At 45.0% G+C, this 144179-nt stretch overlaps 3 protein-coding genes and 1 long non-coding RNA gene across 8 annotated transcripts; 1 reads left to right on the plus strand and 3 right to left on the minus strand.

The window, feature by feature from the left end:
• The first annotated feature begins 4042 nt into the window (after window positions 1-4042).
• Sac1 (phosphatidylinositol-3-phosphatase SAC1) lies at window positions 4043-69823 on the plus strand. Of its 3 annotated transcripts, none has more exons than XM_037427543.2 (20): window positions 4043-4193; window positions 20780-20874; window positions 24181-24255; window positions 24415-24542; window positions 25693-25842; window positions 29451-29510; window positions 29584-29617; window positions 30020-30207; window positions 31259-31345; window positions 31435-31503; window positions 34399-34478; window positions 35401-35499; window positions 35590-35728; window positions 43766-43835; window positions 43907-43979; window positions 44319-44412; window positions 44517-44618; window positions 46592-46652; window positions 50205-50337; window positions 69739-69823. In XM_037427543.2, the coding sequence occupies exons 1-20, from the start codon at window positions 4150-4152 to the stop codon at window positions 69791-69793; spliced, it is 1836 nt and encodes a 611-aa protein (XP_037283440.1). In that variant the 5' UTR covers window positions 4043-4149; the 3' UTR covers window positions 69794-69823. The 3 variants fall into 3 exon arrangements, with proteins under 3 accessions (XP_037283440.1, XP_075733551.1, XP_075733552.1); XM_075877436.1 differs by lacking the exon at window positions 69739-69823 and adding an exon at window positions 62914-63094; XM_075877437.1 differs by lacking the exons at window positions 4043-4193; window positions 69739-69823 and adding exons at window positions 4608-4750; window positions 62914-63094.
• LOC142775700 (uncharacterized) lies at window positions 30343-44839 on the minus strand. Its single transcript, XR_012886937.1, has 2 exons — window positions 44743-44839; window positions 30343-30611 (listed from the first exon to the last, which is right to left on the minus strand). It is a non-coding gene; the product is annotated as an uncharacterized LOC142775700 (long non-coding RNA).
• LOC119176322 (uncharacterized) lies at window positions 66192-96248 on the minus strand. 3 transcript variants are annotated; one of them, XM_037427547.2, is made up of 3 exons: window positions 96049-96248; window positions 83492-83627; window positions 66192-72113 (listed from the first exon to the last, which is right to left on the minus strand). In XM_037427547.2, exons 1-3 carry the CDS (start codon window positions 96083-96085, stop codon window positions 71876-71878), a joined length of 411 nt encoding a protein of 136 aa, XP_037283444.1. In that variant the 5' UTR covers window positions 96086-96248; the 3' UTR covers window positions 66192-71875. The 3 variants fall into 3 exon arrangements, with proteins under 3 accessions (XP_037283444.1, XP_037283442.1, XP_037283443.1); XM_037427545.2 differs by having other exon boundaries at window positions 83492-83639; window positions 96049-96247; XM_037427546.2 differs by having other exon boundaries at window positions 66192-72110; window positions 83492-83639; window positions 96049-96246.
• A 12414-nt stretch (window positions 96249-108662) lies between these two features.
• On the minus strand, window positions 108663-122063 carry LOC142776952 (uncharacterized). Its single transcript, XM_075881267.1, has 3 exons — window positions 121703-122063; window positions 119382-119794; window positions 108663-108941 (listed from the first exon to the last, which is right to left on the minus strand). The coding sequence occupies exons 1-3, from the start codon at window positions 121755-121757 to the stop codon at window positions 108681-108683; spliced, it is 729 nt and encodes a 242-aa protein (XP_075737382.1). The 5' UTR covers window positions 121758-122063; the 3' UTR covers window positions 108663-108680.
• Between the last annotated feature and the right edge of the window lie 22116 nt (window positions 122064-144179).

Below are 144179 nucleotides of genomic sequence, written 5' to 3' on the forward strand. Positions count from 1 at the left end.
TCATTCATGTAATGATTGAAATGATAAAGATAGTCGTGAAAGTGGTTTGATCTCTTGTAGTTGGCTAACAGAAGGGTGACCATTCAAAACCAGTAATCATAACACTATACGATTACAAAGATAAGGTAGCTGTCTTTAGAAACTGCAAAAAATTGAAAGGAACTGTGATAAAAAGGAAGCTGCTTTGGCATTTTGCTAAAAATTATAAGCTGATGATGGGAAGATAAATCTTGTTTGTGATAAACTGCACATTGATAATGCTGTCTATACATGGGATATGCACTCAAATGTTCGGGTCAGAATCGACAAGTCTGCAAACAGCGTCTCATCCCGTTACAACTATTGTCCGGGGTCAAATTTTACATTGTTAAATGGGAATGCATGAAGTGATCTGAATCTGATTGTGTTAATGGAGACTTGGCTGCAGGGTGACGTTAATGGTGCAGATGTATTTCCTGGCTCATACAATGTGCTTCAATATGATAGAACGAGAGGCAGAAGCATTGTATTACTGATTAAGAAACCATTGAAACATATGCAGCTACCTTGTATCGATGGAACGAAAAACGTGTGGTGCAAGTTATTTATGAATGAAACTGCCTTAATTGTTGCCATTATAGAGCACCAGTAAGCTTGAGGGATTTCTTTGAAAAACTTGGTGATTACTAGTATCAAGTTGCTAATGCTAGGTGTAGGCTTATTATCACTATGGGCTCAATTTGTCGGCATTGATTGGGATTCTCCCACTGTAGGAATTACTGATAGGCATGCTGCTAATGATATGCTAGAAACATATGATTTGATGCAGGTAGTCAGTGAACCAACAAGAATACAAGGTCAATCCTGAGCATTACTACTTCTCTTATTCCTATCGCAAGATACTTTTCGTTGCAGAATTAATTTGTAAGAAGGGATTTCTTTTCACAGGCAGGTAGGTCACAGCATCACTAGGTATTAATGGATCGTGCTGACAAGAAAACCAAAACGTTCAATTTTATGATTTCAATAATGTGGATGACACTTCATTCTCGACCACTTGGAAATAGCCTTCTGTACTCCGCCTGGCACAAACAATGTAGATGCATTGTGGAAGTATTTTATGGCAGTCGTGGAAAAATGTTTATCATTTTTCGATCCAACGAAGCTGAAACACTTGTGGAAATATATATCCACTTGAAATGGCAACTACGACATGCCAGGTGAAAGATCCTAAGCAATCCTGAGATCATTGCCAATATTAGTACAATTGTTCAGGCAGAATTAAAAGCATCTAAAAAGCATTTCCTATCTGAAACATTGAAAGAGTGTAAAAAAAGTTTACCCCAAAAGTTTTGGAGATACTATTCGTCAGGCTCCAATTCAAATATATAGGCAGTGTTACTGTAAAGAAAAATAGTGTAATGATTCGATCTTTGGTGCGCAAGAATGTAATTATTTTAACTCGGTATTTACCTGAAATGTAATTGATTCACCTCCTTTTTTATGGGGAACAAACAAAATATGATGAGCCTATAGGTAATTATTTTTCAAGAGGGTATTTTGTCTTCGTTGTGAAAATTGGGCTCTAAGAAGTCAGCAGGTCCCGAAATGTTGCCGAATAAATTCTTCAGACGACACACCAGTGAAGGAATTTCGCAATATTTGTTCCGAATATTTAGTGTATCACTGCAGGAAGGAAAGATCTCAATGAACTGGCTGGTTTCCAGTGTATTGCCCGTATTAAAACCTGGAGACAAACTCAATGTTGCTAATTACTGCCCAATCTGTGTCTTATGCACCACGTGTAAAATATTAGAGTATATCATTACTAAACAATTCGTGCTGTGTATACCGAATATCATGAACTCTTTTACAAACATCAACATGGCTTTCACAAACGCCTGTGAACTGTAACCCAGCTTTTTGAAACAGTATACACATTTGCATCTGCACTTTTATTCTAGACAGCGAACACACATGATCACGATAGATTTGTCAAAGGCATTTGACACCCTTTGTCATAGCAAAACTAAAAGTAAAAATGCACGAGCATGGTGTTGTTGTGGAGATTGTCAAATGAGTCATTACCTATTTGTATAACAAGGCACAATTTGTAGAAATCACTAGAGCGTGGTCACATTGCCTGTTGCGTCCGGAGTACCACAGAGATCGATGTTGGTTCCAATTTTATTCCTGTTGTGTATCAATGATATTGCAAAAGCTGTGCACTCTTCGTTAAAGTGAGATTGTTCTCGGATGACTGTGCATTATATATACTCATGTAAAAAGCATTGCTGACCAGGTCTCTGTCAATGATGCTTTGTGTTTTATTGACAAGTGGTGTGAGAAATGAGATATGAAAATTAATTTCGACAAGACTACACGCATTACGGTATCAAAAAAAAAGCTCCATTCACATAGATGTTTAAAATAAAAAAATGAAGAAGTTAAGTGAATAGTCAAGTCAAATATCTCTGCGTTGCAATCACTGTGAATCTGACCTGGAACAAGCGTATTGAAAATGTTTGTGGTTTGGCTGATCGTCAACCAGGTCTCCTGCGGCGGAAGCTATGAGATGCTTTGCTTGAGACAAAGCTGATGGCTTACAAAACAGTAGTATGCCCAACCTTAGAATCTGTCAGCATTCTATGGGATCCAGGCAGTCAAAAGCGTGTTGATGAACTAGGAAGGATCTAGTGAATGGCAGCCAGGTTTATTTATTCATGCTACCACAGGACGCAATTGACCGTATTACTTCACCGACCTAACCTTCAGAAGCTGCTTACATGCAGACAAATTGCATGCTTAAAGTTTCTCTACCAACTCCATAACAAAACAATAAACATAGGTCCAACTTTGTACTTGTACCCCTCAGCCCGAGTGTCGCCGTGTATCAATCATCCATATGTCCATATGCTATTTTACCCTAAGCCACGAGAATGGATGCGTTTAAGTTTTCCTTTCTGCCTCGTACAAATAATGAGTGGAACAAGCTTAATGCCTGTGTGTTTGTTGATTGAGAGTCCGCTGAAGTTTTTCAGTATTGTTTGGAACTGATTTGTACCTAACATTGTGTTTAATACCGTATATTGTGTTTCCCACCTTTGTAACAGGCCGTGAAGGCTTATAGTATTGTCAGTAAATGAATAAATAAATGAGTAAATAAAACAATAAAAAAAAGGTGTCATGTGGCACCAACTTGTATAATTATGAGACAGAACGTATCATCGTGGCTGTATAAAACTTCACAATGTTAAAAAAAAACTTAACATCATTAACTGACCCTTTGTTATTGTTTCTCTGAGCAACTTCAGCCCCATTCCGTTATTGTCGTAATGTTTCTGCAATGAAATGACAATTGACACATCTGGAATCAAAGGGTTTTGTGCGAGATGAGTTATGATTAGGAACTGCTCATGGATGGACTGATTGTGCTAAATGTTAGTACATGTCTAATTTTAAAGCATCACGAATTAAATTGCATGCTTTTTTTTGAGTGAAGTAGATGGACAAGGTTATTGAAAATTCTTAGACAAAAATGATCTTTGCACCAACGAATAACTCGTATGAAGACTCGCGATAGGTCTGGGGTGCTATTCTGGACATTGTCTAATTCCCCCATATTGTCAAATTTTGCAATGGCGGCATTTTAAGCCAATCAGAGAGGTCGTAGCAGCTCATTTGGCCAATTAGCATCGATCAATGGCAGAATCTGACAACATGGTGGAATTCAGAATCATAGAGAATCATTCCTTCCTCCATGCCCTGTAAGGTCACGGGGAAGCTACGTGGCGTTGTCTCACATTTATCTGTATTTTACACCATTGAGTGTTGTTTATAAATTTTTCATTACTTCGAGAGCTTGAGCGCGTATAAAATATCTCAGAAACAATTGACGAAGAAAGTAATAATGAGAGTTTATTTATTTAACTTTATATTAGCCACCAAGCCATTGTGCCTGACGATAGTTATAGCGCGAGAACAAAACGACGACACAGAGACAAGAAGGACACGAAGGACACTTATTTCTTGTCTCTGTGTCGTCATTCTGTTCTCGCGCTATAACTATTGTCATGTCATACCAACTAGTCCAAGCTGCCACACTTCTACGTTGTGTCTGGCCGCGTCTGAAGAAGCGACTTTTCCGCTTTGCAACCATGTGCCACCGTCATGGCGGCGGCCACGGATGGGGTAGTGTACGATACCCTTAACTTGTAAGTTATTTAATTTTACAGCCTTCTTCTTGCCTCGTGTGTGTAGCTACCAGATCAGGGAGTATGCGCAAAGCGATGTTATGTTGTTTTCAGTATTGATGTTGCAGCACTAGTTGCCACAATATGCTGTGGTACTAGACACTTGCCGTATTACGCTGCGATATTAGCTGAACGAAAGACGTAAATTTTAGATGGATCGTTTTGTTCCGTTTTTATTTTTCCAAATATATACTTACGCTTCGTTTTTTTCTCGCTTGCTGGCTGTCGTGGCGCTGTAACGCTGCTGAAGTAGTTCCGTCACGTTTGACTCGGCGAACTGGGTGGCTACCGAACATTTATCATTATCATTTTTTTTTTTTTTTTGCTGAGTGATAGTCAGCTGAATACCTGCAAAGTAGCGCAGTGCGGAATTCGCGTTACGTATTGCGATTGTCATGTCGATATTACTACGCATTTGTGACCGTTCTGTTTGGGCCAGTTGAGGTGAATTTAGATAAACGAAACAGAAATCACTTCTTTGTAGCCACGATGTCTGAGGTGTACGAAGAATGCGCTTTGTGAGTATTATTGCTATTGTTGGGGGAAGAAGCACGCAAACGTACTTTACACAGTGTGAATGTGAATTGTTTTATATTGCGATTATTTCTTCGCGCGCGCTCAGCCCCAGGTGGTACTTGTCACTGCAATTATATTTGCTAGTGTAAGAACAAACTGGTGTTTCTGTAGCTGTGAGTATTGCTCAGTCAACTGTTTTCAAATATGGTACCATTTTCCGAAGCGCGGCGGGTGTTTCACTGTTCACCGTCGCCGCTAAGTTTTTTTTTTTTTCTCCGCATGAGCATTGTGCTCAGTACTGCAGGTGTTCTAGAGTTTGTGGCTTAGTAACTACTTTGGCCCGAATGAATAAATGTCTTTATATATCACATTTCAACTTAAACCACACTGATTTTAATGCGCACTCATCTTGTGTAAACTCGTCCTCGGCGAGAAACAGAAAGATTGTTTGAATTATCTGAAGGGGAAAATGAATTTGGCATTAGATTGGCATCTCTGCTTGATTCAGCTATACCTTGGCATGGTGGCATCTACCTGAAACTTGAAGTTGGCTGTTTGAACAATATTATCAAATTACTATGCCAAGCAAGACGCATAAGAAAACGAAGGAAAAAGCGTCTGCTTAAAAGGAAATTCTCTGCAAAAACTGTGTCTACATACAGAAGAAAGTGTGAAAAACCTGTGGAAATGTGTGAGAGCAGGCACAAAAAAAAAGGGGGGGGGGCGAGGGCGAGAGATAGCATGTGCTCTAATAAATGACGCAAGCTATGCTGAGATCACATGAAGTCCTTGGTGCTCCAGCTCAAGCCGTGCTCACACCTATTTTTCACGCTGCTTTCGGATGTAACCTTCAGCAGATTTTTCAACACCATTAGGTGTATCACAGCATTGCATACACTTCCAATCTGGCAGGCTCATTTGGTTCTACTGGCTTCCTTTGCCAAAGCACATTAAGAACAATGCAAACAAGCTGTTCTTGCAAGATCGGATGATCCTACGTACAGTACCGTCATGGATCCATCAGCAAAGCTGCACACTTGCTGCTTTCATTCCTCAGAACTGTTATACTTATGGCACATGGCACAAAAAGTGACATTCAGTGAAGCCATTAAGTTGCTGAATGGCTTTTGCCACACGTAAAAATTTATTGGCATTTCGCTTAGTGATGTCTATAACAGTAACTTATGAAATGAATGCTTTTATGGTAATAATGAAACATAAACATGCATTTTAACAATCTGCATTCAGAAACAGGAAAATGTAGAAGTGAGTAAACTATGGCACTATTAGCTTGAGTTTTTACCTCTCTTACAACATTGCAACTGGCCACAGGAACTCCGACCATTGCATGTTGAATCCGAAGCCTAGAATCCGTTTTGGCGCCTGTCATGTTGAAGCCGTTGCAATTATTAAGTGAATTTTGGTATAGTGCAACTGGGAAATAATATGCTATGTATTGAACATTTTGTATAAAATATTTTTGACATGATAGATGCTGTTTCGAACCTTTTATGTTCACTTTACTGAGCAAGCCTTGACATAGAGAGTTTGCATTTTTTTAATTGAACTAGTTCTAGTTAGAGCATTAGATCATGAATGACAATAAGGCAGATGTCATTTTATTTGCTCATGTGGCACCATGCTAATGGCATTAAATTTCAAATCATTAAGAAGCTAATGCCATTTTCTGTGCCTGTGTGTCATGGGTGTCTTTGCTCAAATATGCATGCACAACTTCTAGCATTTCGTGTGAATCCCATAACAGATCAGAGTTAGGTAGAAGTGTCACGGCTGCTTGGCCGTGTTACTTTAAAAAAAAGATAACATCTTCTACGCATTCACATCATTTCACCACGAAGCAGCCGTACTATATACAAATGTATTCCATCTCACCATCCCAGTCGAGTGCAGTGAATAGCTATGGGTTGTGTCAGTCCATTAGAGAACCAGCTGTATTCTTGAGGAAAAAGGAGGGCTATCTACATGTGTGTTATTCATCCTTCCATGAAGATTCCAATTAGTTGGTGTAGTGTCACTGGTGCACAATCTTCTAGATGCTTGGTGTGACCCACTGCATGGAGTTCAAGTATGATTTGCTGCAATGGTTTCTGAATCTACTGTGTGGTCAGCTTAGTTGGCATTGTCTGCATGTCTGGAGAACCTTTTGGCAAGACAGAGTGCTAGCTGTGACTGATTGAAACTCGCAGGCTGAGAGGCTTCTATCATACGGAAACCCGATTTTCTGTTTGGCATTGCTTGCTGCTTCTAGCTCATTTCTACATCGTTGTCAGTGTTAGCATGCACTTTTGTGCGGTCTATGTCGAGAACTGTATCAATTTTGCCGAGCAGCAGCTCAACCGGGCCATCTATGTCTACACATGTAGTGATGTGAAACCACCATTCCTGAAAAACGGTTTATTATTGTTGGTAGCTTGTCAGCCCTTGCACACTTACTTGAGCATGAAGAGCCTTTTTAGCGGGATAGTGTCCGTAACCTAACCACTAGCAAAGTATTCCTATCAAATCATCTGGTTTGACATTTCTGTTAACTGTCCACCTTGGTGAAACAGTGGCTATGGTGCTCGGCTGCTTACCCAAAGGTTGTAGGTTCGATCCCGGCGGTGGCGGTCACATTTCGATGAAGGCGAAATGGTAGAGGCCTATGTAGTGTGTGGTGTCAGTGCACATTAGAGAACACCAGATAGTCAAGTTTTCCATAGCCCTCTGCTACGGCATCTATCATCATATGTAGGTGTTGGGACATAAAACTCCAGTTATTATTATTATTATTATTATTATTATTATTATTATTATTATTATTATTATTATTACATTTTTGTTAAAGTGTGAAATAACAAGCTTTCTTTATAAAAAGAGCACGGGTGCCTTGTCGCATTTTATTTCAGCAAACTAAAAGCCATGCTTCACAGTCTACAATTGACCCTACAATTCTCAGTTGATCAAATGTGTGGTTGTCTCATCTAATGCTGGGCATATAGACACCTAGGAATATAAAGTTTGCAGTACATTCCATATCTCATATCATATTAGGCTTACAGAAATATGTCACAGGTGGCACCTATGCCACCTGTGACATATGCCCGATGACAAAGAATTGACAAAGAATTGGACTATTTTCAGATGCGTGTCTGTAATTTGAAAACAGAGTAGGACACCCACTAAAAAAAATACCTAGTCAAGATTATATCCATCAATTCGTCTACAATGTATCACTTCAAGTAGACAACTGTGATGAATTGTTAACTGTACTGATTTGAATGCAGGCCTGTTATACAGACACTTTCGATAGCAATCAAGCCTAATATTGATCTACAGAGGAACCTTGGATTTCTCTATGAGAATGTTAATTCTTAATATTATATCTGCACTGTGATTTTTATTACATGTTAGGCAGATTTGCAAAGTGCTTTGCACCTGGTTATTTGTCCCTGGTGTGCTATAAGTCACCCAGTCTGATTTAGGTCATTGGACCATCTAGCAGCAATCGCTGTCATTTGTAGCCAAGCTACCCATGTGAAACCATTATACAATTCTCTTTGAGCCACATTGCATGCATCACACAGAAATGAGAACTTGCACCTTATCCGTTATCTAATTTTATAGATTGAAGTTAATTTTATGGTTACTACCTGTCACACACTTCGGGTGAGGCCCCGCCGATCCAACATCGACGTGCGGCAGACTCGCAGGCTTCCACTTTACGCTTCGGCCTGCGACGCCTGAAAGGCCTCGAAGTGGCACATTTCGAATTTATTTGCGGGTTGGTCGACCCGTGCGGGGTTGCACGTGTGGTGATGTGTGGGCCTGACCGACGCACTCATAGAGCAGACACGGAGTTTGATTACACATAAACAAGCATTTAATTGAAACAAGGGCAAATGCATGAGTTAACAAAAATAGCAGAGGAGGAGAACTGATACGCGCGATAGAAAGAACAGCTATATAACAAAATATGCGAAAAACAATACAAAAGATACAGACTAAAGACAAATATGCGGAATATTACTAAAGTAACAACAAGATGGAAATCAAAGGAGAGGGATACAAGAAAATAATTACAGAATGATCAGGGTAGCGCTTTTGAGTTTTTATGTGCGTCGCAGCGCACACAACTACACAGATTAAAAAAAAAGGCTGGTTAAAACAATTTAACAGTTTAAAAAAAAGTCACAATAAAAAGTTCCATACGGACCAGGCCAGCTCTTGGTGCACGTAGGGGAGTTGACGGGTGCCGCTGAAGGTCTCGCCGGGGTAGACGACGAGGGTGCCCGGAATTGCAGCCGTCTCAATACGTTGCACGGGTCACTTCATGCTCGCCGCCTACGCGAGACTCGCGACACCGACGACCGCACTTGTTGCTGGCTGTACGTCAACTGCTCTTCCGATGCAGTTCAAACCTCCTCAGGGGCGTACACGTGCTCCCGTCTCATCTGGGAGTAATTTTCCTTGTTTAGATCGCCGGTGCCCCTTCCGGTACCGGTGCAGGGAAGACGAGCCGGCGCCACGCTGGGTCGTTATAGTCGCCGGATGTCGTCCCCCAACACAAAAGCGCCCTTCCTTGGTAGGTGGGGCCCGCGGATGCTCCGAAAATTGGAGTCGTTTGTGACATAGCCCCCTTCTTAAGAATATTACTGCGTAATGTTCAAGAAAATCACAAACGCTCAATGTTCGAGAGCCTGCCGTGTTCCGGTTGTCCACTAATGCGTTTTCTTTTCCGCGCGCACCATTTCCCTGACGTGGACGACATCGCAGAGAACACCTGACACATTACACTTCACGGTCATCATACGATGAATGTCATAACCCGTGCACCACGACACGGACACACACATGAAATATGAAATAACACACACTGCTAGAATCGAGGGAGCTGTATTCGAGGCACCCCTTCTGGCGATCATGACACGGGTCACAAGATAATCACTACACATAATTCTTCCAAATCCACAAGAAGAAAAACAATTACCGAGCAATTCGAAGTCAAAGTGATACAGAAAGGTTTCAGACAAAATTAAGAAGGTACGAAGCATCCATGTATGCAAAAAAATTTTTAGAAATGTGGCCTTATGGCATGAATAAAACAGAAACCAAACAAAGCGAATGTTAAAGGCCTCTATGCGCGACGCGATCATCCGCGTTTCATTGAACCCAAGTACACGCACGCCTCTTCATCGCCGACTCGGCTCATGCAATCTGCGCCTACATTTTCTGAACCCTTTATGTGCTTCACAATTGAATGACAACGATGAATATTATTTCAGACAACATCTCATTAGCCTTGAAGGTTACGTTTACGTTTCTATGTACATATACATAACTTTTATCCGCGCTCGAGGTGGTCGCGCTCTTGGGGGAGCCGTTCGAAGCAACCAGGGCAGACAAAAGAGTGTACGGCCGCCACACGGACGCCTGTTTCTCGTTAGTCTACCCTGTGGCAGCAAGCCATCGTCGACACCGCATTCTACGGAAATAGGCCTTGCAACCACGTCGCGTCGTTTAGGCATAATGCGCTCCCTCCCCGTGCATTCCGCTGTTCGAACACAAGAATGGAGTGGTGGGGGTCGGCTCCTCCGAGCAGCAGGTACAATCGCCTGCCTCAACCCCCTACCCTTCGGGCGGTTTGGGGCATGGGGACGTGCTCACCTCACGAATGTCACCATGCGCAAACGAATCTTTCGTTGCTTTGTGTCACGTTTGGGGCCTCTCATTTGCTTGGGTTTTCTTACAGCCTTGGCTGCTTTCTGTACCTTTCGGCGTGTTTTTCGTTTGGCACATTTCCTTGTGCACTTTTTTGGAGCATCTGCTTCCATCAAATCTTGAGCATAACTACTCTTGTTGGTCTGAATTGATACACTGTGAACACAGCCGGGATTATTTCTTCTTGAATCAATGCTATCCTCACTTGAGGACAGCTTAACCGGCTCCTGAACAATGCAAATGGATTCCTCAGGGCTGCGCCGCTCGCACCTGAAAGAACTATCTACAATTGCACCGTCCAGTCCACAATGCACTTCAGCACATGGCTTTGACCCAATGTAATTACAGGGGTTCTCGCCTCCCGATCTGGTAGTACTGCGGACTTCAGTGTCAGCCGCCATAGAGACGAACATACATGGTGGCTGTGGCGAGTCACCAGCAGAGGGTTTTTCTGTACCATTCGAACCCTGCCGGCACAGCTCCTTGTCGCCATGTCTCCAGCTTTCATTGGCCACTTGGGCCACAAAAGCGCTTTCTACAGCTAACACATTAGGTTCAGGAATGAACCTACTGTCCGCCTCCCAAGTACTACCGGCCTGCCCGGCCTTCGCCGGCTCTACACATTCGGGCTCTTTGCATCTTTTATGCATTACATCAAAAGCCTCAAACTCGCGCCGCCTGCTTTGAATCTTCAGGCGCAGTTTTTCAACGTACTCATGGTACGACTGTGCCAACTTGTTCGGGGCATGGACGGTCGCGCTATTAGAAATTTCAAAGCCTGAGCAGGGGTCCGCCTGCGTAGCACACAGTCTCAAGCGCTCTTTTTCCTTCTGAATTCTAAGCCTTGAATTTTCTCGCTCCTGTTCCATAAAAAATTCCAGATGTTGCCTGTACCTAATGCGTTCGGCATCGCGCTCCTCTTTAAATCTATTTCGTTCTTTTTCGACGAAATTATATAACTCCTTGCCTCCAAAGCCAAAGGCTTTGCCCTGTTCAATTAGCTTCTCAAACTCCGTGTCGTTCATTGCTATAAACAGTTGTCAATCAACCAAGCAATAAAAGGACGTCTACATACAGCACGCTCAGAGTTACGTCAGTCTCCCAGACACCACCACGTGGTCGGCCAGTCCTGTCTCGCGGACGCCAGATAATGTCACACACTTCGGGTGAGGCCCCGCCGATCCAACATCGACGTGCGGCAGACTCGCAGGCTTCCACTTTACGCTTCGGCCTGCGACGCCTGAAAGGCCTCGAAGTGGCACATTTCGAATTTATTTGCGGGTTGGTCGACCCGTGCAGGGTTGCACGTGTGGTGATGTGTGGGCCTGACCAACGGGCTCATAGAGCAGACACGGCATTTGATTACACATAAACAAGCATTTAATTGAAACAAGTGCAAATGCATGAGTTAACAAAAATAGCAGAGGAGGAGAACTGATACGTGCGATAGAAAGAACAGCTATATAACAAAATATGCAAAAAAACAATACAAAAGATACAGACTAAAGACAAATATGCGGAATATTACTAAAGTAACAACAAGGTGGAAATCAAAGGAGAGGGATACAAGAAAATAATTACAGAATGATCAGGGTAGCGCTTTTGAGTTTCTATGTGCGTCGCAGCGCACACAACTACACAGATTAAAAAAAAAGGCTGGTTAAAACAATTTAACAGTTTAAAAAAAGTCACAATAAAAAGTTCCATACGGACCAGGCCAGCTCTTGGTGCACGTAGGGGAGTTGACGGGTGCCGCTGAAGGTCTCGCCGGGGTAGACGACGAGGGTGCCCGGAATTGCAGCCGTCTCAATACGTTGCACGGGTCACTTCATGCTCGCCGCCTACGCGAGACTCGCGACACCGACGACCGCACTTGTTGCTGGCTGTACGTCAACTGCTCTTCCGATGCAGTTCAAACCTCCTCAGGGGCGTACACGTGCTCCCGTCTCATCTGGGAGTAATTTTCCTTGTTTAGATCGCCGGTGCCCCTTCCGGTACCGGTGCAGGGAAGACGAGCCGGCGCCACGCTGGGTCGTTATAGTCGCCAGATGTCGTCCCCCAACACAAAAGCGCCCTTCCTTGGTAGGTGGGGCCCGCGGATGCTCCGAAAATTGGAGTCGTTTGTGACACTACCATTATGCAATATATGGTGCATTGTTGGCTAAAATTCCTGTACATTAAAATTTGGTTAAATTGAAAGAGCTAGCCTGGAACATAAAAGACTCAGTTTAAAAAAAATTCATGGCATTTCACTTTTTGGATGTGGGTGTGAACAGTATGGGTGCTATTCCCGTTTCATTCATTGTGCGTAAAATTTTTTACAGGTCCTTTGATTATGCACAAGCTTTGCAGTTATTCAGCCTAGAATGTTCTTTGGGAGTCTCCTGTAGGTTCTAGTCTGCCCCTGTTGCCAGCATTGTTCAGCTCATGCAGGACGACAACCTCGGGGGTGGTTGACTGATGCTTGGCCTGCTGCATATACATTATTACTTCATCCATCTTGCTTGGAACACAGTCTTTCGATTGCCAGACAAAACTGGTACATCCAATGTGTGCCCAGAGCCCATTGCAACTGCCAGAGGAGGTCAACTCTGCATATCTCTTCCATATCTTTTCCATGGCCATACTAGAGGGGAAAGGTGTGGGTGCAAGCGTTGAATATTTCCTGTAGTCCTGCTATGCTTCTTCCTTCGTGATGCACTACCTCCATCATGCAGCAAGTACTGAAAATTCTGTGTGGGGATTGGGTACCTACTGACACTGAGAATTGAGTATTACCTTAGAAATTGATATTGAAATGGACATTTCAATTAGCTGCATGGTAGCAAGAAAAAAGTGGCAACCTGGCAGATTTGGAAGAGCGGGTATGCAACTAACTTGCATGAAAAATGATGCCCCAGTGTCTGATGTCTCAGCTTCTGCCAGCTGACAGCTAGTAGGGTGGTAAAAAAATAATTGCCAAATGACTGAAGTCCTTTTGCTTTCTGCCATTTGATAGCTGGCAGTGTGGTGGCAAAAGCGATGGCATAATTACTTAGTCTCATCATGTATCAGCTTAATTATTAAGTCTCAGCTTCCGACAGCTGGCAGTGTGCTAAATATTCGTGACTTAGTGACTGATGGCTTAGTGTCTTGGCTTCTAGCACCTGACGGCTTGCAATGTTCTAAATAATGATGGCCCACTTATTTGATACTACGTGACAGCTGGCAGCTCATTGGCAGCGTCCAGTGTGGTAAGGAGGAGCACTCTCTGAATAAAGGTGGAGCTGTTTTTACCTTTCCAGTGCACAGACGTGCACTGTGTGCATAACTGCCAAACTTGGAAACCTACAGAACTGAAATGGCAGTTCAGGAATTATTTAAGGAAAATGTTGCTGTAAACGCAATGGGGAGCAACTGTTTAATAAAACATATTAGCAGTTAATATAGTTAAGGAGGCAGTTAGGCAGACAACTGGTGGTCTATAGGTGATTTTACTGAACCACCACCTTGGGCGATTCAGTAAATGTTTTCTTATTTTTGTATCTGGTGTTGTGAATTGATAGTGCCATTAAACATCAAATGCATTAACCCAACGGTTTTCATGGGCATGCATCTACTGTAGCACTATTTAAAAATTCAAAACAGCAAGGTTAACAGCCCAATATCACATCACCAAAACCCATCTGTAAAGTAGTCTAGAGTGTGTGATTAAGTGTAGATAGAAAGGAAGGGTATGGGGACAGCATCACTGTAAGTGAAGTGGTGAAACTAGCGAATTCACATGCATAAGGTGGTGTCAGCTAGCACAAGACAAAAATAACTGGATGTTGTGGGGGACAGATATTTATCCTTTAGTTGATGTAATTATGCTTCCGAGTATGATAATAACCTCAATGGCATTGTCATTTTATACTGGCTCAAGTTTAGTGAAATTAGGTGGAATTTCCATTAAGCAGCCATAGTGACATAAGTTCAATTTATTTGAAGTATAGCCAGTGCAGATAGACTAAATGCAGATTGATATTCGATTAAGTGGGTGGACTGAATACTGTTATGGTTAAATTAATTTTGAAAAACATTGTCATCAGTGCAATTAAAGCTTTATAATAAATTTACTGTAACTGAAAGCTGGGCCACACAGAGCATTGATAGTTGTTGACATTTGAAGTAACAATGATTGAGAGGTACAGCCTTGGTATGTGTGAGGCTTTACTCTTTCATCATCATCATCATCATTTATTTTTCCTTAAGGGCCCCTGACGGGGTATTACATAGGGGGGGGGGGGGGGTCGAATAAGGATACACAAAGGCAATTCCAGACCAAGAACATAAAGTTGGTTAAAATTCAAGAATTAGAATTACTGGGCAATAATAAAAACAACTCGTTATACAACTAATAGCATGATTAAAAAAATGACAGAAAGGCAACTGGCTATACAGAAATTACGACGGTGTGGTTGTAAAATGAGTTTCTAGTAAGGTTTTAAACTTCACAGTATTTCGTTTCGTTGGCTATTGCATTTGGAAGCCGATTCCAATCCTCAATTGTTAACGGGAGGAAAGATTGGTTAAAAGCGTTGGTTGAACCTTTTAAATTTTGGACACTCAAAGAATTGAAGAGACGGCACGAAGTTTGAATTGGTGGGAGAAGCAGGGAGTCATGTAAGTAAGAATAATTGAAATACAGTTTGTGAAATAAACAAAGGCGTGCTATTTTTCGTCTAAGATCCAGAGAGGTGAGAGACAGTGATGATTTTATAGTAGTAAACTTGTGTGGAAATTGTATTCGGAGGTTAGAAAACGAGCCGCGCGATTTTGAATGGTTTCAAGGGCGTCTACTAAATAAGATTGGTGTGGATTCCAAATTGAAGAGGCTTACTCGAGTTTACTACAGACGTAAGTTTCGTAGGCGAGTTTACGAACTGAGGCCTGTGAGCAGGACAGGGATCTTCTGATGAAACCTAATGTTTTGGATGCATCGGCAGTAAGCTGTGCGATATGGTCAGTCCATGTTAGTTTGGTGTTGATGAGAACACCCAGTTATCGCTATGATTCTGCTAGAGCGAGATGGTTAGACTGCAGGGACTAAGTAAAATTTAGGTTTTAACGCTTATGGGAAACTTGCATAGATTTACACTTGGAAATATTAAGTTGCATCATCCATAAAGAATGTCAATTTTCAATTACACTTAAATTATTTAGGAGGGCAAGTTGATCAAAGCCATCACATATACGGCAGTAAACGACACAATCTTCGGCAAAGAGATGTATCGAAGATGTAACACTTGAGGAAAGGTCATTAATAAAAATTAGAGGAGAGGGCCAAGGACTGAACCTTGAGGTACGCCAGATATTACATTTGTAGTCGAGGAAGGGTGACCTCCGATGACTGTGTATTGGGATCGATTAGTGAGGAAGGCTTGTATCCATGACAGTATGAGCGGGTCTAGATTAAGGGAGGAAAGTTTAAGCATAAGTCTTTGACTAGGAACGCGATCGTACGCCTTAGAAAAATCGAGAAAGATGACATCTGTTTGAAATGAAGAGTCGAGGTTTAAGTGGAGGTCCGTTATAAACTCAAAAAGTTGTGTTTCAGAGGAAAAACCTGAGCGAAAGCCATGCTGATATTTAAAAAAGAAGGAGTTGTTTTCAAGATGGGTTACCATATTAGAGTATATTATGTGCTTAAGCAGCTTACAAGGTATAGAAGTTAAAGAAATCGGACGATAATTTGAAGGAACGGACCGATTACCCGCTTTAAATATTGGAGATATGCTGCCTAGCTTCCAGTCATGCGGAAGTGTACTGTCTTTTATCGTTTGGTAAATATCATTTCTGATATTTTGCTGGAACACGTTAGCATACCTTTAAGTATTTTAGCTGTGATTTTATCTGGTCCCGAGGCACAAGATATTTTTTGTTTTTCTATTAGTTTAGCGATGCCCAAGGCAGTAATGCTAATCGGAAGCATTTGGGAGAAATGTTGGAAGAGTAAATCGGGGCTATCAAAGTTACTTTCATGGGTGAAAACGAACAGAAAAAATGTATTCATGATGTCAGACCGTTGGTCTTGCGGTACCTCCGAACCATCGGAATTTCTCAAAGAAATTGTATGTGTGTGGTTGTGTTTCAAGGTTAGGAGATTCCAGAATTTACGGGGGTTAACGCGTAAAACGCTTAACATGTCATGGTGATAAAACTTTTCTTTAGAGCGTCGCAGAATACGCGTGTAATCATGAAGAGACTTGAAATATTTAGACCACTTTGCTGTAGTGGTGCGGCATTTTGCCTCTCGAAAGAGACGTTTCTTCCTTTGCGAAAGTCTTTTTAAGGCATTAGAATACCACGGTTGACTGGAATTGCCACGAATACGAATGAGGGGAACATACTTTTCAATTAGCTCTTGAATTTTATGTTTGTAAAGTAGTCAATTTTGTTCAACTGTCCTCTGGAGGGCGGAAACCTTAAAAAAGCTGTAGAAGTTTTCAACATAGGTGTTGATGCAAGTGAAGGTAGCTTTTTTGTAATCTCGAATATATTTTATCGAAGGTAATCGACGAAGAATCGGAATGCGCATGTCGAACAGAACAGTTTTGTGGTCGCTTAGCCCATTTATGCACGATAACGATTGAATGAGATCAGGCTTCGAAGATAGAACCAAATCAAGAATATTACCACCACGTGTCGGTATATTGACCGCTTGGGTGAAATTGAACATTAGTACGAAATCCAGAAAAACTTTGGAATGACGGGATAGTGCGGACAGGTTATTCCAGTCGATGTCGGGAAAATTGAAGTCGCCACATATGAAGTAATTGGCACGAGGAAAGCGACAGTAAATATCAAGCATGACGGAATGAATGTCATAAATAAACGAGATATCGGAGTCGGGGGCTTGATAACACACTATAGGTATGTTTACACAAGAAGGAAAGGATATATTTATGCAAAGAATTTCATGATTAGTGTCAATTTTAACATGGAAGGAAGGCAAAGCACTTTTGTCAAAGATTAGGACACCACCACCCCTACGCCTGGTCCGGTCAAGTCTGTACACGTGGTATGATGTGTTATCCTGTAGTAGTTCTTCGTCATTAATCGAAGAAGTTAGCCATGTTTCAGTTAGTATCGCAAAGTCGATGGCATTATCCTCCAAGATGGCCTCAAAAGCTGCCCTCTTGGGAAGATAGCTTCTGAAGTTCGCAAGTAAAACTGATGCGGAATCGTAAGTAGGGCTGCGGTCTTTGGGTACAGGTAAGGGTGCTCTGGCGGGAATCTTGGAAGCCAGCCGTGGCTGCTATGGTTTCTGTTCGATCACGGAATCGGATACCGCTTCATAGATATATTTTTTATCTCCTATGCTTAGTTTATTAAAACATATTTTGAAATCAGCTTTTGTTTGTTCGCCAAACTCGTAAAGTTTACTGCCGGCAAGGCGTACACATGCAGAGTAGTCTTCCCGGATCGCGAAATCCGTGCCTTTCAGTTTAGGACCAGCAGAGAGAATTTTGGATTTGTCTTTAAAACGGCCTAGCTTGGCGATAATTGGGCGGTACTTACCTTCCTGGTAGCGGCCTATTCTATGGGCTCTTTCAATGGCTGTAGGAGCGATAGATACTTTGAGCTTCTCGGAACAGAAAGAAACTACGCTTGTTACCGACTGGGGCCAGGTTTCGTTCTTAATGTCCGGTATTCCAAAAAAAAAAAAAAAAAAGCAAATTATATCGTCTAAAGCGGTTTTCGGAATTGTCACATTTGTCGGCTATAGCTTTGATTTCACATGATAGTTCCTGAACGATTGCGGTGGCTTTGGTACCGGTACTGCCATCAGGAGATGGGGAAGTACCGATTATCTTGTCTAAAGTGTCAACACGACAGGCAATACTGGGAAGAGGGGAAGTTCTGGACTGGGATAAAACAGCTTTGTGGATGCTGTTTAGCCCCCTACATTAATACATTAATACAGCTACATAACTTCCAGAATTGCAACATTATTTGCAGCATCATAACATGAAAAGTCACCATTCTGTCTGCTATCATGGTCAAGTTTGAAGTTCTTGCTTGTATCATATATTTCTCATTCGTGCCATTGTCATCAAATAAAATTTCCTAGTCATGTAGAGTAAAAATTCTTTAAATATCATGTTTACATAAGCCATTAACCGCTTCAGCCTATTTAATCTTCACAGAAGTGTTGCGCTTTCGTGCTCTGCTTCTACTTGAAGCAAACATGGCTGCCAGGAATGGAACCCATGTCGTCAGGCCCTGCAGCGGAAGGCTGTAGTCACAACTCCTATCAGTTCATACAAAAAAAACATATGCATGAGAACACACATGCATATACACATGGGCACACACACGCACACACAAGGAGGGTACCAGAATCTTGGAAGAATGCGAACATAATCCTTCAGAAAGGGGTCATCAAGGCACCAAGAATTACAGGCCAGTCTGCTTACTGTTCGTTGTCTGCAAGCTATTCACAAAAATAATAGCTAATAGAATTAAGAAGACATTAGAGTTCACTCAACCAAAGGATCAAGCAGGATTTCGTATAGGCTACTCAACAATTGACCATATTCATACTATCAATCAGCTGACAGAGAAATGTGCAGAATACAACCAACCCTTATACATAGCCTTCATAGATTTTGAGAAGGCATTTGATTAGGTCGAGATATCAGCAGTCATTCAGGCACTGCAGAATCAGGGCATCGACAAAGCTTTTATAAACATACTGGAGGAAATTTACAGCTGATTCAGCCACCATAACCCTCCATAAAAAAAGTGATAGAATCTCATTAAAGAAGGGTGTAAGGCAGGGAGACACAGTCTCTCCAATACTATTCACCGCGTTGTAACAGAAGGTTTTCAGGGGCATCTTAGTTACCTGCAATTCACTGATGACATCGTATTGATGAGTAACTCAGGGGACGAATTACAGCTCATGATTACTGAACTGGACACTGAAAGCAGAAGAGTAGGTTTGAAAATTAATATGCACAAAATAAAAGCAATGTGCAACAGTCTTGGCAGAAAATAGCACTTTGCGATAGGTGGAGAGATGCTGGAAGTTGTACATGAATATGTCTATTTAGAACAGGTAGTAACCGCGGAGCCGAACCGTGAGAGTGAAATAACTAGGAGATTGAGGATGGTGTGGATCGAATTCGGCAAGCATTCTCAAATCGCGAATGGTAATCTGCCACTAACCCTCAAGAAAAAAGTATATAATAGCTGCATCTTGCCAGTACTGACCTACGGAGCAGAAACATGGAGGCTGACAAAGAGGGTTCAGCTTAAATCGAAGATACGCAAGGAGCAATGGAAAGGAACATGATAGGTGTTAACTAAGAGACAAAAAGAGAGCAGGGTGGGCCGGGGAACAAACCGGGGTTAAGGATATCATAATTGAAATCAAAAAGAAGTAATGGACATGGACCAGGCACGTAGCACATAGGCAGGATAACCGCTGGTCATTGAGGGTAACTGGCTGGATTCCCAGAGAAGGAAAACATGTAACATGGACACAGAAATGAGGTAGGCAGATGAGATTAAGAAGTTTTCAGGGGTAGCGTGGGAGCGGAAAGCATAGGACCGGGTCCATTGGCAGAACATGGGAGAGGCCTTTGCTTTTTAGTGGGCTTAGTTAGGCTGATGTAAATATGCAGGTCGGTGAAAATATGCATCGCGTTTTGGCCACCAGTCACTACAATTTAAAATTTACGAAGCACTAAACTGACATTTACTATGAACTAATAAACCATCTATCTATAGAGAGATGTGCTAAGGTAAACTTAGAAAATTTTCTCCCAGTTTATTCACATTGAGTGCTTTTTTTAGTGTCCTTTGAAAGAATATGTCACAAATCAATGCCATAGTGCAGAACAGCTAACCTACATGTCATGTCTTTTTTCCCCCTTTCACTTGCGTGTTAATCATTGGTGATGGCACATACTGTAAGAATTCAGCTATTATTGTGATGCTTTCATGTGGCCAAACTTGCAGAAACTCATCCACAGGTCAGGCAATCGAATCCCGGCTGCGGGGGCTGCACTTTTGATGGAGGTGAAAATGCTTTAGGCCCTTGAGCTCAGATTTCGGTGCACGTTAAAGAACCCCAGGTGGTCAAAATTTCTGGAGCCCTTCACTGCGGCGTCTCTCATAGTCATATGGTGGTTTTGGGACTTTAAACTCCACATATAAATAAATCAAATCAAATCAAACTTGCAGAAACTGTATCTTTCTAATGTGAATACTCTATGTATGTTAACTTTCATCTGCTGTACGGAAACTAATGTATGTTGCAATATTTTTCTTTCTTTTTTTAGGTATAGCACGCCTGAAAGGTACATCATTGAGCCAGCAAATTCGTCAGATAAGAGCCTTGTTATTGACAGGGTGTCCCGGGAGATCTCCCTGTCAGGTAAGCCTGTGTATGCATGTTTGCATGCTTCCATCCATACGCATGAACTGAAACGCAGGCTTTCTGTACTTATGGGCCATAATCTGCCTTGTTGCAGACTGCTCATGTATTTTGAGCTTATGTATTCGAAGAAAGAAATGGCCGATATGAATATGAATATTCAATGTGTGGATGGCTAGCTGGCAGTGGTACATGCTCACTGTCAGCAAATTTGCCTGCGTAGATGCAGAGCACACACATGAAGACAAGCTTGCTCACTGCCATAAAGTGTACAGTTGATATTGGAGAGCACGATGATGGACTATATTTTATATGAATTCTGTCCCTCTTTAGTGTCTGTTTAAATTTGCTTGCACATCACTGCTGTATGACACATGTCATAATTGGTGCCGGGCTTATGCATCAAGTTCGAATTTTCGCCGTCGCACCGCGGCGCACGCCCCCCATAGCTCGCTTCTTCCGATGCAAGCACGCGCGTAGGGCGAAAGTTTGGCAATCGCAGCCTCTTTGTGACGCGTAATAAAAAATTTCAGGACCCCGGGCGCAGTGGTCTAGTGGCTAAGGTGCACGGCTGCTGACCCGCAGGTTGCGGGATCAAATCCCGGCTGCGGCGACTGCATTTCCGATGGAGGTGGAAATTTCGTAGACCCGTGTGCTCAGATTCAGGTGCACGAATTTCGAACCCCAGGTGATTGAAATTTCTGGAGTCCTCCACTACGGCGTTTCTCGTAAGCATATGATGGTTTTGGGACGTTAAACCCCACATATCAATCAATCAAACAAAAATTGCAGGACTTGTGTGCTGTATAAAAGCAAAAAGTCATTGACTGATGCAATTGGGCTATTGCCTCTTTTATTCTAACACATACATAGTACTGCGAGGAGATGCACATCGCCACAAGACCGTTCACTGATGCCATACGTTATGTTTTGCTATGCACTGGTAATTTTCTCTTGGGGATGGTTTTTAGCAAAAAAGACAAACAAAATAAACACGAGCGCTGATAACTCACTTCGCGTGTTGTACTGTGGCTGTTTCTTTCTCTCTTTTTGTTTTCTTTCTTTTTTTTTTTGCTACAAACCATCTAGAGCTCGTGTCTATTCTGTCTACGTTTTTCGCTCTGCAAACTGTCCCTGATTACCGATTCGCTACAATCTTTATTTTCTTTATCTGTGTAGTCGTGTATTTTTGGAAAAAAAAAACGTAATTTGTGTTAGCAGGATCGAGCAGTGACCTATTTTCATTATGCAATTGTTGTATGCATGTTTTAAACCTGAAATTACATTTTTTTATATGGAGATCAAATAGTTCTGCCAGTATTTTTGTGTATCATTGGTATCTGGAGGTGCCCCTCCTTACAAAGAAAAAATGAAGAATTTTCCGAAAACTCCTTTCATTTAATGCTCGCGAGTCCGGTTCTCATACAACAGCTCAAGGCTGTCCAGAAGGCCCACGATGCGGCGGTGAGGCTGGGCCTCCCCGTCCCTACGTGGGAGCGGCTCGCGATCCTACCCCTATAAAATGGGGATGGAATCCTTCAGGACTCCAATAAAAGGTTTTCATCCATCATCCATCCATCCATTGGTATCTGGCATTTACTTTTCCACTTCAACACAAGACGAAGGAGGAAGATATTAGGTGACCTTAATAAGGTGTTCTAGGTACAACTGGGCTAAACACCTTGTAGTGCATAAGGTTCTTGACATTATGTATAGAATTGAGGTGAACATAGTAACTTCTTTAGTTTAGCTGCTGGATTAGCCAGAAAACAGTGTGATGCACCAGAGCCACAGTCGGGATGGTGGAGGGGGGGGGCAGACAAAATCCCTTGAGGATACATGACACTTTATTTACAAAGACGTGAGTCAAAGCCTTGATTTCTAGTATTTTCACTTCTTGCAAAAAGAAAGCATGTGACTTCCTTCAAATTGCGGCAGCACACGAAATATTAGCACTTGGAATTCTTCAAGGTGCGCCAAAACCTTGCTACACAAACTTCTAGCTGCCGCCTCCATGTAAATGCGGCCTGAAAAAAAAAAAACAAGAAGAAAAGAAAAGAAAACTGCTACAAAAAGAGGGGGGGGGGGGGGGGGGACAGGTGAAGTTCCTTTACGTGAACTTTAATATATCCACATGAACCTTCAGCTGACCAGAAAAAATAAAAAACAAGCAAACAAAAAGTGGTTCTTTCATGTTATGCACAGGAAAAATATTCAGAAGAGTTAGCCTGTATACCATAACAGCTCCGCTGTAAGAATATTGTTCGAAGTACGAGAGACCAGCCAAGTTTTCTAGCACGATAGCATATACTAGCATTTATGATGTTTGAGCCACAGAGCTATGCTGTAAGGTAGCTGCCACAGTACTTTCGTATTCGCGTGGAAATGATTAAAAAAAGCATACCTGCACGTTGTAGTATTTCATGACAACTTGGAAAACACTATTTGGCAAGCTTGCATGCAACCTAGATGAAATATTCTGCGCTAACAGCCTCTGTTGCCCAAATTGGCTTTTAAACGACCACTAAAGTTGCATGCAAAAGGAAGGAGTAACTTTTTAATAACATACCTGAACTTCTTTGCAGCTGTAGCAAGGTGATGGCCGTTCACTGCGTGCATTTAACGCGTCTCAAATAGGTAACAGCGTGCCAACACGGGCAATGTTGTCACTGCAATGACTGAAATCGCACGCTGCGCCAGGCAGACCAGCACCACTCAACTCATGGGGAAAGATCGCCATCTCCCAGCGCCTTCAGGAAGCCACAAAATTACACTTCTCCGCTGGGCGATGCATTGAATGGGATGGACATAGCAACTGCGTGCTGCCGTCTAATGTCGGAGGCCATGGCAGAACATTGTTCAGTGGCCATTGTTGCTGCTGCAGTTCCCACTGCTTTTGCTTATGCTGCTAACAGTGTCAGAGGCTGCACAGTAAAGACTGGCAACATTGGACACAGCAACACTGACATGAGAAAGACCACTTTCGGGCGGGTGATTTCAAGTGCGCTAACGTGATTTTATTTCAAAATAAAATAAGCTCTTTCTTGGCAGAGAAGTAGTCCTACAAGGTTTCTGGACTGCTATTTCAACAATCATCGTAGACTCAATATTTGCCTTTAGTGTCCCTTGAATTACCCCCAAAATCAAATGAACTGGGGTTAATTAATGGAAGTCTATTGTATATTAATGTGGCACGTTAAAATGCTACATGGGACTGTAAATTTTATTGATATCAATTTTTTCCTAAAGAGTCTTCTTTCAAATCATGTAGAAAATAATTGCCCTTTCTTTTCTTCTTTCCCTTAGCTAAGCCTGACATTCCTCCACACGCTGTAAAGAGAACAATTTATGGCATTGTTGGCATTATCCATCTGCTTGCAGGTAAGTAATTGCTTCACCATTTATGTCCTAGCTGTCATCACAAGGCTAAATTTTTTTGCAACAGCGTAAAAGTATTTTGGGCTTTTTCTGTGTGCACTTGAAAGATGTCGGCACTGATTTACTGTGATTTTCATTATTTTTACCCATTATATGTTTCAGGCCCGTACTTGATTGTGATTGTTGAACGGCGAAAAGTTGGTGATATCAACGGCCAAGCGGTATGGCGAATAAAAGCAACTGAAGCATATTCCTTTACAAGAACGTCATTACATCTTACTGAGCAACAGGCATGAATCATTTAATTATTCGTATTAAGAATCAATGGTTTTTGAAAATGACTCGAGGCTCTTTTCTTACCTGCTTATGTGATTTTAGTCTTGTTAAAGGGACCAACAACTGATTTTTTCCACCCAGTTTTTTCCGGTGAGACAGAAAGCTTACCCTTCGTAGTGTTTGTAGCTATAGTAGTTAATCCCAAAAGCACATAGTTACTTTATAAGTAGTATTCTTTTATCTGAAAGGCCCTGATCACGGATGTGCCCCTTTTGTCCAACAACGCTGAGAATTGATAGCGATGCCGGTAGCCTAGAGACTTGTCCGTGCTGTCATTGTTCTGCTTTCGTGGCAGTTCCTGTAACTATGCTTAGCCAAGGTTATTCTGAGCTTTACAACTATTTTTTGAAAATAACAAGCCGTTACAATGAGACGATGTGATTTTATACAGCTTCTCTGCATTTGTACAGCATTTTGTGCACCTGCGTCCAAGGTTGTTGCCCCTGCGTCATAGATGGCTTGTCCCGTTGTCGTTACTCTGTCGACACACAAGCCAAGCCAAGTTACCGAAAACTTCTCTGCACATATGTGCGGCCGTGCCGACTAGCAATACACATCATTTTTGAGAGAAATTGTGAATAGAAAAACCAGGTCGCTTCAAAATTATAGCGATTCAGAAACTTCGTGCACGGTTTCATGAGCACGCAGAAAAGTTGCTCAAGACGCGCCGACGATTACATCATGCGAAGGCAGCGCCACTTTAATGCGTACCACTAATGCAGCCATATGTGTACATTTTTAGGGACTGATATCGTATACTATAAACAAACAATATTTCAATAATAACAAGAAAATTGTTGACCGCGTATACTAGTTTGCGGTCACATAACAGGGCATGTCAGATAACTGAAGTTTCTGCCACCAGGTGGCACCACAGCTTGTTTTCGTGATTTTTAATGCAGAAATAAAAATATGACTCCACTTTTTGCGAGAAAAACAGGGTTCGTTTGAATCACTATAAGGGACAATCTTTCCATACGTGCAGTCATTTCATTTCATGTCCTGGGCAGTTGTCGGTCCCTTTAAGCTTTGCTGCCTGAACAGTCCTGTTTTGTTGTTACAGCTTTTGCTGTAATTAAGTGCATTAAACTTTCGTCTTTGCAGAACCAGTACAACAAGCAGTACACTGCTATGGTCCAAGATGTGTTGAGCACGCCAAACTTCTACTACTCTACTACTTATGACTTGAGCCACACTCTGCAAAAACTGTACAACACAACACCTGACTTCCTTCAGATGGGGCTCATGGAAAGAGTAAGTGCACTGTGTGGCCAAGCCAAGTGGATACATATTCGTGCTTCTGAATTCGCGGCATGTACTAGTTTAATAAAGATTAAAAATTCTTAGGCAGGTTGTTCATCAATTTTGTTTGCTATTCTCATTTTCTTATTTGGGTGTGATGATGGCTAAGATCACCTTTTAACAGTAACACTTACTGCATCCAATGAGGTAGAACAAGGGATTAGGAAACAAAGCAACATAAAAGTGAGGGGGGTTATGAGAGCAGTAAAAAGGGCACAGGTTTAGCACCTTCAAAAATTTTTGCTTAAGGAGAAATGTCTACATGGTGGTATAGTTTAAGGGACCATCGCTGCGCTAAGCTAATGGCAGCTTGGCCCCACCACTGGCTGGTAGCTCTATTGAGTATCGCGAAGGTGCAGTACACTTTGTGAGCCGTGCTCTTTTGACATCTTCCGCTGTCTGCGCTATGAGTTGCCGCAAAGCGAACCATTTACACAACAAAAGAGCACTGAGCATAATGCTCATTGCGCCTGCGTGGAACTCGTTGCAGCTGCCATCCTGTGGCGGCGCCAAGCTGCCGCTACATGCGCTGGTGTACCCTCCAACAGCGAACCGCTGTGTGGATAAATGACAGCAATAAAGAACTTTTGGGAGAAAAAAAAGGTTTTTGCTTTATTTGCATTGAGCCCTTATGGTTGGGGAAAAAAGAAATTCAAATAAACCCAAGGTCTGTAATGCAATCCAGCTTAAACATTGAAGCTTTTCATTATTCAATCAAGAATCGCCACAGAATTGAACTTGTACTAGTTGGAGGTTTGAGAATAAACACTAGTTATTAAACCAATGTGCAGGAGAGGTACAGCTGCACCAAGCTGTGCCAAAGTCGTCAAAAAGTGTTTTGGCTTGCACCCTACTTGCCACAAAACACTACGCAAGACCACCAAGGGTTCCAATTAAGGCCAGTTTTAGAAGGAAGCAGCAGTTAATGCCCTGTAGTTCTTTAACTTTATCTGCAATGAAAGAAAAAAAAAAGCAAAGTGCATGGAAAGGTTCATGCCAACCTAGAATGTTATTGAAAATGAGTTCTGCGGCAATCCGCAAAGTGGTGGAAGGGTTAAGAAAGGGAAAGAAGTCAACTACCCATCTGTAGCACGAAGCCACAAGGGAATCCGTACGGATCTCTCAAAGAAAAATGGTATTAGTTGCCAAAAAATTCGTCCTGGTCCGGGTTAGAGACGAATTTTTTGGCAGCTAAGAGCCTTCTTTCTGAGAAATCTATACAGATTTCCTTCTGGCTTCGTGCTACGAACGGGTGGTTCTTTGTGTGAAAGCACTGGCTCTAGAAACCTGATTACCATGAATAGCCATCAACAATGCCTAAAGCAGCAAGGGTGGCCTATCGGCTGTGTGAATCTTGGACTGCTCGACATTAGCTTTGGCCATTGGGGAATTATAGTATGCTTGTATATGTTTGAGTTATTGAGAGACTGCACGCACGTGGCATGCAATGAAACCATCTAGGCAAATGTGAACAGAGCTGCAGCTTTGCTTCCTTTGGTGTTACACGTTTCCCGCTTATGCTCGGTGAGTGAAAATTCTCATGGCATATGCACGAGCTGAATCGGAACACCTGAGCATGCCAGAGAAAAAGGTGATCAAAATAAAAACTTGCCAGCCCACATCTCATAGTGGAGAATCGTGAAGTAACTGGAGAGTCTTGTGCCTTTGGGTGTTTGAGCACCAAGAGTTGTTCGCCAAATAAATATCTTCCCCTGTGATGGGACTAAAGATGCTTTTATAGTAGTTTAAATTATGCAAGCTGCAGTTATTGGAAGTTCACTGTATGTGATAGACACATTAAAAAGACACTAAAGTCAAGTAACAAATAACGTCAGAGTGAAAGCTTAATGTAGGACTGCATCTAAAACAACCATATTATCAACAGTGCCCCATTTACCGAGAAATTAAGGTAAATGCAGAAGAACACAAGCGTCGCAGTAGGACATTTTCAAAATGATACCGATGACATCAGACGGACCGCCTACAATTCATCACTAGTAATCGATCTAACTGCACTAAATAAAGAACCTTCCGTGCATCTAGAGATGCAATAAAATTCTGCTTGTTCATTTTTTTATGATTCCTGAAAAAAGAACCACCGGACGTTACTATGGGAAATGGCGCGAGTGGTTAGAAAATTCAATTTCTGCGTGGTTACACGGAACAGGTGGTGCCATCTAGCGGGGTGCAGTTGAAATAAAAAACGTCTGCAATCTCGAAGCCAATGGCAAAAAATTTATCAATAACCGTTGTTGCTGCTGTGGCTCCTGCTGCTACTAGCGCAGTAAATCCGAGCAACGTTGTGCACGGCAACAGTGACGTGGGTCGGTCCGGTCGGTCCGCTTCTTGAGGCGGGTAATTTAAAGTGCGCTAACTCGATGCGGACCACTAAAGCGTGGTTTTATTTCAAAATAGGCCCTTCCTTGGCTCAAAAGTAACACTAAGAGGTTTCTGGACCACTATTTCAACAATCAACGTCGACTTAGTAGTTGCCTTTAGTGTCCCTTTAACAATGCTCACAACAGTGATTCGTACTTCTGAAATCAGAACTGCTTGAGTTGATCTTAAAAAGGATGGAACTTTGTTAAAAATGTAATTACTCATTTCATTAAAATTCCTTAGATTTTGGTTGTTTGACTCCAAATTTAAATATCACTGCTCTGCAAGTGTTCTCCCCAACCACTTCACCTGCTCCTAATAACCTGCTCGAAAATGATTTCTCAGCTCCAAAAATTGCTCTAAAACGTCTTTCACTTATCCCAGCTTTGAATTTATGAAGTTTTATTATTATTATTATTATTATTATTATTATTATTATTATTATTATTATTATTATTATTATTATTATTTTTGCAGTGGTTTAGGTATTTTTCATGTTTTTTGGATTTTTGGAACTTAGATGTCATTTTGAATGGTCACGTGATGGTGAATTATGTGATATGCAAGAATACTGGCTCATAAAACTACAACCAGGTGTTTATTCACAAAATTGTGATTTGTTCTGATATTACCTGTCCTAAAAAAATGCTTGACTAATCGTGTCAGAAGAAAATAAAAAAATTGTTCAGTTAGAGGTTATTGAGAGCAAAGGAAGACATGTGATGAAATGATGGGATAAGGTGATGACATTTTGGAAATTAGCTCTCCAACTACAACGGATGTTTAAATTGCACAAGCACAGCTTTATTTGAAAATTGGCACAGGGTGGGGTGTTACTATGTGCTGGATTTATGATAATTGTTAGTTTCCATACATTCACTTGTCAGCATGTAATGACAACAATTATGAGTGAATATTATGCAAGAATAGAAGGAAGACTTTAAAGCAAGGATGGCTTTGCAGGCTAGTTGGTATTGCATCAGCGCTTTATCTAGTATTTTTCTTCCTTTGGCCCCGTCTATGCGTGCCGTAATGTTTCCAAGAATTTGCAAGTACTGATAGCTTATTTCATCACTTTTGAGTGAATCATATTTCATGTGTTATCATTTAGCAGCTGCTTAGCAGAAGGTTGCACAGATTTTCTTTAATCTACTTACTTTAATATTCGTCTTTATCAACAGGCAGATCAGAGATTTGTGTGGAACCACCATTTGATGAGTGAGTTCAGCAACCAAGTAGAGGTACGTTGGATTCGCCACTAGTACTTAAATGTCACTTACAATTTTGTTTTTTTTTTTTTTTGCTCTCCTGCAGCTGCGGAAGTTCTGCCTTCCAATAATTCATGGATGTATCCTTTCGCCTTGTGAGCAACTCTGTCGTGTATGCTTTTATTATCAACTTTTCTTAGGGCATGTTGCAGAAATACGTTATTGGAGAGGAAGAAAGTGCTAATTGTGTTGCAGTAAGGGTTTAGTGTAGGTTACAGTTTTTACAGTGTGCTTACATGCTGTGGAATACTTAAAGTTTTGTCCGGTATCTATTGTATCAAGGAGCACATGCACCTTTATGTCACGTGAAACAGGTTTTATTATGTGCATTGCAGCGTGTGAGATCTTGAGGTGATGGGTTAATTACCTTTTGGGTAGCAAAAATGCATGAAGAGATTCAATTATGTTAGTTTTCAGCTGTGTCTTTCGAACTTCAGCTATGCAGGCAATTCCCAAAGTGATGCTCCTTGACTAACCTGCAGTTATTTACATCAAGCCATGTGCCATCAACGGTCATGGTTTCACATTTGCACTCATTTCACGCCGCAGTTGCTATAGGGCAGGCACACGCATGTTCATGAGGGGCTTGGACAGTGAAGGTCATGCTGCGAATTTTGTTGAAACTGAGCAGATCGTAGAAGGAGACAGTGCACGGAGCTCGTTTGTTCAGGTAGGACACCTGCACCACCTTCTTCTTGTCGTTAAGATATGCACCTCATATCTTACGCTTTTGTAGATGTCCAGTTCTTAATAGCAGCTGGTGATATTTCGTGAAACTTTTGAGAGTGTGACAAATCTATTTCCCTTTTGTTTAAGCATCAAAACTTTATTTGAAAGGATCCTGGACCACCCCTTATGCTTGGTGAAAAAAGGCATATTGCAGAAATGCACTGCTGTGAACAGCTCAGCCAAATCTTGCACTTGGGCTAAACAGTAAGAGCTTACAGGCAATACTCAAGGTTATCACTTTCTCCAGGGCCCGCTCCTCGCACAAAGGCATGTCTTCGCCCTCATCGGAGGTGCCGGCACCAGCTCTGATCCATCTTAGAGCAGATTGCTGCTATTGGCCAGTAGCTGAAATAAATCAAACGTGGCATTTGGATCAGATACGATTCTTTGTCATAGGGTGCCACCACATGGTAGTGCTAACATTGCACAGTAGCAAAACTCGCACGCACTGAAATTGCACTGGGTGTGAACTAAGGCATTTCATGATACACTCTGAAGTTCATGATGTGCACTGACGTAGCTTCTTGACCTTTTGTCAATACCCACAGTGTAGCTTTTAGTACACTGACCTGGACAAAAGAAGCGAAAAAGCACTTGAAGCGTTTGACTAGTCCCTGTAACTCTGCTCAATGTTGACAGGTTTGAAAAATTTTGACAGCAATTTATTAACGACACTATAAACTGATGCTGAGCTGCATTCGATTACTACTAAAAAAGTGTTTCAGGGACGAGTTGATCTAGAGCATAGTAAAAGTCTTTTTTACTAGCAATCTGGCTTTTTTTTTTCATTTTGATTTATCAGTTTGCTTGTATTTAAAGATATTTATTGTTTTGGTACATGATTTTTTCACTTGTTGCAGTATGAGTAACATGCAATAGATTTATAGGATTTGGCAAAGTGAGACATTAGTTATATAAGTAATTAAAGGGGAGGCATAAGAGGTCACTGTATGATGTCACTTTTTGCTATGGTCTTTCAACTTTGCTTTCAGACAAGGGGCTCAATTCCTTTGTTTTGGTCCCAATTGCCTAACCTGAGGTACAAGCCTTCTCCAACCCTGACTACCGGGCTCAACCATGTGAGTGTTGTGCTGGTTTTTATTTTTCATACAAAGGTGTTTTTTCTTATGGAAATATGTATGTAAACACGATTCTTTGATCTTTCCAGCTTGAAGCATTCCAGAAACACTTTGACAATCAGATTTATACATATGGAAATCAAGTAATAGTCAGTCTGGTGAGTGGGAATAGTTTGCTTTGTAGTAAAGGTTGACAGAGAACTAAAAAGATGAAAGAAGTGATACCTTGGTGGTGGTCCGGCTGCGCCATTTTGCTACAATTTTTCTTCTTTGCACCTTACTGCGCCCATTCAAACACACTTGAACTACCTGTACCTAAGTTTATGTTTTGCCTGCTTAAATGGCAGTGGAGCTTTTTTGGCCCAAAATATTCTGTCTGCCACCAAATACGCATAGCTTTTTATGATGCCACGAAACTTACTCTATCTCTTTCCACCGCTCCAGTTATCCTTGTTATAATTGGCTTATAATTAAGATGTCTGCTTGTGATCTCCATTAATTTACCGTTATGAATATTTATCTCTAATCTGGGAGCTCATTCCTCGTATTGAAGAACTGTATCTAATACGTATACAAGTGATTTTTTTTGCCCAGCAGCTGTTTGTACCTCTTATGTGTCGTGCGCTGTAAGTGGCATTTCTATGCACTAGTAATTTCTGAAGCTTTACATGACAGAAACATAAGGTGATTTACCCAAATCAAAATTCAGATCTGCTAGCTTGATATTTGGCAGAAGGAGAATTCCATGTCAATCGCACTACGTGAGATTCTTTATATACGTAATCCTTGGTATTGTATTTTTGTTATATGATAGTAACATAAAGCTGAAATGCGCGAGCACACGTCTGCCACAAAGTGTTGCCGCTGCTGCTTACGTATAGCGTAGTGCTCATCCTGCGATTTCATTGCTTAACTAGCAGAAAGCGTTGGCAAACGAGCACGCATAGACACTGTGCTATGTGGACATCGACCCACCACGAGCTACTAATAACAAGTGTCTATGGTCATGTGTCTGTTACGAATTGAGACCAGATTTTACGCAAATACCTGTTTTGTTTCTTGTGTTCTTATCACCTCATTTTGATATATGAACCGGATGTAGAGGTGAAGAGGGGTGTTTATAATGTGCTTATAGTGGGCCTAAAAATGCCTATTTTAGGCCTTCGAGCCTAAATTCAAATAGTAAGATATATTAAAAAGAAAGTTGCACCAACAAAGTTTTAATTGTGTGTATAGGTTGCTGATGCAAATTAGTATTCTTGAACCCATTTTCTAGCTGAGCCAAATTTCTTTAACAGCAAGCAGTGCAGTGTTTTACAAACTAGCAAGAAAAATTCAGTATATTTGACATTAAGCTGTTAGGCATATGGTGCCGTAAAATACCAAACAAGCATCCTCCCATCATCATCAGCCTTACTATGTCCACTGCAGAACAAAGGCCTCTCCCATGATTCGCCAGTCAACTCCCATAGTGAAGGATAATTCAGCAAGATTTATAGTGGTGGGGGACTTGCTCAGCCATGGGTCAAAATTCAAGATGGCAGTGAATGAGCCACTAAGAATAAAGGTTGCACACCCATGCTTCTAATGAAATGCTTTAGTCACTACGTATACATTCACTGTTTTCTCTCGGCCTCGTTTGGTGGATAGAAGCAGTATATGAACGAGTGAAAGTGTTGGGAGGATAGAAGAGGCCTCATATTTGAAATCTTCTTAAGTAGGGAGGGGGCTCTTCATTAGCGTTTTACGGTACTCGCCGATGAGAAAGTCTGAAAAAGTGAATGATGACCACTCTTCATTGAATTCACAATTCAAAATAAGGTCATTGGTCTGTTTAGTCATTTCATTTTTTGCTTAGTTACATGGCATCAACAAGGATCACTTGGTCTTCCTTGTTTCATGATGTCATAGCTTCATGATATTCATGGTCATCTGTTCTCAATCTTGACAGAAAATCTTTGTTTCTTGACGCAGGTTTTTCTGAAAGTTTATTTAGTTAGGTGGCACCAACGATCTCAGAAGTTTCAGTTGCTGTGGCACATTTCATCTTTGGCCTTAGTGTGTTATGAGACATTGAGGGAGCATGTCTTTCATTCTTTCAAGGCTGATATGGGAAAGAAAAAAATATTTTAAGGGTACTTTACGAGGGCACATTTTGCAACCTTTCTTCTTGGCCTTGCTTGCTATTTAAGACAAGTAAAAGGGGTTAGAAAGCAGTGCATTCATTCCCAACATTTATTTTTTAGCTTTAGCTGATAGCTTAAAAGTAGCTTCTTATGTAATGCCACCATGTCTTTTTTTTTTTTACTGCAGCATGTAGGTAATTTGTGTAGCCAATGGAGAATAGGCATGTTTTAAAATTGCTACATTACACAAGACTGTTATGTTTCTTGCATGGCCTGTATCTGTGTACCACCATTCAAGACATGATCACCGAACTGAGCTGTAGCTGAGACACAAACATCTGTGCTTTCTCCAGTAATATTCCAGCACCCTTCCAGTTAATGTAGGTTCGCATTTAGGTGTAAGGGTTCTAATATGAAATTGCGGTTGCCACTGATGTAATAGAGACTCGAGGAGCTGTATACAGAAACTTGTTGACAAGTGTGTTATTGAAGCAAAATTAAACTCGCTTATGAGTGCAGATAATGAAGCACTTTTATTTGAATATGTTTATCAGTTTGTTTTTGAAGATATTCTTAAATAAAAAATTTGCACTTATTTTGGAATTACTATAGATCTTTTTAGCTCTGGAAGGAACTTGAGAAACTGACTGCCATTCGAAATACATTAGGTATATGTGTAGTTACATGCTGGGTGGTTGTATGCAGACTGAAGTGTGTGTGTGCTTGTAATTCTCTCTGTAGCATTACAATACCAGTTTCACAATGTTTTTTGTTTCACTACTGTCGCTGGTATTTTGTGATGCTTATTGAGCATCATATGAGTGTGTTTGCCATATTTGCCTTCTCTTCTTTGTAGCATCCTTGCTTAATGCTAATCTAGGTATTGTCACAGTAATGTAACATTCTTTTCTTTTACTCTTTGTCTAGATTGACCAGAACGGCCCTGAGAGGACGTTAGGAAGGCAGCTGCAAGAAGTGGTGAACCTTGCCAACAACCCGAAAATCAAGTGGGTCTACAGAAATAGCTTTCACTTGTAATCTAGTGTCTCAAGTACAGATTTTGAAGTGTTTGTCCTAATTCAGACCAAAACTATCAAAATTATATGCTTGTGTATCTTTTAATCAAGTAAAGTTGATTTGTCACACTTCAAACTTAAACATTAAACATTAAAACTACAGTTGATTTGCAGCTAGAAAGTTCTTGTTCTCCCTCTGTTTCACTTTACTTGGGCATTCTACAGTAGCTCAGTAGCTGTTGTGTTCTGCTGCTGAATGCGAGATTACGCTTCGAATTTCCATTTCTGACAATGATGCTTCATTGGTAATGGAAAGCAGAAGCACTGTTTTACCCAGGTTTATTGCATCTTTAAGAACATGAAGTGTTCATACTTAACCCAGAGCCCTGAACTACAATTTACATGATAGTTGCAGTGTATCTTTAAAATGTTGTTTCAATACTGCTTGCCGTATATGAATTCAGACTTAGTAAATTTATTTCATGGTAGTTTAGCATTAATTTTATTTTTTCTTTTGCATCATGTTCTCTTTTGATTTTTGTTTCTCTCCTTTCTGATACCAATATCTTGCATTCAGCAGCAGAACACAACAGCTACTGAGCTACTGTAGAATGCCAAGTAAGGTGAAACAGAGGGAGAACAAAAGCTTTCTAGCGGCAAACCAACTGTAGTTTTAATGTTACCAAGTTTGAAGTGTGACAAATCAACTTTACTTGATAAGAAGATAAACAAAGAAATGAAATCATACTTTCGTGATTGTGTATGTAAATGGGTTTTGTGTAAGTGTGCGTCAAGTTGCATTAAAAGGTCTCATAACAGAAGAAAAAAACAGTGTGATTTTAAAGTATAATGAAGTGTTTTTGGGAGGAACGTTGACCAAGTTGGCTAGTACTCATATCTGTTTCTGTTGCAGATATGAGGCCTTTGACTTTCATCAGGAATGCAAGAAGATGCGGTGGGACCGCCTCTCCATACTAATGGACAGAATTTCTCAGGACCAAGATTCTTATGGGTGAGCCATTAACGTGGCTTTTTTTGCATTTTTTTCTGTATTCTATCCATTGATTAAAATATTATTACGCCTCCCGTTGCTTCATCACAGGTACTTCATGATGCTTTACGATAGCTCAGCACCTAGGCTACAGACTGGGGTGTTTCGCACAAATTGTATTGACTGCTTGGACCGGACGAATGTTGTGCAGTCACTCCTTGCGAGGCGAAGCCTTGAACAACAGCTTCTGGTGGGCCTGTTTTTTATAGTGAACTATTTTTATATCTGATCATTAGGAGCTTAGTGCATGCAGTGCCACATTTGTCATTTTTTTTCTGAAGATGAACAACTTGTGTCTGTGATACTGCAAAAAGTTTTATGGGAAATGTGGAGTCATTTAGAAAATATTGCTCGGCAAGGTTTGATCAAACTAAGGAAATTGTTGTGGTGTTTTCGAGTCTGTTTTTCAGGGATGCAGTCAAGTATCTTCAATCTGTTGCTCGTCTAAACGTTTTTCAAGATATCTTAAAATACATCTGTAAAGGATTACACCAGAACAAGGGGGTGAATGAGAAGGAGGGGAAAACAAAAGCTGAGTACATAGATGTGTCATATAAGTTCTCATGTTAGACCCAGGTATATACAGGGTGCCCCTACTAACTTGACACAGATTTTAAAAATATGCCTGTGCACTTCATCTCTGCATGACCAAATGCATGTTGCCGACTATTCTGTGGAGTTCTCCACACAATATGTTTTGTGTTCTCATTGATTAATTTGGTTTGAGAGAATTGAAACTGGGCAGAAAGTTAAAATGAGAATGTTAAGTTTGCAAAATGGTCCAGTTGGGCAGTTTCAAGCTTCCTATTATTACATATTAGTGTTTTTCTGCTTCTTGCAGATACCCACAAAATGAAAAAAAAAGTTAACTCATGTCATGCCTGTTGTAGCCGGCGAGCAAGGCGACGCTGGACTCAGTTGGTGGCGAAGGTTTAATGTGATAAGCAAGCGGCTCGCATGCCAATATAAGTACAGGCACATGACGTAGCCTGTGACGTCAGTACGGCGCATCATACGTTGGCTACTACATCTCTTCCCCCTTTATTTAGCAGCATAGCCAAAACGTTCGGGAGGCTTTTGAATTCTTGTGCTTCGTCGCAATTCAGGTGGCGCGACGTTTTCTTGGGAGCTGGCGTCAGGCGCCTGCTGTGATGGCAGTTGCGTCACGCTGGCTCGGTCAGGTGGCGGAAGTCGTTGCTCTGGTGCAGGCCCGTCCGGCGGTGATGCGGTGTCGCTGTCGCTTTGTGACGGAGTGGAACCCGGCTGTGCCATGCGGGTTTGCTCAGGAATCCACACGTTTCTGGGAAGAGGAGCAAGGCATGTGTTAGGAACAATATCGTCCGCATGCAGAAAGCGCTCGTGGTCTTCGATTCGGACTATGTATGTTCCTTTGCTAACTCATCGCACAACTGTTCCTTCCAACCAACGTGGATCACTTGGTCGGTTTCCTCGCACACGAACGTTGTCGCCAACCTCGAACTCCCTCCATGAAGTATGGGTTTCCTGACCATGTCTTCGAGCTATATTTGCTTCGGCACGTTTCGCTAGCTCTGGATGCAAGATGCTCAGCCTCGTGCGGGGCCTCCATGAGAGAAACAGTTCGGCTGGCGTCTTACCGGTCGTCGAACACGGTGTGTTTCGGTAGGTGAACAGGAACTGGTCTACCCGATGTTGCATCGTCCGAGTCACTCCCGTGTTCTGCTCGTCCCGTAGCTGTTTGATGAAGCTTCGCTTGACGGTCTGGACAAGCCTCTCCGCCGTGCCATTTGAAGCTGGGTGGTAAGGTGGTGTTTTGGTGTGCTGCACTGCATTGGAGTTGAGAAAATTTGTGAATTCAGCAGACACAAATTGCGGCCCATTGTCAGTCACAATTCTCTCGGGAAGCCCAAATGCAGCAAAAACAGTGCGGAGTTTTTCAACTGTCACCTGTGCTGTAGTGGACTTCATGTGCAGAACATCCACCCACTTGGAGTGCACATCGACAAGCACTAAAAACCAGTCGTTCTTGTAGTAGGCAAAATCCAGGTGAACTCTCTGCCACCTGCAGGTTGGGGATCCCCACGATAACATCGGCACGTGGGGCGCTGAGTTCTGCGTTAGTTGGCAAGTTGAACAACCTCTTACAGTTTCTTCAATGCGGTCGCACAACTTTGGCCACCACACATGGCTTCTTGATAGCATTTTCATGCGAGTGATGCCTGGATGCCCTTCATGCAAAAGCGATAAGACTTCATTCAGATTGTATCGCTTCAGGTATAACAACCCGAGTTCCCCATGTTATACAACCACAGTCTACCGACAGTTCGTCTTTCCGCGAGAAGAATGGGGCTACGTTGTCTTCTGACACGTACGATGGCCATCCATTCAAAACATACATCAGCACCTTAGACAAAACTGGGTCTTTTTGGGTTTCGTCACTGATCCTTTTCGCAGATAGTGGTACGGCTTCTACTGCTGAAAAGAAGTGAATGTAGTCGCTTTCGTCGGTGTCGTTCGGAAGCGGTAATCGCGATAACGCGTCCGCGTTTGCTACTTGGGCTCCCTTTCTGTACACCCATTTGTAGCGATATGCAGCTAGCACTAGCATCCAGCGCTGCATGCGTGCTGCTGCCATTTGCTGAATTGGCTTTGTTTGCCCCAGCAGTCCCTCCAGGGGAAGGTGATCGGAATAAATGGTGAATTCACGGCCGTAAAGATACTTGTGAAACCGTTTGATTCCGAAAATCACAGCCAACGCTTCCTTTTCTATGTGTGCGTAGCCACTTTCGGCCTTGCTCAAAGTGCGTGACGCATAAGCTATCGGCCTTTCTTCCCCGTTCACGACATGAAACAACACTGCGCCAACCCCGTAAGGAGAGGCGTCGCAGACTAATCCAAGAGGCTTCTTTGGGTCATATAATGTTAGCACGCTCGCTTGCGTAAGGAGGCTCTTACTCTTCGCGAAGGCTTTTTCTTCTTTTGCGAACCAGACCCACTTCTTATCCTTCTGAAGCAGTGCATACAAAGGCTTTAGCCTCGAAGACATGCTTGGCATGAACTTGGAGTAAAAAGTTATCATGCTGAGGTACGCTTTAAGCTCACTGATGTTCTTAGGTGTGGGTGCTTCCCTTATGGCTTCAACCTTCTCGACGCACGGGTGCACACCATTTTCGTCAATGATATGCCCAAGATATTTGACAGAATCCAAGAAAAACTTGCATTTTTCCTTTCTCACTTTTACGCCGTGGTCCCTGAAAACCTGCAGGACTGCTTCCACCCGGGCCAGGCATTCGGTATGCGATGCTCCCGTGATGAGGACGTCGTCGAGGTAGCATACCACTCCCGGTAGTCCTTTCAACAGCTCGTTCATGATTGCCTGGAAAACTGCAAGTGCACTTGAGATTCCGTACGGCATTTGAACATACTGGAACAACCCCATGTGAGAGTTTATAGTCAGCAAGGGTCGCGAGTCAGGGTGCACCTCGATTTGCTGATATGCCGTCGAAAGGTCCAGAACGGTGAAAACCTTGCCCCCAGCCAGTGTCGTGAACAAATCCTCCACCGCGGGCAGTGGGTAATGGTCGGTCTTCACACATGGATTCACCGTCAATTTATAGTCTCCACACAATCGTACTGTGCCGTCTGGCTTGTGAACAGCTACCAGCGGCGTGGCCCAGTCGCTGCTGGTTACGGGCACCAGTACGCCCTCTTTTTGCAACTTGCCTAGCTCATGCTCGACAGGTTCACGAATGGCATACGGCACAGACAGCGCCTTGCAAAAGACTGGCATGCTTCCTTCCTTAAGCACCAGTTTTGCTCGGTAACCCTTTATCAACCCTAAACCAGGTGAAAAAACGCTGGCATACCTTGACAGGATGCTGTCGACAGACGGTTGTGCGTGCACCTCGTGAATGCTGTTTAGGTCCATTCCGAGGTTCGCAATCCAGTCGCGGCCTAGGAGTGCTGGCTTCTCTCCTGGTACCACGATGATTGGCAGGACTTTCTGCTGTCCCTTATAATCGACCAAAACCTCCGCTTGGCCTTTCACTTGTAGCGTCGCTCCGCCGTAAGTCTTGAGCTTCATCTCGCACTTCGCAAGCTGCGGCGGCTGCTTTAGCTGCCGGTAAATGCATTCCGGAACGAGTGATACGGCTGCGCCCGTATCTACTTGCATCTTCACAAGCTGGCCGGCTATCTGTACTTCAACTTGATATGGTTGTTCCGTGCCCACCAGATACACACCGTGCAGCAGCAGCTCTGTGCTTCCGCTCGCTTCGTCACTCACGTTCTGGACGGTGCCAGGCGCCGGTTGCTTGCATCTGCACATGCGCGCCAAATGTCCCACGCGCTTGCAAAGATGGCATTTGAATTTACGATAACGGCAGCTACGGGCGTCATGCTCTTGACCGCATCGATAGCAGCTTTGCATTGAACAGTTCTTCGGCTTGCTGGCAAACTCCGGTTCCTTCCCCGTCTTCTTTAGAGCGTGAATGTCGGCCTCCGTATTCGCAGTTGGTCGGAATCCCCTCGACTCCCGCTCAGCTAGCTCAACGCTCTTAGCAAAAACGCAGGCCGATTCGAACGTCAGTTCCTTCCTCTTCAGTAAACCCGTCTGAATGGTGGAATTCCGTAACCCAGCGACGAACCGGTCCCGTAAAGCGTCGTCGAGAAACGTACCGTAGTTGCACTTGGCTGCCATGTGCTTCAGCGTGACTGCAAATGCCGCGACGGACTCCCCTTCTCCTTGGTACCTCCTGTTGAATTTGAAACACTCCGCAATGACTTGACTTGAAGGCTCGTAGTGGCCACTCAGCACTTTCACCAAGTCCTCGAACGTCTTCTCTTGAGGTTTTGCAGGTAGAAGAAGGTCCTTGAGCGTCTTGTACGCTTTCTTTCCTATGGCAGAGATGAAGGCTGACTTTTTAAGTTCTTTGTCTTGTACGCCGGCTACTTTGCAATAGTGCCCAAACCGTTCTACATACGATGCGAAATCTTCGTCTCCTTCTTTTATGAAGGCGTCAAATTCCCACGTCTTCGCCATACCTTGCCTTTCGCCTTCCAGCTGTCGTTGCTCACAGGATCCGCCCCCGTCGTTCGGTGCAGCCTATCCCATCCTCGTCGCCATCTGTTGTAGCCGGCGAGCAAGGCGACGCTGGACTCAGTTGGCGGCGAAGGTTTAATGTGATAAGCAAGCGGCTCGCATGCCAATATAAGTACAGGCACATGACGTAGCCAGTGACGTCAGTACGGCGCGTCATACGTTGGCTACTACAATGCCCACTTGTGTGCCATAGTTGCAGTGCTCTCTCTATTCTACCTGCAACTGATAACAGTGTTCAGCCACGTGTACTGGGGCTCAAAAGTTGGTAAGATAGCGACAATGGTGAGACTGTGCAACAATGGACTTGTCGATAGTGCCTGCACTAATGATAACCACTGCATCTGCTTCACACTGTCATTAAATGTGGCCAGGGAAGGATATCGTTTGTACGTGGAATATCAGGGAGCACAGCAATATTGTCTGTATGTGGGTGTGTCATTTATTGTGTTTTTTTTTCAGGCATGTGCTGTGTTTCCGGAAAGCCCGAATACTTACTAGGAGACAGAAAGTTTAAAATGGTCTAAGCGGGCACTTAGCAAACAAATTTGCAACTTTCAAATTTAAATTTTTGTCCAGCTTAATTGCTTTAGAAGTTAATTTATCAATGTTGCCTAATTGACCTTTTAATCAGAACACTAGGAATAATGTAACTTACACCATGCAGTAGTTGGCAACATACATTTGGTAGCATCATTGTAAAGTACAATTATAATTTGTTTTGCCATTGGAAATGTTCGGGCTATCAAAGCTACACTGTTTTTGCTGTTGCTGTTAAACAAGGTATCTAATCTGAAGGTACGAATTGTATTTAATGACAATAAGATATTTTGGCAAGGTGCTGGTTTGAAAATATGAATGGCTCGTGCAGCACTGCTCTTATTTGCCCTTCATAAAGACAAGTTTACTTTGTAAGGCTTCATCATAATGTGTTGAAGCATACCACTTGCTGCCTACATCTCATATAGCAAGTTTGCTTGAAAGTTGAACCCCCTTGTAAAAGACTGATGTAAGATAAATGGGTATAAAAAACACCACTGTGCCTTTATTAAAACAGGGGTTGATAAGAAAATGCCTACGCACCCTCCTCATAAAGACAGCTCAGATAAAAGACAAGAATTGCTCTCTGGTGTATATGTCTCTTACAAAAAGGCTCAACTGTATAAGAAACTACATTGTGGTTCCCTTTAGACTTCATTTGTATCCAGGTTCAGCTATACAGTTATTTCATACACTCATTTCTCTTGTACTCGTTACTGTGCCATGGGAAATGGTCAATTTGATTAGTAGCTTTTCAACACACTGGCAAATATTGACTTTAAGGTTTCTTTATAGGAAACCACTAGATGAAGAGCATGCTTCTATCTTTTGTAAGCTTTGTCATTTTTTAGGACATTGGTGAACCCTCAAGTTCAAGGATTTCTAGGCCAGGCATGATGTAGACTGGCTAGTGCCTCTCGCACTTTCTGAGTCAGGTGCAAAGTATGCTAATTATCCGACTTGACTGCATGATATATTTAAATTTTAGAATCCCTTGGGACTTGGCGAAGTCTGTTGGTTTGCCAACTTTTCTACTCTCGTGGTTTTACTGTTTTACTTCTGCAGGGATGTGGAATAGAAAATAGTGAGACTGCGTTGAATATCAGTTAAATAATGCCATGCAGTAATCAGATATTACGTATCTTTTTAATAATATGCAGCCTTGTATGCCAATAAGGAACTTCTAAGCCACCCACTGCTTATTGGCAAGCAAGGCATTTCTCTCTTTTTCACAACCCTCTGCATTGACACTCCTTGCCACAAACATTTATATCCAGCAGGCATTTCCATCATCGAGTTGGCATGCTTTTCTAGTTGACTTTCAGTTACTCAATGCATTGTGGTTTGACATCTGATTTTATCCACACAAGTACGTAGTGCGATACTTTCTACAGTGCAGCGATAAAATCAATTGATGTCATAGTTTATGGTGCCCTTGTTATATCTAGATTATATCAAGTAAACATACTGAAATTTAATTGGAATTCAATAAAGTGGGCTCTCCAAGTGTATTTATGTACCATGCTCATATAAATAACTTGTTTTGCATCACTGTGGTCACTGTGGTAAAAGGTACTCTTTGGCTTTCCTTCTATATTTGTGTGTAATTGATAATTTGAAGGGTTTGAGAACTATATTGGAAAAATATCTAGTTGGTAAATATAGTTAATTCAGTATTTAAAAGTTCAAAATAATCCCACGCACCTGCTGACTATTATTAGAATACTGTATGTGCAATGTGCAAAAAATCCTGCTAGACAAGTGGTGTTATTCTATCAGGTAATGAATAACGTGGCCAACATAGTGCCAAGGCAGATTAGATGGTTCCAGTGCCTGACAAGTACGCACAGCTGCCTATAGAGATTCCCTTGGCACTACTTACATTAAATACCATATATTCTTGCATATAACTTATTCCTGCAAATAATGTCACAATTCCAACTAGAAATACCAGAAAAATACACTAAAAAAAACTCATGTTGCCATGATAGCATCTGTGCATTATCATGAGCAGTGCAGTGAAGCCAACTTATGCACTGAAAATTCATTATTTTTTAAAAGTTGTATATCGAATTATCTGATATATCAAATTCCCGTCCCCCGTCGTCCCCCACCACCCCGAGTTTGATATATGTGGCTTCTGCTGTACTTCTAAAATTAAATCATTGATTGCCAGCCTGCTACTTCGGTGTATTCAGAAAAAAAAATGACTGAGAGGAGAATTACTTGCACTTTCCTTGTCTACGCAGTGAAACCAAAAACCTAAATGAAGTTCGCACTGCGTACTTGATGCATGTTCCTCGAGCTGTGTTGTAGTCAGCTACGTTTGTCGGCTTTATACCTTGGAGCTTGACTTGTCACCCCCACCTATAGTTGCTTAAAAATTTAATACTGTGTAAAGCAAGTTATATAAAGAAACTGCTATAAACTACGTACTTATAAGTAAATATAGGTGCATTATTGGCTGCTGCAGCATTTTTAAAAATCTTGATGTAATGTGGGTGCCATGTGTGGAAAATGCTGCGACTTCTATTGAAGGTATTTTTTAACAGGCAGGATTGGCATTGTTCGTACTGGTTTATTCTTAAAACATGGCTCCTTTCCCTCTAGCGAATGGGTATCCTTGCGCCTGGAGAAACCATAAAGCAGCACCCTGGTTTTGAAGCCCTCTACAAGAACGGTATAAAAGAAAAGCTAGCTTCGCTGTGCTTTGTAACTCGCTGCACTACTAATTTATCTGTAATATTGCAGTCTGGGCAGACAATGGCGATTTCTGCAGCATCCAGTATGCAGGCACCGGAGCCCTCAAGACTGACTATACAAGGCAAGCCCGACTATATTGCTCTAGCTGGGGTTAAAATAGCTTGTCATACTTTGGTGGTACATGATGAAGTAACGAATACATATTGGGAGAGTAGAAAAAAAAGAAAACACCAAAGGCTGTGACACTTCACCTTGGAGAGTAAAATAATCGTGTTTTCAGGAGTGGTACTATCAGCTTTGACTACAAGAAATAAAAAGCAAGTCTTTGTGCTCATCTTATCAATGAACACTTTTTATTTAGATTACACTGTGCAAGCATTTTATGTAAGGAAGTCGTATGACTCTGCATGTATAAAATCTGGATTACAAACTATCTGGGATTCACCATGTTTCGTTCAAGGACTGGGAAACGCACCATCTTTGGAGCAATGAAAGATGGCTACAACTCTGGTGTCCGCTACATCAAGAACAATTTCTATGATGGCTTCAGGCAGGCAAGTTCTGTATTTTGCTTACTCGTTATCTCTCTCTCTTTCACTGGAAGCATTTCTTTGCTGCACCATATACTATGGTAAATGTGAAATTCCTTGCATTGCAGGATGCCATTGATCTATTCCTTGGAAACTACCGGGTCCAAGAAGGTGAAGGGGCAACTGTTTCTTGTCCACTTAAGGTTCACAGGGAAGGAAAGTACTGGCTGGTAAGTTGGAAGTAATGCTTGTGATTAAACCAACATTAAGTAACCCCTTGTCTAGCTCCACTTGAAAAGATTCCTGAAGCCATTTTTGTTTTGGATATCCCATTTAATTTTCCATTTTTCTCACCATATTGTCATTGGCTTGGAGATGACTTGCGTGATGCCATGCCATCGTTATCAGTGAGATGGGTCATCCTGTTTAGAGCAAATTGTAAAAGCTTAAAGCAAAATATTGACCTTTATAAGGGCCCTGTAACACTTTTACAGGTAACCATCAAATGGTTTCATTAACCAAATTAATTGGCTCTGGAATTGGCTGCTGGAAAATTTTTTAAAATCTGTCTATTATGGTCATACTAGTTACTATGATTGCCTTCTCTCCTCTCTCGTTCGGACGAGTGGGCTGGAAGCTAAGTATAGAGGGATAGCATGGGGGAAAAGAGTTACTTCACGCGTGTGTCATGACTCATGACCTTGGACACTTATTAATATTATTTTTCTTCAAATGTGCGGCTTACTTGGTGGAATCACAATAGTGTGTGTGAGCACTTGACAGCTTCCCATGGGGGCCTCTGTGACTATGCAGCTCACGATGCTCAAACTATCCAATGGTCGTGAATTGGGGTAGATGGTGCGATCATTAGGGTATGTGGCATCATTTGTAGAAAGGAGGGGATGATTTTCAGCTGACGTTGAAAATTTTAAATTCCTGGCCACGTTCTATGCTACGATGTTTGGCTCACGTGTTTTCAGGAGCCTAGGCTATTGATCGACAGCTTTTTCTGGCCATGCTGAAAAAGTGTTGCTGGGCCTCTTCAAGAGCAATGTTGCATTAGGTTAGTTGGGTACATTATTCTTGTAGAATAGAAAGGTTGTGAGCAGAAACTTAGTTTGACATGAGGGGCACAATAACAAGATGTCATCGAAGGCTAAGATAATATCTTGATGTTCACTTCAAATCGTAATGTATATTGGCAATTATTATAACGAAGGTATAGGTAATTATCTGTTTGGTACTCTTTACAGAGTAAGTTTGATGCAATATCTGTGATTTTACTGTTATTTTCATACATTTTTGTATGTTTTTGACCATATCCAGACCCATCAACATTTGTTGCGGACCCCCTTTCTTTTTTTGCTATACAAATGTTTGTCTGACAGAAAGAAGTACCAACTGCACATTTAAATACATCAACATAGGGTTCATCTATGTTAAAGGACCCCCAACAGCGAAATTTCTTTTTTGCTTTTTTACTGTAATTTCTAGCTTTGTGTCTGGCAATGCCGAAATTGAATTGTGACTGCTCAAATGTATTGTATGATTAATGCTGCTGTAATTATTTGTGACCAATTTCGCGTCACTTCCAAACCCTTGCCTAAAATTGTAAGAAACTAGGTCCCCACGGTGTGGGAGCACCTGAGACCATGTGCGCTCAAGCTTCAATGACACGCAATACGCATTTTTCAAAATGTGGGACATGCGTGCGATGGAGAACGAAACGCTAAGGATGCTTCAAGCTTGTGCTCCACTGGCAAGGGAAAAGCATTCTTGGCATAAGCTGCCAGAACCGTCTTGAGAGCCACTCGACAATAGAGCAAATGGTGAGGAACAATAAGCTCCATTAGGCGCCAGTTATGGTCATGGTTTTGAGTGCGCCCCATCTATGTGGAGTGACGTCGACAGCACTCACTTTTTTAAACGTCACTTTGTGAAATGTCGCTAGGCACCTCTGTCTACGTAATACTAATGGCGATGTCTCAAGTTGCTGAAAACTCAGATGAGCACTTGCACTTAATTTAAAACCAAAATAAAATATCTTATAGGTAACGTCTATGGGGCAGAAGTGCTCATGCGTGCAGAACTATTAAACAAAAGCATCTAGCATTTCCGAAATTGGTGTCAGGGGTCTTTTAACTAAATGTACGTGTGTGAAAGCCTTGCCAACTTCATTTCCTGTTTTTCTTCTTTTTTGCAGCTACCATGCTTTATGATGTTTGCCTTTGCTTGCTGCCTTTATTGTCTCTGCTTCTTGGGAGGTAAGCAACTGGAGAAAACATAGTAGCAAAATAAATTTTCGTCATAAAACCGTTAAGAAATTTTTATGGTTGCTACAACAATGTAGAAATTGTTTTAATAAATCCAGACCTTTACTCAATTAAGTAGTTTGCAAATAATACTTCACATTAACATGCACTGTCAGATCACAAGTGAAAGAGGAATGTGCCCACTTCTCTCACGTTTCTATTCCTGCTTGCATGCCATAGGTGGTACTCAAATTTTTTGGCCATTTATTTGAAATATAATAGGTTTAGAGGGTGGAGTTAGAGAAGAAAAAAAAAATAACAGAGCTGTGAAAGCAGGTGCAACCATTTTTCTTCAAATATTACGTAGTATGTTCAGAAAGTCACCACCTCTTCATAGTTTCGAAACTTTAAAGCTTCTATATTTATTTAATGAGAAGTAGTGGGCAGAGACCGAACTTTCAACCTTTGAATGACACTTCCACGTTTAAATGCACATGTATACCACATAAAGTGGATGGGGGACTATCCACCATGGTAGCTCAGTTGCTAGAGCATCATACACATAATTCAAAAGCCGCAGGTTCGGTCCCCGCCCTGTGGCCAGTTATTTTTTCTTACACTTTTTTTATGCACATTTTCATTACATTTACTTCTAATAACATCTCCTATACTTTCTTTGACATTATTGTCTGTTACTTTTTGATTAATATTGTGTCTAAGAAAGGAAAATGAGCCCTTAGAGTTTCCACTTCTTTCCTATATTTGAGCGAAACAAATGATCATGAACGAAAGGTATAATAGAACATTTCCTGCTACTAATGAGGGTCAGTGAGCAGTACAACTTTTGTGGTCTTGTCTTCCAATGTGTTCTTTTTCTGGGCCCTCCTGATGGTAAAATATGGTATTCAGATTCATCATTTTCATCTTATTTCAAAATAATAATTCTTTGATATACATACATTCTTTTGTGTGTGCTGTAAATCAGGCTTGTCTCGAAAAAATGCTCACACGTTTTGTGGCTGTTCAGCAGGATTGGAGCACTCTGTGCCATTCTCATGAGGAAATTTTAGTTCGTAGCAATGACCATGCAGGATTTCAGACTGGATTTAGCAGTAAATGCTTATATGGTTGTTAGAAATGCTATTCACTGGATGTCAGTATTACAATATATGAGGAATATGTTTTTTGATTCTTTTAAGTGTTATAAAAATGTAACTGCTTGCAGTTGTGGCTTTTAGCTTCATATATCATTCAGTTGGCATAGAGCAAGAGTGCTTCCTCTAAAGCCAGTGTTTGCTTCTTTGTAGATACAGCCAAATATATATGTATTGTCTTTATTTCTTGGTGCTATTTGAATTGCGCGCGTTTTATATTCCTGTCACATGAGCACTCAAGTTTTTAGAGCATGAAGACTTCTTCTGAAAAAAAAAAAATGTTTTGCTCGCAGACACATAGACATTGATCTCATCAGAAGCGATCATTTCTGGAAACTTGCTTGCGTGCTTGAAAAACAAATAGTTTGAGAATGCTCAGCAGGGGCCACCCCTCACAATCACTAGGTGGGCTCCTCATTACAATTGCCCATTGGCGACTCGCGCAACTCAGGCTCTGTCAACCGGGGCCTTCTGGCTCGCCAGGTCAGAGCAGCCCAGCAAGGCTGCCTCCCAGTCCTCCTGGATGGGGTTTGGTTTTGGGGCGAGGTTTGGGGTTTACTGGCATGCCCACACCATGTGGGAAATGTCCCAAAGACGTTTCCGCACAGTGCGGACACTTTCCTCTACAGGCAAGATCAAAGTGCTTTGAAACTGCCAGGCACAGCAGTTTTTCAATGTAAAGACGATAGAGTGTGCACTCCTCTACCTTTGTGAAGCCCTTACAAAGCTTAGGATAAATTGCATGGTGAAATTGGTATAATTGAGTTATCTCTCGAAAAGTGAATTCCAGATTGGGTTCGGGAGAAGGGTCGAAAGGGTTGCCCGGAGAGTGAGCGCCCAGGCAGCAGCGTCAGCCGTTTCATTGCCTTTGAGGCTTTGACGACTGTGAAAGAGTAGCCTCGAAACCAGTGGACACCAACAACTATGAACTGTTTAAAGAAAATCTTCTAGTATTTATTTCTGTCACCTGCATTTATCATAAAAAGAAGCGTTTATCATAAAAAGAAGTTTCTTATCTCGTAAGAAATGTAATAAACTCTTAAAAGCAGGTCGTACGAGTTGAGCATGAAACATGAGGACACGTTGAACGTACGGACCTGTGAAGCATGGCATCATAACATGTAGGGTTAACGCCGGTGATTGAACAACCCTGGGCCCACGCAAAAGGCAATGGCTACAGTGATCAGAGAGGGGCTGTTTGACATTATTCATCGAGATACATTAGTGCACAAGTAGTGTACAAATGAAAAGGTATGAAATGTTGTAACAACATGACTGTTTATGTGGATGCTTATGCCACTATGGGAATATGTAGCAAGACATCTTAGAATATGATTGGAATCTTCACCATAGATTGGAGCATGCGGGTGTTCCCGCATGCGCAGGAGAGGGCACAGGCTTTTATGAAGAGTGCTGTCCAATGGACACAGCAGTGCGGGTGAGGACAGGATGGCATTCACATCGCGAAATTCGACGATTCAGAAACAGCAACACATTAGCTCATATCCGACAGCTAAATGTGCTGAACCAGCCACAATTCATTGCCTGCGTTTTCCATGTGTTTGCTTCCATGAAAGAATATCTGAAAGGAAAGCGGTTCTATTTTGCTGACGAACTCAATGATGCTTTGAAGGACTGGGTCTCATCACAGCTACAGGAATTCTGAGAACAAAGAATCTTTTGGCCCGTTCATCAAAGGGCGCATAGTGTTTACATTGAATAAAATCTTCTCTTGTACACACAGTGTCGTTTCGTACCTTTTTGTTTGAACACCCCTTGTATTCAGACAGGTTCTCTTTTGAACTTAGCACCACGCTTTCAGTTGAGTGTTAGAAAAAAAAAAACTAAAATGTGGTTGTTAGTGCCATGTGCCTGCAAGGCAACACCTCTTCGTTGAAAGGTCTTTCAACATTGTAAAAAATTGCTTATTTAAAAGAGTTTTTGTGTGCTCGTGTGACAGGGGTATTAATGGCTTTGGAAGCATTCAAGTTGTAGGTTTTCCCTCCTTTTCTTAGTTATCATCACACCTCACAATAGAGGCTTTGCATCAGATAATCTTGTCAGTTGCAGTGACACTGCTTTTGGTGCCATGCAAAATCACTACTGCTTGATGAGCACTTGCCAAATGTCAGTAGTTCCAATTGAAGTAGCGTGCCTGATGTATTGGGCATAATAATGTAGTCAATTCAAACTTCACTTTGCTGTGGGCACTTTTCTATTGTGTCATTTCATTGAATATTTTCAGACAGCTTTTTATCTATAAAAAGTTTTTTTTTGCTCTTTCTGCTTGGTGTTCTCAACAGCTTGTGGAAACTGTATATTTAATAATGTGTCATGATATTTGCAAAAATTTATGAGAATATGTGGTGAATATGTGCTGACTCATTTTCTTCTTCTGTTTGCTTTGCAGTTTACACAAAAGAGTACTTCCTGTACTTTTTGTTCTGGGTGGCAATGACTATCCTGACTTTTATGGCCGTAGTGTACTATGGCACTGAGTTTGTGGACTATCCAAAGCTGCGTGAGCTTTCACCTAGCAGAAGGTCAGACTAGCCTGCTTGCATGCACCTGTCAGAATGTTGTTATACTTTCTAAATCTCTGGCTAGTAGAAGTCTTGTTTAACAGTTTTGCTGGCGCTAGGAGACTGACAATTGCAGCTGTGTACTGTGAGATAAGTGCACATTTCATGTCAAGAATAGGCAATATGCAAGCCTTTCCAAGTTGTTATTTTTTTATTTGACTTGTTATCTCTTGAAAACTCTTGTCGAAGACTTCTTAGCATGTATGGGACTAAATAAAAGATATAACTAACATTACTTACCTGAGGTATGCGTTTTGCCTGGGTTAGTAGCGAAGACACACAGGTATTTTGCCCATTGTATCTGCCAACTATCTCGCTTTGCCTTGTATGACGCATCTCTCGAGGCAACTTTTCATGTGTAGTCCTCATTGCCCTTACTGTGACTGCTGCTCTCTCTTTGGCTGCCATGCTTTTGCTTCGTGAATGTCTTCTATTAGCAAATATCATTGAGTATGACAAGAAAGGCGCTTTGCTTGCTCTAGACTCTGTGCACTAAACTATGTGTTTATACCGATTAAGCTCGTAGCCTGACGTCTCTCACACATTAAGCACTTGTTCTGGGCCAAAAAACCTGCCCTGGAGAAAATAGCCATTAAAGATGAGACTTCTCTGTATTTCACCTGCCTGTGAATCCACGGCCTAAATATGTCATAGTTTCAAAAGGCCCTTTTCATACTGGTTTGTCTTGTTGCCATTATTCCAACATTGTTTTCTGCTCCCAGCTTCCCTCGTTCTTTTTGTGTGTTTGCTCTATACACAGCATGCATAATCTTTTGCATCATTTCCGACTTGTTTCTTGATATTTACGGCTAGATGTGTAGTCAGAATGCTGGCAGCTTCAATTTTCGTTGTTTGCATCCTGAGTGCATGAGCTTCTTTTATCCTTTCTTATTTTAATCTGTGTGTTTTGGTGTACATGCATGCATTCTCTTAGTGCTGATTCAATTGCATGATACTATGCTATGGTGCCGGATAGTCTCACTTACTTTATATAACTCCTAACCTAGTTATTTTTTCTTCTTCATGGTGATTTCACCAGGCGCTCAGTGACTGCGCTTGTTTGCTTCTGCATTTTTACTTCCTTGCTGTCGCATTGTCACCGTGCTATAGCTCTTCATTTATGGCTGCCACTCGTATCTGGGACACTGACTCGATTGGTGGAAGCTGGTCCCTGATCTTGTGAATGGCAGATACACCATTGGCAGAACTTTCATAACTTGCACTTGTAAAGCTACCATATTTACGTGCATTATTAATAGGTGCGCTCACATAATAGGCGCACCCCCAGTTCAGTCGCAAGTAATCAGATTTTTTTTTTTTAATTTCCGCGCACCCCGAACTTGGCCGTGATCAGCATAGTTCTATGCCGTATTTGCACGGTTAAAATTGGATGCCCGTTCACGTTAACTGAAGTGAGGAAGAATAAAAGAAAAAAAAAATTGCCCGCAGCTTCCCTCGGGGGAACACTGAGGAGGATGCGGACCATATAATTGGTTAACGGGGTGTTAAAGTGCGACTTACTTGGGTCGATGGCTAAATTGGTTAACGTGGTTGTGAAATGGGGTGTTAAATTGCGACTTACTTGGGTCGATGGCTAAATTGGTTAACGTGGTTGTAGGAGGGGGTGTTAAATGAGTGAACACGTACACACGTATGCGAAAGGGCGGCGCTGGTCGAAGGGACGTCGATCATTGTGTTTGTGGATTCGTTGGAATTCATTTCACCGCGACCTTGGACGTCGACACGCCGTACAAACCAACCGACGAGCGGCAACTGAGCGAGCGAGCGCCGACCTTGAGTATATATACAGCACGACGGCGCATGCACTGTCAGCTGTTGAATGTTCTCGAAGTGCGACGCCACATGCGCGTCCACTGGAGAATCAGGAGAATTGTAGATGTCAAACGCGGTGTGTAGAGGAGGAAGGGTGCACAGATGGTGGAGGAGTGAAGCGCGCGCGGTGTGTAGAGGAGGAAGGGATGCACAGATGGTGGAAGAGTGGGCGACGGCGCGACGGCGCATGCGCGCGCGTCAGCTGTCGAATGTTTGAGAAGCGGTGCGGACGGCGCGGACGGCGCGGACGGCGCACTACAAGGCGCGAGTATAAGATGCTCCGCATCTAAAAGATTGCGACAGCACTGCACCAGCTGGGCGGGCTCGCCGAGTGAGGAAGAAGGGCGGTTGCTTGGGTGTCAGAACGTGGCCTCGGAGATGAACCGGCAGTGCACCGTTCCTCCGGCCGTCTCATTCGCACGCAGAGCGTGTAATCGGAGAAAGTGGAATAACTACTCCCACCGCCACATCGCGCACTCCCCATGGCTCACTTATCTTGACGCGGATACTTGCGGAGGGCGAAAGCTTGGAAATCGCAGCCTCTGTGCGATGCGTAATAGAAAATTGCAGCACACATGTACGGACTAAAGGCAAAATGCATAGTAGAACGATTGGGCCATCACCCCTTCGATTCTGATGTATACTTAGGACTGCAAGGAGAGGCATATCACGACAAGGCCATTCGCTGATGCCATAAGTTTCGTTTTGCTACGCGCTTATAATTTTCTCTCGGGGACGGTTTGTAGGAAAAGGCGCATTCAAAATGTACACGAATGCTCATAGGTCACTTTGCGTATTCTACTGTGGCTGTTTTAGTTTTAATTTTTTTTTTCTACAAACCATTCAGAGCTTGTGTCTATTCTGTCTGCGTTTTCCGCTCTAAAAACCGTCCTTGATGCCCGATTCGCTACAGTGCTGATTTTTTTTATCTGGGTAGTCATGCATTGTTAAAAAAAAACTAATGCATGTGATTTTTGTTTGCAGATTTGCGCGGTGGCCTATTTTCATTCTGCAAATATTGTATGCATGTTCTAAATCTGAAATTGCATGTTTTTTGTTTTTTTTTTGTGATCAAATAGTTCTGCAAGTTTTTGTGTGTACCATTGGTATCTGGCATTTACTTTGCCGCTTCAGCATAGGACGAAGGAAGAATGAGGCGTACTTCATACGGTGTTCTATGTACAGAAGGGCCCACTGTTAGAGGGAACACTGAAGCACGTCTCGTCTTCTCGGCGCCACCGCGGTTGGCTGCGTCAACTATTTTCACGCAGGAGCAGGATGCCCCTTGACTGCGTGCTTATAATGTGTCTCAAACAGATACCAATGCAAACACGGTTGATGTGACTGAAATGACTGAAATCACACGCCGGGCCAGGCAGATGAGCGCCGCTCGATCAATAGGGAAGCACCGCCATTTCGCAGTGCCTTCAGGAGGCGACGGAATAAAGTTTCTCCGCTGAGTGACGTGTTGAATAGGACAGTCGTGGCGATGGTGCGCCTACGGCTAATCTCGGAGGCCATGGTCGGAGTAACCTTTGCACTGGCGCCGGCGTGGCTCCGGCTGCTAGCCCAGCTGCGTGCTCCACAAGAAGTGTGCGATCGCGTCCTCATTAAGTGCGCATTGAGTTTTCTGCCTAGAAAAGCGTCGTCGCTATCGCGTTTGCTATCTCGTCCGCAAATTTAAAAGCTTCTTGGCTTTTCGACGTGAGATTTCGCCTTTGCTGCCACTACGTGGACTTGCACAAGCTCGGCAGATTTATGTCGTCATTGATTTTCTGGTCGTGAATCTAAACATCGTATCATGCGTGCTGCTCTTGGATCAGTTGCTGAAGTGCAATCTTTTCGACGCTAAATCTTCATGTTGTCTTGTACAAACTTACTGCGACAACATGCCGAATTGTTGACTAGCTAGGCCTAATCACTGCTGGTGCTTTTTGGTGGTGGTTGGGAGTGGTTGAAGTTGCGGTTTTGTGCAGAATCAAACTCTTTTCAGTGGCTCTACTTAAAGAAAAGGGGGCTTAGGTAGTGCTTGTAACACTCGAATGGTGGTTTGTGATTCGAATATAATCTCTTGGCTATGGGGTGTGAGCCCGTGAAATCGAACGAACGGTACCGTTCAGCGGACAAAATTTTGGTAGTGATAATGTGCATAATCAAGATGGCCTGAAATATTACCGGCAAATATATGCGCTGGTGCTTTTTTTCTTCGTTGTTTCTTTTCTCTTTCCTTCTCGTTCACTTTGTTGGTAACGTGGGTCTTTCTATGTTGATTTTTGAAAAGTAGAATGCACACCGCGTTGTGTACCTCGATTCTCTGACAGGCGAGACTGCATGCTCAACATGTTTTAGGCTAGTGTAGCCTATGAAGAAGGTTGTTACAGCCGTAGTGTAGATATTCGTGACTTTGGCGATGCACGTTATCGACGGTCTATGCTGTAGTCAGAAATTTTACTTGGAGCTGGATTTCCTGGAAGAAAGTGCACCTATTATGCAAGTGAACACGGTATTCTTTATAAAAATGATTTATTTATCCTGAAACACCATCACCACTATCAATTCGGTCTGAGTTAATTTTTTTAATGTTTGCCTCTAGTAAACTATTATGCCATAATTCAGATCATAATTTGGCACCTCTGAAGCTTTTGGTTGAAGTAAGGTCAAGTTATTTAACCCTATTACCATCACAAACATTGCTTAACCTCTGTGTTGGACAAAATCGTGTGGTGTCATCTGCTCACTCTAGTGATATTGTCATTGAGAGTTTTTGGATGAGAAGTACCTTTTACCCGGTCCTGCTTCCCCATAGACCTTCACCTAAAGTGTACTCTACAAATTCACGTGCAAGCCCATTGTGTTGGGCTTGAAAGCATACTTGCTGCACTGTGTTATCAGTAAGCTTATAAGAAGCATGTCCTGGGTGATATTGATCTCCTCATGGCCACATCTTGATAAAATTCTCCGACTTATCACAATATGATTGTATAATACTGTTACACAAATTAAGGTAACTTAATGGGGGGGTTTTAATGGGCCCTGAGTCCGCGATCACAGTATAATGATGATGATCACTGCCATGGCTCGTACCCACTCAGGGGGATCGCAGTGGAGGCAACGTCGTCTTCCTTCTCTTCCCACGCTTCCCTTGTTTTTCCTAGTAGTGATACTTTGTATCATTCCTCCTCTCTCAGACGAAGCCCTCTGGGCGAGTCATTCTTGCATCCTTCGTGTAAACGGCTTCAGGCGGGCAACATGCGTCACCTCCGTCTTGCATGAACGTCGGCCACTAGTGGTGACACGTGCAATTTCATAGTTGACCTCGCTGACACGACGGAGTATCACAAAAGGACCGGCATAGTGTGCCAGTAGCTTTTGGCTCAAGCCACGTCTGCGTATTGGGGTCCACACCCACACTAGATCACCGGGGGCATAGGTTACATGCCTGTGTTGACTGTCGTAGCGAGTTTTGGATGACTCTTCCGCTGCCAGTGTACGTAAGCAGGCAAGTCGACGGGTCTCTTCCGCACGACACAAGGTTTCCGCAATTGTTAAATCGTCATGGACGACAAAAGGAAAGATAGTGTCCAGCGTATGTCGAGGTGAGCGAGCGTAGAGAAGATAGAAAGGGCTATAGCCTGTCGTTTCGTGTTTCGACGTGTTGAAGGCGTACGTGACGAATGGTAATACTTCATCCCAGTTTTTGTGGTCAGAGGCGACGTACATTGACAACATGTTGATCAACGTTCGGTTTGTGCGCTCGGTGAGACCGTTAGTTTGCGGATGATACGCAGTTGAGTGTCGGAACTTGGAGGCACACAAACGAAGTAATGATTCGACAATATCAGCGGTAAATTGCCGTCCACGGTCACTTATTATCACGCGAGGAGGTCCGTGTCGGAGGATGACTGAATGCAACAGGAACTCCGAAACCTGGACTGCCGTGGCGGAGCATAAGGCAGCCGTCTCGCAGTACCGCGTCAGGTAGTCGGCGCATACAATTATCCACCGGTTACCTTTTGAGGAGCGTGGAAATGGTCCCATCAGATCAATGCCAACCTTTTCAAAAGGGGAACCGGGAGGCTTTACCGGTTGCAGGTGACCAACTGGACCCGAGGAGGGCTGCTTGTGGCTCTGGCACTGCGTACAGCTGGCCACGTAGTTCTGAATTGTTTTGCTCATTTTCGGCCAATAGAACCGCTCTTTTGTGCGACTAAGTGTTCGTGCGGTGCCTAGATGGCCAGAGGTGGGGTCATCATGCGTGAGACGCAGAACAGACGTTTGGAGGGACGCAGGAACAACCAGCAGAAAGCGGGCGCCCGTCGTGGACAAGTTTCTCTGGTAAAGAAGACCATTTCGGACGCAGAATCGGCCTTCGCTTAATGAATTTCTCGCTCCAGGGAAGAGAGCTTTTAAGCTTGGGTCATTACGCTGCTCAGCGGCGAAAGTCACGGCATCAGGAAAGCCAGACGACAGAGAAGCGATAAGGTGGTCAAAGTTATCGGCTTCACAATCTGTCGATGGTAGCGGCATTCTGGAGAGGCAATCCGCATCAGCGTGTAGACGGCCAGTCTTGTATGAGATGGTGAAGACATGTTCTTGCAAACGAATGGCCCATCGTGCGAGGCGGCCGGATGGGTCACGAAGGTTGATCAGCCAACACAGGGAATGGTGATCTGTGACGATAGTCACAGTCTTCGGCTATACCCTTGAGAACGTGTCCAACCTTGTCTTCTTCAGACATCCTCCCATTCACGATCTTGCACAGCTTCAATATTTCTTCAATGTATGTCGTACATGTTTCTGCTGGAAGCTGTGCCCTCTGAGACAATGTCTGCTCCGCGCGTTTCTTCTTTGCGTCCGAATCACCGAAGCACTTCTGCACTTCTTCAACAAAACGTTCCCAAGTCGTGAACATGTCCTCGTGGTTCTCGTACCACATAAGGGCGGTGTCAGTTAACGAGAATACGACATGATTGAGCTGTTCGTTCGAGTCCCAGCCATTGCTTCTGCTCACCCGCTTGTAGTTCTTGAGCCACACGTCGACGTCTTCTCCTGAGGTCCCGCCGAAGTTTGGTGGCACTCTGTAGTACGGCACGGAACCCATCGGAGTTGGCCTCGAAGCGTTGGATGGCTGCTCTTGGGCCATTACGATCGGCGAAGGTGGAAGTCCGGCGAGGCGGCGGCTGCGACGAAGTCCTGGTATGAAGCTCCCGTCTTTGGGTTCGTCTTACCCCACCAAATTGTTACACAAATTAGGGTAACTTAATGGGGGGTTTTAATGGGCCCTGAGTTTGCGATCACAGTATAATGATGATGATCACCGCCATGGCTCGTACCCACTCAGGGGGATCGTAGTGGAGGCAACGTCGTCTTCCTTCTCTGCCCACGCTTCCCTTGTTTTTCCTGGTAGTGATACTTTGTATCAATACTATCTGCATTATGTCTTGGGGTACACATGGGTACAGGGCCCTGTAGCATGAGCAAGCCCCTGCTTTTTATTTGCACATACATTGAAAATATTAGATGCCATTATCATTGATAAAAACATTGATATAAAAATTATTTACTATTTTAATCACGTAAAGAAATGTCTGCATTGCTGCCAACAGGATCAGAATGCAATGGCACTCACTAGAAGCATATCCTATGAAACAGCCACCAAGCACTCATTCATAATTTGTGAAGAACAGAGTTGCAGATAACTTTACTACCACAAGACCTTGCTTAAGATTTGTTTTTCAATTTAGTCTGCTGTACCAGTTAACACAAGCAGATAGAGATAAAATAAAGATGCATAGTAACTACATAACAAAGTAGGGATGCTACTATCTACTTTTTACTTGTGGCTTTCAAGCATAGAGCATTATGCACAGGAGCAGTGTTTATATTTGAAAGCTCCCCCCTTGCTTGTGTACCATTGTGAGCAGTCCTTGCTTCTGTGTGCTGTACTGTTGTGAATGTTCAAGCGACTAACAAGTTGCTGTACTGTTGTGAATGTTCAAGCGAAGGATGTCTGTCACTTCAGTGCATTACTGTTGTCTCACCCACTCACCCTTTTCCTCATTTTTTCTTACACATTTTTTACACATTTTTTCTTACAACCTTAATGCCATGATCAGTTCGCGTTTTAAAGCAGGCACCAATGGAGGCCAAACTTTCGCTATGTAGGCACTTTGAGCTCTGCCATTGATAGCACTGTGTCGTAATTGTGGGTGGGATAAGTGAGGATGTGTGGCTTCATGCATTCAAGTTGTAAGCTGCCAATTTTTCATTGTAGTTTGAATTTTCTAGGTTGAATTACTTTGGGCAGCATATTCCTATTGTTTGTGTTCTTGCTGTAGTTATCTGTCCATCCCTCAGTCTATGCAACCCACAAATAAGAAGTGGGGTGGGTTTGAAAATGTGTTAGAGGGCCTCTTGACGACCCTTGCTTATGAACATAAGATTTTTTTTTTACTTTTTGCACCCTAAGACAGTTTTATAAAATTTGGCTTAAACAGAGATTCACCACAGAAAATCCTTCATCCATGCCATTTAGGGCTTGCATTAAAACTAAAGAATGTGTTGATGCAGGGTGACATAAGCTGGGCTTTTTTTGAAGTAAGAGAAAGCTAGAATGAGATGGATTTTGAGGAAATATTTTAGAATGTGAATAAAAGTAATTAGGTAGCAGAATGCACCTACTTCTTCACCTGAATGTGTGTTATGGACACACAATGGAGGAAGAAGTTTAGGAACTTAACAGCTAAGCAGAGGTTAATGGAGTGTTCGCAACCAAGAGCCATCAAACAGAAAATGAGAGACTGGTTAATAGAAGATATCAGCAATAAAAATCTATTGAAAAAAACGAAATACACGATTCAGGTTTGAAGGATGGAAGCTAAAGAGGTCAAGGGAGATTTACAATTGTGGGAGGAAAAAAAAAATAAACAGTAGCGCAAACTTGTACTATAAAACTAAGGGCACATGCCTTGCTATTGAGGTTTCAGCTGGCTGCTTGGGCAGAAACATTTGCCAGAGAAAATTATTGCAATAGGATGAGGCTTGTTTTTTTGTGTAGTAAAACTACAGATATTATTCTACATTGCAATGGTATGCCAGATTTTCTCCTTACAAGGCACATAAAAAATTAATTACAAGTGGTCGAATGCACATAGGGAATCAGCGTTATGCAAAGAAGTAGTCTAGGAGCCAGCTGCACCACATTGTTTGACATTGAGCCACTTAAAACATTATGAGGCAGACCGATATCTTTTATAGATTAGTAGTTCTGTGAGCGACATAAATTTACCTAACACGCTGGCTTTGCCTTAATGAAAGTATAATGTGTTCGGCACTTATGAGGAAGAGCAGACACAGGTTGCTTCGGGACAAAGTAAATATGTCGGTGCACCAATATGCCTGTTTCTACCAGACCTTTATTCTAGTGTTGTTCAACTGCATCAGCACGCACTGATGGACGTTGCTCACTCTTTCAGTCCAGCATTGCTCAAACCAGCTAGAATAGACTATATGCCAGCTGTAGCCAGCATTCATCTATAAGGGTCAGGTAGAAGCACAGTATACCTCTGCATTATTTATTACATGGTTAAAAGAGTGGTCAGCCAACATTAGCAAGCTCTAGCAAACATTAGGCGACAATATTTGACAGTTCACTCATCAGTGCAGGTATTACACAATTAAATAAGGTGTATGTCATGACGTGTATATTACGACAGGCATATTGTGACATACCAGTGTAAGAAATCACTGCAGTGGCATTTTGTTTCTTATTGATATTATTTATCTTGCATGCTTGCCGTTTCATGCCCATTCTCGTATATACAAAGTTAATCAAGTGACGGCGGCTTTACAATGACTGCGTCAACTAGTATTTCATAACATGAAGTTGACAATATGTCGCAAGCCTTTGTAATACATGCATGCCATGCACGTTCTGCATCGCCGTTCCACGTCAAGCGTACTTCCGACATGACCACTGAGATCTTGCACAAGTGAAATGTAGCACCTACTCCAATACCATGTGTTTCCTCATACAGCTGAACATGCAAATATTCTTTGACTGCTCATGTTTGTTTTGGCAAAACATTAATATTGGTAACTTGCCACAGTTGATGATATTTAAGAATCTGTTTCAGTTCTAACAGCAGAATGCTGCTTTTCAATAAATGTATAAAATGTATAAATATAAATGTTCTGCCACAATGTGCATTCCAATATTATCAAAGAGCAGCAGCATCAGAACATATGAGGTAGTACATAGTCAAAGCACCTTTGGTTGACTAACAAATACTTCCTATTTAGCATCAACCTTCTAGAAGCACTGGGAAGCAGAATCGATAGCATTAGGTTCGTAAAGAAAGTTTTACAGATGCATTGCCATCACGGGCATAAGATGCATTGTCACCACAGGCATAAGTAACTGTACTTTGTTCATTGAATGAAACACTTCAATTTAGGGCTAAGTATTGTGCGTATTTATGTTTCCACAATCCTTGGTTAGGTCACAGTGACAAAATATTAACTGGTACGCTTATGTCCGAGCTAACATCGCCTTTAGTGGCCAGGTTCATAGAAACTTGACGTGGTTATCTTGAGCGATAGGACACACCACTTGTTACATCGGAAGTTTTGTTGTGTTTCATTCGGTGAGTGCTGTGCAATACTATAAAGGTTTGAAAGAAAAAGAAAATGTTAGAGAAGAGAGAGGCAAAATACTAGACAGCAGTAGGTGTAGTGAAGCTTCGCTGAAGATCACAGTAGGCTTGGTGACCAATTGTCACTGCACCATTTCATTGTTGATGCCAATAATGTCATAAATTATAGCAGGGTGCCTTGATTTTCTCTCTCACCACTCTGCGCACATTGGCGACTTCGATGGTAATGGGATAAGTTGTGTACATTGCTTTTTTATGCGCCCTTCATTGAGGTACTTGCACAACCGAACTAGTGCATGATGTGGGGCAAAGAACCTCTCAGAATCAGTTGGTCTTCCTACTCAAGAAAAATTCATGGCCACTATATGGACCTATCTTCAAACCACTCCAGAAATAGTTGCAGTCTTGTCACTTCCAAGTAATTTGAGGCAACTGCTTTTGTGGATAATTGCAAATAAGAGGCTCGAGTGGTTGCTAACAAATTTATCACATGTGTGCACACTCAAACATTTGCTAGCATCAAATTTGGGCTTTCTTTACAGACTTAGTTTGTGGCATCATGCTCGGTGGAGTGAAAATGAAGTGAACAATCAAGCTGCTCATGTTAACGCACTATGTGTACTGATAAGTCTGGCCCTTCTAGTCAGCCGCATGGAATGCACTATGAAAACTCAAATGAGCTTTTTTTCCTTGTTTGTTGAACATTGCTTGTTGGGGTAGAATTAGCAGCTGTGGCTTAGTGAAAATGTGCTTGTGTTAAAATCCTATTATGAGCACTTCAATGGAACAGTTGGTCAGACAGCAGTGTTCTTTACTGTTAAAGGAGTACTGACACAAAAACTTTGGCTTTGTGTTTTTCTACTGCAATGTGTTGCTGGGGGCCTGTTAGTCATGACACGACACATCGTTTCCTGCAGCATGTGACAGATAATTAATTACAGGCCCCTCAATATCGATCAGTTTCACTTTCGGTTTGATAGAGCTCCAAAAAGTGAGTGCAACTGTCGCCACTTATGCATGTGGAGCTATTGACCACGTCAGCCCGCATAACTGTGACATACAGAATTCTGCACGGTCTGCATCAGGAATTACTTTCGAATAGTAAACGGGACTGCAATGTCACCAAACACAAAACTTTCTAAGGGAGCGCCACGGCCACGCACTTGCAACCAGCTGCCGAGAAATATAAACTGTGGGAACAAGTGTGGTAATAGAAAAATGGAGGCTATGACGTCATCATAACTTGTTTAGTTTACTGCAGAGTGGTGACGTGAGGGAAGTACGGGGTCTCCAAAGGGTCCCCTTCGAAAGTGTCAATGGCATGATGGAGTCGAGGGCCCACGCAAACTTCAAAATTCTTTTAAAATGCCCTCCCAGCTATATTCACTGTTCATATTTTGCAGATGATATACGATTGTTCCTGGGAATCGACCCCACAGGCTATCTCGGCTACTAAATTTTGTGTCAGTACCCTTTTAGTTGCAAATGCAAGCCATATCTGGATGTCTCAGCAAGATAGTGCCTTCAGGGGCAAATTTTCATGAGAAAAACATGCAGTTAATGGGGTAAATCATCATTTCTGCTTATAACAGTCGGGCTGCATATTCATTTACAGCAAGTAACAAGTAATGTCAATATGATTTGATTGAAGAGGTGTCAGTTAAATATGGGTCCATGGTAGCGTTTTTGGCTGAAAATCTTGACATATCCAATTACAGACTGAATTTACTCTATACATGTAGTAATTGTATTATTTATCTTGAGTATTTATATGACTAGGGGTGTGGAATGATTCTTGCATCAAATTTCCATCGCAACAACAATGTATTTTGTGTGCACCCCCTCCCCTTTTTCTCTTCTTCGTTCCGCCAGGAAATTTGGAATGATACGGCTCTTTGACGGGCAAGCCATTAAGACTTGCACTGTAGATATATTTAAATTAATTTCTTGTGTTTTAAATGTCATAACCTTATGACATTGCACTCAGCACCTAGATGCTATATTCTGGTTTTTTGCATGTTGATTAGATTTGTCCACGGGACCATTGCAGGGACATATGCCTTTACATGGTGGCCATGGCAGTTTGGTCTTGTTGGCTCTCCATTCAAGGTCAAGATTATTCAGTCAAATGGTCAAGACAGCTTCATACAGATATTGCCATTGCCCGACGGTTGTGCTTGGCAGGAATCGGGCCCGTAGTCAGAAATCTTTTTTCTGATAGAAAGTGGTGAAAGGGGACATGGCACTTGCTAAAGGCCTTGGTGTTTCAGCAAAACACCTATTTCCATTATTTATTCTAGACAAAATACCTCCCCCCCTCCCCCATGTGGCCACTGCTCTGCAGGAGTTGACTGCAGCACTGAGTGTAGGTTGGCTCGTGTGCTTCATTTCATTGCCTCACCTGTACGTACTATTTCATGCTCAGATTGTTGCCTCGCTCACGAAATTTAGTCCTGCCAAGGGCCGGGGGAACTGCAGAAGTGAGAAGCAGGAGAGGGAGGGGGGCGGTGAACAAAATGTCAGCTAATGTTGCATATATATATATATATATATATATATATATATATATATATATATATATATATATTTTATAAGGATCCTTTTTTATGTTATGTTTGGAACATATGGTTTGTTTCTGGTGCACCAATCTCCACAATGAATAAAATTTGGACACCAATTTTGCCGCGTGGAACATTCGTCCATTCGTCACGCTGTTTTGTTTCAACACGAGGTGACCACATGTGGGTGTCTTATAAAGACTAGGGGTGTGCGAATTGTGAAATTTTTTATTGAATCAAATGATGTCGAATAGTGGCTAAAAATATCAAATATCTAATACTGAAGATTTTGTTGAAAAATGAAACAAACAACAAAGAAATTAAATCTCCTTAAGTCCTCGACCGTATAATGTCGTGAGGGACTGCTACTGAAAGACTACAAATTGACCACAATGCAGAAACGCAACCAATCCCACATGCCCTTGATTGGACCTATCTCACTTTGATGTTACAGTGTTTACTGCAGTTGAAAACATCTGCCCACTGGGCACCTCAGTAGAAGGGATGGGAACGTATTGCAAAGCGATTTCGCCAATACCTTAATATAGAACAGCTCCATGCTCTTTTCACTGTTTAAAAGGATCATTCTTTCTTGCGATCAGGAGCTCATTGAAGTATTTTTGAAGCTTTTGTCTTTATGTCTTGACTATGGCTATTATGTTGCGGTGGTAGTGGTAAAACACTGAAGGAGTCGTGAAGTCGGGGTGCTGGTTCTTTTTTGACGCGAACAGTTCAACATCTCAGGCCGTTTTCTGACCCACTTTTCTAGAGCCGTGACTTGCGAAAATGACATAATCTCTTTTAAAATAAACATGTGCGCGCTTTTGAACCAGGATATGAGTGAAAGTTTTAACAAAAGCCCTGCTATACCGGAGTTGACGGTAGTTTTAGCCGTCCTATCCTAAGTGGCACTATTGGCTTTTGTCATGTTTTCGATATTTGCCCTATCAAATTATTTGAAATTTCAATACTATATATTTAAAAATCAAATTGAATTATTCAATTAGGTAATATTCTATTTCAGTTTGACACTCAAATATTCACACACCCCTAATTAAAGAGGCCCTGAAACACTTTTTGAGCAAGGTCAGAAAACTCTACCTATCGGTAGTAGAGGCTTGCGAGAACATGCGAGCCAAATATTATAGCACAGCATAGGGCCTGGAATTCACAATGTGTTATCAAAGTCAGCTAAAAATTGCTTTCTCTTTTCTCGACAAATAACGAGACTTTCAAAAAGCACCCTTAGAAGGTCGTCTATCAGCCATTGGCTGATTTAAACATGGCACGCTCAGTTGTTACAGAGATCGTCGTGGGAGGCCGCGACTTGTCAACGAGCACACGCGTTATCACGCTAAAAAAGCCGCAAAGAAAAAAAGAAATAAGTGCTCAAGGTCTCGAGGCGCACGCGACGCATATTTTTTGCCCCTGCCATCCCTGCCTGCTTAGTTTCCAGCGCTTTCGTCGGGACAAGAAAAGAGAGAATGCGATTGGAGCGTGCGACAAATCTTCGTAACTCCGCTCATACTGGATGGATTCTTAAAATTTTTGCCACATTAAATTCTTGAGGCAATAAGCTCTTTTAGTGAATCCATTCCATAGTTACTTGAAAAAGTGTTTCAGGGTCTTTTTAAGATAAGTCATATCTCTGTAGCTTACCTGAACAAAGCATTGTTAATCATGATAGGCAAGGGAAATAATGCAAGCATCATTTAGCTATGTCACAAACAGTCGCAATGTCATAAATAAATATAGGACGAAAAGTGTCATGTGCAGACCGTGGGCCGCTAGCGGAAGGTCGACGGGCTGTGTGCTTAGGACCTCTGGCCTAGGTTGTTGATGTTGGCAACTTGTTGCGGTGTATTTTGCTGCTATGCATTTGAGAATGAGCAGGTTGAGCAGGTACACAGTTAGTTTGAGGAATTCGTTACGAATACATTGTGTACTGGTGCTTATTTTGTGTAAAATAAAAACAGGCTAGCCGCCAGGCACCTGCTGGCGGAGCCGTCAACTTGTGATGCAAACTGCATTGTGATCACAGGCTGGTTCTGTTATAGTGATGTGAGTTCGAATTAACAGCGTATTGCAGACTTTGTTCAATGATGTATTGAATCGAGCATTGAAAGGAAGGTCAGAAAAACTTGCACCGCCAAAGTTTCTCTGTCCAGATGATGGGAAGCACAGCACTTTCCTATCCTTCAAATTCAGAAAAAGCAAAACTGCTGCACTGGTTACACGAAGGTATCAGTGACATCACCGCAGTGGAAACGTAGGCTAATTGAATCAGTGGGCATGCTATTTATTGTGTTGCTTGTGTTGTGTTTCAGAAATATTGTTTGGGAACATTTGATAATCACTGCTATCTCGCCCACCGCTAGCTCACTATCTATGAAATGATGCTGCTGAGTTTGCCTTTTCAGTCTAAATGCAGCTGCTGCATTTTCATGGGGACAAAGTGCATAAGCATTCTTGTATGTAGATTTTCTAGGTGTTCAAAGTTAATCTATAATCCCCAACCATGACATCATTCATAATGAGATCACAATTTAGTACTATGAAAAATGATATGTTAGGTAACCTCCAAGTTTCAAAGGCTTGACTTAGACTCTTGTTTGCACCAAGAGACAGAGCAGTTAAGCAATTGTTAAGCCATTGAAACAAACAAAATGTTTTTGAAGCTCACATCTCCAAAGGCAATATTCAAAATTCATACCAGCTTTGTCCATGGCCTCTGCATTTCTTCATTATCTGGTAGTCATGGCACAATATCTGGTAGATGTTCAGTATGCTTATACTTCTTTATTAGAAAGTTTTATATATAGCACATACAAATGTACTATTTGCGTACTGTAAAACCAATTCCAAGTTTACATTGTTAATAACAATAATTGATAAGTCAGTGCCATTAGGTGCAAAATATATGTCACTAGTAGAGCTCCAGGAAGCTTTGAACTTGAGATCTGCTTCACAGAAGTTGTTCTGTCAAAGATAAAGCAGCATTGAAGCACGTGTCATAAAGCAAATGTTGGTTGCGCGAATTTCACAATATGGTGAGGCAATACTTGTCATAACCACTATAAAAAAAGGCAGGCCTCCTACCTGATAGTGGCTAGATCACTGTAACCGTTAAGTGTTTGGGCATGGGTGATTACACTTGGTTCACAGTCTTTTAAAGAAGAAGTCAGTTTAATAGTGCATATTTCCATAGTCCTGCAACATCATTAACTCCATAGTTTAAGACATAAACACGAGCCTATATGCTTCTGCAAAAGTTAGTTAATAACTGTGCAATCTTTGTAATAAAGCTTCCTTGGTATGTCTACTAGGCTGCACTTGGTATATAGGTATGTCTGTTAAATATATTATGACTTGAATATCATGCACTCTTTTTTTTTTTAATGGGTACTACAGCTGGGTCATTCCGTGATTTTAGCAGAGCAATTCAGAGGGGATAGCTTTACGAACATCTAAGGAATGTGAAAAAAAAAGGTGGAACATGCAAAGCACGAAATACAGAAACATTGCTCTAACATCAATATATTACTGTTTTGCATCATGATAATGATCTATTTCTCTGCTACTTTGATATAAGTAGAGATTAAAACTTGTGTGCACTTGGTTTCTGCAATGTAAAATTGTGCTTATCAGCCATAAAACAACTGCACCACTTCAGAAAAAAAAAATAATGCGGCAGATAAAAGAAACACTGTAATGGTGTGAAGACTCTGTGTGAGCAAGATTATAATAATGTGTGACCGCTAGTGTCTGCAACCAATTAACCCAAGCGACTGGCCGAGAAAAGCTTAATGGACATTTATTGTTTTTCAATGTAGTAATTATTGCGTAAAGTGAAATGCATTAAACAGGACAAAAAAAAAATGGGGGACCCTTAAGCTTTGCTTTTGAAATTTAAGCGCGATAGCGATATTCTGTTCCTAGTGCGTACTTCAAAGACTTAGTGTTTGAAATCTTTTTGAACTTGCTATGTATCCACTAGATGGTCTTGACGGTGCTGTAGACTGTGTGCCTTTTGTAGTGGGTGAATGGCTTTAAACTATGCATAATGATCCCATGTTTTGACACGCCATGACAATTTGTGCTTGGGTCACGCATTATTACGGCAATATTTTATGTTGTGTTGTGAAGCATGTATACAGGACGAGTGTGTTTGTAAAGCATGAAAATAACATTTGCTGCATTGCCAAGCAAAGAACATTATTTTCTGTATTCACAAGCGGAGTCCTGTCTGTGTGGTAGAACACCCTCTTGCCATGCAAACAAACCGGGTTCGATCTCCACTCAGACCCACCCGATCTGGGTTCAATTCCACTGGCACCCAATATTTTTTTATTTGCATCTTCCCCAGTTTTTTGGTTATGCAAAGATGCTCGATTTTTCTGTCACGCAAAGATGATTTTTCGCTCACAACCAACGACGCCAGAATTTCTGCGAAATGAGCTCTTTAACGCTATCATGCTAAAACTCACCTTCTCCTTTGATGAAATGTTAACACACAACCTTTTAATTACGTATCTACAGCTCTATAATTGGAGGTTATGGGTTTGGATCTCACCGACAGACAGGGTGATATTCATCCCCTTTAGTTCAATTTCGTTATAGGGGCCCTGTAATGCTTTTCGAAGTAATCATTGTATGGCTTCATTAACAGAGCTTATTGCTTCAAAAAACTTGTAAATTACAGTGATTTGTCACAGACTTCTTTGTTTCACCTCTCCTTTTATACCAGCAAGTGTATTGAAAGCTACGGGGGGGGGGGGGGGGTGACAAGGGAGCAATGAAATGTATTCCTCACAGCGCGTCATGGCCATGATGGACTTTGCTCTCTTTTATTATTTTTTTCTTTGAACGCGCAGCTTGCCTTCAGTGTGATCACGTACGCCCGCGTGCCCCGCGGCGGTGGTCCAGTGACTAAGGTACTCGGCTGCTGACCCGCAGGTCGCGGGATCGAATCCCGGCTGCGGTGGCTGCATTTCCGGTGGAGGCGGAAATGTTGTAGGCTTGTGTGCTCATATTTGGGTGCACGTTAAAGAAGCCCAGGTGGTCGGAATTTCCGGAGCCCCCCACTACGGCGTCTCTCATAATCGATTATATGGTGGTTTTGGGACGTTGAACACCACATATCAATCAATCAATTATGTACGCTTGTGTGCGTTGGGGCATGTGGCGGCATTCTGCTACAACCGTAGTACCTTTGCAGCCCACGATGCTCTGATCAGCCAATAGCCATGCACTTGGGAGTTCACGTCATGGTCTTGTGGGTTTGGGGCATCATTTGTCAAGCGAAGACGGAATAATTTCTGCCGCCTTTGAGACATAATTTTAAATTCCAGGCCGTGTGCTGCGCTGTAATGTTTGGCCTCAGGACCCTCTAATACCGATCGGCAGCGTTTCGTGACCATGCTGAAAAGTATTGCAGAGTCTCTTTAACGTCATAATTACTGCAATATATTTGAAGCCAATCAATCTTCCCTATGCTTTCTTTGGTCTAATGTATGTTGGACTCATTCGGTTGTGTGTAACAAATAAGTAATGTATTAGGTTAGCATGCGTGGGTTTATTGTCCTGCTGCTGCCTCGTGCAAAGGTGATGTGACGCCTTCTTGCAAAAGGTTTCCACACTCGCCGTTGCGGCTACTGGAAGCACTCACTAACACTCCCAGGGATTATACCCGCAGGAGTATCCAATGAAAAGTGGAAGGGGAAGCACGTTTTGTTAAGCTTTGGATGCGTAATTCCAAGGTTATAGATTCAGATACCTACATCGGAGGGGGTGATTCTTTGTCCACATAAATTTATTTCAACTTATATCATTATTCTCAAGATACAGTTAGGGACAACAATTAAGATTCTCTCTGCCAAATTGCTTATTGGATTCATGAATTATTATCCCTTATCCTAATTGCTTATTGGATTGATTTGGTTGTGTCTGACAAACAAGCGTGCGCCTCGAAAAAATTCCCTTTTCTTTCGCTATTGTCTGCAGAAATTTTCATTTCTGCAAAAAGGATGCCCCGCAAGAAGAAAAATGTATTCATTGCTATTTTAATGAAATAAATTTTAATGTAAGTTGCCCACTATAGTAGTACTTGGGGTAACAGTATGTCTCACTGTTTGCATTTCGTGCCATCTCTTTTGCCTATTTGCAGTGGGACTGAATGTACACCTTTAATTGAGCTTGTCAATAGGATGTCATTAACATGTAGTGATGTAGCTGAAAATTCACTTATGGTGCATTAAGTAGCTTGGTCACTTTCAACTTCACGGTCAAAGATGGACCTCTCTGTGATTTTGTTACAGGTGGACCTTCTCACATCTCGTGACACAGAAAGAAGATAGAACGTGGGAGATATAATGAAAATTTTTTCATATTTTCTACAAGAAATTGTTGTCGTTCAGTGTGATAATGTGTTTAAACAGCACATCGTAGGAGTACCACGTATGACGTTTCCCTGAGGGCTAAGTCTTTACCCAAGTGGAAAGGTCGTACGTGAGTACACCTCACTCTCTTCGCGATTGCACTATATCATCTGACATGAAGCCTAGTGCATGTGCTTACATTGAAGGTGTACACGCGACCTAGTTAATTGACCGATCCCTGCCCGAACAACGGGTAGGTAAGCGTATACCGTCCTTGAAATAGCACAGTTCACGGTAACAGAATGCTGACGCATCTTCAGCAGTAACGCGTGTCATGTTATATACTGACTCATTGTGAAGAGCAGACGTGCTGCTCACATGCTATTTCCTTCTCCCCCGACACATCGTCATCTGGAATAACAACTTGCTGGCGCGTACGCCATTACATTGTTAAGCTTGCGGGCGTAGCTTAGCGTTCATTGCTTAACGGGAGCCTGCAAGAGGTTAGCGTACGATGCATGCGCAAGGAAAACCTTTCCGTTGTGCTGTTCTAAAACTCTATTCTGAAACTCACTGACGATTGACCCACATCGTGCGGCTCCGAACAAACGAAAGACAAATGGCTAACACCCTCATTAATGTCAGTCGTTCTGTTTTGGGTAATCTTCCTTGTGGACCTGGAGTGCCAGCTTTAATTTGATGGAACACTAAAGAAAAGAGCGTTTTTTTTTTTGCGTATTAGTGAAGTTACAATATCACAATCCCGAAAACGCCCGCGAGACGACGCTTGGTACACGAGAGAACGCGCGAAAAAAAAAAAATGTGGACGGAGGCGTCTCCTGGAAATTCTCGCACCAAACGCCGTGCCATAGATTTACTCGGTCCCACGTCGTTCTTAATAAAAATGAAGTAAATTGTCATCTGTAGGGGCCCTAGGCCTAACGTACGAAGTTTCAGAAAATTTCATGTAGCGAATGTCATAAAAATACAAAATATACACATTGAAGTTCGTGACGTCGCGTGCGGAGATAAGGCGCGAAATTTTAAAATGAAACTTCAACCTTGATTTTATCCTCTAATAACGAACTTATGGTGAAACTTAAGACCTTACAGTTCTCAGGGTACAGTTTATCAATCTGAACCAAGCCATTGTTTTTAGTGTTCCTTTAAAACTGAAGCCAGCAGTCGCGCAAGCGTGCTTCAATAAATTGGGGGAAGGAGGGCGGAGAGTGAAGAGGGCTCACCCTCTTCACTCTCCGCTCCCCCCCCCCCCCCTCTCACCCTTGCCCGACTCTGCGCGCGCCTATGCTCAGACGGATAGGCGCGCGCAGGAGGTAGGCAGAGGCGGCGCCCCCATAGACACCTACGAGGGGAGGTGAGCGTGCCCCATACATGAAATTAATGAAGTGGTGGTGCTGCAATAACCCTCCCCTCTCCCCCTTCGAAGGGCTACACTGAGCACGCTTATGCTCATACGCAACCCCGGTCGGCGAGATTAACTACTGTATCCTGTTGGCCCCATCTGTACGCCTGATCCTACCGAGGCTTTCGGAAGGGGTCTGTACACTTCTTTCTCTAGACTGCCCCTATGTACTTACGTCTCACCAGTTAGACTATGTCATGCAGTTTCTCATTGATTTATATAATGCGAAGCAGTGCCGTGGACGAAAGTTTGATACATAAAAATTAGCGAGCTTGATACACACGGAGCTAACCGGCTACATGACTTGCTTGACCATATAAAAGAAAATTGGCAGCACGAAGGTAATCTGGTAAAATCTCGAACGCGATCTTTTGGTTGCAAAAAAAAAGAAAAAAACTGAAAAGAAGCACGTCAACGTGAAAGTTGCCTCCGTATCATCATGCGAGTGCTAGGCAGTCACATTGGTGAAATGGTCCGCTGCTGCAAAACCCTGCTTCAAACATGAGGGGGCGTTGCTGTGATGCTGCGCAACTACACACCAAATCAACGAAACGTTTTTTGCCGGTCACTAAAGCGACACGAAAGACCACAGGACAGCTTGGGAGTACGCTTGGATGACATCCTGGCACTCTCGAGCAACCAGTGGGATTGACTTCACGTCCTCCACAACACCACAAGTGCCACTGCCACAAGTCCGGCGGGAGCGAAGGTTGCACTGGCAGAGATAGCATCGGCTTGGCTGCAGAGGTACCAGCAGTTGGCGGTGTACATGTCGCTCAGAAGCTTTCGCGTTGCAGTCATCATCACGGTCACAAGGTAGTCAACTTCGTGGTGGCATCCTGAAAGATGCACAGCTTCGCGGATGCAGTCTTCAAACTTGACCGTGGCGCTGCTGGGAAGATCAGAAAGCGTCGCTTTTAGCTGGTAGAATGGTTAAAAGCATAACGTTGCATGAAAGGCGCAAACCGGATAACGCCGATACATATTGAACAGTTACTGCATTATGGTAATGTTTTTCGCAGCGATTTTACACTCGCTTCTACTCTGCACTGCAGGCATACATATCAGATTGGGTGCGCCACTGTCACTCATGCATTACTTTACGATAATGGGCAGTCAATATACTGACGCCTGCATGTGTGTGATGATAAGTATGCAGTAAATCTCGAACTTTACGCCGTCATATTTGCCATCTAGTTACTATAGGAAGCTATTGTGATATCAAATCGTTACGCATGACTTTATCGGTGTTTCTTTCAGACTTAACCATACGGATATCTCGTCGACGGTCGAATAACCCTACAGGCTGCGAACAGTAGCAGACATTCTATAGGCTCTGGAATACGCGATTCCCCTGCATATGTGCCGGAGCAGCGTGATGATTAGCCAGAATATGTTGAGGACTGTGCATCAGCGCATGGTATGTAGAACTAGAGATTCAGCGCAGAAAACGTTCGAGCGCGCGCGCACTCATGAAAACATGTTTTAGTGCGGCCGTTACGTAACTTGCGTACGCTACAACATATCCATATCTTCCTTGTCGTCGTATTGCGATACATTCATTCCTCGTCCTTTGTTGGCTAACCAAGCGCATCAGCCGACTGCTGCCCCCCCCCCTTTTTTTTTTAAATGCGAAACATTTCTTTGCGTACTGCAATCATATTTGGAGTCTATCTATATCTATCTATTTGTCTATCTGCGGCAACCAAAATTAGTATGGCAGCGTAAAATGGTTTGGCGAATATGATACGCTGTGAATAAGATATGAATAATGTAACAATCCCGTCGCGTACGTTGTCAAACACTTCCCTCCAGACAGTGGCACATACCCGCGGGCGGGTATGTGCCACTGGTATGTCCCACAGCCTCGTAGGTCGGCGAACTCATTCATGAGACGCCTCACTCAGACTCAGATCGAGCCACGATTCTGAGTGAGTCCGTGTGAGTAATACTTCCGTGAATAAGTCCGAGTGAGTTGGCTTGAAGAAAATTTTCGTGAGTTCGGTTCGGAAAACTTTTGGTGAGCCTGGGTCCAAGTGAGTCAAAACCGAAATATAGATTTCTTGAATGAGGGCCACTATCTTTTGTCGACCTAAGGTCCTATCTACAGTCATCTTCAGCATTACTGTCAGCCTTACCAGGATTCCTGTTTATACTCACGTCTACCCACAGGTGTTCCAAAGCAGTGTCGTTCACACACCGTTTCAAAATTTGCTATAAGAGGCGCGAATTACATAGGAAGGGGGGGGGGGGGGGGGGTTGCCTCGTCCTTCCGCCCTCCAACTTTTCAAGGGAAGTTCTTCATAAATATATCTTATGCTCTCATCTATTCAAAAAAATAACCACTGATTTGCATGCACTCAAAACTTCTTTTCAAAGATACCACGTAAAACGTAGCCAAGAAGAGCATAATTACATAAGATACTGGTGTTAAAGAGCCCTGACTCCATTGTCGAAGAAGCTAATTCTAAGCTAAAGGGGTCATGAGTCGACTCGCTCAGAGCCAGCCCGAGCGTGAGTCTGAGTGACTGTGGGTGAGTAATGTTTTAATGAGTTTGAGTCTGGTTAAAGAGAATTGTCGTGAGTGTGAGTCTGATTCAGAAACCATTTCGTGAGTCCGAAGCTCAAAATATAATTCATGAGTGAGTCTGAATAAGCTCCGCCAGTTTTGCGGACCTATGGCCACAGGTGATTGCCACATAGTATCTAGTAAGTGAGTGGCTGCCATGGATCATCCCCTGAACCCATCAGATACTAAATTGTGTGGTGCAAAAGGTCATCTTGCATACATTTCATTCCAAAACTGCAGCCCTCAGTGCAATGAGCTTGGAGAAGGTGATGATTTTTGTTTTTACGCGCAAGTATACATTCTCTAGACACTGTAACGCAAGCGTGCGTACCTCATCTGTGAAATCGGTGAACTCGTGTGACGCCGTGGGGGAGAGGGAGAAAAAAAAAGACGTCAGACAGCTCGGAGCAGCCTACGTAGGCAAAGTCACGTGGGACTCTGAGGAGGCGCGGCGCGACGTAAACAAACGACGACACGTGTATAACGGGCCTCTTTAAAGGCGCGTAAAGAGATCTGCGTCGTCAAAAAAGTCCAGCAGCGCATGGAACGCCCGGCGGATTGTTGCAGCGTTAGCCGAGGGGAACAACATGTGTTCTGGACTCGCGTGTGGCAGTCCGAGTTGCGCATAGGCGTTGAAGAGTCGGCGACGAATATCCGTGTATCCCGGGCACTGGCACAAGATATGTTCGACCATCTCGTCTGCCGGACACTGCACGCACGAAGGGCTGCCACTGCGACTCTGACTGAAGAGTCGGTGCGCGGTTCGGCTGCATCCAGTTCGAAGGCGCAGCAGGAAAGCACGAGCGTGCCGACTAATTCCTGTTGACGGCAGGCGCGCGACAGGATTGCCGGCTGTTGTGCGGGGGTCCGGGTGAAGAGCCCGGACGTGGCGTGCGATAATCTGCCGTGCCACATCGAAGCTGTGCACGAAGTTCGTTGCGGGTGTGGCCGGGTAGTGGGCGTCCTTTGCCAGCGCGTCGGCTGCCTCGTTGCCGCGCACTCCGACGTGTGGGGGCACCCTCTGGAACGACACAGCACACGCACTTCGCACAATAACTGTAAACTTGCGCGTGAGGCGCTGCGCTATCAAGGGCCATTTTTTCCCCTCGCGAGGGTGAGGAGCGCCGTCCGAGAAGACGACGGCCGATCGAAGAAGCAGCTCGTCCAGCTGATCGGCCGCTAAGTTGAGTGCCGCGAGCTGAGCGGTCGTCGATGGCGCCGGAAGGGGAAGACGGCACTTCCTCTCATCTCGGAGCGCCGGAATGAAGCTGGCAGCAGCAGCCGAGCTGTCCCTTTTCACCGAGCCGTCAGTGTACAGATGTAGGTGGCCGGAGTACCGCTCCTCGATGAGGCTGCAGGTTTCTTGTAGTAGGGCAGCGCGAGGTGTGTGCCGTTTGCTGCGTATGCCTGGAACTCTGGTCGATGTGGCCAGCCGGGAGTCCCAGTGAGGTGGAATAGGCAGGAGTCCGGCGAAGGGGGCTTCGGAGATGAGGCCGGCGTACTCCAGCGCGCTGCGGCCCATGCCAGTGTTGGGCAGCGACAGGAGCCGATTAACCAGCGCCTTGCCCCCTCGCGTCATGTGCATGCGCTCGACGTGGCGTAGAGCACAGGCCTTGGCTCTGAGCGAGAGGGGAAACTGGCTGGCTTCGGCGTATGTCACGCCCACTGGGGAAGATCGAGGTATTCCAAAGAGGCGGCGTATGACGCCGCGATGTGCCGTCTCGAGAGTGTCCCATTGAGACGCACGCAGTGTCACCAAGGAGAACGCATAGAGGGCCCTGGCTCCAGCGACGGCGTTGTACATCCTCGGGGCGATGTCAGGAGAACAGCCTTTGCCCCGCGCGAGGAGAGAGGATGCCGCTCCTGCGACACTGCGAGAGCTTAGCCGGTGGATGGCAACTGCTGGCTTCCAGCTCAGGTGGTGATCTAGCGTGATTCCGAGGTATCGCACCGATCGTCGCCACGGCAGAACGCGTCCCCGGAACGTGAGGCGGCCAACCTCGTATATCGGCCCCTGAGGGTGGGGTGGACGAGAAGCGCTTCGGTCTTGGCAGTGGAGAGCTGAAGCCCAATGCTCGAGATGAAAGCATCCATGGCCTCGAGAGAGCGCTTGATGCTCTGTCGCACCTGTTTTCCGCACGAAGTGGGTCCACTCGCAAAGAGGCCGACGTCGTCCACATAGATGGCAATGCGCACCGCGTACTGCAAGTCGCGCGGGTTGTAGTCCACGATGCGCGCGAGGGCGAGATTGAACAGCATGGGGCCCAAAATTCTGCCCTGCGGCACACTAGCAGTGGACGGGCGAGGCGCGCTGAGGTCGCCAGAAATGCGGACACGGAAAGTTCTGCCGTCGAGGACTTCCTCGAGAACCGAGAAGCCTGCCGCACACACCCATTGCATGTAGAGCGTCCAAAACGGCCGCATGAGGCAGGCAATCGAGGGCACTCTTGATGTCGAGGAGAACCAAGTATCCGGCTTCACCGCGGAGCTTTGCATCCCCCAGGGTGGTGACAACGTCGGAGATGCAGTCCGCGGTGATCGGTGGCAGCGAAAGCCGCTCTGCACGTTCGCCAGGAAGTTTAGGGCCGCAGCTATCCATTCGATACACTTGAGAACCATGGCCTTCATCACTTTCCCAGCAGCTGACGTGAGCGAAACCGGCCTGAAGGAGATCGGCTCCGACGAGGGCTTGCCCTTCTTGCGTACCGGAATGACGATCGCCTCCTTCCACGTCGCTGGAAACGCGCCAGAGCGCCAGATGCGTCGATGCGTCGACGCATCTGGCACTCTGGCGCGTTCGCATCGACGCGGTGTACACACCGCGTCGATGCGGTTGTACACTGTCCAATCCTCCGCCCTCCCGGAGCGCTCAGCCCGGCGTTGAATCCGACGACGAGCAGCCCGGAGGTTCAGCTGTTTGATATCAGGCACCGGCGTCAGAGCAAACACTCTCTCCCCTTCCCTCGTGGTCGGGGAGTGCCTTAACTTCTTTCTACCTGTCTGGTGTTTTTTTTTTCTTCTCTGGCACATTGCTTCGCCTCCGGCTTCTCGGTGGTCTTTCGGTGGGTTGCGTGTGCCGCGTTTGGTTTCTTACGCGCGCGTGCGTGATGCGAGTGATCGAATGCTTTTCACTACCCTTCTCTTATCCCTTCCTTCTGTCTCTTTAATTCCCATTCCCCCTTCCCTGCGCATAACTGTGGAGCTGCCCTCCACTGAGAGAGGCAGTAACGGGACTGCGCTTTTTCTTCCTTTTTCGTCTTTTCAAAGCCACTTCGTCATGTGACGCTGCGCGAGCGTCGAAGGAGAGCGCGTGGAGGGGGAAGGTAAAAGAGCGCTACAAGGAAGGCTGATAGAACTGCAGCGGTGTTGGCCAGCAGTTACAGCCGCCGCTTGCCAAAAGAAATACACTATAGGTTCAATTCTCCGTAGAGCGCTTCTTGACGGTAAAGTGATGCCGACCTCCGACGACAGTGTAGCTATGACCGACTGGACTTGCTCTACGCCACCTCCTGACGCCGACAAGAGCTCTCGCAAGTGGTGCCCCGTCCTCGGACTCTTGTGACCGTGTTTCCATCTTTCCTATCTCTCCTATCCCCTCGATATGTCGTCGCTCTCTGGCTTACATGCCTCTTTCTCTCTCTCTACACCTTTATTCCTATCCTTTTAATCCCTCCTCACCCCCATTCCTTGTGGGCTACTGTTGAGGTGTCGCTCGCTGAAGCCGACAGTTACGGGGCTCACTTTTCTCTTCCTCTCTCTCTTAGAACCACTTTGTGATAAATGTTTGGAGTGCATGCTCATTAAGGGTCTCTTACACTGAGGACGCTTCAACCAAAACACTGAAGGTGCGTTTACACAAGAGAGACACGATACCGATTTCGGTCAGCGGGCTGTCTTTAGGAGTGTCTTTTCCCTTGTCGTCGGCCTATGTATACACTGCAAAGACACAAACAGTCCGCGGTTGGTCTCTCGAAGGTCCCGCCCGCGCCTTGTACTCACAGTCTTTCGTTTGTCAATTCTGTAGTCACATTGGAGGCACACGCAGCGACGCGGACTAAACTTGCATTCCTGCACCTCATTTTCAGCCATGCTTCCCGCTCTGCCATTGTCCCTATCTGGTTACGCGGCGCAGCCCTCACCATAATCCGTGGTAGCGAGAGACGGGGTTGGTGCACACAATAGGGAAGCGAAGAAAAGACTTCCGTTGGGTGCTCGAGCTGCCTATTCAGACGCCGCAAGCCTCGGAGAGGGCATTGTTAACTCCCCGAAGATTGCCTGCTTCGTGGTCGTCGGAAGCAAAGACGTGGGGCAAATTTTCGCTCAGCCGCCGATCTCCCAAGACACGCCGACGACCGGTTTGCGGATGCGTTTTGCTAGTGTTTTCGGTGCTAGTTTTTCGGCCTAGAGTGTGACAATGGGGTCTAGTGACTTCGTTGGCGTTTGCGTCTGCCTTGTGTTTTCGTCGGGCTCATGTCAGTGCCGTGTCTCTCTAGTGTCGTTTGGGAGGTAAAAGAGCTCGCGTGAGGAAAAGAGAAAGGAACTCGCGTCCAAGGCAGCAGAAGTGCCTATAGACTATTTTACCCAAGAGGTGTGGGCGCCGCCATCTTCCGCTGTTAAGCTGGTGTTTTCTTGTTACGTATATCGTGGCGTGAGTTTATAATGTCATGAAACGTCGTATGCACCAACCAAACCGTTTTCATGTGCACTCAAACCTGCCTATAAAAGTGTACTCTATATAAGGCTGGTGCACACCGGCGACTAGCAGCGGTCGCGCGACCATTCGTGACTGGCTACCAAAAAGCGACTAATGTTCACGCCGGCAGAGGCTGCATGCGAGCGACCGGAAGTCGCAAAGCTGGAGAGTCCATAGAGTTTACCAAAATTAACTAGAGGGCACTCTGGCGCTGCAATCGTTCAGCTACCATGGGAATGATGGGTAGTACACACATTTGCCTAGTCTTCGTACCTGCGGGCGGCGAATCGTACTTGCGGCTTTGTTTATTACTGGTTACGGTCTCGTTTTGAAAGAAAGAACGAATCCTTTTGAACTTAGGGACTTGATTCGAAATAGCTTAAAAGAATAAGGTTGTGAAGCGCAAACGGTGAACATTTGCTAATTTATCTCTTCGTGAAAAAACAGCTCCAAACTACACGAACACACACGGATCCAGAAGCAGGCCAGAAGTACGAAAATTAGACAAATGTGTGTACTACCCATCATTCCCATGCTCGCTGAAGTGCCATGTGTTGCAACTCCCATAGACACTAGCACCAGAGTTCCCTCTAGTAAGTATTGTGGGAAACCCTATGGGAGAGTCACGTCCGGATCTCGTTATCTGCAGCTAGAACTCTAGAGACCGGCGCCGATCAGCTGATCACCGTCAGCTCAGTGAGCGGAGGAAAACGAGCGTGCCTCATTTATTGTTTTCGTCCGTTATTGCACAGCGTTCCCATCAGCGTCAAGGAGTTCGATTCCAGCGAAGAACAAGAGATTGTAATGGTGCTGGTGCACTGTGCCATAGTGTCAGCGCTGGCAGCACAAATGTCTCCAAAGAAAAAAAGCCGGTGGTGGTTGTGACCGTATCATCGATCGCGAGAGTTGGCCGGCCATGCAAGCCGCCTACCTCCCAAGCTGCGCTGAGACGACGAGGATTATTTGCGATAGTCGTACGTATTCAAAAACGCTCTTGGATTTCTCTTGACTAGCCACAGCCTCCAACGCAGCCCGAACGCGTCTCGAACGCGATGTCCTAAGTCGTTGCCAAGGCATGAAGCACAAACACGTTCCAAACACGCTGCATTGAAGGCGGTGACAAGTCAAGTTCAAGACAAAAAACGACTCTGAATACGGGCGAAAGATAGTGCACAATTCATTTTCTCTTTATTTTCACGTTCAACTTCCACCCTCAACTGCCCTCAACTCTTCCATCAAGAGCTCGGGGCTAAGCTCCACCTTCACGGCGCCTGCGTCACGATGTGGCGTGAGACCGCATAAGCATAAATCCCGCCGCCGATTCGATACCGGCAGTTTGTGCTGCGCGTTCCACAGCCAATCAGATCAGCTGTAAACGATGAGGTCAGTGGGGAAGAGCGTGTTGCTTGGTGTATGGGCGGTTGAAAAGGCGTTTGGCCGCGGGTCGCAGCGATCTGGAGTGATTCGCAGCTTTAAAGCGTTGTATTAAATTACACAGTTTACGCAGAGAGCTCAAATTCGTCTCTAAATTACCCTTGGGAGATGGTATACCGGCCCAATGTATTTGTGAAAATTGTCAAAATTGTTTCAAGGTCCCTTTGAGGTCGAAAGCGGTCGCTTTCGAAGCTCGCGACCACTTCTCCGAAAATGGTTGGCGCCACAGCTTCGTTGTTTTCCTTCGGTAGTGTGCTGTTGCGTGCCTCAGCGAAGGCAGCCTAGAATTCCTATATAGGAGAACGGCAGTGCCTACGCCTCTTGATACGAGATGCGGTGGTGAGCCGTTCTCGTGTGCGGCGGTCACAACTATCGGAAAGCAGTGTATACGTGGCCCACTGTTCTCACCGAAGCTTGCAAAGTCACGAATTAGACGTGCCTGACACAGTAAGGTGATTTATTGTCAGTATTATCGCTTCCCGTTTACGTTTTGCGCGCGATAATCTCATCTTTGGCCAAGTTTTTTTTTGTTTTGTTTTTCATATGATCGCACTTGGCGGACTCGCGTTGCTGCGAACGATACTCGTGCGCACGTATTGTGACACACATGGCAAAAAAATTATTCGAAGCTGCTTCATCTAAATAGGTAGCAAAAAATATTAAATAATATTTTACTGTTACATTATGTTTCGTACCCCGAACTTACCGTATCTTCAGAAGAAAACAGCCTGCCGAGGATATTATCCGGCTGATTCGCGCCGTTGTTACCTTGCACTCAGCGGATTAAACATGAAGTGCAAAGCTGCAAGTGTATTGTAGATTCACAATATGAACCGCAATGAGGCTGCGAATGGCACGCAGGTGCTATACAAGCGAATATCGCAGCACGTTTTGCTCATACTCAGCACAAATGTTTTGCTTTTCCAGCTCGTCTATCAGATAGCGGTGGTGGCGGCGGTGCCGCCAGGCGCAGCCAAAATCGGCTCGCACGGCTCGCCTCCTTCTCGCTGGCACCCGTCGTGGAAGCGCGTGCCGCCGTAGCGGGCTCAACATTGCGAGGAGGAGTCCTCTATTCTTCCCCACTTTCGGCTTCACAAAATGGGATGTAGCAACCTCTCCTCAGCATGTTCCTTCCTCCATGCGAATATATCGATTTCTTGGCTTCATCTTTGGTAGCTGCTTGGCCTGGAGCCATATCTCGTGCGTGACGAAATGATTGACCGCTAGCGTTTCTCGGCGAACACGTCATATACCGCCGATGCTCCATTTGCTTATAATGCCCTCTTTTCGGGTTTCGGTGGTTTAGCTTACCTGTGCTCCATAAACATACTTGCGCAACAAATATTAACAGACTTCACCGTTCACAATTAAGCCGAAGCACTCACAACATGTTTGTCTCCCGATAAGTGTTTTTGTTTTTTAATTTTGACTGTGGTCATTGCCAGATAATTTTGCTAGTTGGCACTGACGTCTTGAGAGCACATATTCGGCACTTGCCTTTACTTCTCACACCATCTTGCCTGCCTTCCAGCCGCGAGGTCATATTCAAAATTTGCTAAAAACGCCAGGCCTATATATACTTCTCAATAAACTTTACACATGCTAACACGACGCCATATTGCACCGGCCTGAAGTACACTTGACGATTCCGGGCACGAAAGGAAGATGGAGCGCCGTTGCACGCTTTAAAGCTTGAAACCATCACACATTACTTGCGCAGAACCTATACCAAATATACACAACATATGGTGAACCCAGTAGCTCTTCGCCAGCAACCGTCACGGCGAAACTTAAATAATATGAAGTTGAAAACATCATCAATGAACACATCGACAGGTGTGGAGTTGTAGCACTGTGTGGTTTTATTTGTCGGAAAGCACCACAACAGTGGGAAGTTTTGTGACTACAAGTCAACCTTCCAAAGCAACGAAGCGCAATGTGCCATATGGATTTGACGAACAACTCACCTCGGAAATTCGACAGGCCTGCCACCGCAGCCATGACAAAGGGCATGATATACTTCTTCGATGGCTTGTGGGACACAGCAATATCAGTGAAGACGACCACGCCGATAAAGACACCCGATCTGCACATGAGAGCGGCCGAAGTGCCTCAATTCTGTTTTCGTGCGCCGACGTTTCGCCTCTGTCTCGCTTCATATCCCCTGAATGCGCATTGACCATGTGGTTCTCCAACGTTTTCTGCACGTGTCGTTTTCCCCGGACCCACTCCTATAGCGCCTGGAATTACCACTGCCCAAACAGACGATGATGCACCGTCCATGGCTCCGCGTTGCACTTTCCAACATATACGCATTGCCTATCGGAATGACCGACAGCCTACGAGCAAGTACGGTGCATGTGGTTGCGACGACGCACTATATAGCGCACGTTATTTTTGTCTATACCCCCGCTGTAGTACTCAGACTTGTTGACAGGTGATGTGCGAAGTGCTAGGCGATTTGTCAATCGTGCAATAACAGAACAAAAATATAAAAACGTGCTTTCAAAGAAACCCCATGCGGAAGGCTATTCCCACTTTTCAAATTTATGAAGTGTACGGGTTTTCAAGAGGTTACAGTGCTAGCGGTCGCTTTGTTACACTAAATCCCTACCTTTTAAATCCCGCATCCATCTTGCCTGTAGGGTAGTCAACCGGAGCTATAACATTGGATTAGCATATTTGCCTTCTCTCTTTCTAGCCGCATATTTATATGAAATCTTTCGTTGAGCTTTTTATCCGCATAAGCTTATAAGTTCTGAGGCTAGTGCTAACTATAATTGCGTTAGAATTTCAAACTCATCCACTTTTCATCCATCGGCATAGTCATATTTCTGTTTGTGCCCTTACTACGTTGCTTCACTTTTTTGGATACTGCAGCGTCATGTATGAAACTATATATAGTGTCAATTAAGGCACACGGTATACCTGTGCATTTATCAGCAAGCGTAAAGAACAATTAGAGCAAAGAAAGTGACAGCGTGAATGAAACAATGACAAGAAAGAATCATGGGAGCAAAGAACACTATAGTGTTACTAGTAAAGAACAACGAAGTGTGTATCCATCTAATGTATGAAGAAACCAGTAGACTTGATGAGTAAAGCAAAAAGCGCGGTGAATGTTTATTTGCAAATATTCACACACACTGTGCAACTTTTTACGCGGAAATAATAAAAAAAAATACGTTAAAGTGCATGGAAATTAATAGAAGCCAAAGACGCCGAAATCGTAATAAATTTTCACATGAATTCTGCAATATGCCTTAGTTTCCTTAAAGCATCACTGATTGCGATGCTATCGCGCTGATTACTAATCACAGAGCTTTGTCGGTGCCTCCTGTTCACTTCAGTCATCTGTACCTTATGTGCCCACTTGTTCATAGATGTCCTGTGTGCGTGATGTCTTAGTGCTTATCTTGATGGGTTATACAATTCAGGAAGACTGTATGGGCACTATGAGCCCGACATTTCCTGACTGTGATGCATTTGTATTTTGTTCAAAGAAGCGAAGAAAAAAAAAGACGCCGAAAAAAAAACTGTTTAGTGATTAAGGTGTACATGCACGTGTGCTTACCAGCATACTTCTTCTATGTGGGCGACGTCGGAAGCATTAAATCTGTGTTTCTGTATCTGGTGGATATGGCTCCTGCAATCTTGGAGTCCAGTGACAGCCTTCTCTGCATCACAGGCTGCTAACGCCGAAGACACCGCTGCAAGTAATACTGTATATATCGTCACATTTAGTGAAATTATTCCGAAGAAAAGAAAAGCGAAAGACGAATCGTTTTGGTTGTGTGTAAACGTCACATCGAAAAATTGTCTAGCTGACTAGAAGATGAAATAGCGCATATAAGTAAAATGTACCTCAAAGCGATTTTCAGGATTGTGCAGCTTAAGTCCGTCTATTATTCAGTACTATCATCAACGGACAGGTTCAGCTAACTCATGGCAAGCGTTATCAAGAATCTGCGTGCACACATACGTTACTAGAATGCAAATAACCTATTACTCTGTAATTCTGTAAGGGGGACACTTTCCTTTTGAAAACACATGCAAGAGTAAGTCACGTCGAACTTATGGCAGCGGTAGCAACTGATGCTCAATGAAACGTGTAATAAGTACAAGCTGTTTGATTCGACCTTTGGTAATTCGGGAACGTTGTTCAGTGGCATCAAACTCTCGTTAATTCGGTCATATTCGGTCGCAAGCCGGCTGATTCGGATGATCTTGGTAGCGCACCGAGCGCGAAGCACAGGATATCTGCCGCGCATAGGAGCGAAAATGCCTTCTTCTGCATTGACGTAGCCATCATTATGAACCGTACAGTATAGTGATAGGAAAGCCAAAACGGTTTTGCATTTACCAGTGAGCGTCACATCTCTTGGGGTGCAGGTGTACGAAAAGGCATGAACCGGCATCTACCATTGCGATACCCTCCCCCCCACCCCCGCAAAAAAGAGTTCATGTTCAACGCCGACTGCATACCGGTGCTACAGTTGCAGTGATCGTCATGGCGGTCGGAGGTAAAACCAGAACGTTCGAGCGCTGGGGAAAAAGAACGCCAGTTCTGCACAACGTGAAATCTGAAGAAAAAGTGGATCTGTGGTTCTCCTGTCTTTTTCGTTGTGATTTTCCGCGATGCTTCCCGATTTTGTGTGGGTCATTACGTTGTTTGTAGAGGAGACGCCCGGGAAAAGACTTGTGGCAGCCCTTTGCCACACCCGCGTTTGCTACGCTCGAGGCGCCCTTCCCCGTTTCATTGTGCGGCTACCGCCTCGTCCGCGACCAAGGCAGTTGTACACCGTGTATTGGTGTATCTGAGAACCGGATCGTGACAGGTGACGCGGACACTCACCTGTCGTCGGGCCCAGCCTTAGAACAGATGCGCTGCTAAAAAGGTTCCACAGGAACGACAAGGGCGTCTCCTGAGGCCCTGCATCCTGTTATCTTGAACGCGGCAGCCATGGGCGTCGCCAGGGGTGTGCAACAGAGGCACTTGCCCCCCTCAAGCCAAACACCTCTCCAACCCCCCCCCCCCCCCCAACTCTGGCCACGATGTAACACAGCTGTGCACCTTCCCAAGTCAAAATCCTGCCGACGCCCATGGAGGCAGCCTAACTAGAAGTTCTGATTCTGCAAGTTCTGGCATATACCTCGTTTTTATTTTTCGTTGTGCGATACATGTATGCCTTCTAGTAGACTTGCCCCCCGTGTGTTCGCCTATTAATTCTAACTGTAACTCGCGGGCCTTAAAGGGACACTGAAATACCTTTTCAAAAAAAAAAAAAACGATGTTATGGTGCCATGATATACGTATAGTAACGTGCGGTGAACTCGAAAAATCAAGTAAAAAGTTCGTATAAATCAACGCAAATAACTTTATTTTGCCAAAAAAAGCAGCACGTGGCAAGGCCTTAATCGCGAGTCTCGCCGCCTCTGTCATTGGTCGAAGCTCCATCATTGACATCATTGACAGGAAGGTGATGACAGCTGACTGCGCTCGCCGGCAGGCGATGTTGGGTTTATCTGTTGAAATCGGGCAGTTGTTAGTATGGCGAACTGTGGAAGTCGTAGCGAGTTCGCTTACACATGTTCTACATGTCCGAGCCGGTCGCCAATGTAAGAGCGACCACCGAAGATGATGCCAGCGCTGACGATGGGGCGCAGGACAGCGAGTCCCAACCAGCCACCTTCACACTCGTCGAAAACATAGACTGGTACGTATAAGAGGCATGTCAGTGCTTGACTTCATTGTAGTAAACTGATACAAACGATACGTTTAACCGTATAGATATTAAATCCGATAAGGGACAGCAGCATCAGTCGCCTATGGGCACGCTAAGCGCGGTCATCATGCGGCAACCAACATCAGCTGTTCATGAATTTCACTGCTCGTAGGGCAGCGTTGTTGATGCAGTCAGTATCGCCCTTCGCAGCGGGCAAGAAGCAGGCAATGAGTAGGTGTGTTACCGGGCTACTAAGCGGACAGCTTGGATTTCATGTGGGGGCATTCGGCAGTGATAGAATGTTACGGAAGCGATTAAATGTTGTCTAGATAATCGTATGACTGATTGTGGCATCAATGCATCGATGGTTTTAGATTTTGATCGGAAAATATTACCCGAGCCGGAATCGAAATAAAGCACCCGTGGTACACGGTCTCTTTCGTTGGCCATCAAGACTGGCTCTGATAAATGTCCTTTAAAAGGCGCTATCGCGAGCTGTCGCTGCAACAGGGAGATCGCGGACTACTGGGCCCCTGATGGAGCAAAACTACTATGAACGGTTTTCGCGTAATGGCTCGCGATCCGCGCGTTCCATAGAGATTCGAAGCGTGCGTCGCGGAAGCGAGGCAGCAGTGAGCTGATCATGGCTGCGGTAAGCGCATGCACTATATACGCGCTGCTATGGCACATAAGTAGTCTTAGGGCCTTGTCTCAGTTTTTCTGTTCACGGAAGCAACTTGTGGTAGCTGCGAGGCCCCCCAGGTGCGGAAACACAAGGAATCGCGTCGCTGTTCAGTCGCACATACTTGATCGTCAATCCCAGCGACTGTCTCGCAGGTTTGAAGTTTCTTTTAACTGCAGCGGCCCATTTTGCAGCCGTCTTCTGATTCCGAGGAAACTTGTGAAATGCGACCTGATCGCGAGCGATAGTGCTGCGGTAGTAATATGCCGCGCAGTAATTCGGCATCGCGAGTCCATTTCGAGCCCGCAAGAGCACAACTAATGAATGTCGGATAGCGATTGATTGATTTGTGGGGTTTAACATCCCAAAACCACCATACGATTATGAGAGACGCCGTAGTGGATCGGATAGTGAAAATCTCTAATCAAAATTAGGCAACGGTGCAATGAAGAGAAATCTCTATACGAACTGACAGTACTGATACCTCGCTGGGCTGCAGATCGCACCAGAAAACATTGGCCCCGTATCTGCATGTTTCACTGCAAATGTCATCGAAAGACGATCTTGCCTGTGGAGAGAGTGAAGAAAAACGTTTATTTGATGTTCTGCGCGAGAAAATTGGTGAATTTTATTCTGGAAGCGCTGCGTTAGAGAGTCTCGATCCGTGGAGCGAAGGCGAACGAGCGCATCGAGGCAGTTTAGACACGAGCATAATCTGGCAGTTATCTTCGAAAACGAAGGAAGGCGTGAGCGCCCGCGGAGAGAGATGCGCGCCTGTTTCGGAGGCGATAAGGAGTAGAACGCAAAGCGACGGGCAGGCGCCACCACCGTGTCGTCATGGCAAAGCATTGAAAACACTTGCCTTTTTGAGCATGGCGTTGCACTGCCAGCGCAACGTGATAAACGCTACGGTCTTTAGAATTACTTGTGTGTGCTTTAACTAGTATAAAGACACACATACAAAACATCGACGTGTTGTTATGGTGCCTCACATATGCGAAATAATTTATTTTTAACTGACAATCGCATAGGTATGAACGCTGAAACGTGAGGAATATTGGTGGGCGCTGCGGATGGTGTTGGCCGTTTGAGGTATCGTTTGGTGCCTTTGGAGGAATCGTTACCGCGGACATACATACATACATACATACATACATACATACATACATACATACATACATACATACATACATACATACATACATACATACATACATGCATACATACATACAGACCGAAGCTTTGGCGTCGAAGGTCCTCAAGCAAGACTATCGTCTTTAAAAAGACACACTGCCGCGAAAAAAAAAACGTCGTAGGCATGTTGTAAGAGGTCGCAGATTCCCAATTTGCAATAAAATTGTGAATGCGAAACCGCTTCAGTGTGCCTTTAATTTTCGTTGTTTACCTTTTTCTTTTTTTTCTCCAGCGTAGTAAAGCAAGAATATTGCATTTCAGACTGATCTCTCTGTCCGTCTTCCCAAATGAGCTATTCCTGCCCGTTGATTCGACAAGTTCTCATAAATATAGTGCGTATAGATTTCTTTCTTTTTTTCCTGCAAGGACACTTGTAGTTTTTTTTCTTCTGCAATTCACGTACACACTCTCATGAGGTAAATAAGTTGACGCGTATGATCACGCATAATTACCCGTCTTTCCCATTCTTTCATAAGCAAATAAAAACAGAAACAATGCGGAGCACAGCTACTGAAGGGAAGTTGTGATGCTGCCGAGCTGAAAGTTTAGTTGCGGAAAAAAAAAAGGTATGCCGATAATGGGACGAAACATGCAGGGTATATATGACTAGAAGTATCATTTTTTTCTGTTCGTTTTTTGTTATTCATGTATATATTAATTGTTATCACTTGTTTATTCCCAGATAGACGCGCGCAGGGCTTTCCTTCAGGGTGGAGGGGGAGGCGAAGGTTCATTGCGCGCATCCCCTCCCCATCCCTATTAGATCAATGTATATGGAAGACTTCGCTCCCCTTCTCCTCTCTTAGGTGATTAGGGGAGGGACTTTCCGCGCTCCTGTCCTTCCTCATGCGCACGTTTACGCTTATTCCCTCACTATATATGGAGGCACTGCGCCGTGCTCCCGACCGGGTTGCAGAAATTAGGTGCCTTTTCTCATCTTCTAACCACTACCACCACCTATATGGTTCATTCCTCCCTTCGAACGGCTCGCTTGCGTCTCAGGTACTGTATCCTCTATGGCTTCGAGTAGGCCCCCCAGATATGGTGTCCCATAGGACCAAGATTAAAAAGAAAACGTGTGCTCTAGGAAAGTCCTACCTGTTGTATATTAGTGGTAGTCGTGTGTACATACCGCCTGTAATGTTTCATGACTAAAGACTGAATATTTAATTAACATTAGTTGGCCAACGTCTTTATTCTTGCTCTAATTAGTAAAATATTCACTCTATGTTGTACCTCACCTCTAATAAACCCTAAATCAAGCATTTATTTTTTGCTAAAGTCGGCTTGGTTGGATTTCCCGACTGAAAAAAAACAAAACAAAGCGCGTGGCGAAATAAGAAAGACACGCGCGCGCCGCCACTCGAGCGCTTCCAAGCGTTCTTTAGTTGATACGCGGCTGCGTTCGTTCGTCACCGCATTATATAAGGCATCAAGCTCGAAAATGGACGCCGCGCAAACAGCGTATTTTGATGCGCGTCCACCAAATAGCGTGAGGCCCTGTGCAATGAACGTCCTCCGAAGAAAGCTGGACCGCCAGCCGAAGCTGTTATGATGAAATAAACGTTCGCTTTCTTTCCTGTTTGTATTGGTGTATTTATGCAGGCACCTGGGAACCTGTTAGGAAATTTTGATACAAATACAATGAATGTAAACAATGTACTGTGCCCCTAACACCACAATTTATACGGTTTTAAAGAAAAGGGTTGAGAAGTTGATAATAAGTTACTTATAGTAATATAACAATAGCAATATTATTAATAATTGTACGCTCCAGATACAGTATTCAGACTATTAGCAAACTAAAATACCCACAGTCCAGAATATATGCAAGAAAGTGTGATACTTGTTAAAAAATATAACAGCAATCTTCCTTGAAAAACCATGGTTGATGTCTCCGTCAGAGAAATCGGCATATAACACGAAAGTAAAACTCGCCTTTACCAGGGTAATTAAATGTTTACTGTACATTAATAAATAAGGATTTGCCGTATGTATGTTTCGGTGTTTGACAGCCGCGTTAAACGTGGATATATCCTCGTTGACGCTTTGTACATCTTCATCCCGACGACTAACATCCATGATAAATTGATTAAAGTATTGTGGTATATGTATATCTTAACCGCCCAAGCATAATTAGAGATAAAGGCGTAATGGCAAGATGAGCGTTGCTTATTCGACGTGTGTATATATATATATATATATATATATATATATATATATATATATATATATATATATATATATATATATATATATATATATATATATATATATATATATATATATATATATATATATATATATATATATATATATATATCAAAGACGAGACGAGACTCTTGATGCTGCAGAGATTTGCCCCAGCCGAGATTTTTCGGTTCATTAGACTCGCGCTCTTCCAACGTTCACTCGCATGTGCTACTCTCGGCCCGCTGTTTTTGTTCAGCCGCGCTTGGCCTTTGCGTCGACCTGTGTGCCTCCGCTAGCGCGGACACAATGGAGCCCTTTGCAGCTGCCGGCAGCGCCCCTACGTGCGACAACACAGCTGCGCTGTGAATACAGCAGCTCCATCTCGATCCGCAGCATGTTCTCTACAAGGAGCAAGGAACGCATAGCGGGTGGCGATAAATTCGACGCATGTCTTCATTCTCCTCCTGCGCGAGGGGGGGTCGCTTTTCATAGCAAGTGATGTGACCACACCCTTTCTTGTTGACGCTTCTTTTTAGCCAGAATGTAGTGGCGCGTAGGTCAAAATAACCAAGCGGTATATATTTCGCGTGTTTTTTTTTCTATTTTACTGAAAACTTAATATCGAATGGCAATTTTGACAGCAGACTGTTATCGTAGGTTTAGTCGCTGGGTGTTGGTCGAATGTGTTGTACGTAAGAAAGCAGGCGCATAAGCTTTGCTGACGTCTGTCTAACCAGCTGTCATATATGTCAGATTGAGATTACAGCGTTTACGTTCTTCTTTTTATTTTAAAATCTTTTTTGTTGTTGATGCTTGAGTACTTCCAATCTATAACATACTCTTAACAGTGAGAACAAATTCAATAACTCAGAATTACGTCCTCCTCCTTAACGTTGTTTTTTCAAGGCCCTCTCATTGAGATTGAGAGTTCTGGTTTCCTATATAGATGATGAATTTAATCGGCATCAACTAGAACCAAGTAGACGAAATATTTTACGGGAAGGTTCCTTGGGACTTGTTTAGGCCAGCAAAAGAAACTAAGCGAAAGTTTTGTAGGAGAATCATCGCGTTCAGTTTCCACCTTGACTGAGGTTGCCGTTTGGTTGCTCAATGAGCGAGTGTAATTATGATGTCTAACTTTAGGAATGTAAAACGTACGCCCAGGAGTAAGTGGAGGCTGCAAAGGTTATGGTAGCGAACGCTGTAATTAAGGGCTTTGTCAAAATAATTATCCCTTTACAAAGAACACAAGTGCCGTATATAGACCGCATACACTCAGAACTGCCTCTTCTGCATCTACGCGGATCCCGTCGCATACTGTGTACGGTTGTACAACCAAGCCTTTTGTAGCTGATATTAAGTTGGTAGTTAGTACGTGCCCTGCGTATGTTTATTTCCAGGTTTGCGGACCTGTTAACGCATCTGTGTTGTACATTAACACGCTGAAATTTCCCACAATGAAAACCTTCTGCATAAATGCATGGTTGTACATGAGTGGCCACTTTTTAACGCCATGTGTTACTGCGATGTCTATTTCTTCCAATCGTTTATTTAAAAAAATGTAAAAAAAGATATTGTTAACAAAGCAAACTTAATGAAAATAATGTTTATTTTCTACGGCTATTTATATGAGCTGAGTGACTGGAGCGATGCTTTTTCTCAAGACATTTGTAAATGCAATGAGTTAGAATTAAATGCGCAACGGAACAGCCACTACACCGCGAGGTGCAATGCTCGCTGCACGTATGTTTTTTTTTTTTTTGAAAACTGAATATATTGCTTTTGTTGAGTCCTGGAAACTTTTCAACAAGTGAACTACAGCAAATGCGACACTGTCACGATAAGCGCCCCTCATCATCTCACCCTGCTTTTTTTATTTATCAAGTGTGCTGAGTTGCTATTATTATTATTATTTATTATTTAGGAATACTGCAGGCCTTAATAGGCCCAGGCAGGAGGGGAAAAGTACGAACAAAAGTACAAAGTCTGCAAATATCAAGAATATATACAAGTAGGATCTATACAAAGCAACAACAAAGTGAATCTACTAACAAGTAAATGAGCACTAAAAGAAATGTGATACAAAGAAAAATAATATACAATATGAGAAGATAAACAATACAGAACTATCTAATCAATGTACAAAGGAGTTAGTAAAAAAACAGGGGAAAAAAAAATACTGGATCACTGTATTGAAAGAGGAAGGGCTAGATCTAAGATGAAATGGATGCGATAGAGTCGGTGTTGCTGAGTGTACTAAGAGGTAGGCTGTTCCAGTCGGCTACTGTTCGAGGAAAAAAGGAATACTTAAAGATGTTGGTTCTGGTATTGTAAGGCGTTAATGTGGCAGAGTGGCGATGTCTTGTTCGGCGAGCAGTGAGAGGCTTTATGTAAGGTTCAGGAGAAAGAGACAATTTATTTTTATACAGTAAGAATAGAAATTTAAGCCTGTGAATTTTTCTTCTTAGTTGCAAGGACTGAATGTTGTGTTGGGCCATTAGGTCACTTGGAGAGTCACTGGTGCGATATTTGGAGAAGATGAATCTTACTGCTTTACGTTGGATCCTTTCTAGCGCATCGATGTTAGTTTTAGTGTAAGGATCCCATACGATAGCTGCATATTCAAGCTTAGGACGGACAAGAGAGGTATAAGCGGTTAGACGGGTCTCGGGAGGAGCATGTTTTAATTTGTGTCTGAGGTAGCAGAGTTTTTTGAAGGCTGAGTCGCAAAGGTGAGAGATATGGGAGTTCCAACTGAGATTATTAGTTATGATGACACCCAGGTACTTATATTCATCAACCTCTGTAAGAGGCATGGATGCAAGATTATACGTAAACGAAAGTTTATTAATTTTTTTGGTGATTTTCATAAATACTGTTTTATCAATATTAAGCTGCATGTCCCAGCGTTCGCACCATATTAAAATTTTTTGAAGGTTAGAGTTTAGGGTGATTTGGTCTTGCTGGCAGGTAATTTCATTAAAGAGTAAGCAGTCATCAGCGAATAATTTTATCTGTACAGGTTCAGTAATAGAGTCAACTATGTCATTAATGTATATATTAAATAATAAAGGTCCAAGAACACTTCCTTGGGGAACTCCAGAAGTAACAGCAAGGTCACTCGAACAGCAATTATCAATTGCAACAAATTGCCTACGGTTAGTGAGGTAAGCAGAAATCCAATTTACTAGGTATGAGGGAACGTCCAGATGAACAAGTTTTTCGATTAGTTTCGCGTGTGACACGAGATCAAACGCCTTCCTAAAATCCAGAAATATGATGTCAGTTTGTCCTGATTTGTCGACAACGCTAGCGAGACTGTGAATTACAGTAGTTAATTGGGTTACAGTGGAGAGGCCCTTCCTAAATCCATGCTGCATAGGAGTTAAAATAGCTCGATCATCAAGAAACCTAGTGATTTCGTTAGCAATAATGTGTTCTAAAAGTTTACAACAAGAGGAGGTTAGTGATATGGGGCGGTAGTTTTGAACTAATGATGGATCGCCTTTCTTTAGGATAGGAATGACACGAGCAGATAGCCAGTCGTTCGGAAGCACTGCTGAAGATAGTGATGCACGAAAGATGATAACAAGAAAACGCGATAGCATTTCGGCGTATCTGTGAAGAAACACGTTTGGTAAGTTGTCAGGCCCGGGTGATGATTTTGTTTTTATATTCAACAGCATAGAAAAGACGCCAGGCAAAGAAACAAAACTAAAGTCATCCTTCACCAATGTGTGATTCAGGCAACGGGGAACAGGCGAGTTTGAAAATATACTATTAAAATAAGCATTGAAGTGAACAGCGATCTCTTGTTTAGCGACGACAGGATTGCCCTCGTGCATAATATGGTCAACTGGTTTACTTTTTTTACTGAGAAAGCTCCAAAACTTGCTGGGAGCAGTTCGGATGAAGTTAGGCAGGGTAAATTGAAAGTAACGAAGTTTAGCTGCCCTAACAGCCTCGTTTAATTTAGCTTGGCATGGTACGATTTCGTCACGAGAAATACCCCGTCGTCTCAGACGTTTGACTTTTCTCTTCGCATGCACTATCTCACGCGTCATCCAGGGAGTAGGTTTGGATGTTTTTTTAGTTCTGCTTGGAATAAAGTTGTCGATACAGTGCATACAAATATTCTTAAATTCGTCCCAAAGTTTAGCAGCGTCATGTCCCCCAAAAGCACTCAGACTGTCATCAAGGTAATTTAGTACGCTCTCATCATTGGCACGTGAATAATCCTTTACAGAAACAGTTTTACAACTAGTAGACTTGGGAAGATCGATGGTACAGGAAAAAGCCACAAGTTCGTGATCAGAAATGCCTTGTTCAACAGAAACAGAAAACTCTTGAAAAGTCTGGCTAATAAATATAAGGTCAAGTATTGAAGCAGAAGCAGCGCTAATTCGTGTAGGCTCAGTAACCACTTGCTGTAAGTTATGCATCAAAATAATGTCACGCAAATGTTCATTGTGTACGCTCACATCAGCGCTATATGTACCGCGAATCCAGTCAATGCCCGGTAGATTGAAATCACCTATTAAAAAAATTTTATTGTGTACAAAAGATGCCATGTGTTCATGCAGATCTTGAAGAAATAGCGGAGGGGAATCAGGGGCTCGATAAACAGCAAATAATAGAAAAGATGTATTACGGCATAAAATTTTTAAAGAAAGCGTTTCAAGATTAGCTGTCTGACGTAGGAGAACTGCGGTGATATCTTGCCTCACCAAGACAGCAACACCACCACCCCTTGTATGCCTATCGCGACGGAAAGCACGGTAATCAGAGGGAAAAACGTCCGTATCATCTATTTCGTCATGCAACCAAGTTTCCGTGATGACGACCACGTGTGGGTTATGCCCAAGAATAACCGCTTCAAGCTTATCAGTTTTATTAAGAACACTTCGTGCATTAATGTTCAAAATTCGGAAATCACGAGGTGGAGGAAGTCAGTCCTTTTTTGAAGTGCTACGATAGTTATGAATTTTAACCCTGCTGTTGGTGGGATCGCTCCATATAAAGTAATCGTTATCGACTCGCAGTTTCTCGTCTATCAAAGCGACTTTCTTGCCTTCTTTTTTTTCTGCTTTCGCACTGTCCCATAGCAATTTACGTTTTCTGAGTGTTTCACGCGAGTAATCGTTTTGTACGGAAAAGCTTGTCCCTTTTAGCTTGTAGGCGTTTTTTAGAACATCACGTTTTTCATTAAAGTTTTGAAAAAAAATGATAACTGGTCTTTGTTTACCCGGCTTCCCTAGACGATGGATTCTTCCAATCGAACTACAATTTACATTTAATTTCTCGGAAAATATATTGGTAACAACTTTTTGCTTAAGCTCAGTTTCCGTTTCACCGGCTTCCTCTTGAAGACCGAAGATCAACAGATTAGAACGCCTACTCCTGTCTTCTAAGTCCACAATTTTGGATTCTAGAGATTTTACGGTCCGTTCAAGATCATCTACACGAGCAGCACGTTTTTCTAATTCAGTGAACCGACGGCCCCAATCAGCGAAAATCTTTTCCATGTTATTTTGCTGTGTTCTAAGAGCCGCCACATCTTTAACCAATTTGGTTTGTCCTACCAGTAGTTCTTGCAGCATTTTTTCTATGTCGGGACCTGGATTTGTCTCAACATCACCGCACAATAGAAGCAAGCATGCACAGTACATTTCGTAAGCGATACTAGCACAACGCCGTGGGCACGGCAAGACCAAAAGGCAGCGGTAATCGCTCTTGAACGAAGCAGAGTAATAACTAACCTGCATTAAGCAGAGAAATGGCTTGTGAGCTGTCATTGCGTTTACGTTTAAACGTTTACAAAAATGACTTAGCGCATTCGATACATACGGCTGGCACAGGCTACACCAAATCTTTCATGAGCTTTCCGCGCTACACGGAATTTCGTTCTTTCTCACAAGGCGAATTGGCGTGTTCGTGCGTTTCTGGACAGCATCCTAACAGCCGTCGTGACCTATAACTACCGGTCAGGACCGTGTTCAAATGCCTGATAACACCGAAAATATGAATGTTTTCGAAAAGCACTTGCTAATCTCAACCTTTTTTTAGACTCGTGAGTTATGCATCGGAGCTCGACTTCCCGATCGCACTCAATCCTTTTCTTACACGTGTTATACGTATACACGCACGTGCAAACGTGTGCAGGAAATGTTGGTCGATACGTTACGGTAGCGCTAAGAACGCTGGGTTGGTTTATATCGACGCTCTGCAGTAGTGAGTACTCTGACGGCTCCGAGCAAACACCCATTCTGGTCGAGTGTATAGACCTCCTTATTTGACGAAGCTTACTAAATTAATAAGAACTGTGCAGACGCTTACCGGGGATGAAAGTGAGGCGGCTAAATGCGTCGTTCATCGTACGCGCGGAGGTACGCCCAGTAAATGGTGCTGGAAGCGTGAGTGCCACGCCGCTCTGATCGGCCAGGCATGCTCGCGAATACGCTCGCAGCCAGCAAGCGCACAGACGACGACAGCAGGGGACCGGCGCTGCACTTGAGCGCTCCCTGCGCGACGCGGCGGCGGACGTGACGCTATAGTCCGTGCGCCTGGCGTCGCGCCGCCCTCTTACACAGAACAAGCGGAAATGCTCGCTTTGGTGATTCACTGGACCTGGTTCATTTTAGGCGTCGCATTTCAAAGAGAAATTGAGAAAAGAATCGCTACCGTATGGCGGTTTCAGAAATTTTACTGGTATCCGTTACGAAACCCACTCTTTCGGTAGTTCTTTTTTCGTAAAAACAATACAGGAATGGAACCGTCTACCGGATGATCTCGTCAATGAAACTGACAATGAATTCTTTTTTTCTTCATTGTAACAACTCCTACAATATCACTGCCACTAAGAATGGTTTGCTGTCTCGAAGCGTGTGGGTGTTTACAAATGCATGACTGTGACGTTGTTTTCACTCACCAATATTCGAGTGTTTTTTTTCTCTTAAAATATTTTGAGTGCTGTTTTATTTGTGGAATCTATTGTTTGGATGATAATTGATTGATATGTGGGGTTTAACGTCCCAAAACCACCATATGATTATGAGAGACGCCGTAGTGGAGGACAATATTGTTTGGATTGAAAACTATGTAGTCAAATTATTATGTGTACCTCCCCTACGTAATGCCTCACGGCGACGTACGTGAAATGTAAATAAATAAAATCCCGTTTATAAATATTAACCTGAGACGCTTAAGCTTGAAAAAAAAATAATTTAGCAGTAGCATTACGTTTTTTGTAACACTGCTACAACAACATAAATTCCAGGTACCGTAAAAATATTTTGTTTTCTTCCTAACTTTAATAAAGGCATATAGTAGATAACGTGCCCCCGCTTGAATCAACGCTGTCCTACAAAAAAAAAAAAGAGAGCTAGAAAATTATCTGTAGTTCTAGCTCGTTTATGTATACCCTCTAAATGGTCTATTTACAGTTTCCAGAACTGCGTTGTCTGTTTTCTTTGCATCACGCAGCTTTAAACTTGGCCAGAGAGTTATACATAGCGGCGCGTTACGCGATGGAATGCAATAATCGCCGAAGCTGTTAGCGCAGTAGCTCAGCTCAACTGGTGGAGTCTGAGAAAGTGAGAGAAAGACAAATGTTTTAAAATTTGGAGATGTTAGTCCTGAAACGAGTCCGATCGATGTCGCAATTCGGTTGCGCGATTGCGTTATTTTTTTCACCCGATATTTTTCATGTACTGCACGTTTTTTTTTTTTCTGATTCAAGCAGTACACACGATGCATACACCTTGTTCGAAGCGACTCATTCTGCCATCTCTCACAATTCCCTGCCATCCACAATCAACGTCTGGACAAATAGAGCAGGAATAGATAATCTGCTGTAATGCTCAAACAAGAATCAAATTAAAGTTGGAACTTTTTTTTTGGTTATAGGGACCTGTATTTATCCAAAAACAAGATGTCTTTTGAGTTAGGGCATCCGTTAATACAATTGCATTCACACACACACACACACACACACACACACACACACACACACACACACACACACACACACACACACACACACACACACACACACACACGCACGCACGCACGCACACACACACACACACACACACACACACACACACAATTATGAGGTCCCCGCATACACTATACGGTGCCTCCCTCTACACATACATAGTGCCATGTATAGTCTCCTAATACATCTTTAAGGTATTCAAGGGCTGTGATAGTGCCCATCAACAGTATGTATAATCTCATTACACCAATAAAATCTCAAACGTGAAATCATATTAATTAACTAAGTACGCACTATTCGCGTATCAGAAACGCTTATACTGTATGCTGCTCCCTTTACGAGGTAAGATACGTATAAGAAGTCGTTGACTTTAACATCTCTGCACAACCACAACGACGAAGAAAAAAAAGGGGGTTAAAGGTGAGGGGGTGGCCACTGGTTATGCTAGGAAGCTTGCGCCAGAACAAGTCCAAAAGGTTGGTAGTCGGCCCGCCAACCACAATTGGGTAAGTAGCAATATCGCCCAACAAGTGCCTCACCCGTAGCCTATAGAATGGACAATACTCTGCAACATTTTGCTATCCGTTCAAAGGTCCTGCAACACTTTTCCAGCATGGTCAGATAACGCTGCCACAGGTCGCAGGATCTAATCCCGGCTGTGGCAGCTGCATTTTCCATGGAAGCGAAAATCTCTGACCCCCGTATTCTAGAACGTCCCTTCACTCAACCCTTCACCTTCACTTGAGAAAGCCGATGGGAGCGCCGTCTCTAGGCACGGCAAGTCACTGCATATCAGCGATAACCTGGTGCGGTTCTTGTGTAGTACAGCGTCATTTTTTGAGTCGAGCCGTGGCGCAGTGCTTAACTCTGTCAAGTGAAGGATGAAAGTCGAGTCGAGGAGCGTTTGTGAATACTGGGGTGAGACCTGTGTGCTTATGTCGAATTCCAATGGCAGATCGCGAGCAGAGCGCGTATCTCCGAGCGAGATCGCTCTCGCTAAATATGCCCTTGGAATGCGTGCGCTTCGCCGACACACGGCCGCCTGGATCGGGGCGCGCGCCGATGATCCACACGACCGGCGCGCATGCAGTCTCGAAGGCTATGGCCGGAAGCAGTTGGTACGCGGAAATCTAACGATGAGATATATACGGGGCTCGCATGATCTCAGCATTCCGTGTCTTTTGTTTCTGCAGACTTTGCGGCCATTTCGCGCATGGCGTCGCGATCGGCACGTTGAAGCAGCTAATATTGCACTGAGCTGCTCCACTGCACGTCACGACAGACGAAAGTGCCAATGTAATTAATTATGTAATGTAATTATGCAAATGTATTGTAATTATAGAGGAAAACAGCATTTCAGAAGGGAAAAAAAGTTGTTGTTTCGGCTCTACAACCATAAGAATTCTACGATAACTACCTCATCGTCCGAATGTCTACGAATGACTTCCTCGACGAAGCCAATCACTTCAAACCCCTCTACAGACAGGTAAGATCACCTCAAATGCCCGTTAGTACACAGCAGCCTCACACTTGCTCTCTGAGTCTGAAGGATTCTCACTGTACTCGGAACTTGTGTCTGCGACCTGTTGTTCTCTAGAGCAAGGGTCGACAGCCTGCTGTCCGTGAGACAGTGTTATGCGGCCTCAAACGTGATTCCAGAATGCCCCCTTTTTTCTTGTCACTACTTATCTAAAGGCAGACATGAAAGTTTTGGTCTCAAATAAGGTTTCTGCTTGCAACCTATGTTTGTCGATTGCAACTTCGTGACTTGTGCGCCTGAAATAACGATGATTTTTATTCCAATGTGGTAGATGGTAATTCGCAAAATTTTTCTCCTTGCTTGCAAAGCTTCCCCCCCCCCCCCCCCATGTGCCGCGCGGCCCGCGACTGTGTCGGCTTCATGCAAATTTGGCGCTCCGCCTCAAAAGAAAGGTTGCCGAACCCTGTTCTAGAGCAACAAGGTGCGAAGCACTTGAGTGGTCGTTCACTGCGGCCAGCCATTAGTAACACCTGGTCGTGATGAGAAGAAATGCAATGCAGGCCCACAAAACACGTCACGCGACCTTCCGGTGAAATCCGCCGATTTCGAGGGAGCAGAAATTATTGCTCCACTATGCGATGCCTAATTCGTGGCTGTCCCCAGCCAGTATACCACTGGAGAGCACAATTCACGCTCACAATGTGCCACTGGAATGCGATTGCGCCACAGAGAGCAGAAAAACTTAATCTAGGTCTGCCATTGAAACTCAACATGAGACTTAGCAAAAGTACTGAGAGTTGGTCGAGTTGGTACTGATTTATGGCTATATTTTTGCGCAACATGCACATGGACGAGAAGATGAAGACACCACGGGCGTAAACTCACAACAGATTTATTGAAAACAACAAAATATACTTTTATCTTAGGGACTAACAAACGCCCCCTGACGGTGGTTCTGAACATCAACGAGATAAAACTAAAGATTTCTGTTCAACCGTACATCATGAAAATAACACAATAACAAAATTTGAGGCTGATGTCACGCATGTTGGGCAGTCTGGAAAATGTATAAAGACCCGGTTGAGGGAGCACGACTCAGCATTACGCAGTTCAGCACGAACACATTTGATGAATCATTACAGTTCATGTGGGTGTACACCATGTTTTACAGACACAAAGATTTTATCAACTCTCAGGCAGAAAATAAATAGGGTGGTTGATGATATCTGGGATTTAACGTCCCAAAATTGATTGATTGATTTGTGGGGTTTAACGTCCCAAAACTGCCATATGATTATGAGAGACGCCGTAGTGGAGGGCTCCGGAAATTTTGACCACCTGTGGTTTTTTAACGTGCACCCAAATCTTAGTACACGGGCCTACAACATTTCCGCCTACATCGGAAATGCAGCCGCCACAGCCGGGATTCGATCCCGCGACCTGCGGGTCAGTAGCCGAGTACCTTAGCCACTAGACCACCGCGGCGGGGCAAAGGGTGGTAACTGAAGCGTTTCATATTAAAAACATGGCAAAATGTGTCAGCCCAGCATCAGTCACAATGTCTGATAAAGAATTCGACTTCTTAAAAGGCACGTGCAGGTATCCTTATACAGATGCGTGACGTCAGCCCCCTGCGGGAACGCCCCCTGCTGGATACGCAGTCGGAACAAAATGACATCTAATGTTGCCACTTAGAGGACCACGTTTCCCATATCCCGCATGTAATAATTTCTGAAAGGAATCTGACGCCAAGTTTTGAAAAACGTAATAATACTGATTTTTACAATGACTAAAATCTGGAAGCAGATCCTGCAAGACTTTTCGTTCGGCCGTCACGTTTCAGATTACATTGCTAGCGTGTGGTGCACGTCACGAAGAAAGAAGAAAAAAATATGCTTGAGATGAACCCTGTCTCTGTATCTTACTGGAACAAAGCGCTATTGATTGCAATAGGCGAGAAAACAACGGATGTACTAATTAGCAAAGTCACAAAATTTTAAATAATAACGTTTGAAAGTTCGGAGGCGTGCGCCAGATTTTGTTCACCGAGAGGCCCCGGGCCGCAACCTTAGCCACTTGCATGCATTTTATTCCAGACATGTAAGCATACACTGCTGGAACATGGAACCGTGCGCTAACACGCTTCCGATTTTTACCACAACAATGACGGCTTTATTTCTTAGTTGTTGCTCTCAACGTGCACAGCTATAGTTCGACTCCGCTCGTATGCGCCAAACAAATAAGCTGGCTTATCCGTCGCAAAAGCGCTTGTGCACTGGGAGAATCCAATCCCCCTTCTGCGATCCCTTAAGTTTTCTTTTCACGTGCGTTAAACGTACAAAGTTGATACCGGCTGAAACAGGCGCCGAAAACAATGTTGTTGGGGCTGTAAAACTGCAAAATTCACTGTGCCCATATAGTGAGAGCTTCGAACTTTTGGCGTTCTTATGAATAAGCAACAATGGTAGAGTGGTAATTGCTTTGATTGGTTGATATGTGGCGTTGAACGTCCCAAAACCACCATATATATGATTATGTGAGACGCCGTAACGGAGGGCTCCGGGAATTTCGACCACCTGGGGTTCTTTAACGTGCACCCAAATCTGGGCGCTGTTATGCCTGCGAGTCCACAGCGAACGTCCATGCCTCTGAAAAAGGCAATCTGTGTCAAAGCCAGCACGCGAGCCCGCCTGACGCGATGAACAACTCAACGGCGTCATCACGTGACGGTGCCTTTCTGCCGCGCACGCACAGTGAGTCACCTCAGCCGGCGAGCCGGCACCTTCCTGTCTTGCGAGTCTGACGCAATGCGTGGCGACGTCATTCGTCCTTGGGTGCAGCCACGTGCAGCGCAGCGGCTCCAGATTTTATGAGAATGACGCGGCCCAGCGGCGACCCCATTGGAGAATTCTGACCTCACGACCAGCGGCGCTTCTGGTTGGACATTTCGTTACTCAAAGAATCCACCCGGTGCATATAAAAGAAGCCCTGCGGCGCGTCGCGAGCAGTAGATCTATGTGTTAGAGAGGAGAGCTCGGCTCTTCGGGTCTCTAAGCTGTCGGCCCTAGTGCCGAATTTGTAACGCCTCTGTATATATGCTGTACATAAACCTTGTTTAACTCACCGTCGTCTCGTCCGCTCGTCTATCAGCTCTGCGCAGGAGCAGTCGCGAGCTCAGAAACCTACGCTACCAAACGGCTGGTGACCTTCCCGGCGGAGTTCGAAGCAGTGGCACCTTCGTGACCGTGTTGGCGTCACCGTCTTTCGAAACAGTGGTTGCAGCAGTGAGATTCGTGGCGCCCTTCGTAACGTCGTCGGAGGCGCGCTTCGCAACAGTGGTTGGCAGCTGCGGGATCGGCCGGCGTCAGCGACATCGATGCGGTGAGTGCCTGATGTTTTCCCCTCAGTTCACCAGACTACTCTAGCTCAGGTTGTAGTATTTTAGAGAAGGGCTGTGTGAAGCATTAGAGTGAGCTTTGATCGTTTAAAGCAAAGTCGAAGTGCTTTGAAACCAAAGTTAATGCGGAGGGGGTAAACACGGGAGTGTTAAAAGTTGCTTGCGCGTCTTGCTAGTAGGCTTATAGTGGGTACGGCAAGTAGATTCTTAACAGGGGCAAACAGCAAGAGGCTAGTGTGAACGATGGAGAACCTTAAAGTGAAGGAACTCATTGAAATTTGTGAGGAACTCGGCATTACTTTGGGCCGTGCAAAACGAAAGCAAGCGATCCTTGAGATCATGAAGAATGAATGAGTGTCGGCTGAGGAAGCCGATGAGGCCTGGGAGGATATCAAAGCACGCCGCTAGGAGGCTGAAAGGCGAGAAGTTCGCGAACGTGAAGAAGCTGAAAGGCGAGAAGTTCGCGAACGTGAAGAAGCTGAAAGGCGAGAACGCCGTGAGGAGGCCGAGAGACAGGAGCGCCTTGAGTTGAAACGAATAGAATTGGCAATCCTACAGTGTTCGCAGGCGCCTAGCGTAGCTTCTGCGACAGTTCAGGTCAGCGGTTACAGAATTCGGGACCAACTGCCACCGTTCGTAGTAGGCGAGGACATGGCGAAGTGTCTCGTCAAGTTTGAACACGTCTGTGAGCGAAATGCTTTGGAGCGGTCTCTTTGGGTGCGGAACCTGTTAGCTCTTCTTCCCGGCGAAGTGTCCGATGCGATAACTTGCTTGTCGAAGGAAGCGTTTGAGAGCTATGACGAGGTTAAGGAAGTGCTCTTGAGACGTTATAAGTTGTCACCTGAGGCTTTTAGGCAAAGGTTCCGGTATGCTAAAAAGGGGAATGAGTCACACGTTGACTTCGCGTTTCGTCTTGAAGCCGATTTAATTGAATGGCTCGAGGATGAAGGTGTTTATGACGACCGCGATAAAGTGGTAGAATGCATTGCATTGGAGCAATTCTACCGCTGCATCGAAGAGGATGTCAAGCTTTGGCTGCAGGACAAACTTCGTGAAGTACAGCTAAACAAGGCAGCAGGGTTAGCTGAGGAGTATTATACTCGCCGAAAGTTGCATAGCAGGGCAGTGCACGATGAAAAGGATGAAAGGAAAGAGGGCTTTTAGAAAAAAAACCTGATCAACGGAAGCCGCGAATCTGCTACAACTGCAGAAAGGAAGGGCACATCGTGATAAACTGTAAGCAAAAGTTTGCAACTATCCGAGAATCGGAAAACAAATGGAAGCCGCGAATCTGCTACAACTGCAAAAAGGAAGGGCACATCGCGATAAACTGTAAGCAAAAGTTTGCTTTTGCAACAATCCGAGAATCGGGAAAAGAACATGCGGTTGTTAGAGCCGTATCTCCAAGAAATTAGTGTGAATGGGAAAACGTGTCGAGCACTTCGAGACTCAGCGGCAACCATGGACGTTGTCCATCCTTCATTGGTGTCTCCGGATGACTTTACAGGAGAATGCACGTGGATCAGGCAAGTCGCCGAAGAGCAGAGTGCTTGCTTACCAATCGCTATGGTTGTTATTGAAGGCCCGTTCGGTAAGCTTCGCACCGAAGCGGCTGTACCTGCTGCGCTTCCCGATCGTTTTCCTTATCTTTTCTCTGACAACTCAGAGCAGATTCTCAAAGAGCAGGGTCAATCGTTCTTCCCCAACTTAGCGTACATGGCCCTCACGCGATCACAAGCGCGGAAGCTTTCGCAGGAGCTTCATCTTGTTCAATGCTGTAAACCATCAAGTGACCTTGGCGGCGAGTCGACAGAACCTCAGAGAGGAAATTCTCCGTGTGAGTCATGTGAGCAGTCACTCGAGCGGCCCGTCGCCGAAGCGACTGGCGCGGTTTCCGTAGCAGGGGGAGACGACATGGCGCCATTGAGTCAGAGGGAGAAGGGTGTAACGCTCTCGCCTGTAGCGGAAAGTTGGAGTAAGCTGTCGAGGGTTGATCGAGAGACGCTCATTCTAGAGCAGCGGGAGGACCTCTCATATAAAGCGCTAGTGGAAAGCCACCTGAAAGCTGCACAAGTGTTGTCGAAGGAGTGCTACGACAAATCGGCGAAGAAGCGCGCTTTTGAAGAGGAAGTCAGGTAATGCTGCTGCGGCCGTCCAAGAAGAACAAGCCTGAGGTTCATTGGGAAGGGCCCGCCAAAGTAATATCGAAGCTTTCTGATATCAATTATGAAGTGAAATTAGGATGGCGGCTGAACAAAATTTACCACAGTAACTTGATGAAACCATACGTTCAACGTCAATCGGTCGTAAATCTGCTGTGGAATGCTTCAGAGGAAGAGGGAGCAGAAATTTTGAGTTCTAGTGATGTAATCGAAAGGGGATCGAAGGTAACCTTGGAGCAGTTGAACCTAGAGCCTAGGTTAAGTGAAGTCCAGAAGGAGGACCTGAGAAAGATTGTTTCCGAGTTTGGAGACGTGTTTTCGGACCGTCCCGGAAACACGATGGTGATCGAACATGATATCGAGCTAACTTGTGAGGAGCCAATCCCTAGCAAGCCGTATCGTCGTTCCCCTGTGCACCGTCGCAAATATGAGCAGCTGTTGGTACCGCATATGTATTGTCGCCTAAAAGTGGCCGGTTACTGAGTTGGAGCATGATAATCCAACAGCACATTTTTGACGTTCGCTACAAAAAAAGGAAAGCTAAACTCTAATGCAGACGCATTGAGCCGTGCGTTTTAGTTATTACCTTCTCCACCTTTCGGTTTCTCGCTGGCGATTCGGGGCAAAATTTTGTCCTCATCACGGCCTTAGCTGAGCGCTATCGTCCAGAATGAGCTCAAGGAGCCAACTTTATGTTCTATATTATTTCGTTACATTGTTGTACGTGTAAAAAAATTCTCATTTTAAGAGTCTTGTGTCCCACATGTGCCTCTTGATGTAGAGGGAACGAAATTCCAATAGACACGTAGCTAGGTATATGTTGTACTATACTTTGTCTGGTGTTCTGTCGGGTGACCGAGGGCACTTGCTTGTGCCGTGTGTTGTCTGTTGTCGAACCGTTCTTGACAAGTTGCAGAACCATCGACAAGTGCTGAGACCAAAGATGGTCAGAAGAGACGAGCGAAGCTGGCCGACAAGTTGTGGCGACAAGCCAGTACAGCTGGGATCCGTCCTCAAAAATGGGATGTGTTCCCGGAACGGAGTCTGGAGCTGCATTCTCCCCATGGCCCTGGAGGCGAACCTGGAGGGACCTGGTGAACGAGCGCGCCTGACATCCGAGCCACGTGGAAGCAGCTCGTCTTTCCTGCGCATTGTCTGGCGGCGGGGGTGCTGTTATGCCTGCGAGTCCACAGCGAACGTCCATGCCTCTGAAAAAGGCAATCTGTGTCAAGGCCAGCACGCGAGCCCGCCTGACGCGATGAACAACTCAACGGCGTCATCACGCGACGGCGCCTTCCCGCCGCGCACGTGCAGTGAGTCACCTCAGCCAGCAAGCCGGCACCTTCCTGTCTGGCGAGTCTGACGCAATGCGCGGTGACGTCACTCGTCCTTGGGTGCAGCCACGTGCAACGCTGTTGCTTCAGATTCGATGACGCGGCCCAGCGGCGACCCCATTGGAGGATTCTGACCTCACGACCAGCGCCGCTTCTGGTTGGACATTTGGTTACTCAAAGAATCCACCCGGTGCATATAAAAGAAGCCCTGCGGCGTGTCGGGAGCAGTAGATCTATGTGTTAGAGAGGAGAGCTCGGCTCTTCGGGTCTCTAAGCTGTCGGCCCTAGTGCCGAATTTGTAACGCCTCTGTATATATGCTGTACATAAACCTTGTTTAACTCACCGTCGTCTCGTCCGCTCGTCTATCAGCTCTGCGCAGAAGCAGTCGCGAGCCGAGAAACCTACGCTACCAAACGGCTGGTGACCTTCCCGGCGGAGTTCGAAGCAGTGGCGCCTTCGGGACCGTGTTGGCGTCGCCGTCTTTCGAAACAGCGGTTGCAGTGGCGAGATCCTTGGCGCCCTTCGTAACGTCGTCGGAGGCGCGCTTCGTAACAGCGCACAGGCCTGCATGCAGGCCTGCATTTTCAATGCAGCCGGTATTCGATTCCGGTATATGCAGCCGGTATTCGATTCCGCGACCTGCGGGTCAGCAGCCGAGTACCTTAGCCACTATAGACCTCTGCAGCGGGGCATAGTTGTAATTGCTTCGACGCGTCTCATGAATAATGCCAATGATTGATTGATTGACTGACTGACTGACTGATTGATTGATATGTAGGGTTTAACGTCCCAAAACCACCATTTGATTATGAGAGACGCCGTAGTGGAGGGCTTTGGAAATTTCGATCACCTGGGGTTCTTTAACGTGCACCCAAATCTGAGCACATGGGTCTACAACATTTCCGCCTCCATCGGAAATACAGCCGCCGCAGCCGGGATTCGATCCCGCGGCCTGCGGGTCAGCAGCCGAGTACCTTAGCCACTAGACCACCGCGGCGGGAATAATGCCAATGAATAATGATGCCTTGGAAGAACTTACCACTTTCAGAGAACGTATGAAATGCGTATTCAAGTATATGTTTTCACAACGAGTGCGCGGGGTATCTTTATTTTTGTACGCTTGTTTATTCAAAGAAATCTTCTAACTCAATTCCTTTTTTCAATACTTCAGCTCATTTGCTTGATGGAACTTGGATATTCTGTAGGTGTCCCACAATGTCATATGTGCTGTTCTGTATAAAGCTCAACACAATGGTATTCAGCATATTCGTAAGATGTCACATGAGCTGCTTGCAAAGTACGACGGCGCTTATTGTCAGCTGTGACACGGTGGCCATGGTTCAAGGGCTAAAAGCCCATGCACACTGTAATACCATCACAGCTTGAAATTGGCTTTGCGAATACCCGTAACCTAAACAGCGTTTACGTCACTGTTTTCCATGTCGGCGCAATGGACCGTACAGTGTTTGTGCGATTTTGACCAGGCTTGGAGTGTTTCAACTCATGCTGGGCGCGACTGTACTTCTTATCGGAGCGCAATCGTTCATACTAATAAGTAGCACTTTACAACGACTGACGCTAGATAAAATTTATTTCTACATCGGCAGAGGCACTGCGTTGGTGCCGACATAAGGCTTTTGTTACATCCTTCTTTTTCTTCTTCGTTGTTTTCTGCTCCCTGAAAAACGCTTAGGATGCATGCTTCCATATCACTTTCAGCAAGGGCTTTCGGCTACAGCACTTTCTGCGAGCCATACCTCTACAAAAAGTACATTAGAAAATTCTAACGTCTTTTTTCCTGTCAAGCCTTTTTTCTTCCAAACCCTTTTAAAACATTTTTCTTTTCACGTTTTAGTCTTTGTTTATGGTCCCACTTCCGTTTCCTTTTTTTTTCTGATCTTCATCCACAACTGACTTATAGTTATTGGTATTTCTCGCTTCATCACAAGATTGATGACTACGTTATTTGTTTAGACAAGATTATGCCTTTGGATCAATTTGATGTAGACTAACGCACAAGAAGGCGTTTTTAGTCATTTACAACTTTTTTTGTAGGCATATATATTGAGAAAACTCAAACGTATAACGGCAGGACATGAGTGCCAGCACAGCATCTTTTATTGTGCGTTATATATCACATCAGCCTACATATGGGCTACCCATTTTATGACGGCGCCGCAACACGTACGTCACCTAGAGGAAACAAAGGACCCCAGTTCAACAATCACCAGATTATGTTCATCGTAAGTATTGCACTAGAACAGTAAAGGCGGAATTTCCATTAGGAGAGAATTGGGGGGGGGGGGGCTTTAGACATTGACTTCAAGAGACATTCATAACGGCCTCAATCGCTTGATTCTTATTTTTTTTTTCTAGCACATTGCTTGAGTGCCGCCACAGAATAAAATCCGTGAGGCGTTCACTGGGTGTTGGCAGTTCGCAAGTTTGCATACTCTTAGAGCATATACGTACATGAGGTATACTGAAAAAGGCGATTCTTGCTGAGATGTTGCGAAACACTAATGGGCGCAGCGACAATCATTGCCCAGACATCGCCAGAACAACACTAACAACAACAAAAAAAGAGCGGCATGTAATTTATTGTTTCCGACGGATGAGTCGCCGCTCACGGTGCGTCTTGCGGGCGTGGTTGGTGATCTCGAGGAACTTGCTGCGAAAAGGCAGCTTAATGTTCTCGAGCACCGAGTCGATGAATGACTTCGCCTTGGTCTCGATGGTGATCACGATGTACTCCTTGTACTGGCGCAGCAGCTCCGTGGTCAAAATGCGGCCGAGCCAGTTGAGGGCGATTGTGGCTCCCGTGAAGCGCGTGACGTCGGCCTCCCCGAATTCTATCACCTGCGCGGGATGAGAAAGCGTATTCAGAACCTAATTTGGGGGTCCAGCGTGCAGAAAACGATCAAATCTAGCTATATACATCTACCTCAGCATCTTTGCTAATCATGGAATGTTTAAAAAAAGCCACACATCAGTGAACCATGAGTGGACGAAGCTCTGGGTATCGTATCGGTAAGTAACCGTATCCGAACATTGCCCCATATAATGTGTTGAATGACATGATGTGTATATAGAAACGTAAATTCCTTTCTCCTTACAGTTGTCTTAGGCAATTCAAGGAGGATTTAGAAAACTGCTGGAGTGGAGGATATGCCTCGAAAATGAATCCAAGATCCCGCCATCTTACCGGTGGCAAGGTACTATTTTAATATGTGTAATTTTTTGGGTCATATAGTGATCGGTGAGTATATACAGCCGCGGCCACGTCTGTGTAGAGCACGCGAACAGCCGGTTTTTGCTCTGTGGGGCAAACCTTGGGGCAGTACCAGGCTCTGGCGTGATCAGCCTGACAATTAGGCCGTGCATGCTCCTGATACACTACTTCGTAGCATGAAACTGCCTCATGGTTTCGGCCCGCAGAGCAAAAACCGGCTGCTTGCGCGCTCTATACACAGACGTGGCCGCGGCTGTACCTTTGTGTTTTCTTGAGGTTTACTTGAGAAGCCTCAAAGTCCAGACCTTAGCAGAGAGCAACTAAACTCTCCTCGAAAGGATATATTTTCGGCGGAAAGAGAGGTCTCTTACAACAATAACAACAACAACAACAACAACAACAACAACAAAGGTTCTATAGTACTAACTTTGGTTTATTAACTACTTGTCACATATGTAACTACCCTTTTAGTAAGTGAAGTTATATTAACGAGGGGGTTAGTAAGCCTTACTACTCTCGCCACAAAAAATGCAGTTAGTAGCGGCGCTACTACTCTTTTCGTTTCTAACTAGTACAATGTAGGTAGCAACGGTTAATACCTCCCCCCCCCCCAAAAAAAACAGCTTAGTAATCGCGATCACTTCACCCGACATACTCGTTTTTATAACGATCGATTTCCGATTTTCGTGAGTCTCAACATTTCAATATACTAGGCTATTATGCACAGAATGCCATGAATACAACATACAAACTCAACAGCATACAAACTCAACAAGGCTGTGCGATACGTTCAACGTTTTAAGCGCTTCTAGGGGTATTCATAGCCCAACCTCTGGGGAAAGCAGCTAGATGAGCCTATATTCATGAAGCATCCAATTTTTTTCGCGAGGTAGCGTAGCATAGGACTTGTAATCAAGCATATTATGAGAAACAGTATGTCATATGTCTGTTTTACATAATACCGCCTCACCATGGTCTCATATACAAGACCCAAGACGAGGTACTAAGCTTACATATATCATCTCAATGGACTTGAATGGACCCTCGTGCTAATAAATAGGTTGGCAAAAGCTCGTAATCATACATTTTTACTAAAAAGTTAGTAAACGCGCGTGTTTACTTGTTTCCGGAGAATTTTACTACCTTCGCGGCATACATTTACTAGCCAGCAGCTACAGTGATTGATATGTGGGGTTTAACGTCCCAAAACCACCATATTGCCGCGAGGAGTCGCCGTAGCGCCAGACGCTACGGCGACTGTATCTCGGATGGTGAACGCGCCTTGCGTTCCAGTGGGACATTCTGTTCCCCGACGGCCGTCGAACGCGCTGTTCGCCACCCGCTAAGCCGGCGCGTCTGCTTTCCTTTAGTGGGCGCAAGTCCGCCAAATAAACGGATCTCCTTCTATTTCTACTAACCTCCCGGTCTCCTGTCTTCGGGCTACCCTCACTCTTACGTGACATCTGGTGGAGGTGCGGGGTATGCACAAAAACGACCTTAAAACAGCCACTGCAGAGAACGAGGACGCTGAAGACACAGATACTCGAAGCAGTCGCCGCCTCCCAAACCTGCCACCTGAGCTGGGACCGCTACCGCACCCCACGCGACCACGAAAGGACGCTTCCACAGCCACCATGAGCACCCCGCAATCACCTACCCCTGTCATGCTGCAGCAGCCGCGGGTGCCCCCAACTTTCCATGGTTATGCCGCTGAAGACCCAGAAGAATGGCTCGACCAATTCGAGCGCGTGGCTACCATAAACAGGTGGAATGAAGAAATGAAGCTGCGATACGTTTACTTTTCCCTGAACGGCCCCGCTAAAACGTGGTATGAAAACCATGAGACCACACTGACCACCTGGGTATTTCTGAAGAATGAGTTGCTCAGGACCTTCACCAGCATCATGCGAAAAGAAAGGGCCCAGCTGCTGCTAGAATCGAGGACCCAACAACCCAATGAGACCCTAAACGTGTACGTCGAAGAAATGAAACATCTTTTTAGGCGAGCGGACCAAGACATGACCGAAGACAAAAAGGTCGGATACCTAATGCGAGGGGTGAAGGAGTCGCTTTTCGCCGGTCTCATAAGGAACCCTCCTAAAACAGTCGCCGAATTTACTGAAGAAGCGCACACCATAGAAAGGACCCTGGACGCCCGGACTCGGCAATACAACCACCCGTTTCAGCTCAGCTCGCTCTACTCGGAACTGATTCGAGGTGGGCTAACCACCAACAATCTGCGGGAAGCTATTCGAGAAGTGGTTAAAGAAGAACTACGCCGATTGCTACCTCCTACCCCCCAGCCCCCCCAAGGAGCATCTCTCTTGGACATAGTGCGTGATGAAGTCCAGCAGGCGCTTGGCTCTTCATTAGTGACGACTCGAACAGAGGCCGAAGCAATCACTTACGCCGCTGCAGTGAACACTAGGCCACCCCGACGAAACGAGCCCAGTCCTCGACGGTACGCTGCAGCCCCAAGTAGCCGTTCGCCCTTACCCGCCCACCCTACATACGAGAGACGCCCGAGCCAAAGAAAATGCGACACCTGGAGAACTCCCGACGACCGTCCCCTATGCTTTCACTGCGGTGAGACCGGCCACATTCTTCGACACTGCCCCTACAGGCGGATGGGACTGCATGGCTTCTCATCTCAGGCACCACGGCCACGCCCTGGACAACGACCTCCGGCAATCGAAGACTACTTGCGCCATACAGAGTACTTGTCCAGCCGTTCTCCATCACCGCCATCCCCACGCTTCACGCCACCGAACCGCAGCAACAACGAACGAAGAAGGTCCCCAAGCCCCCGTAGGGGAAACTAAAACCAGCAACCTTTGGAGGTGAAGTTGCTTCAAGAGGAAAAGCCGAAGACCCTCCACCGACGACCATATATAACGACAGCACATCATCTACGACGACAACGCACAACAACCCAAGCCGCGAGACGAAGCAAAACGAAGCAACAAGACGAAGCCGTGACCCGAACCCAAAACCAACGCGCAACTCCAGCCCACGTGCCACCGATTTTGAAGTATCTATCGACGGCCACCCGGTAACTGCATTGATTGACACAGGAGCTGACTACTCGGTCATCAGCGGGCCATTGACAGCACAACTGAAGAAGGTTAAGACGGCTTGGGACGGCCCGCAGATCCGCACAGCGGGAGGCCACCTCCTCACCCCATCGGGGCGATGTACTGCAAGGGTGACATTCGATGGTCACACATACCTTGCCACTTTCTTGGTGCTCCCACAGTGCTCCCGTGACGTCATTCTCGGCATGGACTTCTTGACTCAACATCACGCAGTTATTGACCTGGCGTCCAGATCCATCAAACTCTCCTCGGATGAAGCCATAAATTCATACTCGGCACCACATAATCACGCAGCCCTCCGTGTGCTCGAGAATGACGTGAGCGTCCCACCCCGATCAACGACTCTAATCTCCGTAACCACTGGTACTGCCGAAAATGCTCATGGCGTCGTCGAAGGTAACATGCAGCTTTTGCTTGGCCGTGATATCGTTATCGCAAGAGGCATTGCGGACTTCCGGAATGGACAGGGCCCAGTGCTGCTAACAAATTTCAGCCAAGAACACCGTCACCTGGCCAAAGGCACGACCATTGCCTTTCTCGATGAAATCGCGGAAGTCAGTGACACCCTCGCCCTTTCGAATCCAGCGACCATCACCCCACAGACCCACAACTCGCAGCTGTCATTCGACATTAACCCTTCCTTGCCTCAATGCAAGCAGCAACTGCTCCAGAACCTCCTTCAACGTTATGACGACTGTTTCGCCACTTCCTCACAGGTCCGACACACTTCTCTGGCAAAGCATCGAATCATAACACAAGAAGACATCCGCCCTCTCCATCAAAGCCCTTATCGTGTGTCGGCACGTGAACGTCAGGCCATCCGAGAGCAAGTTGAGGAAATGTTACACAACGATGTAATTCAGCCATCGAAAAGCCCATGGGCGGCACCAGTCGTCCTTGTCAAAAAGAAAGACGGAAATCTTCGGTTTTGCGTCGTTTACCGACGGTTGAATAGTGTAACCAAGAAGGACGTGTACCCTTTACCAAGGATCGACGATACCCTAGATCGTCTTAGTGATGCAAGGTACTTCTCGTCCATTGATCTGAAGACAGGGTATTGGCAAATTCAGGTTGATGAAAGAGACCGAGAAAAGACTGCCTTCATCACGCCGGATGGATTGTATGAGTTCAAAGTGATGCCATTTGGACTTTGTTCCGCTCCAGCAACCTTCCAGCATCTAATGGACACAGTACTGGCAGGTCTCAAGTGGCAAATATGTCTCGTATACCTGGACGATGTGGTCGTCTTCGCCTCCAACTTTAGCGACCACCTGAAAAGGCTCCGGACGGTACTGGACGCAATTAAGTCATCAGGGCTGACACTGAAGCAAGAAAAATGCCATTTTGCCTATGAAGAACTACAGTTCCTTGGCCATGTTATAAGAAAAGATGGCGTAAGACCAGATCCCGAGAAGACAGCCGCTATCGCACAGTTTCCTCAGCCGCAAGATAAGAGAGCAGTGCGCCGATTCTTAGGACTGTGCGCCTATTACCGGCGCTTCGTCAAGAACTTCTCACACATTGATGACCCTTTGACGCAGCTCACCAAGTCGGACGCCCCTTTCGAATGGAAAGCTGAGTAACGTGAGGCATTCAAAGAACTTCAACAACGTTTACAGTCGCCGCCTGTGCTGGGTCACTTTGATGAAAATGCCGAAACTGAGATACATACAGACGCCAGCAGCATCGGCTTAGGTGCCGTTCTCGTTCAGAAGCACAAGGGCTGCGAGCGCGTCATCGCGTATGCAAGCCGCTCACTGTCGAAAGCGGAAGTGAACTATTCCACGTCTGAGAAGGAGTGTCTTGCGATATTATGGGCCACCTCGAAATTCCGCCCATACTTGTATGGCAGACCCTTCAAGGTCGTAACGGACCATCATGCGTTGTGCTGGTTGGCCAGTTTGAAAGACCCTTCTGGCCGCCTCGCTCGATGGAGTCTACGGCTTCAGGAGTTTGACGTGAAGGTAGTCTACACATCTGGTCGTAAGCACTCCGACGCAGACTGCCTCTCAAGAGCCCCTGTCGGCGCACCACCAAGCCATGAAGACGACGATGCCTTTCTTGGGCCTATCAGCAGCAGCACCTTTGCATTACAGCAGCGCTCAGACCCGATCCTACAACAGTTGATCAACTACATCGAAGGAAAGGCCTCCATACCCCCTGCACTGTTCAAGCGTGGGATATCCTCCTTCTGTGTGTTAAACTGGGTGGTAGTTAAAAAGAACTTCGCACCGAATAAGGCAGCTTACCTTCTTGTCGTCCCAAGCAGCCTCAGAGAAGAAATTTTACAAGCGTTACATGACGAACCCACTGCAGGCCACCTCGGTTTTACACGCACACTCCACAGAATTCAAGAACGATACTACTGGCCCCGTCTCTCCTCAGATGTTGCGCGGTACGTCAAGAGTTGCCGTGAATGTCAGCGCCGGAAGAGACCTCAAACAAAACCAGCTGGATTTCTCAAGCCAATTGAACCCCCGTCGAGACCATTCCAACAGATTGGTATGGACCTGCTTGGACCTTTCCCCACGTCAACATCCGGTAACAAGTGGATCATAGTGGCCACTGATTACCTTACCCGATACGCTGAAGCTAAGGCCCTTCCGAACGGCACAGCCGTAGAAGTTGCCAAATTTTTTGTCGAATCAATTCTCCTCCGTCATGGCGCACCTAAGGTACTAATAACAGACAGGATAACGGCGTTTATGGCTGATCTTACTCAGGCAATCTTACATTACAGTCATACAGATCACCGAAGAACAACTGCGTACCATCCGCAGACAAATGGTCTCACGGAACGCTTGAACAAGACCATTGCCGATATGCTCGCTATGTACGTGGACACAGAACACAAGACCTGGGACTTAATTCTGCCTTACGTGGTCTTCGCCTACAACACCGCGGTGCAGGAGACCACTAAAATGACACCATTTAATCTCGTCCGTGGGAGGGATGCCGTTACTACCCTGGACGCCATGCTGCCTAATGTCACCGATGAAAACAACCTAGACGTGGCCGCCTACCTTCAGCGCGCAGAAAAAGCCCGGCAACTTGCTCGCCTGCGCATAAAAGACCAACAGCGAAACGACGCAAGACGCTACAACCTGCGGAGACGCGATTTAACATACAGGCCAGGTGACAAAGTCTGGGTTTGGACGCCCGTTCGCCGCCGAAGATTAAGCGAAAAACTCATGCGCCGTTATTTCGGCCCATACAAAGTCACCCGTCAAGTGGGTGAAGTGGAATATGAAGTGGTCCCTGATGGGGCTAGCTCATCCCAACGACGCCGCGCACGACAAGAAGTGGTACACGTCGCCCGTTTGAAGCCCTATCATGCGCGCTAAAGGAGGCTCCCTGTTTGCATCTCTTGTTTTGTTTATGTGTGCGTGATTCGTGCTTATTTGCCATTTACTTTCGCACAGGCTGTCCTTTTGTTTTGGTTTTATTTTAAACAAAGCATCGGGTCGATGCTTACGTTGAGGAGGGGAGCAATGCCGCGAGGAGTCGCCGTAGCGCCAGACGCTACGGCGACTGTATCTCGGATGGTGAACGTGCCTTGCGTTCCAGTGGGACATTCTGTTCCCCGACGGCCGTCGAACGCGCTGTTCGCCACCCGCTAAGCCGGCGCGTCTGTTTTCCTTTAGTGGACGCAAGTCCGCCAAATAAACGGATCTCCTTCTATTTCTACTAACCTCCCGGTGTCCTGTCTTCGGGCTACCCTCACTCTTACGTGACAATATGATAGCCAGCAGCTACAGTACAGCTTGTAACTTTAGCAATTACTAACCAGGGAAGCTTTCTTAGCGTTTTTATCTACAGTATAACTACTAAGCCACCTATGTCGCCAAATCTTTCGTAGATGCCGCAGTACACTTTCCCGTACTCGGGGCATCTAAGCAAAATTTAGACAATCTTTAATTTTATTGACTAACTTGGAATAGATGTCCCGTTCTATGTAATGATACACCTATAAGAAATAGAAGGGCACATGATGATGTGTAGAAAAGAACAACTATTTTTATAAACTATATGGGTGCTAACCATGTACACTGTGTGCGATCCGAAAGTAGGGGACATATTGCCTTCAAGTTGCCGCTACAGTAAAAATCTGCTATGTCGAAGTCTTGGAGATTTGCGTGTGCGTTTGCGTGCGTGTTCTCACTTGTTAGCCATTCATATGAGTTCTCATACTCATATGATCATACGCTCACATGAACATATGATATGCTCATGCGATTATGAGCATCATAATATGTATGATCATATGTGAATATGATGTGATCACATGAATGTGCTCGTTCTGTATATGTTGCAGTGATGTGCACTCGCCACAGTATACTTACATGGAGTAGTTAGCGGGCCATTCATTAATGTAAGAGGACAATACCCCTCCTTTTTTTTACCCTTGTGTAATAGAATCATCTTGATATGGCAGCGCCCATGCACATATAACAAAATAGGCGTAAACCTCAATTCTCGTGGTTACTAACAATTAGGTAATAACCGAACCACTCGAGTCAGCACTATTTACTTACTAACTAGGTAGTAAATTTCGCTAGCCTTCATTTTACTACCTTCACTTACTGAGAGGCTTGACTTTATGTGACAAGTGAACGGTTAGTATTTAGTTAGTGAATATGCCGACCTTTTTTAAAGAGTGTATTACTAAGATTCCTTCAATAAGATCGTTTAACTGAGGTACATGGCAAAACGTTAGTAACGACGCAAGTGGAAGTAACCACAGAAACCTTCGAGCGCCTGCTAACATATAGGTAGTAAAAAGGCAGCAAGAAGTTAGTAATATGACCCCAAAATTTATTAACAGTTGCTGCTATACTAACTTGTGGTTACAAGCTTTTTCCTAACTTTTTTTAGGGATGAAGCTCCTCTTGGTCTAACCTTGCGTAACCGGCAGTATCTCCCTAGCAGTATAATAGATGGCGCTGTCTCATCACTATTTCTCGTCTCATTTCCTAGATGGTGTAGGTCCAATAGAAGTGTGTGCAGTAGGACGGACGGACGGACGCACGAACGCACGGACGCTTCGCCCTATTCATCATCATTCACTCCGTGGATATGGTGCGCTTTTTTACAAGTGCAGCTCAGCCAAAAATATTTGTTCAAAATACTGCACAGCCGGTGTCGTCGCCGGCCCTCCCTTTTTTTCTAGAAGCATGACGCTATTTGAAAGTACTCAATTCAAGTAAAACAGTACTTGCATATCCAGTCTCGCACGAAGTTAACGCACATTCTTTGATAAGATTCGCGCGATATATCTAGTGGGCGGTGAAGTCGCTGTATTGTAATCGAATTTTTCCTCAGCAAAGACAGAATCAGTGAGCAAACGGAAAGGCAAAAGGTTCTTCCAATTAAATAAGGGCGAGGATGAAAGCAAGCATGCGGGGGTGATATGCATTCGCTGGATCATGCAGCGAAACTCTCTCCAGATAACTAGAAAATATGCCACGATCATCGTCGCACTGTACATCCAGGCAATGCGCAACGGCCACATGCTCGTGTAGCTATAGGTCATACTGAGCGCGATGGAACAATAGTCTTCATTGGGTGCCATTCGGAATAATTGATTGATTGATTTGTGGGATTTAACGTCCCAAAACCACCATACGATTATGAGAGACGCCGTAGTGGAGGGCTCCGGAAATTTCGACCACCTGGGGATCTTTAACGTGCACCCAAATCTGAGCACACGGGCCTACAACATTTCCGCCTGCCATTCGAAATAATATCAACGCCACCTATAGACTATAGGGTATTGTGGGTGGCCTGCGAATGTTCTCTGACGTCGGAAATACTCGACTTACTTGTGGAACGTCACGCGGAGATTCTGTCTGCGTCAAACCAGAGAATATGTCGATTGGTGCCGATAACTCAGATGAGCCCTCACCCTTACTTCAAAACCAAATTAGAATATTCTAGAGGCAACGCTTGTCAATAACATTCGGTCAGAAGTGCCCTCGCATGCAGGAATCTCAAACAACACAACTATCTCGAGTTTTCAAGTTTGGTGTCAGGGGTCCTTTAAAGCAGCGCATGCAACAGCGTCGCAGTGACGCCATCTCAAAACACCGTGTCTCTCAAAGAGCCAGTGTGACCGCATAGTGGTCCTGACGGATGCAAGACGCTGTCTTTGGAATCTGTACACAACTGAACAAGAAATTACTTCATATGATTTCCGTTGTGACACACCATTTAAAAGGTACTCTCCCCATGAACACAAAGTGCACGAGAAGGCTATATACGTGATGCATGGGCGAGAGTAGGTATAAGTACTTAGATGAGAGCACGGTGAACGGCTGGATCGGGCGCACATGGCTGGGATTGAAAGAGAGGAGGCGCTGAAAAATCTCACACATTTAACAACACTATTGTCAGGCGTCTGTCACGGTACGCTAAAAAAATTGAATATCACCCTGCCGCGGTGGTCTAGTGTCTAAAATACTCGGCTGCTGACTCGCAAGTCGCGAGATCGAATCCCGGCTGCAGCGGCTGTATTTTTCAATGGAGGCAAAAATCCTGGAAGCCCGTGTGCTAAGATTTCGGCGCGCGTTAAAGAATCCCAGGCGGTCTTACCGGAGCCCTCCACTACGGCGTCTCTCATAATCATATGGTGGTTTAGGGACGTTAAACCCCACATATCAATCTATCAATCAGCGTCCCAGCGCTATATCTACACCACCGTGGCGGGTGTGGGGGAAGAGAAAAAACGCTTACAGCGTTCGACAAACCTCTGCAACTCCACTCGTTTTTTGACGGATTCGTAAAGTCTTAGCGTCAGTCAATTCGCGAGGCAATAAACTCTGATTATGAGGTCATTCATTTAGTATCGGGAAAAATTTTTCATGACCCACTCAAAGGCGATCGATGATTCTTCATATCGGAAAACATTTTAAGGATGGCATTTAGGAGGTATATAGGCGAAAATGCAGCGCCCGTAAGCAAAAGTGTAGTCACCTTGAACTGGGTTAGCACGGGGACTTCATGCTGGACGCGGATCTCGACGCTAACCGTGAGGCGTGTCAGTATAACATCCATGTGTCCCTCTAGCTCGAGCACCGAAATGGGCTTGAATTGGTACATGCTCTTGATGAAAAGGTTGCCGAACGTGAGCTGTCCCTCGATGGTCACGGTGTACGCATTGCGTAACCGGAGCACAGTGTCCGCAGACCGGCGCAGTCGGCTCAGGCCTTCCACGGACACGTTGAAGATGCGGCCGCGGTCCATGATCACTTCCTCCAAAATCAGCGGATCCAAAGTGGCCGACACGCTCGGATCGCGATCCAAACGCTCCACAATCAGGTCCAGCAAGCTGTTCGCCAACCAGACGTCGCGACGGTAGGCACGCTCCAGAACACTCTGGTCCTGCTCTGTCCTCCGCGTCAGCACATGCGCAATGCAGCAAAGCCAGCGCCGTCAACAGAATGGCCAGTGACGTTTATCATCGTCGACAAAACCACTAGCGACCTCAATTAACGCTAGAACACAACACGACAGAATGATATCAATTAAGAGGCATGTACCAAACCAAAATTAGGGGACCCTTAAGCTTCGCCTTCAAGAGTTGAACGCGATAGCGAAATCCAGCCCCTAGTGCGCCTTCAATCGCAAAGTACATACTTATTGATATGTTTTGTTACACACACACACACACACACACACACACACACACACACACACACACACACACACACACACACACACACACACACACACACACACACACACACGCACACGCACACACACACACACACACACACACACACACACACACACTAACACATACAAACACGCGCGCGCGCGTGCAATTTATTTATATTTATAGTAATGCAGTGACTGTGCAGTGTGGCCACTTCCCTCGAACGGCGCTCTGCTGTAGTCGAGACACGTTTTTCACAATGTCTCACAGATGGCACTCAGACACACACACACACACACGCGCGCGCGAATGGTACATACAGGTTTTTGATCTAAAGCAAGGGCATGGCCTCCAAGATACATGCCGCGCGGTGGTTATAAATCTAGGAGGCTATAAACAGTCTCACCATGCCTCACAGAGAGCAGCACATTATCTAGCGTTTGCTGTTTGCTTGACCAACGCCTCTGGAAATGCATGATATGTTTTCCGCTAGATAAACATAGTTGTCCATTTTGAGAGCTGTTTGAAAGTTCCCGAGTGTTTTTAGCGGTGATGGCTGCACTATTCCGGCCTTTTTCGACGTAGTTTGATGGCCTCCCAAATGGGCCTACAAATCGCCGAATGGGCTCGTTTTCTTCGTGACACCTGTAGAACAAAATGCGTTAAGGGGTCTCCTTCCACTACATGACATTTATGCGTTTTTTTTTTTTCAAAGCAGATGTAAGTAACGTCGTGGCTTTGTGGTAGAACACATTCTTACCACGCGAACGGCCCGGGCTCGATCCTCAATGAGACCGAAAATTTTATTCTTAATTTTATTTGCTTTCTCAATTTTTCGCTCACAACCAACGTGGCCGACGCCGATGGTGGAATTCCTGCGACACGAGCTCTCGAACGCTATCGCGTTGAAGTGAGTGTGTCCATTATGGCTGCGCAAAGCCCCGATGGTAAGGTAGCACGCGGCGAAGAAAGGGAGCATAAAAATGACGTGATAAGGTCTCCGCAGACCTCTTACTAGTTTCTTACGACGACGGTTCTGTATGCGTCAAATGTGCCATTTAATCGTATGCTAAGAGGCATACCGGAATTACAAGTAACAAGAAAGTTTGCGTGCTAACTGCATGCTGGTCACCTATTAAGAGAGATGAACTGTTAGATTATTGAATTTAGCACGACACCGCAATTTTGTTTCGTACTATTGTGACCCACAAAAGTCGTCGCAGTTTCGCTTTTGAAGAGTACTTTAGCTGCTATATAGATGTTGCTGTGGCCTATTTGCATTATGCTGACGGCTTTGTAAACAAACGTCTACAATCGCACCACTGTCTTATGGCCGCTGCTATACGTGCACAATTATGTTCACTTTTTATAGAGCCTCCTGACGTGCAACGACACGACGCAGATGTTAAATAAGTACGCTACAATACACAGTTTACACCTTCAAATATTTTCGACGGATTGCAAGCCCTTCCACCAATCAAGGCTAGACCGTTCCGCTCATTTCGCGGCCCGTCTGTTTCAATTCTGATCTAGCGACGTAACGTTTAGTGATACACTGATGGCCTCGTAAACACAAAAGGAAATTCGATGCGAACAGCGATGTCGGGGAGTGTCGCGAGTGTTACAGAAGAGTACTCACTCATGGCTTCCAAGGCGGCACACAATACGGTCAGCCAAATAAGACATTTCTGCATGGTTCAGTGAGCGACGCTTGTCAAGTCTTGTTCCTTTCAAGCACATTCAGGAGCCATGCAGACATCGATCAGCAAACCAGTTCCGGCGCTACCAACTCGTCGTCTTCATTTCAGTGTCCTATTTTGTGCGTCGTCTTCTTCCGCATCTGGGCACGCGCCAGCCTTTGACAGAGAGTCAGCCGTAAAAGCCCCTTTGCCTCTCTGCAATAACACGTAAAAGCAGCGCTACAATGCGAACAAACGATACAGAAAGAGATTAATGCAGTTTTTCACAAATGGCGCCATGCCTAAAGGAAGTTTGGAGTTGGGCGGCCTTCGTTGTATTTTTGTTCTTGTTTACCTATTAGCTGTGACGCATCTCTTTAGCTTGCGCTTTCTTTTACTTTCTTCACCCTCACATTTCTCCTCCTCACCCTCGCTCCCCTGGCCGCACGCTCTGCTGGCTTGCCTGGATAGCCGAACCTTTCAAGTTGCTCGCCTTCGGATTGTGGGAACAGGCATTCGCATCCCGCGTAGCCGAGAATTTTTCCCTTTCTACATTTCTCTCTGTTGTCTTTCTCTCGCGCATCAGATTAATCGCATCCCACGCCGAACGAATCGCGTACTTGTTCTGGCAGTGAAGCGAGAAATGAAGACGACGACGACGAAAAGGGCGAAGAGAGCGCGTTCCGGTTCATTATGATAATGATGATTACTGTTTTCGACAAACAACGGCGAGCATTAACAATAACCACGCTGCTCAAAAATGGCTAAGCTTGCACGCAGTCGCGCAAGGCTTGAAGCAGCGAAGCTGATTGATTGATTGATTTGTGGGGTTTAACGTCCCAAAACCACCATATGATTATGAGAGACGCCGTAGTGGAGGGCTCCAGAAATTTCGACCACCTGGGGTTCTTTAGAAGCAGGGAAGCTGGAGGATTCTGAACTTCTAACTGGTTGCTTCTATGCTGTAGCTAGGTGAAGTTACTAGCATAATTTGCGCACTTTTTGTTGCGTTTTTGGGGCTCCGAGAAGCGGGTGCGCAAATTACGCAGGTATTTCGCGAACGCATACGATATAATGTGCGATAGTCCTCACGCGCGCAGTATATACACTAAAAAATAATAAATTGAAGCACGAACGAAGTGTACTTGTTAATTAAACAGAATTAGCACGTACTTTTACCGGTCAGATTCGGTCACGCATGGTCTATAGTCGGAATCACCGATCGAAAGTTTCGATGGAGAAACATCGTCGCAGCCGCTGTCACCGCCGTCCCAAAGCGCATCGTCCTCGTTTCTGTCGAGCGTGTTCGAATGCCCCTTGAAGCTCTTCTCGACAATGCTTGGAGAAACTAGGTCCCACAACACGGCGATACCAAAGGACCTAAGCGTTCGCATATAATAGAAAAGTCCTTCTTCAACGACAGAAAACTTGTACTAGCAAGAGCGCACTTTGTTTTTTCCGTACCGTTCACGCCGACCGTCACACGTTGAAATTCACGCTGAAGTGCTTGGCAGCGGCACAGTTCCAGTTTTCTTCGGCAAACTTCACAACAGCAAGCTTGAATTTTTCTGTATATATGTAATTACCCTAGGCCATCGCCAAAGAAGAGTAAGAACGCGACGGGTCGGTGGCGAAACCCAAACGTGGAAAATCAACCAAGTGTGCGTCGCAGAGAACGAGGGGAACAGTTGGCGCGACAGACGCACGCCTCCTATGCAGAATGTTGTCTGTGCCGTGACGCGAGCTTACTTTCTCACAGATTCTAGAGATAGAGGGTTGAGAGGCAAACGCTCGAGTAGTTCCGGCAGGTATACGGTGTTCTAGGGACCCTAGTTCTGGGGAAGCCCTCAGAAATAGAGGCTTGGCACTCGCAGTCCGTTTGCTTAAGTTCACCATCTCGGCGAGGCGCGCGCCAGGCGTACCCGCTTTCTTCGTGCGCGAGCCACTGAGCCGGCAAATTATTAGGGGTGCGCAAACTATGCATATATATATATATATATATATATATATATATATATATATATATATATATATATATATATATATATATATATATATATATATATATATATATATATATATTGTGTGTGTGTGTGTGTGTGTCTGTGTGCGTTGAGAAACGGTGGACGAACGTGCGACAATATGTATTACTTCCAAAGCAACGTTTCAGCAGGAGGGCCTACCTTCATCAGGGAATACAGGGCACATGCAGAAACGCACTTCTTAAATACATAATTATGGCGGGGGCCCCCAACATTTGCTCAAATATAATCGTCATAGATATAGCATATATATTATGTCACTATCAATAAACATGGGCACTTATGCGATATGGTTATCACTTCACGGAAAAAATATTTTGTGAGCAAGAGGGAGTTTTCAAGAACACAGTGTGGGTTATGCGCAGGTAAAGGCTTACTTGTGAACATGAGAACTCATGCAAGTAAATAATTCAATAAAATAAAAGGAATTCAGCCAAAAAATTATTACACTGTCATTGCGAAGAATATACGCAATGAGCAAGGTGCGCCACGACGCGTCACAGGGAGGTGTAAAGAAATGAAGTGGAAAAAAAAGTTTCGAAAGGCTTACACAAACTGGTGCAATATAAAAAAAAACAAGTATAGGTAAACAGCAACAGTGGTGAAAATGAGCAGTGAACGTGTATAACAAATGACATGAAGAAAATAAAAGGTAAAATATAGAAACGGTGAAAATGTGCAGTGAACATGCATAACAAATGAAGTGTGCCGGCAATAACAAGTGTAAACTAACAGGAGAATAAAAGGTAAAACATAAAATCTGAAAATATAAAACGAAAACAGTGACAGTGGTGAAAATGAACTCAGCAAGATGCGCGACAAAAGCCGTTGGGAACAGGTCTATAAACAAGCTGAGAAAATGTGAAAACGCGGTTAAATAGCAGGTTTGTGCGGGAATGGCTGATATATTACGTGATCGGGAATGACAGCTTTCCAGCGCTTTCATTAACACCTGCTGATACGGCCCTAAATTTATAGATAAGGAAGGATTTGCGAACTCATCTGTCGTGGTGTGATCGAAAACGAGATTCCAATATTGTTGTTGTAAGTTGGTTAAGCAAATGCCCGGGCCGGTATGTTGACGTGCTTCGAAAGGAGCAGGTTAGGATATGTGGTTCCGTGTGCGTTGTGGTTATTGAAACGTAATCGAACTGGCGTTTCACTGTGACCTATACATTGAAATTTCAAGCTTAGCATTCCAGCAGATAGACGCAGTTGCTGGTATCGCAGTCAAAGCTCCCTTTATTTTCATTGAAAAATTGGAGACTAAACTTTTAACTGATGCTGCGGTAGTCAGTTCGATGAATTCCATCCGAACATGAATTACATCTTAAAGAAGCATCACAACATCCTCATGCAGAGTGGTCCCCTGAAAAAAAAAATTGTGAACCACCACGCGTAGCATACCAGCGATCAAGGAACCTGCGCGACATACTGACGTGATCTACAACAACCCGTTCCATTCCTGCCGTTTATTCTGGTTGCCGTTCCTGCCTTAAGCCACGTGCAACGTGTGCAGTCACGTGACTACCGCAGCATCAGTTAAAAGTTCGGCGTCTAACTTTACAATGAAAATTAAAGAGAGCTTTGACCGCGATACCAGCAACTGCGTCTATCTGCTGGAATGCTCAGCTTGAAATTTTGATATACCGGATGTTCAAAGTAAAGCTTTGTGATTTTAGAAAAAAAAATTAGGCACTCGAATGCACGTGAGAAGCACTTGTGCAAATAAGTTAAGCAGTTAAGCGCTTGGACAATACATGGCGGGCTGACAATGACCGGGCTGGAACGTCTTTCCGCAGGCAAGGAGCCCCTACGCGACTCGTTCGTAGTACCCGGAATTTCGCTCCCCTTTTCGGCCCAACCACCGTACCTAACAGGCTGTAAAGTTTAACTGTCATTCGCATGATTATAAGTATAAGGGTGAGCGTCAGCGCAAAGCTACTCCCTAAAGGGACGCATCCGTTTTGCGCGTTGTTTAGTGTGTGAAGAGGGTGGAAGCGTAGGCATAGGTGATAACATTTAGCCTTGCTCTCTCGGCCGTGGAAATCAAAAATCGAAGAACCCTTGCAACCAGTGTCGTAACACGCAACTGCAGAGCCTCTAACGATAGTGGCAGATGCAATGCCGAGATAACGGTGCGAACGGAGAATCTGGATGCCAGTGCGCGTGCGTAATAACGACTATACTCGGCGACAACTTTCTGTGGCAGCACAGCCAAAGCTATGTGGGTGGAGCTTATGCACATGTGTTACTACACCAAATAGTCCGTTTTCGTGCGATTTACCCCCGTATTCTAGAACGTCCCTTCACTCAACCCTTCACCTTCACTTGAGAAAGCCGATGGGAGCGCCCTCTCTAGGCACAGCAAGCCACTGCATATCAGCGATAATCTGCTGCGATTCTTGAATAGCGCAGTGTCATTTTGAGCCGAGCTGTGGCGCAGTGCTCCACTCTTGTCAAGTGAAGGTTGAAAGTCAAGTCGAGGAGCGTTTGTGAATACGGGGGTTAGGTTTTGGTTTTGCAAGCGTATCCAACGTGTACTTTTTCGCACGACCATCATAATGAATCTTGCATTTATCTGGGAACAAGCAAATAAAATGTTCAATTTTTAAAGCAAAAAAAATGCGAAACTTCACTGAAGCGTTGAGGTTCATTTGAGAAAGAAAAGAAAGGTATACGGCCGAGCATGTACTGAGCAATTGGAACAACGCAACGCCAAGAAACCATTTCCAGAATTTCCGTGCATACTTGGTCGGCATCATTGTTTTCCTTCTTTGATAACCCAAGAACTTTTTTGGAGACGCTCACATTATTTTTTTAGGGGACGCCAAGAAGCAGAAATATTGGCACCGATAGGTCATGAGCGGGCGTCTGACGTTCGTAAATCCAACTGGGGGAAACGTGATCTTTACTAGGCCAAGAACGCTCTTTTTGCACAGTCAACAGAGTAATTATACATGAACGCGTCTGTTACCCAGACAAAACGCGAAGAACGACTCCCTCCGTAGACGTTGACGGTAGCGGTGTTACGGTACGCGATCTTCATCGTTGTCTTATCAACAATATTGGGCAGCCGAAACACCGACCACGTATGCAACGCAATTTAGGAAAATGTTCATTAGGTTTACGTACAGTTTCCAATCGCACTTTTTCATCCAAGCAGCTGGTGTTGCTCAAGACTGGCAGGTTGCCGGTGTCACTTTCGATTAGAGTCCCACTTTAACTGATGATATCACATCGCACACAAACTCTCGGTGATTGCATGTACGGGAAACAAAACATTTCACAACGCACCACTGTCCTCGCTTCTTTCTGCTTGATTAGTACAAATCACCTAACGAACACGCACTCATGCTCGCCTACAAGCTCCGATGTGAACTTGCTGCAACCGAGCGACGCCACCGTTGTTTACCGGGGCAGGGAAAAGGTCAAATAGCACTAGAAAACCAGAAAACTAGAAACACAAAAATACGAAAAACCTGTACGGTTGACGCTTTTTCATAATAATGCAAACAATGTTGAACATAATATTTACATCTTTTCTTTTTATATTTTCTATCAAGCTTCGCAGTATACAAAAGTTTGCGTTCGTGGACGACATGCAGAAGCGTAGTAAAAAAAGGGCGTGCGTGGTCGTTGCCTGGGCTACGCGAATATAGCGTGACTGCTGATGTCCGAATACTGTAACTATCATTGGAATCAAGAGGAACAATTCGACCAATAATAACTGGAACAGTTTTATCTTTGCTCACGCATATTTCCTGCTGCTACATAAGCTTCTTTCGGTCATGCACAAATCTCATTGAAACTCTTCACCTTTCAAGACGTCAGCGGCCCCCAAAAGTGTTCAAAGTGCCTCCCTTCGGCAGCAACGCAAAGCATGAACCGCTCTCGTGTCGATTCGATGACTCGGCGCACTAGTTATGCAGGAATACTCTCACAGGCAGATGTCATTCTGTCCGTCATGTCATTGACATCGCTGGGCTCTGTTACGTAAACTCGGCATTTAACGCAGCTCAAAGGAAAAAGTCGAGCGGAGAAAGGTCAGGAGATCTTGGTGCCCAAAACGTCACTCTAGCGCACCCAGTCCACTGTTGCGGAAAGCGTCTGTTCAACCGGTTCGTCGCCCTGGTAAAAAATGTGGTGGTGCTCCATCGTGCTGAAATTATACTTCGCGCAGGTCATTCAGGCAAAGACTGCAGACTAATACTTCTTCTGTGTACATCTTTCCGTTCAAGTTGTCCTAAAAAAAGTGAGGTCCGATAATCCTGTACCCGAGTATGCCGCACCACACACTCCATCGAACTTGACGCTTGTGCTGCCTCAGCCAGTGTGGGTTTTCTTGTGCCCAATAATGGGCGCTGTGAAGATTAACACTTCCATTTCGGCAAAACAGAGCTTCATCAGTCCAAATTATTCTGTGCAAAAAGTCATTTTCTTGATCAGTTTTGATGAGGGTCCAGTTGCAGAAGTCAACTCGCCTTTGAGAGTCCGCCTCATTTAGGTCCTGATGAAGGTAAACATGGTATAAAGGAGCTTGTGCTTTTTGGGACATTTGTGACTGTTTCGACGCTGCGACCACACTGATCGGTAATCTGTCGGACCATGAGCTCTGGCGTCGAGGTTACGCACGCGACAGCGTCGATTTCAAAGTCTTCATCGACGATTGCCTTCGTGTTCCGTCTTGGAAGGTGGACAGAGCCTGTTGTGAAAAGCGTCGAAGTAGGTTTATGAAAGTGGGCCTTGCTGGAAGAGGGCGGTGTGGGTGGAGAGACGCGAAAAGCTCCATTGATAACGAAGAGCTGCCATTCATTCCAGCCATTGCAAGCACCGCGTCTACTTTTTCTTTGGTAGAATACCTCACGCCAGAAGCAGCCATATTAGCTCGAAAGGACTCCCCGTGGATTTTCTTGGTAGACCTTCAATGCAGAGACACTGTGCTACCGGAGGCACCCTAGTACAGGACGGTCAAGCTAACGCGTTCACAAGATGATGTCTCCATATGTGACCTAAGGCTCAGGGCACACTGCGCTGCCATATTTTTATTTCGCCGGCCGAGAGGGCAAGGGTAATTGTTATCATGTACGCCGCTTCCACCCTCTTCACACACTAAACACCACCCGCAACAGATGCATCACTTTACGGAGGAGCTTTGCGCGGACCCTCAAACTTTTGCATGCGTAATCATGCGAATGACAATCAAACTTTACAGCCGGATATATCGGAGCACAGGCGTGCTAAAAAAATCTTCCAACTAAAACTGTGTACAAACACCACTGCCTACGTTTTTGAATAAAAACATTCCAACTTACCGATGCCAATAAAAAGATAATTGTTAAACATTTGTCAATTAGGCTATTGACAAGAATAATTATTATCTAACTTTCTGTCCCCCTGGCCGCTTAACTTATTTGCACAAGTGGTTCTCACGTGCCTTCAATCGTCTAATTTAAAAATATCATAAAGCTTAACTTTGACCACCCGGTAGAGGTCACAGTGAAACGTGAGTTCGATTACGTTCCAATAACGACAAGGCATACGTGACCACGTACCCTAACCTGTCCCGTTAGAAGCACGTCAGCTTACCAGGGCATTCGCTTGACCAACGTCGTACAACAATATTTTGGAATCTGGTTTTCGATCACACCACGAAAGAGAGGCGCGCGAATCCTTCCTTATCTATATATTTAGGGCCGTATCATCTAGTAATAATGATTGATTGATCGATATGTGGGGTTTAACATGCCAAATCCAGCATATGATGATGAGAGACGCCGTAGTGGAGGGCTCCGGAAATTTCGACCACCATGGGGTTCTTTCTGACATTCCCGATCACGTAATAGATCAGCCAGTTTCACATACACCTAATAATTAACCGCGTTTTCACATTTTCTCTGCTTGTTTTAGACCTGTTCACACCAGCTTTTGTCGCGCCCCTTGCTGAGTACATTTTCACAACTGTCACATTTTTTATGTTATATATTTTATATTTTGTATATCACCTTTTATTTTCGTGTTAGTTTACACTTGTTACCATTCGTACACTTCATTTGTTTACACGTTCACTGCACATTTTCACCGTTTCTATATCTTAACTTTTATTTTCTTCATGGTTTACCCTTGTTACCGTTGGCCCACTTCATTTGTTATACACGTTCACTGCCCATTTTCACCGCTGTTGCTTACCTACTTGTTTTTCTTTCTTTTTATATTACACCAGATCGCGTAAGCCTTTCGAAAAAAAAAAAGTTTTTTCATTTCATTTCTTGTACACGTCCCTGTGATGCCTCCTGGCGCACCTTGCTGATTGCGTCATCGCAATGACAGTGTAATATTTTTGGGGGTGAATTTCTTTTATTTTATTGAATTCATTACTTACATGAGTCCACGTGTTCATAAGTAAGCCTGTACCTGCGCATAGCCCACACTTTGTTCTTGAAAATTGTCTCTTGCTCACAAAATATATATATTTTTCCCATGACGTCATAACCACATCCATTCAATATATACATACATACATATATATATATATATATATATATATATATATATATATATATATATATATATATATATATATATATATATATATATATATATATATTCATTCGGACCCAAGTCGCTGAAGCCCTTCCGCCGGTGCATCAACAACCACCAGTCACTACGTCTCTCGCGTACGCCACCGTCGCTGCTCGTCCTACGCAACAGCGTATGCCATATGCTCAACCTGCCACGCCACCCTATGTCGTGCGTACAACCCCAATTGCTGCGCCGTATCCCTACGCGAGATCTTCAGCTCCATTTTACACTGACGGTCCTCGACCCTACGCAAACCATCGGTCACCATCGCCCCGACGACGCTCCCTGTCACCTATTCGTCGCCGACCTGCTACGGAAGAGGGAAACTGATCGCTGCAGCTCCGGAGGCAACAGCTGCATACAATTCGAACTGCTTAAGGCCTCCATCTTTCTCTCCGCAAAACGTTATTGACGTCAATGTTGAGGGGACCGCCGCACAAGCGCTTATCGACACAGGGGCCGCCGTTTCCATAATCCGTGAGACCTTATGCCGCAAGTTGAAAAAGGTGACGACGCCTCTTTCGGGCCTGATGCTCCACACGGCCAACTCGCAGTGCATAGAACCTGCAGCTGTGTGCACTGCACGTGTCATTATCCAAGGTGAACTTTATGCCATTGAATTTTTTGTGCTGGCATCCTGCTCCCACGAAGTCATTCTTGGATGGGACTTTCTTTCGCGTCATCGGGCCATCATAGATTGCTCACGTGCAGAAGTTGCCCTTACACCGCTGCCAACCTCTTGTTTGGTGGATTCTCTTTCTAAACCTTGCAAACTTGTCGTTGTTGCAGACACGGAAATAGCACCGAGAACATCCACCCTTGTAGCCCTGACCTGTACGGCCGCTCCTGCCGGAACTGTTTTGTTCACTCCGTCTGACGTATTTACCCGCCGCCGTAGCCTACACCTGCCCTCTGCCGTACTAACCATGGAATCCGTTGCTACCGCCATGCTCGTCGCGAACTCGCTATCGTCGCCAGCTACCTTACTTCGCGGAGAATGTTTGGGTAACATACAAGACGTTGACCTCTTGCGCCCTCTAGAGTTCGCCGAACACGCACCTCACCTCCAGCTAAATGCTATGACGCCACCTGTGGCCACACTGCCCGCGCCAGACTCATTACAGCCCTCTGTTGCCGCTGAGCTATCGCCGACACAAAGAAGGGAACTCTTGTCCCTTCTTCGAGAGTTCCGTTCTGCCTTCGATTGCGCTCAACCATCTTTGGGTCGCACAGCGAACATCACGCACCACATTGACACCGGTACTCATGCTCCCTTACGCCAACGACCATATCGAGTTTCAGCGGAAGAGCGCCGTATTATCAACGAACAAGTCGACGATATGCTCAAGCGTGGTGTCATCCAGCCATCGCAGAGCCCTTGGTCGTCCCCTGTTGTACTTGTGCGCAAAAAGGAAAGGATGGGTCTATCCGATTCTGTGTCGACTACCGCCGGCTCAATAAGATAACTCGGAAGGATGTGTACCCGTTGCCACGCATCGACGACGCTCTCGATTGCTTGCAAGGGGCAGAATATTTCTCCTCTTTAGATTTACGCTCAGGATATTGGCAAGTTCCAATGGCTGATCCTGACCGATCGAAGACTGCATTTGTAACACCTGATGGGCTGTATGAGTTTAACGTCATGCCGTTTGGACTCTGCAACGCCTCAGCTACCTTCGAACGGATGATGGACACCATCCTTCGCGGCTACAAGTGGAACACGTGCCTTTGCTACCTAGACGACATCGTCGTTTTTTCTGGCGACTTTTCAACTCACCTTGTTCGTCTTCGTGCTATTCTCACGTGTCTCACCTCTGCTGGCCTTCAACTTAACATCAAGAAGTGCCATTTTGCCGCACGTCAGCTCACTATACTGGGTCACGTCGTCTGCAAAGAGGGTGTTCTCCCGGATCCGGTGAAACTCCGCGCCGTGGCCGACTATCCGAAGCCCAATTCCATCAAGACGCTTCGAAGTTTTATCGGCCTGTGCTCATACTTTCGTCGATTTGTGCGCAACTTCTCTTCCATCATCGCGCCTCTTACCAACCTGTTGACAACTTCCAAAGGCATTTCTGCTTGGTCAAAAGAGTGCGACGAATCCTTCACCGCGCTTCGGCGGTTATTACTATCACCTCCAATACTACGTCATTTTGACCCTGATGCGCCTACGGAGGTCCACACCGACGCCAGTGGTGTCGGTCTTGGTGCTGTATTGGCTCAACGAAAACCAGGGTACCAAGAATACGTGGTCGCTTACGCGAGTCGAACCCTCAAGAAAGCCGAGTGTAATTATTCCGTCACGGAGAAAGAGTGCCTCGCAATTGTCTGGGCTTTGACGAAGTCCCGCCCATACCTTTATGGCCGCCCTTTCGAAGTCGTCACGGACCACCACGCTCTATGCTGGCTATCATCGCTCAAAGACCCGTCGGGGCGCCTTTGTCGTTGGGCGCTTCGCCTACAGGAATACGACATTCGTGTTGTATACCGATCCGGCCGCAAGCACTCCGACGCTGATGCGCTATCCCGCTCGCCGCTACCGGCTGACCCAACCTCCTCGTCACCTTCTTCAGCTGTCATAACACCAATCGACTTCACAGACATGGCATCGGAACAACGCAAAGATGTGTGGATTTCCCAACTCCTCGCCTTTCTGGCTGATCCGTTAGCTAATTTGGTCTCAAGAACTATCCGCCGTCAAGCCACACATTTCGCTATTCGAGACGACCTACTCTATCGGCGGAATTACACGTCTGAAGGTCGGAGGTGGCTGTTAGTGATACCCAACCACATGCGCTCGGAAATCTGTACTGCTTTCCACAACGACCCGCAAAGCGCTCACGCTGGCGCTCTCAAAACGTACAACCGTCTACGTCAGCGGTACTACTGGCGCGGCATGTACACATTTGTCCGCAAGTACGTACGTGCTTGTACTGCATGCCAGCGACGTAAAGTCCTACCTCAACGCCTTGCCGGTACACTCCAGCCTCTGCCTTGTCCAGCGCGTCCGTTTGATCGCGTCGGTATCGACTTATACGGACCACTTCCCACGTCGTCTTCTGGAAATAGGTGGATAATTGTCGGCGTGGACCACCTCACGCGTTACGCGGAGACGGCAGCACTACCCGCAGCAACCGCGAGGGAAGTTGCGTTTTTCATCCTGCGCAACTTTGTTCTTTGCCATGGTGCTCCCCGCGAACTTTTGAGCGACCGGGGGCGTGTTTTCTTGTCTGACGCCATTCAAGCGTTGCTCGCTCAGTGCAACATGGTTCATCGCATGACGACAGCATATCACCCGCAGACGAATGGCCTCACAGAACGATTTAATCTCACTCTCGGTGATATGTCGACGATGTACACAGCTTCAGACCAGACCAATTGAGACACTGTCCTTCCATTCGTCACGTATGCGTATAACACCGCTACGCACGCGACAACAGGGTTCTCCCCTTTCTTTCTGTTGTACGGACGCGAACCATCGTGCACGCTGGAAACTATCCTCCCATACACGCCCGACTCCTCTGAGTACACTGCAATTTCTGATGTTGCCAGGTACGCAGAAGATTGCAGACGATTGACCCGTTCACTGACAACCGAGGACCACCAGAAGCTACGGCATGACACCGACCGACATCTCTCTACTTTCACGACTGGTGCTCTCGTTTGGCTCTGGATTCCACCGAGCACTCCTGGCCTTTCGTCGAAATTACTGGCACGATACCACGGGCCCTACCGCATTCTCGCCCGTACGTCACCAGTCAATTATGAGATTGAGCCTTTGACACAGTCTCATGACTTACGCCGTCGTGGCCGAGAAATTGTGCATGTGAGTCGCCTGAAGCCGTATTACGACCCCGCTATAGTGACTACGCCTTAAGTCGCCAGGTTGGCTACGCTATTCACCGGGGGCCAATGTAGGGAACTATGCGAACGACGACGAAGCAGCATGAAACGGCAAGCCACAGAGTTGGTGCACGCACGCAACCCGAGCTTGCGTTTGTTTTGTATTTTCGGCCTGTTGGCGTTCCTCGCTCTTCTGGCGTTCCTCGGCCTTCCAGTAGGTCTGTACGTAAATAAACTGCGTGACAATATATATAATTTAACGTACGGCCGTTCTGAAGGGCTATCGCAGGAGTGGGCTAATACATCAAACAACATAGAAGTGGGGGCAAATAAAATACATAAAAAAGCATAACAACAATCACTGAATATCATTTCTTAGAAATACACAATAAGAAGTCATATGTATAGATTATACTCTGTCAAATTGTTACGGGAAGCTTAACTTAGCCATACACAGCAATACATCATATATGATTTGATTAATTCAAATTGTTACACTTAATTAGTTTTCAAGTAGATTTGCACGCGACCTTACGCGTTCAAAAAACTTTACCACCACTGATTATTAATTCGTGCGAGTAACCGGTTGAGAACAGTTGTTTTCCCCCAGAAATGGCGCGCGGCATGAGGCGGCCTGGAGGGCAGTCAGCCAAACAATAAACTACGTGCTGACGTGTAAAAAGGAGACCTACGCGGTAAGCTGGTAACCAGCAATCTTTTCGCCCAACTGCCATTATCAGTTTGAGCCAGGTTCTATACGATGCGCCTTTCATCATAGCCAGGGCGCCTACACCATGCCATCATGATGGTGATGATGATTACTTCATTGGATGGCGCTAACCCTCAAATGGGGATGGGCCAAGAACCAGGTGGCAGGAGTTTTAAAGTAATAGACTGCGACACTAAAATCAATCTTGAAGATTAGCATAATTAACCATAGGGTTTCCTAAATTATCTAGAGGAAACTCTGGCGCTGCGATCGTTCAGCACCATGGGAATTATGGGTATATAGTACATGGATTTGCCTCGTCTTAGTGCTTGCGGGCGGCAAACGCACTTTTGGCTTCGTTTATTGCTGTGTGCTGGTTTTGTTTCGGATATAAAAACAAACAATTTTGAACTTTGGTACCCGATTTGAATTGGTGAGTCAAAAAGTTCAAATGGCCATGCAACACTTTTTGAGCATGGTCAGAAACGCTGCCGATTGGTAGTAGAGGCTCCCGACAACACGCGAGCCAAGTATTATAGCGCAGCACGCGGCCTAAAATTCACAACAAATCATCAAAGTCAGCTAAAAATTGATTTTTCTTCTCTCGACAAATCATGCAATAAGCCCAAAAATCGCTCGACGTAAGCTGACCTATCAGCCATTGGCTTATTTGAACATGGCGCACTCGGTCGTGGGCAGTCACTTGCCCACGCGTGCACGCGTGGTCGCACTGAAAAAGCCACGTATTCGAAGAAGAAAAAAACAAGAAAAAATGCTCAAGGTCAAAAGGTGCGCGCGACGTTTTCCGTTTGCCCCTCCCATTCCTCCCTGCTTAACTACCGGCGCTTTCATCGGGACGAGAGAAGAAAGAAAGCGATTGCAGCGTGTGGCAAATGTTTGTAACTCCGCTCGTACTGGGCGGATTCTCAAAATTTTTGCGGCGTTGAATTTGTGAGGCAATACGCTTTTCCAGTGAATTAATTCCATGGTTACTCAAACAAGTGTTCCAGGTCTCCTTTAAGGTGGTGAAGCGTAACTGCCGAACATTTGCCGATTGTTGTTTTGTGGCATAGCAACTCCAAGCCGCGCGAAGCCAAACGAAACGCAAAGTACGAAGACAGTCCAATCCGTGTACTACCCATCATCCCCATGCTCGCTGAAGCGCCGGGCGCGGCCGTTCCCATAGACACTAGCGCCAGAGTTACCATTAGTGTGTTTATAGGAAACCCTATGTAATTACCCCCAAACATATACAGCTTCTGTCACTTTCCATCTGTTCGTTACGTCTCTCCTAGCCAATCATAACAATCAATCAACACAAAAAGATACAATTAGTAAAATAGGAAACAGAACAAAAATAAATTATCACTTTATTGCAAAACACCGAAGGCGTTGTTTTGGCAAGATGCTGCGTGCCCACTCAAAGCAATATGTTCATCTTTCAGCTGTAGACTCAACATCCCGGTCCAACAATCGCCTAAGGAGCGCCCTACTACAAAATGCACTTTGTCGGTGGATTCATGCTGGATCCAACGGGACATTTCAAGGTCTTTTGGAACAGCTGGTTGTTCCGCAATGGCACGTTCGTCATTAAAGCAGCCAACGTGCTTTCCGTGGAGTTGTCAGCTGCCGAGCCTTCGCAAAAGCTGAGCGCGTGGTACACAAAGAAGAGGTGGTAAATGCTGTACGTCTGGAAGGTCTCGAAGCGCACATCCAGGCGTTTCTCTACTAGGAACAGGTCGATGACAAGCTTCATGGCGGCAGTGTACTGGAGCAGCTCTAACGCCCCCAGTTTGCGCACGCCGTACTGCTGGAAGCACCACTGAGTCAAGGCAAGAAAGGAACTAGACATATCGGGCCACCAGACGCGGCTGGCGACAGCACCCTCGCTGCTTTCGCTGTCCACCCTGGTCATCAGCATCTGTAGCAAGCAACGGACAATTCGCACTCCAAAGCTTGATAGATGTAGGTTTTGGACGGTGGCATGGCCATACTGTGTAAAATTAAATAACAATAATGGGACATACACCGTGTTGCCGTCAACGGTGCAGTCATGATCGAAAGCCGATCCCTGCCATCGGTTGGCTTCTTTCCGGCGCAAGCTCTCGGTGAAGCTGTGACTGTGTAAAGTATAAAACGAACGCAGGCCCTGGCCACGGACGACGCGAGGTAGTGCAGCCACGTAGCCTTCAAACTTTTCGTGGTTGTTCAGCCAGTTGGATCGGAAGAGACGGAAACATGTGCTGTTAAGTAAGATGTCAGCTCGCGCTCGAGAGTAACGATCAAGTAATGCTAGTGCGGAGAGACTCCGAACGATTTGAAGGCGTAGCGATCCCAAGAAACGCTGGACTACTTCGACAGCAAAATCAGTCATGAAGGCAACTTCAGTGGCGTAAAGAAACAAGTCCGGCAACGCTCGCTTTGCCAACCTCACACAAAGCTTCCATCTAGGCAATGAGGGTCTAGGCCGGCCGTATACATGTTGGACTAAGGTATGAACTAATGGCCTTGCTGACGAGGGTGCCTATTCAGCCACTTCAATCATGAGGCGGATACCGAGGTAGTTCATGACAACATTGTGCTCTGTATTACACAACAACGTGACGAGTGCGTTGAGAAAGCCGGCGACTGAATGTGCAGCTCTGTGAATCCACCAGAGTACAGGGGGGAGTCATTGCTAGGAAACAGTTCGGAAACAAAAATAAACAGTTCCGGCTGTGTTTTCAAGAGCATTATCCACCGAGGCGACAGTCCTGCCGACACGGTGTAAGTGTGCGCAAGCATTTCAAGGCGCGACGCAAACGCAGCCACTCCGAAAGAGTACGTCGTATAGGATTTCGCTGTTTATTTATGGCGGTAATGCAAGCAAATGCAGTGCTGTTGTAGAACCAAGTCACCTGTGCCTCATCGCTGCCCTTGGGTGCCAACATATTAGGCATTCCGATGCTCAGGATGCCCGTGTCACCTTTCGTCGGATGTGATGTTGCTTTTATGCTGAGCAAGGTCTCAGCTCCAGTCATCTTCAACACCCTGGCGGCGATCTTCCTCAGCGACGTGCTGTTGCGCGGCGTAGAGCTGAAGGGAAAGCCCTTTAGGCTGACCAACCAGAGCAGCTCCAGCATCGGATTCCAGTCATCGACGTCCAGTTGACGTGTGTTCATGCACTTATAGAAAAGTGCCTTGAGTGTAGCAAGGTTCTCTTGAGAGTTACTACGCTGCAGGACACCGTGCACGCTCTGTTCCAGTTGGTGGTTCAACTCGTCTGAAGCTGCAGCCGTCCAGTTCGTTTTGATGGTCTCGCCACGACCCTTCCAGAGATTGCACACGAAGTGATAGAAGTTCTCACAGGTCCGGCTCACTGGCCGGGGACACCAACACGCACCGGGAGCCGCTCCTATCATATCATGAAATTTGCTCGCACTATAAGTTAATTAGAAAGGAATTCCCCTCACCTCACTCAGCACTAAATAAAGCACAACAATTAACGCTTCGACTGCTGCAAACGCACAGTTACCCCAGCCCCTATATCTGCAGCAAATACCTACCAGATATAAGGCCAGAATGCCCCAAATGCCAAAATTCAAGGTGCGATTTAAGTCACATGCTGTGGCAGTGTCCCGTGCTAAACGCTAGCTTCGGGTCCCCTGCCACCGAGGACGACTGGTTCAACCACCTCAGGAGCCCCGACAGGGCCCTTCAACACCAGGCCGTCCAGAAGGCCCAAAAGCTGGCTGGCGAGCTCCGACTCCCAGTCCCCACATGGGCGGAGCCACCGGGCTGGCCCCCGTAAGGGGTGCCCAGGCCCCTTCAGGACCTTTATTAAAGGTATTTCTCTCTCTCTCACAGGGATCCAAATTCCATGACAAGAGACCCTTGAGATAAGCGCCGTCGCTCTTGCATGCTGGTGTCGAACAAGTGACGTACAGTCGGGTGCGATTTGAAGGTTATCACGCGAGCGTCGACCGGCCAAGCATCCAGAGGCCCTAGCGGAACGTTTAGGAAGAATAAAAATCAAGATTTCGCTTTCTTTTCTCCCTAGTTGGCTGTTCTATGCTACGACAATCACCCCGTTGACGAACTCGTCCCCCCCTTTCTCTCTATTCTAAGTGTTCCGTTCGTTGTGATCAAGCGTAACTTGGTAGGCTATCATCTTTCCTCACGACAACAACGTTGGTGGGAAAACTCTTGTCAACCTTCATTTGAGTGACGTGCTATGTCGCGCAAAATATAAGCGTCGCATCGTAATACTGACTTCACCAGTCAATAGAATTGTGCCAAGCGTTTTCGCACAGGTGTGTCAATGCTGCAATGCTGGATGTGACCCCAGAACACATGTGGCAAGAAAATGCCTCGACGGCTTACATTAGAGGAACGCCGTGAAATTATTTCTTTGGGAAGGTTTATGTCTCAGGGAGAGATTTTTTGTCAGCTGAACCGGCCACAGAAGACAATCAACCACATTCTTCAAGCTTTTTACCAGGAAAACCGCTTGGAAGATGCACCACACCGAAGGAGGCCTAGAAAAACAACTGAGGAGGAAGCTGCCTTGATAATAGCTGCCGTGGTCAAAGACCCTTTCTCGACGACAAAGAAAATTAAAGAAGAGCTTGGCCTTTCCCTCAGTCTTTCGGCTATCCGAAGAAGACTTCGTGCTGCCGGTCTGAAAAGCCACGTGGCGGCTAGAAAGCCGCTTTTGACCAGTGAACATCGAAGGAAACGTTTGGACTTCGTGCGTCAGCACGAACATTAGAGGGCTGAAGACTGGCAGCAGGTCATCTTCAGTGATGAATCGACGTTCACCTCTTGCTGGAACCAGCGACTTCGTGTTTGGAGAGTCCGTGGCAGCCGGTGAGGTTTATATTGCTTGTGTATCATTTCACACAGACAGTGGTTCGGCACTGCTCTTAGGTTTAGGAGCGTACTCATAATCATCATAATCCGCAGTAGCATCACCCTGACTAACCTAACTGCAGCAAAGGTCGCTCCCATACTACTCTAGATAACCCGGTCCTGTCGCCAGCCATGGTCCCGTAATTGCCCCGCCGCGGTGGTCTAGTGGCTAAGGTACTCGACTACTGACCCGCAGGTCGCGAGTTTGAATCCCGGCTGCGGTGGCTGCATTTCTGATGGAGGCGGAAATGTTGTAGGCCCGTGTGCTCAGATTTGGGTGCACGTTAAAGAACCCCAGGTGGTCGAAATTTCCGGAGCCCTCCACTATAGCGTCTCTCATAATCATATGGTGGTTTTGGGGCGCTAAACCCCCCATATCAATCAATGGTCCCGCAATTCACTCGAGCTTCTTAATCTCATCCGTCGAACTGATTTTCTGCCGTGCCGAGCTGTGCTTGCCTTTTCTTGTAATCCACTCTGCTACCGTTAATTACAATTGATTATCCTTCTCTCTCATTTCATGTTCGGCCCACTTCCCCATTTCGACTAGTCAGTAACTCACGTTTTTCTCTGACCCACTACGCCATTTTTGTGGCTCGACGAAAGGGTTTTTACATAGTTACCACGCTGTGAATGTTGTGCGTAGAAAACAGATTTATCGCTTTTATTGCAGGTACGAGCCTGAAAACATTCGCAGTGTCGGTGCAAGCGGGCGTGTATCGGTCAGCGTCTGGGGCGCAATACCATATGCCGGTTTGGGTCCGCTCTTCCGCATCCCCGGAAGACTTACGGCCGAAGTCTACAATGAGATCATCGACGATGTTCTCCTACCTTTCGCCATCAATGGACCATTTCCTGACGGATGCTTTTATTTCCAACACGATGGCTGCCCTGTTCACAATGCATCCACAGTGCAAGAAAATTTAAATGCTTCTGACATTGCACAGCTCTGCTGGCCTCCTAAAAGCCCCGACCTCAATATCATCGAGAATGTATGGGGACAAATGAAAGCACGATTGGCTCGCGCCAATTTGACAAGCAATGACGCAGACACTTTGTGGAAACATGTTGAGATGGAGTGGAATGCTCTCAGACAGGACCCTGATTTGGTGAAATCTGTTTACTTTTATCCCGAAAAGGCTAAACGACGTGAAGGAGAGCTCGGGCAGCGTATCGAAGTATTGATTAAGTTGTAAGCACTAAATGTACTATAACCGTGAGTTTAGAGAGACCCCTGAGTTTTTTCGTCTCTAATAAAGAATATTGGATATTAATTTCTGTAATGTCTGCAAAAAACATCTCATTTTCAGATGTTCCTTTGTTATGATGATATAAGTCATGCTCTCTCGTCCGAAAATCGCGATGCTCTGAGTCCCTCAAACTTCTCGACGACCGTGAACCAAGAATAAATCAAGTTTCAAACAATCCTTCTGTCTATTTTTTTGTCAAATACGCGACTCTGCGAAACAAAAAGCAAAATTAAAACTGAAGAGAGCCCACACCCTATGTAGTCATCGCGGGCAGTGTTCGCAACGGCAGCAGTGACGTAATTCACACGCTAGATGCAGCCTTCATGCCGTCCGATTACTGATAATAGCGAAGAATGCGTTGCATGAAATACCATCTCCTTCTATTACCGGAAGCCAGTAAGGAAAAAAAGAAAGAAAAAACACCTTCTTCTGACGGGAGTGACCGCAGCTTCAGGAATAGCAAAAAGAGTGAGGGAAGCTTGCCTACTGCTTCCCTCTCCTGAAAAAAGAATTATGAGCCGTGGCGCTGTTCTGGCTCTTGGGCGACGCTCGCGCGATTACCTTCATATCGCACCCGACTGTCCACATTTTCAATAGTGTCTGGAGCGACAAAACTTCCGTTTTTAGCAACTTGCAACGACCCGGAGATGCGTGGCGTAAAGAACACAAAGTTCTTCGCTGTGATGACTTTCCTCGGCAAAAACTTTGCCGATTGACTTGCCCATAAAGCCAAAGCAACGAGCAAAACACCGGCATATATTGTTGCTTTCCTTCTGAAAAATATGCGCATGACAGGTTGCTGCTTTTCCACAGCTGGGGACTCACTCAACAGCGTAGCGCCGGGTCGTCGACTTTCAAAGCCAGAACAGCTTTGACCTACAGGGTAAGAAGAGACTTGGGCTTGTTGCGTGTCAGTGCTCTGCGAAGCTATCCCAGACGCTTTTTGTCCCGTAGCTTTAAGCAACAAAGGTTTGCCTTCTCGAGTCCACCCTGTGGGAAATGAATGCTCCAGGGGGGTTAGCTTCGATGTCTCTGGAAAGCTGACATGATCGAAACTAAGCGACCGCACATAATTTCGTCTCAGTTCAGGTGAAACGCTGTCACGGCTACTTAGAGGTCGTGAGGTCTTCCCCAAACTTCTCACAACGTCCAGATCTTGGTGTCCAGATGGCGTGCTAGGACTCCCGGAGGCAGATGCGCTGCTGTTACTTATCCATGTCCAGGCGTGCCTAATGTGCCGCTCCATAACGTGACCGCCTACAAACGCCGAAAGAACTGCCAATGGACTAGGAAGGCCCAAGTAGGTGCTCTCTGACGAATCGAAAGGTGTGCTCGATAGAGGGGTCTGATGGACTGCCTCCACGTCAACATTCGTGTTCCAGGAGGCAGCGGACCACGTCGAGCGGGCATTGCTTTCTGGAAAAACCTGAAAAGCTGGCGACCTGCAATTCGTTGGTGTTTCTTTTACAGGATCAACACTGCTTCCCGTGAGTCCCAGTGTTCCGGAATCAAAGAAATTCGGCAGTACGTCTTGCGAGCCGACCTCCTTTTCCTTTGATGTACTTCCAGTGCCTTCAAGTGCACGTACCGCCACTCTCGAAAACGGAAGTTTCAACTTTCTGCACAGCACCGAACCACTGCCCATTTGTTTTCCAGCAAGTCCAACGGACCCACTGGAATCAGACTGGACTAAGCACTTCGACGTCTGGTTGTGCTGCTTCCGTGACTTGTGGTCCCCATGCTTAGCGGCATCAGCACGCTTAGACTTCTTGCCAGCAACGTTTTCTCTACTGGTAAGATCGTCAGACTGTTTGTCCGTTGGTCCCGTACCGTTGAAGCTCGCGTTAGGGTGCTTGATACACGCTTTTCCCTGAGATCTGGACCAACGAAGCCGAGCATTCTCTTCCGGTACATCGTTCGACAACATATTCTGGTTCTTGTCTGCTTGTTGACTCTTCGAAGCAGTGCGCCGTGGCGTCTCGTCCTCGTAGTGGCTTGTCGGTAGACCCGTTACACAAGTTGAAGTGGCTCGTCGGACGTTGCGCGGTCTACCCAACAAGCTCGTGTCGTCAAAAAATAGCCTCCGGCGCACTTCATCAATGCGAGAATGTCTTGCCATAGCTTCGGCACTCACGTAGAGTAGAGGGACCGCAAGTACACGATCGACAGCCTGCTGGCTTACTTCTTCTAGCGCAGCTAGTGCTAGAAGAAGAATGGCTGTGCAGCACGAGGAGCGGAGCACCAACCGTTTTGATGGCGATGATGGCGGGTATACCTTGAATGGATGGCACTCACGCACAAATGGGGTGGGCCAAGAACCGGGCGGCAGAAAATCAATGCGGGAATTCGGTTTAAAAATTAAACATCGAATACATGAGACAGAGAGATAGAGAGAGAGAGAGAGAGAGAGAGAGAGAGTATGCTTACTGAGCAAGCGGCCGTACCACCTAAGCTTGATCTAAGCTTCTTGACAGAAATAACGACGGTTTTCAAAGCGAGAATATGATCAGTTTAATAAATCCTAACACGGTAATCTTTTTGTTGCTTTGCGTCTCTCATAATCATATTGTGGTTTTGGGACGTTAAACCCCACAAATCAATCAATCAATTTTTGTTTCTTTGATGTATTTGAACACAGTTTCTTCTTGTCTTGTCTTGTCTCCTAGGAGATCTTGGCTCATACCCACATGGGGGGATTGGCCACACTGAACCTCATAATAGATCATTTTTTACAACGCAAAAAATAAAGAGAAATTAGATAGGAACAATAATAATGTTCCTTTGAAAAAACGTGAAAAATTGCAGAAGAATGCAATAAACCAGATTATATAAAACAAATTAACAAGAATGAGGAAGGGGGAGAAAGAATTGGATATATCTGGCAGTACCACTAGCAGCGTATCCTTCCGGTTGCCTGAATGAATTTATGTAGCGCTGACAGAATAGCACTGCGGCCCACACCCAATTGACTGGCTCCAAACGATAATAGGGTGGATGTATTGACTGGCAATCCGAGCATACCAATCGGTCTTTCAAGAATTATTCGGCGCAGTGAGGCGAAGCGGCGGCATGTGAGAAGAAAGTGATCTATTGTTTCCGGTTCATTGCAAACTACACATAGGTT

This window comes from Rhipicephalus microplus, chromosome X (assembly GCF_043290135.1).
Source record: "Rhipicephalus microplus isolate Deutch F79 chromosome X, USDA_Rmic, whole genome shotgun sequence".
NCBI lineage: Eukaryota > Metazoa > Arthropoda > Arachnida > Ixodida > Ixodidae > Rhipicephalus > Rhipicephalus microplus.

Bases quoted from the DNA above. Each gene is read 5' to 3' on its own strand.
- LOC119176322 (XM_037427545.2), bottom strand. From the start codon at position 96,085: ATGAACGACGCATTTAGCCGCCTCACTTTCATCCCCG. The intron at 83,640-96,048 runs GTAAGCGTCTGC...CGATATATACAG, and splicing joins CCGCCTCACTTTCATCCCCG to TATTACTTGCAGCGGTGTCT. The intron at 72,114-83,491 runs GTAAGCACACGT...TGATCTTCCCAG, and splicing joins CACATAGAAGAAGTATGCTG to CAGCGCCACGGTCAAGTTTG.
- Sac1 (XM_075877436.1), top strand. From the start codon at position 4,150: ATGGCGGCGGCCACGGATGGGGTAGTGTACGATACCCTTAACTT. The intron at 24,543-25,692 runs GCATGAATCATT...TCGTCTTTGCAG, and splicing joins TACATCTTACTGAGCAACAG to AACCAGTACAACAAGCAGTA. The intron at 35,500-35,589 runs GTGAGCCATTAA...GCTTCATCACAG, and splicing joins CAGGACCAAGATTCTTATGG to GTACTTCATGATGCTTTACG.
- LOC142776952 (XM_075881267.1), bottom strand. From the start codon at position 121,757: ATGCAGAAATGTCTTATTTGGCTGACCGTATTGTGTGCCGCCTTGGAA. The intron at 119,795-121,702 runs GTGAGTACTCTT...CGCGGAGGACAG, and splicing joins TGCCGCCTTGGAAGCCATGA to AGCAGGACCAGAGTGTTCTG. The intron at 108,942-119,381 runs GTGACTACACTT...CATCCCGCGCAG, and splicing joins CCGTGCTAACCCAGTTCAAG to GTGATAGAATTCGGGGAGGC.